At 48.1% G+C, this 121,497-nt stretch overlaps 1 protein-coding gene across 1 annotated transcript; it reads left to right on the top strand.

Annotated features, from left to right (window-relative positions):
- The first annotated feature begins 21,221 nt into the window (after positions 1–21,221).
- C3 (complement C3) lies at positions 21,222–107,878 on the top strand. Its single transcript, XM_075577600.1, has 41 exons — positions 21,222–21,373; positions 30,741–30,933; positions 31,161–31,323; positions 32,031–32,101; positions 32,595–32,689; positions 32,930–33,012; positions 33,792–33,879; positions 43,134–43,236; positions 43,593–43,713; positions 44,414–44,529; positions 44,749–44,895; positions 47,948–48,160; positions 54,490–54,681; positions 55,422–55,583; positions 55,813–55,942; positions 56,199–56,273; positions 56,717–56,920; positions 57,130–57,241; positions 57,485–57,570; positions 58,467–58,606; positions 61,031–61,243; positions 62,932–62,998; positions 63,312–63,398; positions 63,764–63,967; positions 65,718–65,793; positions 73,189–73,348; positions 73,784–73,882; positions 74,118–74,268; positions 74,649–74,809; positions 75,654–75,812; positions 79,647–79,706; positions 85,284–85,374; positions 85,709–85,760; positions 87,335–87,422; positions 87,708–87,797; positions 88,646–88,751; positions 93,802–93,891; positions 94,877–94,963; positions 104,704–104,787; positions 105,085–105,220; positions 107,403–107,878. Exons 1-41 carry the CDS (start codon positions 21,309–21,311, stop codon positions 107,542–107,544), a joined length of 4,962 nt encoding a protein of 1,653 aa, XP_075433715.1. The 5' UTR covers positions 21,222–21,308; the 3' UTR covers positions 107,545–107,878.
- The last annotated feature ends 13,619 nt before the right edge of the window (positions 107,879–121,497 follow it).

Here is a 121,497-nt window from a genome sequence, read left to right as displayed (position 1 = left end):
GTATGCTGGGGGATAATGGTGAAAGGCGGGGGGTGCAGTCCTGCCTGAGACATGTGAACGTGCTCACAAGTGATATTCTTTATTGGCTGTATGCTAACGGTGTAGGTTTTCTGTCGCCTTTTTCACCCACCATAACTTAAAATGTATGTGGTAAACCTACCCAGCCTAGAAATATTTCAAAGTAAGTATAGAGCAACCTCACACTGCTGATACCCACCAAGGTTGAAACATGTCTGTGAGTGGTTTGTACTGGCTTTGCTAGTCCCATGTTGTGTATATATATATATATCTCATGTCAAAATCGACCAAAGCTTTGTAAGCCGGCAGCCACGTCACGGCATGACCAGTATGCAGCCACGTCACGGCATGACCAGTATTATGCAGCCACGTCACGGCATGACCAGTATGCAGCCACGTCACGGCATGAACAGTTTGCAGCCACGTCACGGCATGACCAGTATTATGCAGCCACGTCACGGCATGACCAGTATGCAGCCACGTCACGGCATGAACAGTTTGCAGCCATGTCACGACCAGTATGCAGCCACGTCATGGCACGACCAGTATGCAGCCACGTCACGGCATGACCAGTATGCAGCCACGTCACGGCATGACCAGTATGCAGCCACGTCACGGCATGGCCAGTATGCAGCCACGTCACGGCATGACCAGTATTATGCAGCCACGTCACGGCATGACCAGTATGCAGCCACGTCACGGCATGAACAGTTTGCAGCCACGTCACGACCAGTATGCAGCCACGTCATGGCACGACCAGTATGCAGCCACGTCAAGGCACGACCAGTATGCAGCCACGTCACGGCACGACCAGTATGCAGCCACGTCACGGCATGACCAGTATGCAGCCACGTCACGGCATGACCAGTATTATGCAGCCACGTCACGGCATGACCAGTATGCAGCCACGTCACGGCATGAACAGTTTGCAGCCACGTCACGACCAGTATGCAGCCACGTCATGGCACGACCAGTATGCAGCCACGTCAAGGCATAACCAGTATGCAGCCACGTCACGGCATGACCAGTATGCAGCCACGTCACGGCACGACCAGTATGCAGCCACGTCACGGCATGACCAGTATGCAGCCACGTCACGGCATGACCAGTATGCAGCCACGTCACGGCATGACCAGTATGCAGCCACGTCACGGCATGACCAGTATTATGCAGCCACGTCACGGCATGACCAGTATGCAGCCACGTCACGGCATGAAAAGTTTGCAGCCACGTCACAACCAGTATGCAGCCACGTCACAGCATGACCAGTATGCAGCCACGTCACGACCAGTATGCAGCCACGTCACGGCATGACCAGTATGCAGCCACGTCACGACCAGTATGCAGCCACGTCATGGCACTACCAGTATGCAGCCACGTCAAGTCACGACCAGTATGCAGCCACGTCACGACCAGTATGCAGCCAAGTCACAGCATGACCAGTATGCAGCCACGTCACGGCATGACCAGTATGCAGCCACGTCATGGCACGACCAGTATGCAGCCACGTGTCTGACACAGGTGCATGAAAAAATCCGCTAATTCAAATAGTGGGGATCTCCTTTTGACATAAATATATATATATATATGTGTGTGTGTGTGTGTGTGTAAGTGTGTGTGTGTGTGTGTGTGTGTGTGTGTGTGTGTGTGTGTGTTGGGTTCTGAGCTGGCAGGAATTGTGCGTGTTTATTCATTGTGTACAGGCGTAGTGACCCTCCCTGTTACATAGCTCCCCCTCCCCACATTTTAAGTAGCAAGCTTATTCATGTACCTGTGTGTGAGTCACTGGGGACATTAGGGGTTAAATCTGTCTGACATTCAGTCTAGTTTCCCCCCAAAATGGCGAATAAGCGCAGGTCTTTGCGTGAATCCCGCACGGACCGCTCGTCTCACGTGAGTTAGAGGTGAGGGAGAGAGACTTCACGCTGGCAAACCCCCCTGTGTCAGGGATTGTAGGTGCTGCAGAGGGACAGGAATACTTTTCAATCACTGCTTCCGCAGCCTAATCCTGTCTCTGCGCATGAATAGAGCCCGGCGGGAGAGGGTGTTATATGAGGGATACTAGGGAGGTATTGCAGGAGCTTCTGGTATCAGGTCACTAAGAGATTTCTGGTGGAAATTGCATAATAGAAACCCTTCTGAAATTCCTGAGAACGCGGTGCTGTTTCTGAAAATACCTTTGAAGGAAACACCTTCCCTCCCTCACTGATATAATAATCTTATTTCATTGTGTGTACGTGTGTGTGTGTGTACGTGTGTGTGTGTGTGTGTGTGTGTGTGTGTGTGTGTGTGTGTGTGTGTGTGTGTGTGTACGTGTGTGTGTGTGTGTGTGTGTGTGTGTGTGTGTGTGTGTGTGTGTGTGTGTGTGTGTATATATATATATATATATATATATAGGAAACCAGGGAGACAAAAAACAGCACTCAAGGTATATTGTAAAAGTGTATTGAAAAAAAGCAAGCACATATAAATCCAACGTTTCGGTCCTGTATAGGACCTTCCTCAGGGGCGTGCTGAGCATACAAACAAACTTGTGTGAGTTTGTATGTGTGTGTATATAAATATATATATGTGGGTGCTTATGCGTCGGCTTTACATGTGTGTGCATGTGTATATATACATATATATAGACAGACGTGCTTGCTTGTGTGTGTGTGTGTGTGTGTGTGTGTGTGAGTGCATACGTGTGCTTGCTTTGGTTTGTTTGTGTGTGTATGTGTGCTTAGATCTGTGTGAGTGCATACGTGTGCTTGCTTGGGTGTGTTTGTGTGTGTATGTGTGCTTATATCTGTGTGAGTGCATACGTGTGCTTGCTTGGGCGTGTGTATGTGTTCTTATATCCGTGTGAGTGCATATGTGTGCTTGCTTGGGTGTGATTGAGTGTACGTGTGCTTATGTCTGTGTGAGTGCATACGTGTGCTTGCTTGGGTGTGTATGTGTGTATGTGTGTATGTATGTGTGCATATATCTGTGTGAGTGCACACATGTGCTTGCTTGGGTGTGTTTATGCTTATACCTGTGTGAGTGCATACGTTTGCTTGCTTGGGTGTGTTTGTGTGTATGTGTGCTTATATCTGTGCGAGTGCATACTTGTGCTTGCTTGGGTGTGATTGAGTGCATGTGTGCTTATGTCTGTGTGAGTGCATACGTGTGCTTGCTTGGGCGTGTTTGTGTGTATGTGTGCTTATGTCTGTGTTAGTGCATACATGTGCTTGCTTGGGTGTGTGTGTATGTGTGCTTATGTCTGTGTGAGTGCATACGTGTGCTTGCTTGGGCGTGTTTGTGTGTATGTGTGCTTATGTCTGTGTGAGTGCATACGTGTGCTTGCTTGGGTGTGTTTGTGTGTATGTGTGCTTATATCTGTTTGAGTGCATACTTGTGCTTGCTTGGGTGTGATTGAGTGCATGTGTGCTTATGTCTGTGTGAGTGCATACATGTGCTTGCTTGGGTTTGTGTATGTGTGCTTATGTCTGTGTGAGTGCATACGTGTGCTTGCTTGGGCGTGTTTGTGTGTATGTGTGCTTATGTCTGTGTTAGTGCATACATGTGCTTGCTTGGGTGTGTGTGTATGTGTGCTTGTGTCTGTGTGAGTGCATACGGTTGCTTGCTTGGGTGTGTGTGTATGTGTGCTTATGTCTGTGTGAGTGCATACGTGTGCTTGCTTGGGCGTGTTTGTGTGTACGTGTGCTTATGTCTGTGTTAGTGCATATGTGTGCTTGCTTGGGTGTGTTTGTGTGTGTATGTGTTCTTATATCCGTGTGAGTGCATACATGTGCTTGCTTGGGTGTGTATGTGTGCTTATGTCTGTGTGAGTGCATATGTGTGCTTGCTTGGGTGTGTATGTGTGCTTATGTCTGTGTGAGTGCATACATGTGCTTGCTTGGGTGTGTATGTGTGCTTATGTCTGTGTGAGTGCATACGTGTGCTTGCTTGGGTGTGTATGTGTGCTTATGTCTGTGTGAGTGCATACGTGTGCTTGCTTGGGTGTGTATGTGTGCTTATGTCTGTGCGAGTGCATACGTGTGCTTGCTTAGGCGTGTTTGTGTGTATGTGTGCTTATGTCTGTGCGAGTGCATACGTGTGCTTGCTTGGGCGTGTTTGTGTGTATGTGTGCTTGTCTGTGTGAGTGCATACGTGTGCTTGCTTGGGTGTGTGTGTATGTGTGCTTATCTCTGTGTGAGTGCATACGTGTGCTTGCTTGGGTGTGTGTGTATGTGTGCTTATGTCTGTGTGAGTGCATACGTGTGCTTGCTTGGGTGTGTATGTGTGCTTATGTCTGTGTGAGTGCATACGTGTGCTTGCTTGGGTGTGTGTGTATGTGTGCTTATGTCTGTGTGAGTGCATACGTGTGCTTGCTTGGGTGTGTATGTGTGCTTATGTCTGTGCGAGTGCATACGTGTGCTTGCTTGGGCGTGTTTGTGTGTATGTGTGCTTATGTCTGTGTGAGTGCATATGTGTGCTTGCTTTGGTGTGTGTGTGTATGTGTGCTTATGTCTGTGTGAGTGCATACGTGTGCTTGCTTGGGTGTGTCTGTATGTGTGCTTATGTCTGTGTGAGTGCATACGTGTGCTTGCTTGGGTGTGTATGTGTGCTTATGTCTGTGTGAGTGCATACGTGTGCTTGCTTGGGTGTGTATGTGTGCTTATGTCTGTGTGAGTGCATACATGTGCTTTCTTGGGTGTGTGTGTATGTGTGCTTATGTCTGTGTGAGTGCATACGTGTGCTTGCTTGGGTGTGTATGTGTGCTTATGTCTGTGTGAGTGCATACGTGTGCTTGCTTGGGTGTGTGTGTATGTGTGCTTATGTCTGTGTGAGTGCATACGTGTGCTTGCTTGGGTGTGTATGTGTGCTTATGTCTGTGTGAGTGCATACGTGTGCTTGCTAGGGTGTGTATGTGTGCTTATGTCTGTGTGAGTACATACGTGTGCTTGCTTGGGTGTGTGTGTATGTGTGCTTATGTCTGTGTGAGTGCATACGTGTGCTTGCTTGGGTCTGTATGTGTGCTTATGTCTGTGTGAGTGCATACGTGTGCTTGCTTGGGTGTGTATGTGTGCTTTTGTCTGTGTGAGTGCATACGTGTGCTTGCTTGGGTCTGTATGTGTGCTTATGTCTGTGTGAGTGCATACGTGTGCTTGCTTGGGTGTGTATGTGTGCTTTTGTCTGTGTGAGTGCATACGTGTGCTTGCTTGGGTCTGTATGTGTGCTTATGTCTGTGTGAGTGCATACGTGTGCTTGCTTGGGTCTGTATGTGTGCTTATGTCTGTGTGAGTGCATACGTGTGCTTGCTTGGGTGTGTGTGTGATTTATCCAAGAGAAAATAACTCCCTTATTTTTCATCGATTGGCTCACCCACCTGGTGATCTTTCTACCATCCCCCCCCCACCCCCCCACACACACACCTTAACCCAAAGTTTGCAGCCGGCATCTCTTCAATAACCGAGACCCCCCTCACCCAGTCCTTAGATGAAACCAAGGCCAGCGACGTGCTGAACGGGTCACACCAAGCCGATTTAAGTCTTTTCCAAATCAATTTTAGAACTGCCAACTTTTCCACGGCAAATTGAAGAAATCCGGGAGGTTTGTTTTATTAATTTATTTATTTTGACATTTTTTCTAAAGTCTTTGGTTACCCGACTATTTGTCATTTCTCAAAGCTATTACTTTACCAAAGCCCCGACCCTGTGTTTGCAGAGTACGTGGACAGCTACCACTAATCCGACAGGTAAACAGAGGGAGCTGATATCCTGAGTCCACTTCTCTGCTGCAAGAGACGACACAGACTGGTTAAGCTCCAAGTAGAAATAAGCAAGACAGGTGATAAAATGCACTCATCCCCACCACCCCACACACGTATGAACCCCCCACCCAACAAAATATATAGATGTATTGAAAATGGGCGATAGGAGAATGTGTGTGGGAGAGACGTGGAGAAGAGAGGTTGTAACCGCAGGACCTGGGAGATCACTGGGGAGACTTCATCCAGCAGTGGGGAGACACGGGCTGGAGAGGATGGGATGAGGGAATGTGTGGGAGCGACGTGGAGAAAAGAGGTTGTAACCGCAGGACCTGGGAGATCACTGGGGAGACTTCATCCAGCAGTGGGGAGACACGGGCTGGAGAGGATGGGATGAGGGAATGTGTGGGAGCGACGTGGAGAAGAGAGGCTGTAACCGCAGGACCTGGGAGATCACTGGGGAGGCTTCATCCAGCAGTGGGGAGACACGGGCTGGAGAGGATGGGATGAGGGAATGTGTGGGAGCGACGTGGAGAAGAGAGGCTGTAACCGCAGGACCTGGGAGATCACTGGGGAGGCTTCATCCAGCAGTGGGGAGACACGGGCTGGAGAGGATGGGATGAGGGAATGTGTGGGAGCGATGTGGAGAAAAGAGGTTGTAACCGCAGGACCTGGGAGATCACTGGGGAGACTTCATCCAGCAGTGGGGAGACACGGGCTGGAGAGGATGGGATGAGGGAATGTGTGGGAGCGACGTGGAGAAGAGAGGCTGTAACCGCAGGACCTGGGAGATCACTGGGGAGACTTCATCCAGCAGTGGGGAGACACGGGCTGGAGAGGATGGGATGAGGGAATGTGTGTGAGCGACGTGGAGAAGAGAGGCTGTAACCGCAGGACCTGGGAGATCACTGGGTAGACTTCATCCAGCAGTGGGGAGACACGGGCTGGGGAGGATGGGATGATGGAATGTGTGGGAGCGACGTGGAGAAGAGAGGCTGTAACCGCAGGACCTGGGAGATCACTGGGGAGACTTCATCCAGCAGAGGGGAGACACGAGCTGGAGAGGATGGGATGAGGGAATGTGTGGGAGCGACGTGGAGAAGAGAGGCTGTAACCGCAGGACCTGGGGGATCACTGGGGAGGCTTATGTTGTACACTGACTGCCACCTCTGGGCAGACTGGGTCTGAGTTAGCTACAGACCTTTCCGATATAGCCAATCCAACTATTTCCTAAGGTACAGTACCTATCTGGGGAAACCCTTTTGGTCATAGGCTTCCTTGTATCTGATTAACTGAGTTCATCATAGCCATCGTTACGGACGCTATCTGGGTAGGGCACTTTCCCTAATTATAAAACAGTAAACAGAGACAGATAAATCCTAGCACACTTATCTATACACAGAAACATATTTACATGGCTAACAGTGAGGCTCCTCCAACTGGCCTCTCCGAGGAACCTAATTCTACAACCTTCGGTCCTACTATATATACCCTGGTCGGGACATGACTGGGCACCGTGCATACCGTGGGAGTGGCTTCTCTCCTGCCAAGTCACTCGACACGATGTGAGGAGAGAGGGGCGTTAGCATGCGTGAGCCCACACAGTTAACCCCGTAACTCCGTTAACCCCTTAACTGAAATAGTAGTCCCTAGGGGGGCTACATTTGTATATCATTTCATAAACAGATGGGTACGTGGACAGCGCTATTTAACACAATAATTAACCGCAGATTGTAAGTTCTGTGGGTCAGTAATTCCTTGTACCCATGTCATTGTTCATCATGGTGTCATCTCACCCGTCAAGGTGCATTAAGGGGTTGTTGTTTGTAAACAAGATGTTACAGAACGCTGTTTTAGTTGTTGACGGTTCTCAGCGTTTGTCCGACTGTGATGAAACTCCCCGAGACAGAGGTCAGTTTAGAAATGTACCGTGTTAGCACACTGGACTGGCCAAAGCATTGCATAACGGAGGGACCCTGTGGCCAAACCCCCAGGATGGAGTCAGAATATGATTGACTTCTTGCGTGTTAGGGTTGAAGCCCCGGTCCCTAATAATCTGGAGTCAGGGGGACTCTTATATTGGGCTTTGAAAACATGACCCTGATAATCTAGATAATGTGGGGGCTCCCTGCTTTATATTAAATAAGTGTAAATGTGCCCCTTATAATCTAGAGTTAGGGGTCTCTCCACTGTATGTATGTATGTATGTATGTATGTATGTATGTATGTATGTGTGTGTATGTGTGTATGTATGTATGCATGAATGTATGTGTATGTATGTATGTATGTCTGTGTATGTATGTATGTATGTGTGTGTGTATGTGTGTGTATATGTGTGTGTGTGTATGTATGTATGTGTGTGTGTGTGTGTATGTATGTGTATGTATGTATGTATGTATGTTACATAGTTACATAGTTACATAATAGATGAGGTTGAAAAAAGACTTCCGTCCATCAAGTTCTACCTATGCTAAATTTAGACAACAGATACTTTATCCTATATCTATACTTATTGATCCAGAGGAAGGCAAACAAAAAACCCCATTAAGGGGAAAAATTAATTCCTTCATGACTCCAAGAATTGGCAATCGGATTAATTCCTGGATCAACATCCTTCCCATGTATACTTATTTGGTATATCCCTGTATACCTTTCCCATCTAAAAAGATGTCCAACCTTTTTTTTTGAACAAATCTATTGTATCTGCCATCACAGTCTCCATGGGTAATGAATCCCACACTGTAACTGCCCTTACTGTAAAGAACCCTTTCCTTTGTTGCGGGTGAAATCTCCTTTCCTCCAACCTTAAGGGATGGCCCCGAGTCCTTTGTACTGCCCGTGGGATGAATAGTTCTGTTGAAAGCTCCTTGTACTGTCCCTGAATATATTTGGATATACATGTATGTGTGTGTGTGTGTGTATGTGTGTGTGTATGTGTGTGTGTGTGTATGTATGTATGTATGTATGTATGTCTTTATATGCAGTAGCACACACAGCTGTTATCAGTGCTTTACAGGAGAGACAAAACAGCACAGGGAATTATAACTCAATAAGTGCAGCAAAGTCAGACAATAGGGAAGGAGTTTCGTGCGCTGCTATCTCGGTGCTATGTTGGAAGACTCACCCAAGGCAGCGGGTGAGGGAATAAGTGCACTAGACCTTTTTGCTGGCGGCAAATGACCCCACGGCGTCATTTGATGCCGCCTTGCCATGGGGACGGGCGTCAAATGACGCTGCGGGTCATGTGGCGTCACGTCCCATGGCCCACGAAGTTGCCCTGCCGACACCAAGCTTCTGAATCATGGTAAGAGTAGTTGCAGAGGCAACCGCCGCGTCCCCCAGTTGGCACACCCCTGCAGCAGATTGCAGTGCCTGGCCTTGATGGTGGGTAGGTGCAGTAGATGGCAGTGCCTGGCCTTGATGGTGGGCAGGTGCAGTAGATGGCAGTGCCTGACCTTTATGGTGGGTAGGGGCAGTAGATGGCAGTACTTGGTCACCATGGTTGGTAGGAGCGACTATGAGTGTGGGACAGTAGCCAGGAATCCGGGCTATTGGGGTGCTTGATTTAAGAGGTGAGTTTTAAGGTTTGACTTAAAGATGGGGGCAGACGGTGCTTGGAGAGAGAGAGAGAGAGAGAGAGAGAGAGAGAGAGAGAGCAGTAGAGGTGAAAGGGGCGGAAAGGAGAGAGTTATGGGTAGAGCGCAGAAGACGAGCAGGGGGAGAGCGTGAGATCAAAGCTGATATGACTCCAAAAGATTGTTCATGGTCACAAGGTTTAGCAAAGTATCCGGCCGCTCCTCCTTCTCTTACTGTGCACCCCAAAACTGGAACAGTCTGCCGGAGACTCTCACAGCCGCCACCAGTCTAAGTTCTTTCATAACCAAAGCTGTCTCACATTTTAATCTGGTCTGTAACTGTTACATACGCCCATAATATATATTATCTGTAACTGTTACATACGCCTATAATATATATTATCTGTAACTGTTACATACGCCTATAATATATATTATCTCTAACTGTTACATACGCCTATAACATATATTATCTGTTACTGTTACATACGCCTATAATATATATTATCTGTTACAGTTACATACGCCTATAATATATATTATCTGTAACTGTTACATACCCCTATAATATATATTATCTGTAACTGTTACATACATCTATAATATATATTATCTGTAACTGTGACATACGCCTATAATATATATTATCTGTAACTGTTACATACGCCTATAATATATATTATCTGTAACTGTTACATACGCCTATAATATATATTATCTCTTACTGTGCATGCAATGTCTTGTATATAATGTATAACCTTGTTCACATAATGTAACTATGTATTTGTAACCATGTATCTGTCACTATAACTCTGTGCCCAGGACACACGTGAGAACGAGCGGTAACTCCCAAAGTATCACTTCCTGGTAACACATTTTTATAAATAAACTAGCTGAGAGACCCGGCGTTGCCCGGGATGTAAGTGCGTAATAGGTAGTATTATTTATAAATGGTGGAACAATAGGTGACTATTTGTTGTAAAGGTTGGATAATAATGTTGAAAATAAAGATGGAATAAAATGTAATACGATGAGGGGGGTGGGAAGGGGAGCAGAGAGGTGGAGAGGGGGGGGAAAGGGGAGTGGAGGGGAGGGGAAGGGGAGGGGGGGGGGAAGGGGAGGGGGGGGAAAGGGGAGGGGGGGAGCGATCTGCGCTGTAACGGATCCGCGCTATAACGGGGTTGAGCTGTATATAGCAAAGGAGAAAGGGAGGAGGAGGACGGCGTTCCTAAATGATTTCTCATCAGGCCCGACAGGCCCGAGAGCACAGCTAATGTGTATGGGAGGGGGGCGGGGGGGGGGGGGGGGGTGGACATTTTTAACGCTCCAAAATGTTGCCACCTTTCTCGCATAAGGGCAGGACGGGCTTGGCGGAGAGGAAACAACTGATACATAATCTCAGCCATTAAGACGCCCCCCCCCCCGAAGAAAAATAAATGGTGTTTCATTACCAAAGAATGGAAATCAACCAAATCTTTGCCGCACGCACTGTTACTTTTGTGTGAGGAAGACAATTAGCCAAATTGCCAAATTAGGTTGTTTTAAACATCTTCTTCACATCGTTTACAGAAGTTGGCCTTTTTTTTTTTTGTGACTCCTACAACCCCCAGGCGCTTGAGAGGTCCCCTGTTTTTCGGGGATGAGGACTGAGGTCTAATCCCCACACACCTCTCCCCCCTGCTTTAGTATCGGCTGTTAGTTTAATACAACATAGCTGGTGGGGGGCTGGGGGGGGGGGTTTATTTAACATCACTTCTGCCCCGAGCTCTGCTATCTCCCTGTTTCAAGGTTACTCCCCCATAGATAAATATTGCGCAACAATGGTCTCTCTCCTATGTACAAACTAATCCTTTCTGGGAATCCGGTGTATCTGCCAAGTAACCGGCCCCTTCCAGTAAGCCTGTTGGCTTCCTGTTTAACCCGGTGATAACCAAACACTGGTGAACCCCTCTCTGTTCTCATAGTGCTCCTTTCCTTGTCTGAAGGTTGGGGGGTGGGGGTGGGGGGGGTGTGATATGCTTCTGAGACCCCAAGCACCCTAATAAAGAAGGGAGGATGAGTCAATATGGAGACATGTTGGGGGAGACGTCATCTTTATAGCCTAGGCTGAGTCCATGGAAGGACGGTCGGCGCTGAGCCGCGTCATCCTCAATGAGGATGTCTCGAGAGGGGGGGCTCCCGCCGAGGGTCCGCAGAACCTGTTTCTGAGCGCGCCGCCGGCGGGAAAACCTCCAATCAGAGCGAAGCAGCGTCAACGTGACGGCACCGTGACGTCGGCGCTTCGCGGGCTGTTGGCCCAGTGACGTCAGTGCCCCGCCTCCCGATCGCGCACGCTGGCTCGCCTGCCAGTCCTTGCAGGAAGAGCCGTCCACTAGCTCTGCTTACTTATCTCAGCCAATTATTCTCTTATTCCGACCATAAAGAAAAACATCCAGCTAGATTACAATAATCCCACCGTCGCTGTCACCAGATACTCGTACTTTCATACTGTACATGTGAAGCTGTTGTTTTGTACGTTTTCCCCCAGTGTTCGCCCCTCTCGTACATCAGCTGGTGATTTAGGGAGTAAGGACATACACACGTTACTCGACTGCTAAAACTCTGACTCAGGCCCTCATTCTCTCCCGTCTTGATTACTGTAACCTCCTGCTGTCCGGCCTTCCTGCCTCTCACCTGTCTCCCCTGCAATCTATCCTAAACGCTGCTGCCAGAATCACTCTACTCTTTCCTAAATCTGTCTCAGCATCTCCCCTCCTGAAATCTCTCTCCTGGCTTCCAATCAAATCCCGCATCTCACACTCCATTCTTCTCCTCACTTTTAAAGCTTTACATTCTTCTGCCCCTCCTTACATCTCAGCCCTAATTTCTCGTTAAGCACCATCCCGACTCTTGCGTTCTGCTCAAAGATGTCTTCTTTCTACCCCCTTTGTATCTAAAGCCCTCTCCCGCCTTAAACATTTCTCACTGACTGCCCCGCACCTCTGGAATGTCCTTCCCCTAAATACCCGACTAGCACCCTCTCTATCCACCTTTAAGACTCACCTTAAGACACACTTGCTTAAAGAAGCATATTAGTAGCTCCGTGGCTGATACTATACACATCTTATTATATATTAGTGAAAGCACTGTATGTTTGTCTGCATCTTCCTGTGTCCCTAGGGGAAATCTCATTGGTCCCTTGGGCCGCCCGCCCCCACACCTCTCATTGGCCTGAGGCGGAGTGACGACACACACACACACACATACACACACACACAAAGTGTCACACACACACACCTCTCTCTCTGTCCTCTCCCCCCCCCATCACACTCACCTCCCCCCCTCCCCGGTGCTCCACTTACCTCCCCGCCTCACCTCCACTCACCTCCCTCCTGCTCCACTCACCTCCCTCCTGCTCCACTCACCTCCCTCCTGCTCCACTCCCTCCTGCTCCACTCACCTCCCTCCACCTCCCTCCTGCTCCAATCACCTCCCTCCCCACTCCCCTCCCCACTCACCTCCCTCCTGCTCCACTCACCTCCTGCTCCACTCACCTCCCTCCCGTTCCACTCACCTCCCTCCCCACTCCCCTCCCCACTCACCTCCCTCCCTCCCTCCCACTCCACTCACCTCCCTTCTGCTCCACTCACCTCCCTCCCGCTCCACTCCCTCCCGCTCCACTCACCTCCTGCTCCACTCACCTCCCTCCTGCTCTACTCACCTCCCTCCGCCTCCCTCCTGCTCCACTCACCTCCCTCCCCACTCACCTCCTGCTCCACTCACCTCCTGCTCCACTCACCTCCCGCTCCACTCACCTCCCTCCCGCTCCACTCCCTCCTGCTCCACTCACCTCCCTCCTGCTCCACTCACCTCCCTCTCCACTCACCTCCCTCCCACTCCACTCCCTCCTACTTCACTCACCTCCCGCTCCACTCACCTCCCTCCCCACTCACCTCCCTCCCGCTCCCGTGTGTGTGTGTGTGTGACACACTGTGTGTGTGTGTGGGGGACACAGTGTGTGTGTGGGGGACACAGTGTGTGTGTGTGGGACACAGTGTGTGTGTGTGTGTGTGTGTGTGTGTGTGTGTGTGTGTGTGTGTGTGTGTGTGTGTGTGTGTGTGTGTGTGTGTGTGTGTGTGTGTGTGTGTGTGTGTGTGTGACACAGTGTGTGTGTGTGTGTGTGTGTGTGTGTGTGTGTGTGTGTGTGTGTGTGTGTGTGTGTGTGTGTGTGTGTGTGTGTGTGTGTGTGTGTGTGTGTGTGTGTGTGTGTGTGTGTGTGTGTGTGTGTGTGTGACACAGTGTGTGTGTGTGTGTGGGACACAGTGTGTGTGTGTGTGTGTGTGTGTGTGTGGGACACGGTGTGTGTGTGTGTGTGTGTGTGGGACACTGTGTGTGTGTCAGACACTCTAGGGTGGGGACCAGAGCTACACATGGGGGGGCGGGGGGACAGGAGCGGAGAGAGAGGGGGGAGCGGAGAAACATACAGGGGGAGTGGAGAGGAGGGACCCGTAAATTTTAAGAAACCCACCCCCCCTCCTGTCCACTGTCCCCCTTCCTGTCCACTGCCCCCCCTCTCCTGTCCACTGTCCCACCCCCCCCTCCTGTCCACTGTCCCACCCCCCCCTCCTGTCCACTGTCCCACCCCCCCCTCCTGTCCACTGTCCCATCCCTTCTGTCCACTGTCTCACCCCTCCTGTCCACTGTCCCCCCCCCTCCTGTCCATTTCCCCCCCCCTCCTGTCCACTGTCCCCCCCTCCTGTCCACTCTCACCCCCCTCCTGTCCACTCTCACTCCCCCCTCCTGTACACTCTCACCTCCCCCTCCTGTCCACTCTCACCCCCCCTCCTGTCCACTCTCACCCCCTCCTGTCCACTCTCAGGCGCGCCCCTCCTGTACACTCTCCCCCCCTCCTGTCCACTCTCCCCCCCCTCCTGTCCACTCTCCCCCGCCCTCCTTTCCACTCTCCCCCCCTCCTGTCCACTGTCACCCCCTTCTGTCCACTCTCCCCCCTTGTCCCTCTCCCCCCCCTGTCCACTCTCCCCCCACCCTGTCCACTCTCCTCCCCCTCCTGTCCACTGTCACCCCCCTCCTGTCCACTGTCACCCCCCTCCTGTCCACCTCCCCCTCCTGTCCACTGTCCCCCTCCTGTCCACTGTCCCCCTCCTGTCCACTTTCCCACTCCTGTCCACTGTCCCCCTCCTGTCCACTGTCCCCCTCCTGTCCACTGTCCCCCTCCTGTCCACTGTCCCCGTCCCCTCCTGTCCATTGTCCCTGTCCCCTCCTGTCCACTGTCCCGTCCCCTCCTGTTCACTGTCCCGTCCCCTCCTGTCCACTGTCCCACCCCCCCCTCCTGTCCACTGTCCCATCCCTTCTGTCCACTGTCCCACCCCTCCTGTCCACTGTCCCCCCCCTCCTGTCCACTTCCCCCCCCCTCCTGTCCACTGTCCCCCCCTCCTGTCCACTCTCACCCCCCTCCTGTCCACTCTCACTCCCCCCTCCTGTACACTCTCACCCCCCCTCCTGTCCACTCTCACCCCCCCCTCCTGTCTACTCTCACCCCCCTCCTGTCCACTCTCACCCGCCCCCCTCCTGTCCACTCTCCCCCCCCTCCTGTCCACTCTCCCCCCCCTCCTGTCTACTCTCACCCCCCTCCTGTCCACTCTCACCCGCCCCCCTCCTGTCCACTCTCCCCCCCCTCCTATCCACTCTCCCCCCCCTCCTGTCCACTCTCCCCCCCCTCCTGTCCACTCCCCCCCCCTCCTGTCCACTCTCCCCCCCTCCTGTCCACTGTCACCCCCTTCTGTCCACTCTCCCCCCCTGTCCACTCTCCCCCCCCTGTCCACTCTCCTCCCCCTCCTGTCCACTCTCCTCCCCCTCCTGTCCACTGTCACCCCCCTCCTATCCACTGTCACCCCCCTCCTGTCCACTGTCACCCCCCTCCTGTCCACCTCCCCCTCCTGTCCACTGTCCCCCTCCTGTCCACTGTCCCCCTCCTGTCCACTGTCCCCCTCCTGTCCACTGTCCCCCTCCTGTCCACTGTCCCCCTCCTGTCCACTGTCCCCCTCCTGTCCACTGTCCCCCTCCTGTCCACTGTCCCCGTTCCCTCCTGTCCATTGTCCCCGTCCCTCCTGTCCACTGTCCCGTCCCCTCCTGTTCACTGTCCCGTCCCCTCCTGTGCACTGTCCCGTCCCCTCCTGTCCACTGTCCTGTCCCCTCCTGTCCACTGTCCTGTCCCCTCCTGTCCACTGTCCTGTCCCCTCCTGTCCACTGTCCCGTCCCCTCCTGACCACTGTCCCGTCCCCTCCTGTCCACTGTCCCCGACCCCTCCTGTCCACTCTCCCCCCCTCCTGTCCACTCTCCCCCCCCCCCCTCCTGTCCACTCTCCCCCCCTCCTGTCCACTGTCACACTCCTGTCCACTGTCCCCGGCCCCTCCTGTCCACTGTCCTCGTCCCCTCCTGTCCACTGTCCCGTCCCCTCCTGTTCACTGTCCCGTCCCCGCCTGTTCACTGTCCCGTCCCCTCCTGTCCACTGTCCCGTCCCCTCCTGTCCACTGTCCCGTCCCCTCCTGTCCACTGTCCCGTCCCCTCCTGTCCACTGTCCCGTCCCCTCCTGTCCACTGTCCCCGACCCCTCCTGTCCACTGTCCCCGACCCCTCCTGTCCACTCTCCCCCCCCTCCTGTCCACTCTCCCCCCCCTGCTGTCCACTCTCCCCCCTCCTGTCCACTGTCACCCTCTCCTGTCCACTCTCCCCACCCTCCTGTCCACTATCCTCCCCCTCCTGTCCACTGTCACCCCCCTCCTGTCCACTGTCACCCCCTCCTGTCCACTCTCCCCCCCTCCTGTCCACTCTCCTCCTCTCCTGTCCACTCTCCTACCCTCCTGTCCACTCTCCTCCCCCTCCTGTCCACTGTCCCCCCACTCCTGTCCACTGTCCCCCCCCTCCTGTTCACTGTCCCCCCCCTCCTGTCCACTGTCCCCCCCCTCCTGTCCACTGTCCCCCCCTCCTGTCCACTGTCCCCCCCCTCCTGTCCACTGTCCCCCCCCTCCTGTCCACTGTCCCCCCCTCCTGTCCACTGTCCCCCCCCTCCTGTCCACTGTCCCCCCCCTCCTGTCCACTGTCCCCCGCCCCCCCTCCTGTCCACTGTCCCCCGCCCCCCTCCTGTCCACTGCCCCCCCCTCCTGTCCACTGTCGTCCCCTCCTGTCCACTGCCCCCCCTCCTGTCCACTGTCGACCCCTCCTGTCCACTGTCCCCGTCCCCTCCTGTCCACTGTCCCCGTCCCTCCCCTCCTCCTGTCCACTGTCCCTCCCCCCTCCCCATCTCCTGTCCACTGTCCCTCCCCCCACCTTTTCCTAGCGGGAAATTTCACTCACGGGCAACGCCGGGTCTCTCAGCTAGTGATACATAGAGCTTGGCCCCCTGCACACGCACTTACCTGAACGCCCTCCTACTGTCTCTGTACGTTCTTCCTACCAATTAGACTGTAAGCTCCTCGGGGCAGGGACTCCTCTTCCTTAATGTTACTTTTATGTCTGAAGCACTTATTCCCATGACCTGTTATTTGTATTATTTGTTATTTATATGATTGTCACGTGTATTACAGCTGTGAAGCGCTATGTACAGTAATGGCGCTATATAAATAAAGACATACAGACATACATGCATAAGGCTCTATCAAATTCTGCGTCATTTCTGAAAACATTTTTATGGTCACGACTCGTCGGGGTGGGAGGTGCCAGTAAACGTCTCTGCCTAACGATCTGCATCAAATGGCAGACTCTTAATTAATGAGTTTCTTACAGACAATAAATCTGTTAAACAAAGTTTGGGGAAATAAATAAGTACTTTAAGGGGTCAGTCCCTCCTAGTGCCAAAGTGTGCTAATGGCAGTGACATGGTTAAGGGGACAGTCCCTCCTAGTGCCAAAGTGTACTAATGGCAGTGACATGTTTAAGGGATCAGTCCCTCCTAGGGGCAAAGTGTACTAATGGCAGTGACAGGGTTAAGGGGTCAGTCTCTTCTAGGGGCAAAGTGTACTAATGGCAGTGCCATGGTTAAGGGGTCAGTCCCTCCTAGTGCCAAAGTGTACTAATGGCAGTGACATGTTTAAGGGATCAGTCCCTCCTAGTGGCAAAGTGTGCTAATGGCAGTGACATGTTTAAGGGATCAGTCCCTCCTAGGGGCAAAGTGTACTAATGGCAGTGACAGGGTTAAGGGGTCAGTCTCTCCTATGGGCAAAGTGTACTAATGGCAGTGCCATGGTTAAGGGGTCAGTCCCTCCTAGTGCCAAAGTGTACTAATGGCAGTGACATGTTTAAGGGATCAGTCCCTCCTAGGGGCAAAGTGTACTAATGGCAGTGACAGGGTTAAGGGGTCAGTCTCTTCTAGGGGCAAAGTGTACTAATGGCAGTGCCATGGTTAAGGGGTCAGTCCCTCCTAGTGCCAAAGTGTACTAATGGCAGTGACATGGTTAAGGGATCAGTCCCTCCTAGGGGCAAAGTGTACTAATGGCAGTGACAGGGTTAAGGGGTCAGTCTCTTCTAGGGGCAAAGTGTACTAATGGCAGTGCCATGGTTAAGTGGTCACTCCCTCCTAGGGGCAAAGTGTACTAATGGCAGTGACAGGGTTAAGTGGTCAGTCCCTCCTAGGGGCAAAGTGTACTAATGGCAGTGACATGTTTAAGGGATCAGTCCCTCCTAGTGGCAAAGTGTACTAATGGCAGTGACATGTTTAAGGGATCAGTCCCTCCTAGGGGCAAAGTGTACTAATGGCAGTGACATGGTTAAGGGGTCAGTCCCTCCTAGGGGCAAAGTGTACTAATGGCAGTGACATGGTTAAGGGGTCAGTCACTCCTAGGGGCAAAGTGTACTAATGGCAGTGACATGTTTAAGGGATCAGTCCCTCCTAGGGGCAAAGTGTGCTAATGGCAGTGACATGTTTAAGGGATCAGTCCCTCCTAGTGGCAAAGTGTACTAATGGCAGTGACATGTTTAAGGGATCAGTCCCTCCTAGGGGCAAAGTGTGCTAATGGCAGTGACATGTTTAAGGGATCAGTCCCTCCTAGGGGAAAAGTGTACTAATGGCAGTGACATGGTTAAGGGATCAGTCCCTCCTAGGGGCAAAGTGTACTAATGGCAGTTACAGGGTTAAGTGGTCAGTCTCTCCTAGGGGCAAAGTATACTAATGGCAGTGACATGGTTAAGGTGTCAGTACCTCCTAGTGCCAAAGTGTACTAATGGCAGTGACAGGGTTAAGTGGTCAGTCCCTCCTAGGGGCAAAGTGTACTAATGGCAGTGACATGTTTAAGGGATCAGTCCCTCCTAGGGGCAAAGTGTGCTAATGGCAGTGACATGTTTAAGGGATCAGTCCCTCCTAGTGCCAAAGTGTACTAATGGCAGTGACATGATTAAGGGGTCAGTCACTCCTAGGGGCAAAGTGTACTAATGGCAGTGACAGGGTTAAGTGGTCAGTCTCTCCTAGGAGCAAAGTGTACTAATGGCAGTGACAGGGTTAAGTGGTCAGTCTCTCCTAGGAGCAAAGTGTACTAATGGCAGTGACATGATTAAGGGGTCAGTCCCTCCTAGGGACAAAGTGTACTAATGGCAGTGACATGGTTAAGGGATCAGTCTCTCCTAGGGGCAAAGTGTACTAATGGCAGTGCCATGGTTAAGGGATCAGTCTCTCCTAGGGACAAAGTGTACTAATGGCAGTGACATGGTTAAGGGGTCAGTCCCTCCTAGGGGCAAAGTGTACTAATGGCAGTGCCATGGTTAAGGGATCAGTCTCTCCTAGGGACAAAGTGTACTAATGGCAGTGACATGGTTAAGGGGTCAGTCCCTCCTAGGGGCAAAGTGTACTAATGGCAGTGACAGGGTAAAGTGGTCAGTCTCTCCTAGGGGCAAAGTGTACTAATGGCAGTGACATGTTTAAGGGATCAGTCCCTCCTAGGGGCAAAGTGTGCTAATGGCAGTGACATGGTTAAGGGATCAGTCCCTCCTAGGGGCAAAGTGTACTAATGGCAGTGACATGATTAAGGGGTCAGTCACTCCTAGGGGCAAAGTGTACTAATGGCAGTGACATGTTTAAGGGATCAGTCCCTCCTAGGGGCAAAGTGTACTAATGGCAGTGACAGGGTTAAGTGGTCAGTCTCTCCTAGGAACAAAGTGTACTAATGGCAGTGACAGGGTTAAGTGGTCAGTCTCTCCTAGGAGCAAAGTGTACTAATGGCAGTGACATGATTAAGGGGTCAGTCCCTCCTAGGGACAAAGTGTACTAATGGCAGTGACATGGTTAAGGGATCAGTCTCTCCTAGGGGCAAAGTGTACTAATGGCAGTGACGTGGTTAAGGGGTCAGTCCCTCCTAGGGGCAAAGTGTACTAATGGCAGTGACATGGTTAAGGGGTCAGTCTCTCCTAGGGGCAAAGTGTACTAATGGCAGTGACATGTTTAAGGGGTCAGTCCCTCCTAGGGGCAAAGTGTACTAATGGCAGTGACATGGTTAAGGGGTCAGTCCCTCCTAGGGACAAAGTGTACTAATGGCAGTGACAGGGTTAAGGGGTCAGTCCCTCCTAGGGGCAAAGTGTACTAATGGCAGTGACAGGGTTAAGTGGTCAGTCTCTCCTACTGTAGGACCAAAAAGTGCACAAATTAACAAATTTAAACATCTTCTTCACATAATTTGCCGGAGAGGATTTTTTGACCCAGTGATCCGATAAACATTGAATTATTTGAAAAACACTGAGGGAGTTTTAGCAAAGTGAACGCGAAACCTTTGGGGATCAGTCACAGTCACGGCTGTATACTGTATAACCTAAGTGATACAAATATCTTCTTTGCGTGTGTTTGTTGTTATAGTTACACACGTGTGTTTGGATGGGAGCTTATGTCGATGGTACAGTGGGTGTGTTTAACTTTACACTTCGTGGATTCAGTTGTGTGTTTGTTTGCTTGTGTCTGAGGCTCCCTGTGCTTGTGTACTTGTGTGTGTTGCAACACACTTGTTATCCCTGTGTGTGTTTGTGTACCGGTGTGTTGGAACACACTTGTCATCCCTGTCTGTTTGCGTACATGTGTTGCGACACGCTTGTGATCCCTGTATGTTTGTGTACATGTGTTGTGACACACTTATCGTCCCTGTGTCTGTTTGTATATGTGTGTGTACCTGTGTACGTTTGTGTACCTGTATGCAAGTGTACCATTGTCTGTTTGTGTACCTGTATGCAAGTGTACCATTGTCTGTTTGTGTACCTGTGTATGTGTGTACCTGTGTGTGTTGTGACACACAAGTTGTTCCTATGTGTTTGTGTACATGTGTTGTGAGACACTTGTCAACCCTGTGTGTGAGTGTGACTTTGTGTGTTTGTGTACCTGTGTGTGTGAGTGTACAGTACGTATGTGTGTGTGTGTGTGTGTGTGTGTGTGTTTGTGTGTGTGTGTGTACCTGTGTGTGAGTGTACCTTTGTGCGTCTGGGTATGTGTGTGCCTGTGTGAGTGTACCTGTGTGTGTGTACGTGTGTGAGTGTACGTGTGTGTATCTGTGTATGTGTGTGCCTGTGTATAACTGTGTGTGTGTGTACCTTCGTGTGTGTTGGTGTGTGTGTACCTGTGTATGTACCTGTGTATGTGTGTGCCTGTGCATAACTGTGTGTGTGTACCTTGGTGTGTGTTGGTGTGTGTGTACCTGTGAATGTATGTGCCTGGGTATGTGCGTGCCTGGGTATGTGTGTGCCTGGGTATGTGTGTGCCTGTGTGAGTACCTGTGTATGTGTGTGTGTACCTTGGTGTGTGTTGGTGTGTGTGTACCTGTGTATGTACCTGTGAATGTGTGTGTACCTGTGTGTGTTTATGACACACCTGTTGTCTCTGGGAATGTCAGAGTTTGGAAATTCAGCTCCTCCCAGTTACTGATTAATGGGACTATTTGCTAAAATCTCCCACCCCCACATAGCGCCCCATATAAACCCCCGTCCTGCACAGGCTCTGCACAGAACCCTACCGGCACCATGGGGTGCAGAGCGCTCTGCCTCACACTGCTATTCCTGCTCGCTGGATCCTACGCCCAGCCACTGTGAGTATGAGGGTCCCCAACCTGGGAGCGGCACAGCAGCAACCCCCAAATCTGTCCCTGCACCGGGGGTCAGCACGCTCCTATAAGTCTGTACCTGCAGTATTAGAGTGTAAGCTCTGCGGGTCACCACGCTGCTCTCACTCTGTACCTGCAGTATTAGAGTGTAAGCTCTGGGGGTCAGCACGCTCCTATCACTCTGTACCTGCAGTATTAGAGTGTAAGCTCTGGGGGTCAGCACGCTCCTCTCAGTCTGTACCTGCAGTATTAGAGTGCAAGCTCTGCGGGTCAGCACGCTGCTCTCACTCTGTACCTGCAGTATTAGAGTGTAAGCTCTGGGGTCAGGACACTCCTATCACTCTGTACCTGCAGTATTAGAGTGTAAGCTCTGGGGGTCAGCACGCTGCTCTCACTCTGTACCTGCAGTATTAGAGTGTAAGCTCTGGGGGTCAGCACGCTCCTCTCACTCTGTACCTGCAGTATTAGAGTGTAAGCTCTGCGGGTCAGCATGCTGCTCTCACTCTGTGCCTGCAGTATTAGAGTGTAAGCTCTGGGGGTCAGGACACTCCTATCACTCTGTACCTGCAGTATTAGAGTGTAAGCTCTGGGGGTCAGCACGCTGCTCTCACTCTGTACCTGCAGTATTAGAGTGTAAGCTCTGGGGGTCAGCACGCTGCTCTCACTCTGTACCTGCAGTATTAGAGTGTAAGCTCTGCGGGTCAGCACGCTCCTTTCACTCTGTGCCTGCAGTATTAGAGTGTAAGCTCTGGGGGTCAGCACGCTCCTATCACCCTGTACCTGCAGTATTAGAGTGTAAGCTCTGCGGGTCAGCACGCTCCTATCACTCTGTGCCTGCAGTATTAGAGTGTAAGCTCTGGGGGTCAGCACGCTCCTCTCACATCACTTCAGTCTGTGTCTGCGGCACTCACCCAGTTATTGTCATTGTGTTCTGCGTTCAGATGCAGAGCAGTGTCTGTCTATATGCAGAGCAGTGTCTGTCTATATGCAGAGCAGTGTCTATATGCAGAGCAGTGTCTATATGCAGAGCAGTGTCTATATGCACAGCAGTGTCTATATGCACAGCAGTGTCTATATGCAGAGCAGTGTCTATATGCAGAGCAGTGTCTATATGCAGAGCAGTGTCTATATGCAGAGCAGTGTCTATATGCAAAGCAGTGTCTATATGCAGAGCAGTGTCTATATGCAGATCAGTGTCTATATGCAGAGCAGTGTCTATATGCAGAGCAGTGTCTATATGCAGAGCAGTGTCTGTCTATATGCAGAGCAGTGTCTGTCTATATGCAGAGCAGTGTCTATATGCAGAGCAGTGTCTGTCTATATGCAGAGCAGTGTCTATATGCAGAGCAGTGTCTGTCTATATGCAGAGCAGTGTCTATATGCAGAGCAGTGTCTGTCTATATGCAGAGCAGTGTCTATATGCAGAGCAGTGTCTATATGCAGAGCAGTGTCTCTCTATATGCAGAACAGTGTCTCTCTATATGCAGAACAGTGTCTATATGCAGAGCAGTGTCTGTCTATATGAAGAGCAGTGTCTGTCTATATGCAGAGCAGTGTCTATATGCAGAGCAGTCTGTCTATATGCAGAGCAGTGTCTGTCTATATGCAGAGCAGTGTCTATATGCAGAGCAGTATCTATATGCAGAGCAGTGTCTGTCTATATGCAGAGCAGTGTCTATATGCAGAGCAGTGTCTATATGCAGAGCAATGTCTATATGCAGAGCAGTGTCTGTCTATATGCAGAGCAGTGTCTATATGCAGAGCAGTGTCTATATGCAGAGCAGTGTCTGTCTATATGCAGAGCAGTGTCTGTCTATATGCAGAGCAGTGTCTATATGCAGAGCAGTGTCTGTCTATATGCAGAGCAGTGTCTGTCTATATGCAGAGCAGTGTCTGTCTATATGAAGAGCAGTGTCTGTCTATATGCAGAGCAGTGTCTATATGCAGAGCAGTCTGTCTATATGCAGAGCAGTGTCTGTCTATATGCAGAGCAGTGTCTATATGCAGAGCAGTATCTATATGCAGAGCAGTGTCTGTCTATATGCAGAGCAGTGTCTATATGCAGAGCAGTGTCTATATGCAGAGCAATGTCTATATGCAGAGCAGTGTCTGTCTATATGCAGAGCAGTGTCTATATGCAGAGCAGTGTCTATATGCAGAGCAGTGTCTGTCTATATGCAGAGCAGTGTCTGTCTATATGCAGAGCAGTGTCTATATGCAGAGCAGTGTCTGTCTATATGCAGAGCAGTGTCTGTCTATATGCAGAGCAGTGTCTATATGCAGAGCAGTGTCAATATGCAGAGCAGTGTCTATATGCAGAGCAGTGTCTGTCTATATGCAGAGCAGTGTCTATATGCAGAGCAGTCTGTCTATATGCAGAGCAGTGTCAGTCTATATGCAAAACAGTGTCTGTGTATATGCAGAGCAGTATCTATATGCAGAGCAGTGTCTGTCTATATGCAGAGCAGTGTCTATATGCAGAGCAGTGTCTATATGCAGAGCAGTGTCTGTCTATATGCAGAGCAGTGTCTATATGCAGAGCAGTGTCTGTCTATATGCAGAGCAGTGTCTATATGCAGAGCAGTGTCTATATGCAGAGCAGTGTCTATATGCAGAGCAGTGTCTATATGCAGAGCAGTGTCTGTCTATATGCAGAGCAGTGTCTATATGCAGAGCAGTGTCTATATGCAGAGCAGTGTCTGTCTATATGCAGAGCAGTGTCTATATGCAGAGCAGTGTCTATATGCAGAGCAGTGTCTATATGCAGAGCAGTGTCTCTCTATATGCAGAACAGTGTCTCTCTATATGCAGAACAGTGTCTATATGCAGAGCAGTGTCTGTCTATATGAAGAGCAGTGTCTGTCTATATGCAGAGCAGTGTATATATGCAGAGCAGTCTGTCTATATGCAGAGCAGTGTCTGTCTATATGCAGAGCAGTGTCTATATGCAGAGCAGTATCTATATGCAGAGCAGTGTCTGTCTATATGCAGAGCAGTGTCTGTCTATATGCAGAGCAGTGTCTATATGCAGAGCAGTGTCTATATGCAGAGCAGTGTCTGTCTATATGCAGAGCAGTGTCTGTCTATATGCAGAGCAGTGTCTATATGCAGAGCAGTGTCTATATGCAGAGCAGTGTCTGTCTATATGCAGAGCAGTGTCTATATGCAGAGCAGTCTGTCTATATGCAGAGCAGTGTCAGTCTATATGCAAAACAGTGTCTGTGTATATGCAGAGCAGTATCTATATGCAGAGCAGTGTCTGTCTATATGCAGAGCAGTGTCTATATGCAGAGCAGTGTCTATATGCAGAGCAGTGTCTGTCTATATGCAGAGCAGTGTCTATATGCAGAGCAGTGTCTGTCTATATGCAGAGCAGTGTCTATATGCAGAGCAGTGTCTATATGCAGAGCAGTGTCTATATGCAGAGCAGTGTCTATATGCAGAGCAGTGTCTATATGCAGAGCAGTGTCTGTCTATATGCAGAGCAGTGTCTATATGCAGAGCAGTGTCTATATGCAGAGCAGTGTCTGTCTATATGCAGAGCAGTGTCTGTCTATATGCAGAGCAGTGTCTATATGCAGAGCAGTGTCTATATGCAGAGCAGTGTCTATATGCAGAGCAGTGTCTATATGCAGAGCAGTGTCTCTCTATATGCAGAACAGTGTCTCTCTATATGCAGAACAGTGTCTATATGCAGAGCAGTGTCTGTCTATATGAAGAGCAGTGTCTGTCTATATGCAGAGCAGTGTATATATGCAGAGCAGTCTGTCTATATGCAGAGCAGTGTCTGTCTATATGCAGAGCAGTGTCTATATGCAGAGCAGTATCTATATGCAGAGCAGTGTCTGTCTATATGCAGAGCAGTGTCTGTCTATATGCAGAGCAGTGTCTGTATGCAGAGCAGTGTCTATCTGCAGAGCAGTGTCTGTCTATATGCAGAGCAGTGTCTGTCTATATGCAGAGCAGTGTCTATATGCAGAGCAGTGTCTATATGCAGAGCAGTGTCTGTCTATATGCAGAGCAGTGTCTATATGCAGAGCAGTGTCTATATGCAGAGCAGTGTCTGTCTATATGCAGAGCAGTGTCTGTCTATATGCAGAGCAGTGTCTATATGCAGAGCAGTGTCTATATGCAGAGCAGTGTCTGTCTATATGCAGAGCAGTGTCTATATGCAGAGCAGTCTGTCTATATGCAGAGCAGTGTCAGTCTATATGCAAAACAGTGTCTGTGTATATGCAGAGCAGTATCTATATGCAGAGCAGTGTCTGTCTATATGCAGAGCAGTGTCTATATGCAGAGCAGTGTCTATATGCAGAGCAGTGTCTGTCTATATGCAGAGCAGTGTCTATATGCAGAGCAGTGTCTATATGCAGAGCAGTGTCTGTCTATATGCAGAGCAGTGTCTATATGCAGAGCAGTGTCTATATGCAGAGCAGTGTCTATATGCAGAGCAGTGTCTATATGCAGAGCAGTGTCTATCTATATGCAGAGCAGTGTCTATATGCAGAGCAGTGTCTATATGCAGAGCAGTGTCTGTCTATATGCAGAGCAGTGTCTATATGCAGAGCAGTGTCTATATGCAGAGCAGTGTCTATATGCAGAGCAGTGTCTATATGCAGAGCAGTGTCTATATGCAGAGCAGTGTCTGTCTATATGCAGAGCAGTGTCTATATGCAGAGCAGTGTCTATATGCAGAGCAGTGTCTATATGCAGAGCAATGTCTCTCTATATGCAGAGCAGTGTCTCTCTATATGCAGAGCAGTATCTCTCTATATGCAGAACAGTGTCTATATGCAGAGCAGTGTCTGTCTATATGAAGAGCAGTGTCTGTCTATATGCAGAGCAGTGTATATATGCAGAGCAGTCTGTCTATATGCAGAGCAGTGTCCGTCTATATGCAGAGCAGTGTCCGTCTATATGCAGAGCAGTGTCCGTCTATATGCAGAGCAGTATCTATATGCAGAGCAGTGTCTGTCTATATGCAGAGCAGTCTGTCTATATGCAGAGCAGTGTCTATATGCAGAGCAGTGTCTATATGCAGAGCAGTGTCTATATGCAGAGCAGTGTCTATATGCAGAGCAGTGTCTATATGCAGAGCAGTGTCTGTCTATATGCAGAGCAGTGTCTATATGCAGAGCAGTGTCTATATTCAGAGCAGTGTCTGTCTATATGCAGAGCAGTGTCTGTCTATATGCAGAGCAGTGTCTATATGCACAGCAGTGTCTATATGCAGAGCAGTGTCTATATGCAGAGCAGTGTCTCTCTATATGCAGAGCAGTGTCTCTCTATATGCAGAACAGTGTCTATATGCAGAGCAGTGTCTGTCTATATGAAGAGCAGTGTCTGTCTATATGCAGAGCAGTGTCTGTGTATATGCAGAGCAGTATCTATATGCAGAGCAGTGTCTGTCTATATGCAGAGCAATGTCTGTCTAAATGCAGAGAAGTGTATATATGCAGAGCAGTGTCTGTCTATATGCAGAGCAATGTCTGTATATATGCAGAGAAGTGTCTATATGCAGAGCAATGTCTGTCTAAATGCAGAGAAGTGTCTATATGCAGAGCAGTGTCTCTGTATATATGCAGAGCAGTGTCTATATGCAGAGCAGTATCTGTCTATATGCAGAGCAGTGTCTATCTATATGCAGAGCAGTATCTGTCTATATGCAGAGCAATGTCTGTCTATATGCAAAGCAGTGTCTGTCTATATGCAGAGCAGTGTCTGTCTATATGCAGAGCAGTGTCTGTCTATATGCAGAGCAGTGTCTATATGCAGAGCAGTGTCTATATGCAGAGCAGTGTCTATATGCAGAGCAGTGTCTATATGCAGAGCAGTGTCTGTCTATATGCAGAGCAGTGTCTGTCTATATGCAGAGCAGTGTCTGTATATATGCAGAGCAGTGTCTATATGCAGAGCAGTGTCGGTCTATATACAGAGCATTGTCTATAAGTGTATATATGCAGAGCAGTGTCTGTCTATATGCAGAGCAGTGTCTGTCTATATGCAGAGCAGTGTCTGTCTATATGCAGAGCAGTGTCTGTCTATATACAGAGCAGTGTCTGTCTATATACAGAGCAGTGCCTGTCTATATACAGAGCAGTGTCTGTCTATATGCAGAGCAGTGTCTATATGCAGAGCAGTGTCTGTCTATATGCAGAGCAGTGTCTATAAGTGTCTATATACAGAGCAGTGTCTTTCTATATGCAGAGCAGTGTCTATATGTAGAGCAGAGTCTGTCTATATGCAGAGCAATGTCTGACTATATGCAGAGCAGTGTCTATATGCAGAGCAGTGTCTGTCTATATGCAGAGCAGTGTCTATATGCAGAGCAGTGTCTGTCTATATGCAGAGCATTGTCTGTCTATACGCAGAGCAGTGTCTATATGCAGAGCAGTGTCTATATGCAGAGCAGTGTCTATATGCAGAGCAGTGTCTGTCTATATGCAGAGCAGTGTGTCTATATAAAGAGCAGTGTCTGTCTATATGCAGAGCAGTGTCTATATGCAGAGCAGTGTCTATATGCAGAGCAGTGTCTATATGCAGAGCAGTCTGTCTATATGCAGAGCAGTGTCTATATGCAGAGCAGTGTCTGTCTATATGCAGAGCAGTGTCTGTCTATATGCAGAGCAGTGTCTATATGCAGAGCAGTGTCTATATGCAGAGCAGTCTGTCTATATGCAGAGCAGTGTCTATATGCAGAACAGTGTCTGTCTATATGCAGAGCAGTGTCTGTCTATATGCAGAGCAGTGTCTGACTATATGCAGAGCAGTGTCTGTCTATATGCAGAGCAGTATCTATATGCAGAGCAGTATCTGTCTATATGCAGAGTAATGTCTGTCTAAATGCAGAGAAGTGTCTATATGCAGGGCAGTGTTTATATGCAGGGCAGTGTCTGTCTATATGCAGAGCAATGTCTGTCTAAATGCAGAGAAGTGTCTATATGCAGGGCAGTGTCTATATGCAGAGCAGTGTCTGTCTATATGCAGAGCAGTGTCTGTCTATATGCAGAGCAGTGTCTGTCTATATGCAGAGCAGTGTCTGTCTATATGCAGAACAGTGTCTGTCTATATGCAGAACAGTGTCTGTCTATATGCAGAGCAGTGTCTGTCTATATGCAGAGCAGAGTCTGTCTATATGCAGAGCAGAGTCTGTCTATATGCAGAGCAGTGTCTCTCTATATGCAGAGCAGTGTCTGTCTATATGCAGAGCAGCGTCTGTGTATATGCAAAGCAGAGTCTGTCTATATGCAGAGCAGTGTCTCTCTATATGCAGAGCAGTGTCTGTCTATATGCAGAGCAGTGTCTGTCTATATCTCCCATAGTGTCACTTTGTGCTTCTTACCCACTGTAAAACAGGTCCCTTTAAGCATTTCATGCAGCGTTTGCAGCAAAGCCCGGGATAAAGACGTGCATGGTCAAATATCCCAGTTTTTTTTGTTGTGGTGGAGCCAAGTTCAGAAAGTTCTACTCCAGTTGGGCGCTCCTCAGTTGGCTACTCCTCAGGTGATTCTGCTCAGTTGGTTCTGCTCAGTTGGTTCTGCACAGTTGGTTCTGCACAGTTGGTTCTGCACAGTTGGTTCTGCACAGTTGGTTCTGCACAGTTGGTTCTGCACAGTTGGTTCTGCACAGTTGGTTCTGCACAGTTGGTTCTGCACAGTTGGGGGCTCCTCAGTTGGGCGCTCCTCAGTTGGGCGCTCCTCAGTTGGGCGCTCCTCAGTTGGGCGCTCCTCAGTTGGGCGCTCCTCAGTTGGGCGCTCCTCAGTTGGGCGCTCCTCAGATGGGCGCTCCTCAGATGGGCGCTCCTCAGATGGGTGCTCCTCAGATGGGCGCTCCTCAGATGGTTCTGCTCAGTTGGGCGCTCCTCAGATGGTTCTGCTCAGTTGGGCGCTCCTCAGATGGTTCTGCTCAGTTGGGCGCTCCCCAGTTGGTTCTGCTCAGTTGGTTCTGCTCAGTTGGGCGCTCCTCAGTTGGTTCTGCTCAGTTGGGCGCTCCTCAGTTGGTTCTGCTCAGTTGGGCGCTCCTCAGTTGGTTCTGCTCAGTTGGGCGCTCCTCAGTTGGTTCTGCTCAGTTGGGCGCTCCTCAGATGGGTGCTCCTCAGATGGGCGCTCCTCAGATGGGCCCTCCTCAGATGGGCCCTCCTCAGTTGGTTCTGCTCAGTTGGGCGCTCCTCAGTTGGTTCTGCTCAGTTAGTTCTGCTCAGTTGGGCGCTCCTCAGTTGGTTCTGCTCAGTTAGTTCTGCTCAGTTGGGCGCTCCTCAGTTGGTTCTGCTCAGTTGGTTCTGCTCAGTTGGGCGCTCCTCAGTTGGCTCTGCTCAGTTGGGCGCTCCTCAGATGGGCGCTCCTCAGTTGGGCGCTCCTCAGTTGGGCGCTCCTCAGTTGGGCGCTCCTCAGTTGTTCTCCTGAATTGGATGCTGCTCAGTTGTTCTGCTCAGTTGTTCTGCTCAGTTGTTCTGCTCAGTTGTTCTGCTCAGTTGGGTGCTCCTCAGTTGGGTGCTCCTCAGTTGGGTGCTACTCAGTTGGGTGCTCCTCAGTTGGGTGCTCCTCAGTTGGGCGCTCCTCAGTTGGGCGCTCCTCAGTTGGGCGCTCCTCAGTTGGGCGCTCCTAAGTTGTTCTCCTGAATTGGATGCTCCTCAGTTGTTCTCCTCAGTTGTTCTGCTCAGTTGTTCTGCTCAGTTGTTCTGCTCAGTTGTTCTGCTCAGTTGTTCTCCTCAGTTGGGTGCTCCTCAGTTGGATGCTCCTCAGTTGTTCTCCTCAGTTGGGTGCTCCTCAGTTGGATGATTTCCTGCATTCTTATCCTCAGCATTGTCTTCCCCCCCCAAAGGGTCAACGATCTGTAGGTCTTGGTTCAATAGCCAGAAAACCATGTGAACTGCAAATATTTGTTCTCCAGCCTGAAGGCCTCCTAAAACCAGTTTGCATTTCTTTCGGTACAAAGGCCTCCCCAACCAGGCTCCCTCTCTAAAATATGTTGAGACCGTGCTCAGGACAATCCCTTTTCTGGTTTGGGGACTCCAGGCCAGAGCAGTGCGGCAGAGCAAGGTTAAAGTGATGTCCTAAAAACCAAGTGCAGTCAGATCCCTTCGCCAAAAGACCTACTCACAGACAGCTGTGTCGACCTCTCGGGTGTCACTGTGTGTGGGTGGTTACTGGTATTACATTGTTAAGCTGGTCGAGGCTACGAACCTGGTAGGCAAGTACGTTGTGTGGAATAAAAAAAAGTGACAAATACCCTCCACCATACGACAAGGATAATGACCTACTTATGAGCACCTTCATGTCCTCAAACTTTCCTTACCATGCATGGAAAAGCTTGCTGGGGTGCATAGACACACACATGTGTTTCCTCCTGACAGATGCTCCCTGATCACCCCCAATGTGCTGCGTGTGGAGAGTGATGAGACCTTCGTGTTGGACGCTCAGGGACACAACGCGGCGTTCGAGGCCGAGATCGCGATCCAGGATTTTCCCCAGAAGAAACTTTCTCTTGCAACGGCCAAGGTCACCCTGAACAGTGGCAATGGGTTTCTGGGGACCGTCACCATGAAGGTGAGGTGGCAGGGTGCGTGTGTATGTATGTGCGTGTCTGCTTGTGTGTGTGACACCAATAGGTTTCTGGGGACAGTCACCATCAAGGTGAGGGGATAGTGTGTTATACTGTAGATGTGTTGTATTATTGTGCAGTGTGTTGTGTTATACGCATGTTGAATTTTAGTTAAGTGTTGTGTTGTATTTGTGTTGTATTATGTTATATGTGTGTTGTGTCTCCATCTCAGATCCCCTCGAAGGATCTGCTGAATGACCCAAAGAACAAACAGTTTGTCTATGTCACCGTGAAGTCACTGTTGTGTCCCCTGGAAAAAGTCGTCCTACTGACATTTCACAGCGGATACATCTTCATACAGAGTGACAAGACTATCTACACCCCAGGATCTAACGGTAACATGCAGGCAGACATCTTTATACAGCCCACACACTATATACACCCGGGGATCTACAAGTAACACTCAGGCAGCCATCTATAGACAACCCACACCCTTATCTACACCCTGGGATCTACAGGTAACATGCAGGCAGACATCTTTATATAGCCCACACCCAATTTACACCCCGGGAACTCCAGGGTACACGCAGGCAGCCATCTTTATACAGCCCACACCCTATCTACACCCTGGGATCTACAGGTAACACGCAGGCAGCCATCTTTATACAGCACACATCCTATCCACACCCCATGATCTACAAGTAACACACAGGCAGCCATCTTTATACTGCCCACACCCTATCTCACCCCGGGATCTACAGTTAACACACAGGCAGCCATCTTTATACATCCCACACCCGATCTGCACCCCGGGATCTACAGGTAACACACAGGCAGCCATCTTTATACAGCCCACACTCTATATACACCCGGGGATCTACAGATAACACACAGGCAGCCATCTTTATAGAGGTCACACCCTATTTACACCCCGGGATCTACAGGTAACACGCAGGCGGCCATCTTTATACAGCCCACACTCTATCTACACCCGGGGATATACAGGTGGCTGAGACACACTCATGCAGCCCCAGGTGAGCTGCGTTTCAGACGGCACAGATTGTGTAGCTCTCACAATGTAAGTTTCCTCCTCTGTCTACAGTTCTCTATCGGATTTTCACCATGAACCACGAACTGCAGCCCGTGTCCAAAACCGTGATCATCGAATTCCTGGTGAGTTGGTTGCCCACCCCACCCCCGTTGTGTGTCTTTCTTATCTGTGTGTCCCTTGTATAGACAAACACCCCCAGGATAGGCACACACCAGTCCTGTTACAGTAACTTATTCACGTCTGATTTCTTGGTTTGGAAGAGAGCTTATTATCCTGCGGAAAACTGGCACGTGGGTTGTAGGAAATGTTACCATGTTTCTCGCTGTGTTGTTGTGTGGTTGTCCATTTGTAGATTCCTGTTATTTGCCTATGGGCCATTTTTGGCATGCTCATCCTTCCTGCGCATGCGTGCCCTACCTGTGCATGCGTGTCCTTCCCATGTTGTGTATAAATGCTCCCCAGAATGCCACGTCCGCTGCTTTTGGCTCCTGAAGCAGACAAAGGGGTGTTTGTGTGTGTGTTGTGTGCATGTGACATATTGCTGTGTGTGTGTGTCCCCTTCCCATCCTGTGTGTTGTGCCCTCACTGTATAATCCGGAGGCGCTCCCTTCGCAGACTCCGGAGGGGATCATTGTGAAGAGAGACTCAATCCTGCAAGACAGTAAATCCGGTGTAATCTCGCTGTCCCACAAACTGCCCGAGCTTGTGAAGTGAGTGTGACACACAACACCGGAGACACAAATACACCACGGAGACACATAAAGGTACACCGCATGCAACACACACATAGACACACATATGAACACACACATGCACAATGTGAGGCAAACACAATGGGTTACTTAGCAAACTGAGCTCGGTTCTGTAATTAGAAGGAGCTGTGGAAGTTTGATATAGAGATACTCAGCATTGCTATGCATGTAACCCGGCTTTGCCATCTGTCACTGCAGCGTGGGGGCATGGACTATCTCAGCGAAGTATGAAGACTCCCCTCAGCAGAATTACACCACAAACTTCGAGGTGAAGGAATATGGTAAGAACACCTCATTCCTGCCGGAGCGTGCATAGGGCAGTCCCCCCGCAGGGTGACACAGACAGGAGGGAGCTATGGGACATGGAGCCTGTCCCTCCCCCCGCAGGGTGACACAGACAGGAGGGAGCTATGGGACATGGAACATGTCCCTCCCCCCGCAGGGTGACACAGTGACACAGACAGGAGGGAGCTATGGGACATAGAGTCTGTCCCTCCCCCCGCAGGGTGACACAGTGACACAGACAGGAGGGAGCTATGGGACATGGAGTCTGTCCCTCCCCCCCGCAGGGTGACACAGTGACACAGACAGGAGGGAGCTATGGGACATGGAGTCTGTCCCTCCCCCCGCAGGGTGACACAGACAGGAGGGAGCTATGGGACATGGAGTCTGTCCCTCCCCCCGCAGGGTGACACAGACAGGAGGGAGCTATGGGACATGGAGTCTGTCCCTCCCCCCGCAGGGTGACACAGACAGGAGGGAGCTATGGGACATGGAGTCTGTCCCTCCCCCGCAGGGTGACACAGTGACACAGAGAGGAGGGAGCTATGAGACATGGAGTCTGTCCCTCCCCCCGCAGGGTGACACAGTGACACAGACAGGAGGGAGCTATGGTACATGGAATATGTCCCTCCCCCCGCAGGGTGACACAGTGACAGACAGAAGGGAACATGTATATATTTGATCTGACCACCATTCTGTATTCCTCTCTTTCTGTCACCCCTCTCCCCCTCTCTCCTCTCTCTCCTCTCTCCCCCTCCCCTCTTTCTTCACTGTCCAGTCCTGCCCAGTTTTGAGATCATACTGAATACAGAGCAGAGCTTTTTTTACATTGATGATCAAGAATTTACAGTGGACATTCAAGCAAAGTGAGTACCTGTGTGTTATAGTGATTAGTGATACTCATCGAGTACCTGTGCAGGGGTATCTGTGTGTTATAGGGATTAGTGAGTACCTGTGCAGGGGTTATTTGTATGTTACAGGGATCTGTGAGTACCTATGCAGGGGGTGTCTGTGTGTTTAGGGATCAGTGATACTCAGTGAGTATCTGTGCAGGGGGTATGTGTGCTACAGGGATCAGTGATACTCAGTGAGTATCTGTGCAGGGTGTATGTGTGTTATATGGATCAGTGATACTCAGTGAGTACTGTACCTATTCGGGAATATCTGTCTTATAGGGATCAGTGAGTACCTATGCAGGGGTGTATGTGTGTTTATAAGGATCAGTGAGTACCTATGCAGGGGTGTATGTGTGTTATAATGATCAGTGAGTACCTATGCATGGGTGTATGTGTGTTATAAGGATCAGTGAGTACCTTTGCAGGGGGTGTAAGTACTGTACGTGTTAAACCTCTTTTTTGTGAGATTCATAAATCACAGCACTCACTTTTTGGCAGATAAAGAAGTTGTATTCTTCAAAGTAACTTACAGACATATGGTATTTACATCGTGATGACACGCTTCCTCCTAGATGGTTTAGTCAAGGTTGTTTCCTTCCCTGGTGACTCTTCCTTTCTCCTCTGGTGACTCTGTCTGGCCTTGCTCTAGACCAGTTTATAGTCCTCATTATAAAACGTCTCACTTAACAACGAATGGCATATCCAACGCTTTACAATGCAACCCTAAGGGCCGTTTTTCGACGCCGGAATGCGTTATCCGACGCTGACCGCCACTGATTAACATGGGACTCACTTTACAGCGGTTTCACCATCCAACGCTACTTCCAGAACGGTTTCCGGTGGATAACCGAGGACCGCCTGTACACAAAATATTATATACATAGGTAAATTCTAGTCTATGTATATTTCCTCACAATGATCCAACACGATCCTTTGTCTACCTGACACTCCGTGATTATCTTTATACATACAAGGAATTCAACTTTCTTCTCCGGAGAGCTGTCCATCGGAGAGCTGTCCATCGGAGAGCTGTCCACCGGAGAGCTGTCCATCGGAGAGCTGTCCATCGGAGAGCTGTCCATCGGAGAGCTGTCCACCGGAGAGCTGTCCACCGGAGAGCTGTCCATCGGAGAGCTGTCCATCGGAGAGCTGTCCATCGGAGAGCTGTCCATCGGAGAGCTGTCCATCGGAGAGCTGTCCATCGGAGAGCTGTCCATCGGAGAGCTGTCCATCGGAGAGCTGTCCACCGGAGAGCTGTCCATCGGAGAGCTGTCCATCGGAGAGCTGTCCATCGGAGAGCTGTCCATCGGAGAGCTGTCCATCGGAGAGCTGTCCATCGGAGAGCTGTCCATCGGAGAGCTGTCCATCGGAGAGCTGTCCATCGGAGAGCTGTCCATCGGAGAGCTGTCCATCGGAGAGCTGTCCATCGGAGAGCTGTCCACCGGAGAGCTGTCCACCGGAGAGCTGTCCATCGGAGAGCTGTCCATCGGAGAGCTGTCCATCGGAGAGCTGTCCATCGGAGAGCTGTCCATCGGAGAGCTGTCCACCGGAGAGCTGTCCACCGGAGAGCTGTCCACCGGAGAGCTGTCCACCGGAGAGCTGTCCACCGGAGAGCTGTCCACCGGAGAGCTGTCCATCGGAGAGCTGTCCATCGGAGAGCTGTCCATCGGAGAGCTGTCCATCGGAGAGCTGTCCATCGGAGAGCTGTCCATCGGAGAGCTGGCCATCGGAGAGCTGTCCATCGGAGAGCTGTCCATCGGAGAGCTGTCCATCGGAGAGCTGTCCATCGGAGAGCTGGCCATCGGAGAGCTGTCCATCGGAGAGCTGTCCATCGGAGAGCTGTCCACCGGAGAGCTGTCCACCGGAGAGCTGTCCATCGGAGAGCTGGCCATCGGAGAGCTGGCCATCGGAGAGCTGTCCATCGGAGAGCTGTCCATCGGAGAGCTGTCCATCGGAGAGCTGTCCATCGGAGAGCTGTCCACCGGAGAGCTGTCCATCGGAGAGCTGTCCACCGGAGAGCTGTCCATCGGAGAGCTGTCCATCGGAGAGCTGTCCACCGGAGAGCTGTCCATCGGAGAGCTGTCCACCGGAGAGCTGTCCATCGGAGAGCTGTCCATCGGAGAGCTGTCCATCGGAGAGCTGTCCATCGGAGAGCTGTCCATCGGAGAGCTGTCCATCGGAGAGCTGTCCATCGGAGAGCTGTCCATCGGAGAGCTGTCCACCGGAGAGCTGTCCACCGGAGAGCTGTCCACCGGAGAGCTGTCCACCGGAGAGCTGTCCACCGGAGAGCTGTCCACCGGAGAGCTGTCCACCGGAGAGCTGTCCATCGGAGAGCTGGCCATCGGAGAGCTGGCCATCGGAGAGCTGTCCATCGGAGAGCTGGCCATCGGAGAGCTGTCCATCGGAGAGCTGTCCATCGGAGAGCTGTCCACCGGAGAGCTGGCCATCGGAGAGCTGTCCATCGGAGAGCTGTCCATCGGAGAGCTGTCCATCGGAGAGCTGTCCATCGGAGAGCTGTCCATCGGAGAGCTGTCCATCGGAGAGCTGGCCATTAGCAAATGTCTCATAATCTATTCAAAAAAAAGGAGAGAGGTTCAGGGCACTACGGATTTTCAGGAAAGATATTTATTTGATAAGCACAACGTTTCAACCAACAAGCGTGGTCTTTCTCAAGTGAAGATAGAAAATAAGTCACATATTGTCCACTATTAATAGCCCCCAACCCAGGGGAAATTACTTAAAATCTTCCGGTTTCTCCCACATGCGTCTCTCAGTCCATTGCGCATGCGCGCGCATATCCGGATCCCCGTCGCTTCCGAGTGATGTCATCATTTGGTCCACCCTGCCTTCCGATTGGTCCTGTCATCCCTCTGTGTTGCTACAGTAGGAGATCTAGGTATCTCATCCAGGCGCATGCGTGAGCGCACATCAGGCTCCCTCTTCCTTCATGGTGACGTCATCTTGTAATAGCGTGGTCTCCGATTGGCTCGTCTGTCCCACGATGTTCTATCATTGAATATTCTTGCCTGTTGTCAAGGGGATCCATATACCAAGTGTATCCATATACACAGTGTGTAATCGAATCCCAGAAAAGTCCTTCTTATAATTTATCTTTGAGGGTAGTGGGCAATGGTGATCATAATCTATTCAAACATACACTATTTCTTCAAAGGCGAGGAATACTAGAATAGAGTAGGATTTCTTACACAATACTTCCAATAGATGTATGTTTTGAACATCGTTTTTCGTACATGGATTTACAGTCGTTCAACCCACATCGTTCTGCAAACAAGGAGTTCAACCTTCTACTCCGGAGAGCAATCCATCGGAGAGCTACACTATCCATCGGAGGGGTCCATCATTGGGTATGGGGACACTGGTCACTGAGGTCACAAAAGACTGCAGGGGCTTGGGTCTGCTGACTGCAGCAATGCAAGAACATAGTTCTGTAATTGCCAGCCTGATCCTTCGAGGTCCTCTGCGTGTGGGGGCTTCAAATGTAGAGGAGCGATGGTCTGTAGGGTGGGCTCCAAAATCTGGGGAGCACAAACCACCTTGATGGCCATCGGTACCGACTGCACCTCAGCCTGCGCAACTGCCCCACTGTGGCTCTCTGTGACTGTGGGTCACATGAGCATCCTTTCTATGTATCTTCACTGGCAAACCCATCCGTGGGTATGGGTGCCTGGGCAAGACCTATCAGGCTGCCCAGGAGTACCTTGTTCCCGGGGAACCCCAGGGCCGACTGCCTGGGACCCCTGGATGAAAGAATAAATCTTTGTTGGTCTTCCTGCCTGATAGCTGTAGACTGCGGCCCATCTGGAAGCTCCTTACGTGAAATAACCAGGGGATTTAAATACCAGGGCATTAACTCAGGAAGCAGGGGGTCCCTGAGGCAGAAATAAAAGTGGTTCAGCTCAGGAGACCCCCTGCTCCCACACACTAAAATGTAATTAAAGCAGCTTCATTACAATAGCAGATAGCCGCTATTGTAACAAATTTTTAAATTGTTTACATTTGTGTTTTAATACTAGTGTAGATGAGCAGGGGGTCAGCGGAGCAGAATCGCATTGATTTGAGGTCCATGGACCCCCCTGCTTCCAGAGATACAGACCCCGTTATGGGGTGCCGGTATCTCTTATGAAAGCGATACTACAAAAATACGCGTTAGGGTTCAATATCAGAATAACGAGTGAGTTTATTGGCGTACAGGTGCACACAGGAGACAGCTTATAAACAAAGCTCTCTGACAGGTATATGGAATAACGGTACATTTATACCCTAAAACTAAAGCTCGCACCCCCTTTATGGGGTGGCTTGTACCTCATAAAAATAATTGAAATGTAATAACAATAACAAAATGAAAATGAGAAAGTCCGCTAAAATCATTATACAAAGCTCAGAAACCTTTACCCCATATAACTGGGGCCTGCTATGTTTGTGTATTCTTTAAGGGGTTGAACGTGAGAAATTATTTTTATCTCTGATTCCACCAGACACTCGAATGTTGAGAAGTCGATTCTAACTCTGATCCCACTCTCAAGGCTCCACCTGACACTTGAATGTGAGAAGTCGATTCTAACTCTGATCTCACTTCTCAAGGCTTTACGCACCCTCCTTCTTCTGCAGCTGGGCTAGCCAGGGCTGGTATAAGTAAACATTGCTGAGAGCGAAACATTCTTTCAAACCCAAGCTATGCTTCCATTTCATGCTTCCAAGTAGACAGACGCACAGAGACAGAACACATCAAAATGGATGACAGACAGGAACAAGAACAGACAACCAAAATGGTTGTGAACAAAATGGCTGCTTAGAACTTAGTGCTGTTTACTTGAGACCCCTATGTCACTTTCTCAGTCCCCCCTTTTTATTCTTAAAACATTCCTTTTGAGAATTACTGGTATGATGTTAGTCCAGAGACACATAGGGAGACACATATTGTATTTTGGGGTGCTCCATCACCTGATAGTGCTCGTTGGTATACACCAGAGGAAGAGGTCGCCTGCCCTTTACTGTCATAGTCTCCTATGGAGCTGCGGCCAGAATGTCTTCCAGAGTTAGATCACTATCATTGGTATCTTCTTTCTTCAGGGGATTGCTGCTGTTAGCATCTGCAAAAAGTGGCAACAGGTCAGAAGAAAGGGTAGCGCATTTGTGGATCATACCTCTGCAGCAAGTGACACACACATATGACAACAAGTACCACTATCACACACAGCAAAGCATTCACCAGTTTCGCTCCCAGTGATCCAAGCCATCCGCCAAACCCCAAAGGATCCTATTCAGTATCACCACCCTTTCGAAGTCTTTCTTGAGTCTCTTATATTTCACATTAACTGCAGGTGTTAACTCTTCATGAGTATAAGGCCAGGGCCATGGTCAAAAAGACCGTGCTGGCCCGCGCTGAGCCGCGCTGAGGGGAAACATTATCCCTATCATTACGGCTTTAGACGGCGCTTCCGCAGGCGTGCAGAGGCATGTGGAATTGCAGCCAACAGAGAAAATTAAGTTTCCCCACTGAGGGAAGCCCAGGGCCGGTCACGTGACTGCCAAAAGCCAATGGCAGTCCGTGACGTCGGTGCCGTGACGTGGTGCGCTAGCCGCTCCTCCCGCTCCGCCACCAGCCCCGCTTCCCACCCGCCTCCCACACGACACACAAGCGCGCTCGCTGACGCTCATGCAGGGACACGAAAAAGCTCCTGCTTGAGCAGGGGAGCATGAGCGTCAGCGCTGCTCAGCGCTCTTCCCTTCACCATGTCCGAGGCCTAAGGGATGCCAATCAAGGGTGACTCCTGGTTATGAGGCACATACCCACATAGCTAGCAAGATTCGTTAATACCAGATCTGTTGTATACTGTTCTGCATGTATCCACAAACGTGTTGTCTCTTTCCCAAGGGGTTAAATGTAGGTCTCTCCTATCTCGGAGTTCAACAGTGGACTTTGTGATGTTGGTGGATGTGATGGTGTTAACTGTAGTGTTACCTGGGACATGGTGATAGGTATCTGCAAAATACAGGGACCATAGAAAAATCAGTATTAATGACAATCCTCCGCAGAGCATTCCCACTACAATTTTGTCATCCCTCTGCGGGCGATACCTTCGCAGGCCTAATGGTGCATATATCCTAAATTCGAACTTAAACACACTCTAAAGAATAAAAATATTATTGAGTCCTGAAAGAAAGAAAAAACAATTGTTCAGATAAGACCGGGCCTTGCCTGGAGTCTTATTCCCCCCCATGGGTTTATTTTTTTCCTTCAAAACGTTAACTTGATGCGGCTGTGGGTGGTGCTGGGATGAGCTTCACATGCGTAACGTGGTTCCAGGAAGAGCCTTACCCAATTACCCAATCGCCTTCCTTGAGATGATGCTGCTTTGTGTTCTCCTTGGTAGACTGTACCGCTTGTACCTGAGAGTGGAGAGACTTAAGAGATTTTCATTAATCTCACACAATACACACTGATTAAATCATCAGTGAGAGCATGGTCATGCAACATTAATGCTAATGTGCCGGCACTAATCATTGGCCTACCCGTTAAAAATGTTTCTGATTTTGTTCTTTAGGACCCCATTAGTCCTCTCAACCTTCTCTGCATGCAAAAAGCAACCAAAACATATTGATAGTGTACTGTAGACTGCGTTATGAATTGGTGAACCTGCTGCTGTAATAAATCCCCTAAGCCACCAGAGGGTGCCAAAGTCATGTACAACTCCAAAAGCATATCATGAGTCTGTGTAAATGTTTACATTCTTTTTTATTGCTAAAACACAAGCCAGAGTTAGAGCTTTCAATTCTGCAATCTGAGCAGAATAATGAAGGAGGGAGTTGCTTTCCAGCAAAAGATGAGCTGCCTACAAACATTTCCATGTCTGCGTCTAGAATGGAAACTTCAAAAACATAATTATTGACTTGAGTCAATGTGTCTGTTTCTGCGATACAGTCAAGTGAGAGAACCTCCTCCACTGGAAGTGGTAGAAGTGTTGCTGAATTAAGCGTTATGCACCGGTGAACGGTTATATTTTTAGAGCCCTGTAATATAACTTTATATCTGGTAAGTCCGCTGTTTGTTAGTTGTGTGGATCTACGTAACAGTAATGTAGATACAGCATGGGGTACATACGCCTGTAGGGTATGACCCTCAACAATAGGTTGTGCAGTATCTACAAGAACTGTAGCAACAGCTATGGCCCGAAGGCAAGGCGGGAATGCCTGGGCGACTGCGTCAAGCTTGGTACAATAATACGCCACATGACGCTGTCGGCTGTCATGAGTTTGGGTTAAAACTCCTGAGGCATGTCCTTTGTTTTCGTGGCAGTACAGTGCAAATGATAATGCGTAATTAGGCCGACCCAGCGAAGGAGCTGACATTAAGCACTGTTTTAGAGCACAGAAATCTAGTTCTGTTTCTTCAGTCCAAGGGACTGGTTCAGTAACCCATTTACGGGTTAATTGCTGTAAGGGCTCTGAAATGTGTGAGAAAGTATCCATTGCCTGCAATACCCTGCCATTGCTAGAAAACCCCGTACTTGTTTTTGTGTTTGCGGTGTAAGTGTATTTTGATTAGGAGTGATTCTGTCAGGGTAAATGGACCTTTTGCCTGGTGATAGAATCTGGCCCAAATAAAGTACTTTAGGTTGACATAATTGCAGCTTTTGTCGCTTCAATTTGTCCTTTGGTAGCTAATACATTTAGTAGAGCTACAGAGTCTGTTTTACACGCCTCCAGAGACGGAGAGGCTAACAATAAATCAGCCACATATTCAGTTAAATTTATAGTAGACAAATGATTTTGTATAGGACTCCACACCAAGTTCCTGTATTGTAATTTCTTTGTGAAGCGCCGAGCACATCTGTGGACAGTGCTATACAGAAAGACACTCAGCATTATTCCATTTGATTAAAAAATATTTCAGGGCTTGCTTATCCGGGCACAATGCCAGCCTGGGCGTTGCGCCAAATGACTTTGGGCCCGATAACAGCATTCAGTATTATTCCAAATAATATTAACTGCTGGTTTTGTAATATACACTGTTACATATGGGAAGCTCAAAGTGCAAAAAATGGAGCTTCTTCCTCGGCCCTAATGCAGACTACATTTTTCATGGCATCCCAAAAATAAAAACAATGGGACATTATAAGGGGCAAATACATTCTTGACATATAGTTTTTTGTTTTGTTTTTAAATTCCAAAACATAGCCTAATCAGAACAAATACAATTGAATATGTTTACTGGTTACACACAGACAGAAAAAAGCACAATAAACAAGTATAATTTCACACTTCTCTCATAAACATATCTTTCTGACTTATCCTAATAATAAGAAAACAAAACAGTTTGATACTGCAAACTAAGTTAAAAACTGTCCTTCTCTTTCCCTATTCTATAACCTGACCTGCTTTTAAACCTAATTTGAACTATGGAGCTAGTTGACTTTCATGTCTGGATTGTGTCTCTCACATTCTTTAAACTGGAGGAGGGGGCTGACTGTTTGGGCTGCTTTTCTAATTCTTTCTCTCTCGTGGCCTTTGTCCAGTGTTGATTCACTTCATATTATAATGGGTGTACCTTTTAGACATGTAAACTTCATCGTGAGCAATTAATAATATTCTTATTTTTGTAAGCACTTCCAAGTTCTTGGATGGTGATTTGTATACATGTGATAAGCTGGTGTTAGCATGATTCAATTCTCACACGGGGACTATTTTCCCTACTGCAAAAATGTACGCCATTCATGCCTACTGACACTTTTGGGGGGAAAACTAATTTTCCTATCTGGCGGGGAAGACCCGTCTTGGTTTAGACAAAAACAATCTGTTGAGAATACCTTAGCTTCCCTGCTCTTTGCATTCTCTTGTTTCCAACCAATACACATAGTCGCATCTCAATTTCTGCATGTAAATCTTTCACAAAAAACCTCAATACCTACTTCCTCAATACCTTCATACAGTATACCTTGATTATTTACCATAACCTATCAGCAAATTCACTTGAAGTTGACCACCCCTGGGTTAGGTTATACCTAAAGGTGATGTTACCCCCCACCCCATATATATGGGAAGCAAATGTAGGGTTGTATATGTGGGTTCCACACAACTCTGACATCTATATTGGAAACCTGTGTAGGGTTACATAGTTACATAGTAGATGAGGTTGAAAAAGACATTCGTCCCTCATTGTGTATGGGGGTTTCCTCTCTCTCTAACATTCCTGCATTGCTCAGGTATCTATATGGGAAGAACGTGGAGGGAAAGGCGTTTGTGCTGTTCGGGGTGAAGATGGCTGATGCCAAGATCAGCATCCCGCAGTCTCTGCGAAGGATCGAGGTATCACATTCTGTCTGTGTGTCACTCACCTGGCTGTCACTTACCTGTATGAGTCACCTGCTGACTGTCACCAGCATTTGTCACCAGCTGACTGTCACTATGCACTGCTTGTCACCTGTCTGCGTGTCACTGTGCTGCTTGTCACCTATCTGTTTGTCACTGCTTGTCACCTGTCTGTGTGTCACTTTACCGCCTGTCACTGCTTTCTTTCTCTTTCATCTTTCTTTACTTCCTCTCTCACATTCTCCCTGTTCATCTCTCTCTCGCTTACTTTCTTTCCAATCTCTCACTCTTCTCATGCCCTCCCCTCTCTCCCTCTCACCTTCTCTCCCTCTCTTCTTCCCCCCATTTCTCAGATTGCAGATGGGGAAGGAAAGGCTGAGTTTAGGAGAGAAGATCTTTTGAAGCGTTTCCCCAATCCTGGGGAGCTGCTGGGACACAGCTTGTATGTGACTGTCACCGTCATCACTGACTCAGGTGAGAACAGGAGACCAGGTGGACTCACCTCCCACTGCAGGGAGTTATGGGACATGGAGTCTGTCCCTCCCACAGCAAGGTGACACAGTGACACAGACAGGAGGGAGCTATGGGACATGGAGTCTGTCCCACCCACAGTGACTGTAAAATGTCCTTTGTCCATTTCAATAGATTACTCCAGCATAACAGTTCTCAACATTCTGGTACATAAAAATAAATGTTTATTTTGAAGATAAATACTCCCATACAAAATGGCAGTGATGTTCAAATAAGTTATAATATCTGCAGAGATGGTTGCATATTATTCTGTTTCAGAGCGGAATTCTTCTGTTTGATCTTGGTACTGTATCATGATGTTAAACCCGATTCCTCTTTTCTCCTGGTATTAACCCGTCTCTCCTCCACCTTTGTGTAATCCCCGTTTCATCCTCCTGGGTGTAATCCCTCAGTCCTCTACAAACTACATCTATTAGTATTTATCCAGATAATACCCCTTAGTCAGCACTTGCTAACACTAACTCTATTACCTGATAAGGTCCTACAGATTGAAACCGATATCATATCTGATAGGGAACTACCCACCCTCCATACACGTTTATTACCTAATATGGCATGTCTTCTGGAAAGATTTTAGGACAAGTCCTCTTGCAGGCAGTGACACGGTGTCTGTCTGTGTATATAATGTCTGTCTCTCTTGCAGGCAGTGATATGGTGGAAGCTGAACGGGAGAATATTTTTATCGTGAACTCTCCTTATAAAATCCTCTTTACCAAAACCTCCAAATACTTCAAGCTGGGAATGCCATTTGACCTCATGGTATCTATCTATCTGTCTCTCTGTCTGTCTGTCAGTCTATCTATCTCTTTCTCTCTCTCTCTATCTATCTCTCTATCTCTCTCTCATCCCTCTCTATATATATATCCCTCTCTCCCTCTCTCTCTCTCTCTCTCTCTCTCTCATCCCTCTCTCTCATCCCTCTCTCTCTCTCTCTCTCTCATCCCTCTTTCTCATCCCTCTCTCTTATTCTTCTCCCAGGTGTTGGTCACAGACCCAGATGGTTCGCCTGCTAAAGGGATCCCCGTGGTGGCAGAACCGGGAAAAGTGGAAGGAAGGACACAGGGAGACGGGACCACGAGGCTGACACTGAACACAGCGGCAAATCTGAATGATCTTCCAATCACTGTAAGTACTGGTTGCTGAAATGTTAACTGGATCAGAGAACCAGGGGTATGGGCAATACCCAACGGAACCAGTGAATGGGGCCGGCCCAGAAGCAAGAATATCTCTGCCCTCCCCAAACCTCCATAGTCTGCTCATCGGGAAATGGGGTACTTAGAATTGTGGAGGGCAATGTTTGAATGTTCAGCAGCAATTCACAGCCCGCACGAGTCTGAGCGTGGGCACAAGGCTTTCTGGTTTGGAGAGAGGCACTGCTTGGCTGGGAAATCCCAGAGAATGGCGCCTGAGTAGGAGTTTAAGGGAGGCAGAGAAGGTGCTGGCTGTTGTGGGGTTAGGGGGGAGAAAGAGAGGGGCGCGAGGGAGAGGGATGCGAGAGAGAGAGATAGAGGGGGTTGGGGAAAAAGAGAGGGGGGGAGAAAGACAGGGACGCGAGAGAGGCAGAGATAGAGGGTGTTGGGAAAAAAGAGGAGGGGAGAGAGGTGAGGGTGTGTGTGTGTGTGTGTGTGTGTGTGTGTATGGGGGGTACAGAGAAAGAGGCGCAAGGTGGGGGGTAGATGGAGAGAAAGAGTTAGAGAGGAGGGTGAAAAAGAGGGGAAGAAGGGAGATAGCGTGGGTTTTTGAGAGTTGGGAGGGAGAGATAGAGGGTCAGTGAGTGTGTGTGTGTGTGTGTGTGAGAGAGGGGCGGAGGGAGGCAGGTGAGAGTGTGAGAGATAGAGGGGCAGAGTGTGTGTGTGTGTGTGTGTGTGTGTGTGTGTGTGTGTGTGTGTGTGTGTGTGTGTGTGTGTGTGTGTGTGTGTGTGTGTGTGTGTGTGTGTGTGTGTGTGTGTGTGTGGCGGGAGGCATCTCCCTTAGGAAAGTCCCGTTTTTGGGGGTCCAAAACATTGGTCCAGATGTGAAATTAAACTTATAAGCAGCAGGGTGCAGGCGGTAGGACAGGATACACCAACACGTCCAAAGAATTGTATAATAAAGAAAATCCGCAGCACTCTCCAAAATCTTCATCAACCTTTTATTCACCACATATGGCGCTCACACCAGCCAGGAGCGCCGCTTCCGACATTCCCGGTCCTTTCTCACGCTAAGAATTCCCATATGTGGTGAATGAAATTTTGATCAAGATTTTGGAGAGTGTGGCAGATTTTCTTTATTATATATATATATATACTAGCTGAGAGACACGGCGTTGCCCGTGAGTTAAATTTCCCGCTCCCTTCTCTCCCCCTCTTTCTACGTTCTCCCCCCCCCTCCCCCAGAGGGGAGGGACGAACAGTGGACAGGAGGGGGGGGGGGGGACAGTGGAGGCGCAGGGGTGTGAGGCGGCGGTTTGGGCGGGAGGTGGTGTGTGTGTGGTGGTGTGTGTGTGTGTGCGGCAGTCGAGGCTAGGCACTCGGTGCCGCGAGGGAGGAAGGGGGTCCTTCCGGGTGCCGCCATCTTAAGCACTCGGCGCCGCGAGGCAGCTGCAGGCTGCCTGGTCACTGCCTGTCCCCCCGCCGGGGAGGGAGAGGAGTGAGCGCTGGTGAGTGAGCACCGGGTAGGGAGGTGAGTGAGCACCGGGGAGGGAGGTGAGTGTGATGGGGGGGGGAGAGGACAGAGAGAGTGTGTGTGTGTGTGTGTGTGTGTGTGGCCGAGGGGGAAGAGAGTGGCAGTTGGGTGACATCAGACCCACCAATCTGATTGGCCAGAGGCTGAGGACCAATCAGATTCACCGCAGCTAGTACCAACCTTTCGATTTTATATATTAAGATATATATGTGTGTGTGTGTGTCTAAACATGTTCAGCATATGTATATATATGTGTGTATGTGTATACTGTGTGTATATATAATATATATGTCAAAAAGAGGAAGTGCATTCTTCATAGTATAATTCCATTTAATTAAACATTTAAAAGAGGGGAAAGGCTTAATGAAAATGTGATATATATATTATATACATATTTGAAAATATTATACATATATATGTTTCTTTGTTCACTCAGTGTCGTCACTTCCTGTCCGTCATCAGTTTCAAGAAAATATTTTAACACTGTAAAAATGTTAACAATTGCATATTAATGCACGGGGTGGGGGCTTTGGGTCGCAGGTAGGGGTCCATCACTGAATTTGATTTCTCCCCCGTAACTTCCCGTTACAGTTTGTGTATTGCATGTCATTTCTTTTGTTTGAACGTTTTAATATTGACATAACCGACGTTTCACTGTAAATTACATTATATTTCTCGCTCATTGGACATCGGAAACAATATCCTTTTGTAATACATATTTTCACTAACCCTTAAAGAGTTTAAAAAGGCGAATATGACCGTTTGTCACGTACCACAAAATGAAAACGTTGCCCCTGCACCTATTTCTATGGTTTTCCGCCTTATTTCTCTCCCAGAATATCTTGTGATCGGCTTGACTGACGATCACCACCTTTTACCCGCAGTATTACAGGAGTACAGACTAATGTACTGATTCTACATGTGCCAAAGTCAATGGGGAATTCTGTCCGAAAACCACTCCCATCGGCCACTTCGACACATATAGAATCAGCTCCTATAGGGGTACCATATTTTGTGTACTGTATGTTCTGTAACACAGTAGGCTTGCGTGGCCTCAACACGGTTGACAATAGCAGGTTTCATACATGTGACGTGTGAGATTATCCTTGGATTTGCTTCCGGAGCAGAGATCCCAAACATGTCCTGCTCTCCGCTGGTTCCCCCACTTGTAAGGTGATCACTCGGTCATTTCGATGATGAGAATCCACTCTGAACCTCGCGGTTAATGATGCTGGTGCCTGAGCTAGGGTTGGGCAACATACCGGTACACAGTAATACCGCGATAATACAACAATGACAAAGGAACAATGAATAACGTGATGACGTAGCACAGTTTCCTATTATAGAGAGCGTCTGCTCAGTGATTGGTTGAAAAATCTTCAGGCTTTACTTCCAAAAATATAAATATCCACAAGTGGATCCAGAAATGAGAAATGTGCAAATATCGTTCTCTTAGAGGAGAACTCTCTGCCTCAGGATCTCTGTCTCACGCTCTTCTCTCGTCTGTTCCCAGGTAAAAACAAAGCACCCCAATTTACCTGATGTCCGCCAGGCCTCTGCGAACATGACGGCCACGGCGTACCGTCCCCTGGGCGGGTCCGGAAATTTCCTGCACATCGGCATCACTGCGTCCGAGCTGAAACCCGGAGAAAATGTCGCTGTGAACTTCAATATTCGCAACAGCAATCCGGCCGTTCAGAACCAGATCCAGCACTTCACCTACCTGGTAACAAGAACCTGACCCAGAGCACTTTATATCTGATATATATATATCTCAGGGGATCTAAATCCAGTGGAAAATGTTTAGGTCATACTGTAGCATCATCGTTTCGGCCCCTATAAGAGCCTCAGGATTACTGACATACTTGGCGTCAGTTTATTGGAAGCTAATCCAACGTTTTGCTACAATAACGTGACGTTAAGATATACAATGGCCAATGGTTAGTGTATGTAAGGAGGCAGGCACTCACAGGACTTAAAAAATGGTCAGCAGTTTATTTGAACCATCGATGTTTCAGTCCGAACCGGAACCTTTCTCAAGGTATTGTACAGTAGTGAAAAGATGTATCTGACCCAGAATCTGACTCCGTGCCATGTGTGTTCAGTGTCAGAACCTGACTCCGTGTCCTGTGTGTGTCAGAACCCGACTCTGTGTCCTGTGTGTGTCAGAACCTGACTCTGTGCCCTGTGTGTATCAGAACCTGACCCTGTGTCCTGTGTGTATCAGAACCTGACTCTGTGTCCTGTGTGTATCAGAACCTGACTCTGTGTCCTGTGTGTATCAGAACCTGACTCTGTGTCCTGTGTGTATCAGAACCTGACTCTGTGTCCTGTGTGTGTCAGAACCTGACTCTATGCCCTGTGTGTATCAGAACCTGACTCTGTGTCCTGTGTGTATCAGAACCTGACTCTGTGCCCTGTGTGTATCAGAACCTGACTCTGTGCCCTGTGTGTATCAGAACCTGACTCTGTGCCCTGTGTGTATCAGAACCTGACTCTGTGCCCTGTGTGTATCAGAACCTGACTCTGTGTCCTGTGTGTATCAGAACCTGACTCTGTGTCCTGTGTGTATCAGAACCTGACTCTGTGCCCTGTGTGTATCAGAACCTGACTCTGTGTCCTGTGTGTATCAGAACCTGACTCTGTGTCCTGTGTGTATCAGAACCTGACTCTGTGCCCTGTGTTTATCAGAACCTGACTCTGTGTCCTGTGTGTATCAGAACCTGATTCTGTGCCCTGTGTGTGTCAGAACCTGACTCCGTGTGTCCTGTGTGTATCAGAACCTGACTCTGTGCTCTCTGTGTATCAGAACCTGACTCTGTGTCCTGTGTGTATCAGAACCTGACTCTGTGTCCTGTGTGTATCAGAACCTGACTCTGTGTCCTGTGTGTATCAGAACCTGATTCTGTGTCCTGTGTGTATCAGAACCTGACTCTGTGCCCTGTGTGTATCAGAACCTGACTATGTGCCCTGTGTGTATCAGAACCTGACTCTGTGTCCTGTGTGTATCAGAACCTGACTCTGTGTCCTGTGTGTATCAGAACCTGACTCTGTGTCCTGTGTGTATCAGAACCTGACTCTGTGTCCTGTGTGTATCAGAACCTGACTCTGTGCCCTGTGTGTATCAGAACCTGACTCTGTGCCCTGTGTGTATCAGAACCTGTCTCTGTGCCCTGTGTGTATCAGAACCTGACTCTGTGTCCTGTGTGTATCAGAAGCTGACTCTGTGCCCTGTGTGTGTCAGAACCTGACTCTGTGTCCTGTGTGTATCAGAACCTGACTCTGTGTCCTGTGTGTGTCAGAACCTGACTCTGTGTCCTGTGTGTATCAGAACCTGACTCTGTGTCCTGTGTGTGTCAGAACCTGACTCTGTGTCCTGTGTGTATCAGAACCTGACTCTGTGTCCTGTGTGTGTCAGAACCTGACTCTGTGTCCTGTGTGTATCAGAACCTGACTCTGTGTCCTGTGTGTGTCAGAACCTGACTCTGTGTCCTGTGTGTATCAGAACCTGACTCTGTGTCCTGTGTGTGTCAGAACCTGACTCTGTGTCCTGTGTGTATCAGAACCTGACTCTGTGTCCTGTGTGTATCAGAACCTGACTCTGTGTCCTGTGTGTATCAGAACCTGACTCTGTGTCCTGTGTGTATCAGAACCTGACTCTGTGTCCTGTGTGTATCAGAACCTGACTCTGTGTCCTGTGTGTATCAGAACCTGACTCTGTGCCCTGTGTGTATCAGAACCTGACTCTGTGTCCTGTGTGTATCAGAACCTGACTCTGTGCCCTGTGTGTATCAGAACCTGACTCTGTGTCCTGTGTGTATCAGAACCTGACTCTGTGTCCTGTGTGTATCAGAACCTGACTCTGTGCCCTGTGTGTATCAGAACCTGACTCTGTGTCCTGTGTGTATCAGAACCTGACTCTGTGCCCTGTGTGTATCAGAACCTGACTCTGTGTCCTGTGTGTATCAGAACCTGACTCTGTGCCCTGTGTGTATCAGAACCTGACTCTGTGTCCTGTGTGTATCAGAACCTGACTCTGTGTCCTGTGTGTATCAGAACCTGTCTCTGTGTCCTGTGTGTGTCAGAACCTGACTCTGTGCCCTGTGTGTATCAGAACCTGTCTCTGTGTCCTGTGTGTGTCAGAACCTGACTCTGTGCCCTGTGTGTATCAGAACCTGACTCTGTGCCCTGTGTGTGTCAGAACCTGACTCTGTGCCCTGTGTGTATCAGAACCTGACTCTGTGCCCTGTGTGTGTCAGAACCTGACTCTGTGCCCTGTGTGTATCAGAACCTGACTCTGTGTCCTGTGTGTATCAGAACCTGACTCTGTGTCCTGTGTGTATCAGAACCTGACTCTGTGTCCTGTGTGTATCAGAACCTGACTCTGTGCCCTGTGTGTATCAGAACCTGACTCTGTGTCCTGTGTGTATCAGAACATGACTCTGTGCCCTGTGTGTATCAGAACCTGACTCTGTGCCCTGTGTGTGTCAGAACCTGACTCTGTGTCCTGTGTGTATCAGAACCTGTCTCTGTGTCCTGTGTGTATCAGAACCTGTCTCTGTGCCCTGTGTGTATCAGAACCTGTCTCTGTGCCCTGTGTGTATCAGAACCTGTCTCTGTGCCCTGTGTGTATCAGAACCTGACTCTGTGCCCTGTGTGTATCAGAACCTGACTCTGTGTCCTGTGTGTATCAGAACCTGACTCTGTGTCCTGTGTGTGTCAGAACCTGACTCTGTGCCCTGTGTGTATCAGAACCTGACTCTGTGCCCTGTGTGTGTCAGAACCTGACTCTGTGCCCTGTGTGTATCAGAACCTGACTCTGTGCCCTGTGTGTGCCAGAACCTGACTCTGTGTCCTGTGTGTATCAGAACCTGACTCTGTGTCCTGTGTGTATCAGAACCTGACTCTGTGTCCTGTGTGTATCAGAACCTGTCTCTGTGCCCTGTGTGTATCAGAACCTGACTCTGTGTCCTGTGTGTATCAGAACCTGACTATGTGTCCTGTGTGTGTCAGAACCTGACTCTGTGCCCTGTGTGTGTCAGAACCTGACTCTGTGCCCTGTGTGTATCAGAACCTGACTCTGTGCCCTGTGTGTGTCAGAACCTGACTCTGTGTCCTGTGTGTGTCAGAACCTGACTCTGTGTCCTGTGTGTATCAGAACCTGACTCTGTGCCCTGTGTGTATCAGAACCTGACTCTGTGTCCTGTGTGTATCAGAACCTGACTCTGTGTCCTGTGTGTATCAGAACCTGACTCTGTGTCCTGTGTGTATCAGAACCTGACTCTGTGTCCTGTGTGTATCAGAACCTGACTCTGTGCCCTGTGTGTATCAGAACCTGACTCTGTGTCCTGTGTGTATCAGAACCTGATTCTGTGCCCTGTGTGTATCAGAACCTGACTCTGTGCCCTGTGTGTATCAGAACCTGACTCTGTGTCCTGTGTGTATCAGAACCTGACTCTGTGCCCTGTGTGTATCAGAACCTGACTCTGTGTCCTGTGTGTATCAGAACCTGACTCTGTGTCCTGTGTGTATCAGAACCTGACTCTGTGTCCTGTGTGTATCAGAACCTGTCTCTGTGCCCTGTGTGTATCAGAACCTGACTCTGTGCCCTGTGTGTATCAGAACCTGACTCTGTGCCCTGTGTGTATCAGAACCTGACTCTGTGCCCTGTGTGTATCAGAACCTGACTCTGTGCCCTGTGTGTATCAGAACCTGACTCTGTGCCCTGTGTGTATCAGAACCTGACTCTGTGCCCTGTGTGTATCAGAACCTGACTCTGTGTCCTGTGTGTATCAGAACCTGACTCTGTGTCCTGTGTGTATCAGAACCTGACTCTGTGTCCTGTGTGTATCAGAACCTGACTCTGTGTCCTGTGTGTATCAGAACCTGACTCTGTGTCCTGTGTGTATCAGAACCTGACTCTGTGTCCTGTGTGTATCAGAACCTGACTCTGTGTCCTGTGTGTATCAGAACCTGACTCTGTGTCCTGTGTGTATCAGAACCTGACTCTGTGCCCTGTGTGTATCAGAACCTGACTCTGTGTCCTGTGTGTATCAGAACCTGACTCTGTGTCCTGTGTGTATCAGAACCTGACTCTGTGTCCTGTGTGTATCAGAACCTGACTCTGTGTCCTGTGTGTATCAGAACCTGACTCTGTGTCCTGTGTGTATCAGAACCTGACTCTGTGTCCTGTGTGTATCAGAACCTGACTCTGTGCCCTGTGTGTATCAGAACCTGACTCTGTGCCCTGTGTGTATCAGAACCTGACTCTGTGCCCTGTGTGTATCAGAACCTGACTCTGTGCCCTGTGTGTATCAGAACCTGACTCTGTGTCCTGTGTGTATCAGAACCTGACTCTGTGTCCTGTGTGTATCAGAACCTGACTCTGTGCCCTGTGTGTATCAGAACCTGACTCTGTGCCCTGTGTGTATCAGAACCTGACTCTGTGTCCTGTGTGTATCAGAACCTGACTCTGTGTCCCGTGTGTATCAGAACCTGACTCTGTGCCCTGTGTGTGTCAGAACCTGACTCTGTGTCCTGTGTGTATCAGAACCTGACTCTGTGTCCCGTGTGTATCAGAACCTGACTCTGTGTCCTGTGTGTATCAGAACCTGACTCTGTGCCCTGTGTGTATCAGAACCTGACTCTGTGTCCTGTGTGTATCAGAACCTGACTCTGTGTCCCGTGTGTATCAGAACCTGACTCTGTGCCCTGTGTGTATCAGAACCTGACTCTGTGCCCTGTGTGTGTCAGAACCCGACTCTGTGTCCTGTGTGTATCAGAACCTGACTCTGTGTCCTGTGTGTATCAGAACCTGACTCTGTGTCCTGTGTGTATCAGAACCTGACTCTGTGCCCTCTGTGTATCAGAACCTGTCTCTGTGTCCTGTGTGTATCAGAACCTGACTCTGTGTCCTGTGTGTATCAGAACCTGACTCTGTGCCCTGTGTGTATCAGAACCTGACTCTGTCCTGTGTGTATCAGAACCTGACTCTGTGTCCTGTGTGTATCAGAACCTGACTCTGTGTCCTGTGTGTATCAGAACCTGACTCTGTGTCCTGTGTGTATCAGAACCTGACTCTGTGCCCTGTGTGTATCAGAACCTGACTCTGTGTCCTGTGTGTATCAGAACCTGACTCTGTGTCCTGTGTGTGTCAGAACCTGACTCTGTGCCCTGTGTGTATCAGAACCTGACTCTGTGCCCTGTGTGTATCAGAACCTGACTCTGTGTCCTGTGTGTGTCAGAACCTGACTCTGTGCCCTGTGTGTATCAGAACCTGACTCTGTGTCCTGTGTGTGTCAGAACCTGACTCTGTGCCCTCTGTGTATCAGAACCTGACTCTGTGTCCTGTGTGTATCAGAACCTGACTCTGTGCCCTGTGTGTATCAGAACCTGACTCTGTCCTGTGTGTATCAGAACCTGACTCTGTGTCCTGTGTGTATCAGAACCTGACCCTGTGTCCTGTGTGTATCAGAACCTGACTCTGTGTCCTGTGTGTATCAGAACCTGACTCTGTGCCCTGTGTGTATCAGAACCTGACTCTGTGTCCTGTGTGTATCAGAACCTGACTCTGTGTCCTGTGTGTGTCAGAACCTGACTCTGTGCCCTGTGTGTATCAGAACCTGACTCTGTGCCCTGTGTGTATCAGAACCTGACTCTGTGTCCTGTGTGTATCAGAACCTGACTCTGTGCCCTGTGTGTATCAGAACCTGACTCTGTGTCCTGTGTGTATCAGAACCTGACTCTGTGTCCTGTGTGTATCAGAACCTGACTCTGTGTCCTGTGTGTATCAGAACCTGACTCTGTGCCCTGTGTGTATCAGAACCTGACTCTGTGTCCTGTGTGTATCAGAACCTGACTCTGTGCCCTGTGTGTATCAGAACCTGACTCTGTGTCCTGTGTGTGTCAGAACCTGACTCTGTGCCCTGTGTGTATCAGAACCTGACTCTGTGTCCTGTGTGTATCAGAACCTGACTCTGTGCCCTGTGTGTATCAGAACCTGACTCTGTGTCCTCTGTGTATCAGAACCTGACTCTGTGTCCTGTTCCCTCTCAGATCCTGAGCAGGGGGAGGATTCTGCGTGTGGGCAGACAGGCCCGGCAGCAGGGACAGTCCCTGGTCACCATGTCGCTGTCTGTCACCGAGACCTTCATCCCGTCCTTCCGCATCGTGGCATATTACATGGCAGGTCGTGAGATTGTGTCCGACTCCGTCTGGGTGGACGTGACGGATTCCTGCATGGGGACGGTGAGAAGTCTCATTAATGGGGTGTTAGCACTGGGTTATAGAGTAGAGATTATGGGGTGATTAGGGTCAGAGGATTACTGGTTACCAGTATGTTGGAAATTAAATGCAGCTGATTGACACCGTTTTAAACCTGAACAAGTAATTTAAATGTAAAGTGGGAAAAGTGCAGAAAAATTCATGAAATCGTCAATACAGTCTAATAATCCCAAAACAGGTAATGCACTCACATGTAAGAAATATAAACAAGACACTTAATTTAAAAAGGTGAGGTTGGGTTCCCCCGCTGTAGTGCTCTGTCCCATCACCTCTCTTGGTTGTGTAAGAAGCATTCTGTCCAGTCTGTCCATCCCGGTGGTACCCGCTCCTGCCGATGACGAAGGACTCAACGGGAATCGGTTAACACTTGCAACTCGCTCAGTATAGTGAGATTATCTGGTGTGGGTTACTGATTATCCGCTTTCACAAATTACCCCCCCCCCCCTCCCGACATGTTTTATGTCGGGGGTCACTTCTTCATGGTAAGCACACTACATGTAGCCTGATCCAATAGCATGGGTCACCCAAGATATATATTATAATAGCTTAATCCGTTAAAAATTAAACTTATTTTACGTAAATATTTATAGTGGTGGCATTCCTGCTGAGCGGTGTGTGCTAATAAATATGTGCATACTGAGAAGTGCCCTCTGGCAATGAAGTGATCAATATATGCTGATGCACAACATGATGTCGACCCACAGCTGGTGGTGACCGGGGCCACTCCAAGGGACAACAATGTTCAGAGCCCTGGGACCTCCATGAAGTTGAAGCTGAGAGCGGATCACAAGGCCACCGTGGGACTGGTGGCCGTGGATAAAGGTGTCTATGTGCTGAACAAGAAATTTAAGATCTCGCAAAGCAAGGTGAGAGGACCTATGGGGACTGTCACTTATGAGGGACACGTCATCTCAATGACACGTTCTGGGAGACAGAGTCACGTGTGACGTGTGTTATATACATGACTGGTGAAAGACAGGGCTCTAGATCCCTTCTGTCTGTGTCACACTGTCACCTTGCAGTGGAAGAGACAGACTCTATGGACAATAAGGCCCTGTTGTCTGTGTCACAGTGTCCTTCTGACCATACTTTTAGGTGTGGGACTCTGTGGAGAAGTCGGACATCGGCTGCACCCCGGGGAGTGGCGCTGACAGTGTGGGAGTGTTTTATGATGCTGGGCTGACCCTACAGACCAACCTTCAGATGACAACCGTTCAGAGATCAGGTGACACTCTTATAAAGGCTCCATCAACCGGTCATGTATGAGAACCACTGTGCTGAAAAACGACAGAAATATCCATTATGGTCTCTCTCCTCACTCTGGAGGGGGGTCTGATTGTGAGGTGTGTCACAGTGAGGGGGGGAACACCCTCAGAGGTCTCTGTCTTGTCAAACTCTGGGTGTTATTACTTCTGGGGGTCTCTCTGTCTTGTCTCTCATCGAGGGGTCTTACTATTGGGTGTCTTTCTGTTTGTCCTCAGAGCCGGTGTGTAAGGTCCCGCCAACGCGTAAACGTCGCTCATCCGTGGTGCTGATAGAGTACAAAGCCACCAAAGGTGAGAGGATTGGGACTGGAAAGCAAGTGGAGGAAGGGACAGGGTACATGGATGAGACCACCATATCCTGTCCGACTTACGAGCTCTCTCCAGACCTCAAACTGTCTTCCACTTATCTGTGATCCTGACTCTTTCCTCTCCTCATCCCTCCTTTTACCACCTCCTCACCCTTCCTCTTAAAACCTCTCCTCTACCTTCCGCTCATCTATCCTCTCCGTCCCTTCTCCCCTCCTTTTGCCACCTCTTCTCCCATCCTCTCACCATTTCCCCCCCCTCTCCTCCTTTCCCCACCATTCTTCTCCACGACTATTTCCTACCCTCCTCATTCATTTTCTTCATTCCCCTCTTCTCCCCTCCTCTCCTGTTGTCTTTTCGTCTTCTCTCTCGTCTCCTTCTCTCTTCTTGCTTTTACCTGGGAATACCTACCTTCTCTCACATCTCAGCCACAAGCTACAAGGAGAAGAAACAGAGGGAATGCTGCCAGGACGGCATGCAGGAGAACCCGATGGGTCACAACTGTGAGCGTCGCTCGCGCCTCATCCTGGATGGAGGGGAGTGTGTGGCTGCCTTCCTGGACTGCTGCAAATACATCGAGAAGCTGAGGGCGGATCAGAAGACTCTGGAGAATCAGGACCTCCTGGGGAGAAGTGAGGCGCCATGACATTGGGACACAGGCAGAGGGGACGTGACCTGAAACCACAGTGGGTGACAATACAGGAAGAGGAGAGGTGACCTACCACAGCAGGATGACACAGTGACACAGGAAGAGGGGGGCATGTAACAATTGAGGTCTATCCCTATCACTGCAAAGAGATCTTTAGGAGCGATAGATAACAGGTGACGGTCTCTGCCACAGGTGACGAGGACGATGAATACCTTGGAGATGCTGACATTGTGTCCAGGACAGAGTTTCCTGAGAGCTGGTTCTGGAAAGTGGAACAAATGTTAGATAAACCCGATGCAAATGGGTGAGTGACCCACCCCCCTCTATTCTTCCCTGCTGATGCTAATTGGTGAGCTACACTCCCTTCTCCCCCCTCCTCCTGATGCAAACGTGTGAGTGATCTCCAACTTCTAATGCTAACAGGTGAGTGACTCCCTGCCCCCCGCCCTCCATTCTCCCGTCTCAATAACAAGAGGTCAGTAAGAAATCCCCACCCCTCTCCGAACTCCATCACATCCCTTTAACAGCAGGGTTTTTCCTTCCCCAGAATATCCACCAAAACCCTCAATGTTTTCCTGAAGGATTCGATTACCACGTGGGAGGTGCTGGCTGTGAGTCTGTCCGAAAATAAAGGTGAGAGCCCAAGATATGCACCGTGTTATTATGGCTTGTACCCCTTCAGTAGGATGTGTATAATTTAGGATCGGGATTTTTCTCCTGTAGGATGTACATGATTTAGGATCTGGATTTCTCACTCCTGTAGGGTGTGTATTATTTGGGATCGGAATTTCTCTCCCATAGGATGTGTATGTTTTAGGATCGGGATTTCTCTCCCATAGGATGTGTATGTTTTAGGATCAGGATTTATCTCCTGTAGGATGTGTATGATTTAGGGTCTGGGTTTCTCTCCTGTAGGATGTGTATGATTTAGGGTCTGAGTTTCTCTCCTGTAGGATGTGTAAGATGTAGGATCAGGATTTATCTCCCATAGGATGTGTATGATTTAGGGTCTGGATTTCTCTCCTGTAGGATTTCTATGATTAAGATCGGGATTTCTATCCTGTAGGATGTGTATGATTTAGGGTCTGGGTTTCTCTCCTGTAGGATGTGTAAGATGTAGGATCAAGATTTATCTCCGTTAGGATGCGTATGATTTAACATGGGGATTTATCTCCTGTAGGATGTGTATGATTTAACATGGGGATTTATCTCCTGTAGGATGCGTATGATTTAACATGGGGATTTATCTCCCTTAGGATGCGTATGATTTAACATGGGGATTTATCTCCCGTAGGGTGCGTATGATTTAACATGGGGATTTATCTCCCGTAGGATGCGTATGATTTAACATGGGGATTTATCTCCCGTAGGATGTGTATGATTTAACATGGGGATTTATCTCCCGTAGGATGCTTATGATTTAACATGGGGATTTATCTCCCGTAGGATGCGTATGATTTAACATGGGGATTTATCTCCTGTAGGATGCGTATGATTTAACATGGGGACTGTCTGTTTGTCACGTTCAGGTATCTGTATCGCTCAGCCCTATGAGATCCAGGTGATGAAGGATTTCTTCATTGACCTTCGGCTGCCGTATTCTGTGGTGAGGAACGAGCAGGTGGAGATCCGAGCCGTCCTATACAACTACGGGAACGATCGGATTAAGGTAAAAAGGGAACAAGAACAGCTCTGTGACCCCACTAATCGCACAGGGTATTCTATTTATAGGGTCTGTCTCAGTTTATAGGACTGGGGCTCTATGGTATCCTCCATTTTTATAATCTGACTTTTATAGGGCATGTCTTTTAGTTTATAGGATGGAGGCTCCACCATATATTACATTTATAGGGTCTGTGTCTCAGTTTATAGGGCTCCATCGTATACTCAATGTATACAATAGGACGTTTAAAACAGTGTCTCAGTTTAGGGGATAAAGCCTCCATCGTATACTCCCTATACTATACTGTATATAACAGGACTGGTAGGGTCTGTGTCTCTCTCTCTCATCGTCTCTCTCTCTCATTGTCTCACGTGTTAGTGGAGCTGTGTCACGGTGTTTCTCTGGAGGTGGTGTCTTTCTTTCATGTTCTCTCTCTCATCGTCTCTCTCTCTCTCTCATTGTCTCACGTATTATTGGAGCTTTGTCACGGTGTTTCTCTGGAGGTGGTGTCTTTCTTTCATGTTCTCTCTCTCATCGTCTCTCTCTCTCATTGTCTCACGTATTATTGGAGCTTTGTCACGGTGTTTCTCTGGAGGTGGTGTCTTTCTTTCATGTTCTCTCTCTCATCGTCTCTCTCTCTCTCTCATTGTCTCACGTATTATTGGAGCTGTGTCACGGTGTTTCTCTGGAGGTGGTGTCTATCTCATGTTCTCTCTCTCATCATCTCTCTCATTGTCTCACGTGTTAGTGGAGCTGTGTCACTGTGTTTCTCTGGAGGTGGTGTCTCTCTCTCATGTTCTCTCTCTCATCATCTTTCTCTCTCATTGTCTCACGTGTTAGTGGAGCTGTGTCACGGTGTTTCTCTGGAGGTGGTATCTGTCTTTCATGTTCTCTCTCATCGTCTCTCTCTCTCATTGTCTCACGTGTTAGTGGAGCTGTGTCACGGTGTTTCTCTGCAGGTTGTGTCTCTCGCATCGTCTCTCTCTCTCATTGTCTCACGTGTTAGTGGAGCTGTGTCACGGTGTTTCTCTGGAGGTGGTGTCTGTCTCTCATGTTCTCTCTCTCATTGTCTCACATGTTAGTGGAGCTGTGTCATGGTGTTTCTCTGGAGGTGGTGTCTGTCTCTCATGTTCTCTCTCTCTCATCGTCTCTCTCTCTCTCTCTCTCTCTCATTGTCTCACGTATTAGTGGAGCTGTGTCACAGTGTTTCTCTGGAGGTGGTGTCTGTCTCTCATGTTCTCTCTCTCACTCTCTCGATTTGTCTCACGTGTTAGTGGAGCTGTGTCACGTTGTATCTCTGGAGGTGGTGTCTGTCTCTCATGTTCTCTCTCATCGTCTCTCTCTCTCTCTCTCATTGTCTCACGTGTTAGTGGAGCTGTGTCACGTTGTTTCTCTGGAGGTGGTGTCTGTCTCTCATGTTCTCTCTCATCATCTCTCTCTCTCTCATTGTCTCACGTATTAGTGGAGCTGTGTCACAGTGTTTCTCTGGAGGTGGTGTCTGTCTCTCATGTTCTCTCTCTCAGTCTCTCGATTTGTCTCACGTGTTAGTGGAGCTGTGTCACGGTGTTTGTCTGGAGGTGGTGTCTGTCTCTCATATTCTCTCTCATCGTCTCTCTCTCTCTCATTGTCTCACGTGTTAGTGGAGCTGTGTCACGGTGTTTCTCTGGAGGTGGTGTCTCTCTCTCTCTGGAGGTGGTGTCTCTCTCTCTCTCTCATTGTCACGTATTAGTGGAGCTGTGTCACAGTGTTTCTCTGGAGGTGGTGTCTGTCTCTCATGTTCTCTCTCTCACTCTCTCGATTTGTCTCACGTGTTAGTGGAGCTGTGTCACGGTGTTTGTCTGGAGGTGGTGTCTGTCTCTCATATTCTCTCTCATCGTCTCTCTCTCTCTCATTGTCTCACGTGTTAGTGGAGCTGTGTCACGGTGTTTCTCTGGAGGTGGTGTCTCTCTCTCTCTCTCTCTCTCTCATTGTCTCACGTGTTAGTGGAGCTGTGTCACGGTGTTTCTCTGGAGGTGGTGTCTCTCTCTCTCATTGTCTCACGTGTTAGTGGAGCTGTGTCACGGTGTTTCTCTGGAGGTGGTGTCTCTCTCTCTCTCTCTCTCTCATTGTCTCACGTGTTAGTAGAGCTGTGTCACGGTGTTTCTCTGGAGGTGGTGTCTCTCTCTCTCTCTCTCTCTCTCATTGTCTCACGTGTTAGTGGAGCTGTGTCACTGTGTTTCTCTGGAGGTAGTGTCTGTCTCATGTTCTCTCTCTCATCGTCTCTCTCTCTCTCATTGTCTCACGTGTTAGTGGAGCTGTGTCACGGTGTTTCTCTGGAAGTGGTGTCTCTCTCTCTCTCATCATCTCTCTCATTGTCTCACGTGTTAGTGGAGCTGTGTCACGGTGTTTCTCTGGAGGTGGTGTCTGTCTCACACTGTGTCTCTCTCTCAGGTGCGAGTGGAGTTGTCTCACAACGAGCAGTTCTGCAGTCTCTCCACGGCCAAGAAGAAGTTCCGTCAGGAGGTGAACATGCAGCCTCACTCCTCTGTGGCTGTTCCCTTCATCATAATACCTCTCACCCTGGGGCAGCACGACGTGGAGGTGAAGGCGGCCGTCTCTGGACAGTTTGTCTCAGATGGTGTCAAGAAGAAGCTGAAGGTCGTGGTGAGTGAGATGTGAGCGGTGTGTGCAGCCATGGCTGGGCTGTGAGAGGAGGCAGCCACCTCTGGGGTATGAAAGGGAACGGGGAGCAGGCACTTCTGGTGTGTGAAAGGGAGCGGGCACTTCTGGTGTGTGAAAGGGAACAGGGAGCAGACACCTATGGGGTGTGAGAGGGAATGGGGAGCAGACACCTCTGGGGTGTGAGAGGGAACAGGGAGCAGACACCTCTGGGGTGTGAGAGGAGGCAGCCACCTCTGGGGTATGAAAGGGAACGGGGAGCAGGCACTTCTGGTGTGTGAAAGGGAGCGGGCACTTCTGGTGTGTGAAAGGGAACAGGGAGCAGACACCTCTGGGGTGTGAGAGGGAATGGGGAGCAGACACCTCTGGGGTGTGAGAGGGAACAGGGAGCAGACACCTCTGGGGTGTGAGGGGGTGGGGTGCAGACACCTCTGGGGTGTGAGGGGGTGGGGAGCAGACACCTCTGGGGTGTGAGAGGGTGGGGAGCAGGCACCTCTGGGGTGTGAGTGGGTGGGGAGCAGACACCTCAGGGTGTGAGAGGGTGGGGAGCAGACACTTCTGGGGTGTGAGGGGGTGGGGAGCAGACACCTCTGGGGTGTGAGTGGGTGGGGAGCAGACACCTCGGGGTGTGAGAGGGTGGGGAGCAGACACCTCTGGGGTGTGAGAGGGTGGGGAGCAGACACCTCTGGGGTGTGAGGGGGTGGGGAGCAGACACCTCTGGGGTGTGAGTGGGTGGGGAGCAGACACCTCTGGGGTGTGAGGGGGTGGGGAGCAGACACCTCGGGGTGTGAGAGGAAGCAGCCACCATTGAGGTGTCAGGGCGTGGGGATCACAAACACATGGGTTTCAGGTTGTTACAGGGTTAGTGGCAGAGTGGGGTGTTCTGGTTGTACAAGATCAGATACAGTCTGTGGAAAAAACGGTGTATAGGTGTGTTGCATAGTCACACACAGACCCAGTGGCAGAGCTTGGTGTATAGGTGTGTTATGGAGTCACACACAGACCCAGTGGCAGAGCTTGGTGTATAGGTGTGTTACGGGTCACACACAGACCCAGTGGCAGAGCTGGGTGTATAGGTGTGTTACGGAGTCACACACAGACCCAGTGGCAGAGCTTGGTGTATAGGTGTGTTACGGGGTCACACACAGACCCAGTGGCAGAGCTGGGTGTATAGGTGTGTTACGGGGTCACACACAGACCCAGTGACAGAGCTGGGTGTATAGGTGTGTTATGTGGTCACACATAGACCCAGTGACAGAGCTGGGTGTATAGGTGTGTTACGGGTCACACACAGACCCAGTGGCAGAGCTGGGTGTATAGGTGTGTTACAGGATCACACACTGACCCAGTGGCAGAGCTGGGTGTATAGGAGTGTTACGGGTCACACACAGACCCAGTGGCAGAGCTGGGTGTATAGGAGTGCTGCGGGTCACACACAGACCCAGTGGCAGAGCTGGGTGTATAGGTGTGTTACGGGTCACACACAGACCCAGTGGCAGAGCTGGGTGTATAGGTGTGTTACAGGATCACACACAGACCCAGTGGCAGAGCTGGGTGTATAGGAGTGTTACGGGTCACACACAGACCCAGTGGCAGAGCTGGGTGTATAGGAGTGCTGCGGGTCACACACAGACCCAGTGGCAGAGCTCAGATTCCTTTTCAATCTGTTTCAGCCGGAAGGAATGCGTATGACACAGACCATAAAGTCGGTGACTCTGGAGCCAGTAATAAAAGGAAAAGGTCTGTGGACGTGTTGCTTGGGAGTGAGTGCACATGTTTCAGAGTGAGTGCACGTGTTTCAGAGTGAGTGCACATGTTTCAGAGTGAGTGCACGTGTTTTGGGAGTGAGTACAGGTGTTTTGTGAGTCTGTTTGAGTGTGATATTGGGGGGCAGGGATTAGATTTGGTGAAGCTTTCGGCGTAATTTTGGGGGTAGGCATGAATATGATTTTGGGATCCGTGTAATAGATTTGGGGGGATGTGGGTGTAATTGAAGGGATTAGATTTTAAGGGCTGTGTCTGTTGTTCAGCATCTCTCCTTTCTCTCCCACAGATGGGGTTCAGGAAGAGAAAGTCTCAGCGCTGAACGTAGACAACATCGTCCCTAGGACGGAAATTGAGACCTTTGTCACCATCCAAGGTGAGGAGGTGACATTCAGTGCAATGTCTCCAACTGACTTTTCTATGTAGTCATAGACTCCTCTCTCGCTCTCTTGAATTCGGTCTCATAAACATCTCTCTGATCGGGTCTCTAAGACTTCTCTCTCCTCTCTCTTTAATCTGGTCTTTCAAACGTCTCTCGGATCTGGTCACTCAGACTGCTCCCTCTCGGTATTGGATCTGGTCTCTCAAACTTCTCTCTCTCTCTCTCGAATCTGGTCATTGAGACTTCTCTCTCTGTCTTGGATATGGTCTCTCAGACTTCGCTCTCTGTCTTGGATTTGGTCTCTATGACTTCTCTGTTTTGGGTGTGGAATCACAGACTTCTCTCTTTCTCATCCACAGGGACCCCGATTAGTAGGTTGGTGGAAGATTCCATCGATGGCTCCAACCTGAATCACCTGATCACGGTGCCAGGAGGCTGCGGGGAGCAGAATATGATCACCATAACCCCCAGTGTGATAGCTACACATTACCTGGACACCACTGGCCAGTGGGAGCATATAGGGGTGAATCGCAGAGCGGAGGCCCTCAAGAACATCAAGCAGGGTGAGGGAGAGGAGTGTGCCTGGGGAGAGGAGTGTACGTGGGGAGAGGAATGTGCCTGGGGAGAGGAGTGTGCCTGGTGAGAGTGTGTGCAGGTGAATGGGGATATTTACAGAAACCAGATTGTAAAGAGTCAACCAGGGAATTGGAGAAGAGAAACGGAGTCAGGCGGATGTATACAAGTAGCTCAAGTAGCTTGGAGGCAAAGAAGAGAGGTTAGGGTGGAGTCAAGTCTCATGAGAATAGGGGTGATGAGTTCATGTTTGAAAGAAAATGGGAGTGTTCCAGAGGCTAGAGAGAGGTTAAAAAGGTGAGTTGGTAAACACATGCTGTGGTATTGCCCAAGGGTGGCCCCGGTTTGGGAAATAATTCGAGACTGGTTGCAAGGGATTCTCGATTTAGAGATCCCCCTGGACCTGTGGCTGTTCCTTTTGGGCAGGCGGCCCCAGGACATGTCTAGAACGACACACAAATTGGTCATGCATTTTGCGACCGCCACTCGATGTGAGATCGAAGCATTGTGGAAGCAGAATGAGATCCCAATTATCCCCAAAATCAGGAACAGAATTTGGCATGTTTGCCAGATGGAACAGTTAACGAGTTGGGTTAACGACTCTGGCACTAAATTTTTAAAAGTCTGGGACCCATGTCTTGAGCAAACCAACATTCCAGGGGTGGACGCCGCCTCAATTTTGCACTAATAACAACAAATGCGTTCTCCTTGGATGAGACAGACTAGACAAAGACATAGGGACACACTAGTCAGTGCCACCCAACAGTTACGCTGAACAACAGGCTCACGAGAGTGAATCACCAGTCATTCAGGGTCGCCGTGGCCCTCCTCCAGTGCTACGCCAGATCACCCCACCCCCTGATCCCCCCCCCACCACATGTGTATCCCCCCCCCCCCAGTCTTGTGAGTCGAGTATGTCTTGTCTTGTTTCCCTGTATGTGGTTAGTCTAGTGCTGTTAATGTCGACAGCTGTTCAACACAAAAATGTGGTTTGATTGTAATGTACGCCTATGGGAGGTGAGTTTCTGTATATCTGCTTTCCACAAATAAAAATTGAAAGTTGGAAAAAAAAAAAAAAAGTGAGTTGGGGTGGGGGTGAGTGTGCCAGAGTAGGTGCGCAGGCGATGTGAGGGAATAGGATCCAGGGAACAGGATGTAGGGCAAGATAAGGAGAGGAGCATGGAGACCTCATCCTCTGTCACAGGGGGAAAATGAGAGGGGATTTAGATGTGCGGGGGGAGGTAGGTGTTGCATGTGGAGCTTTACATGAAGAGAGGTCATGTCTGATAGACTTAATCTTGTCTGTGAAGTAGGTGGTGAGGTCTCGGACCATGAGGGTGGAGGTGTAGTTAGGCAGAGAAGGGAGTTAAAGGTGGAAAATAGGCATACTCTGTATGTCTGCATGTTTGTGCCTATTTATCTATCCATCTCTGTATCTATCTATGTTTGTTTGCCTGTATCTCTCTATTTATTTGTATATCTACAGTATATATCTATTAGTAAATCAACTGTACATGACTTTCTGTCCATTTTATGTCTGACTGTCAGTCTATCTGTCTGTTACATAATGCCCTCAAATCTTTGCTATTATCTTTTCATCTTGCTCACGCTATCTCACTCTCCTTCCTTCTTTTTTCTTACCTTCCTCCTTTCTTTCTATTTTCCTCTCACTCTCTCACACACTCTCTCTCTCTCTCTCTCTCTCTCTCTCTCACTCAATCTCTCACATTCTCACTCCAGGTTATACTCAGCAGCTGGTATATCGTAAAGTTGACAGCTCCTATGCAGCCTTTAAGGAAAGGCCATCCAGCACATGGTAACCTCCCCTTCTACACCCTCCCCTTCTAAACTCCTCCCATTATAAATATCTGCCCTTGTAAACTCCTCCCATTATAAATATCTGCCCTTGTAAACCCCTCCCCTTCTAAACTCCTCCCCTTCTAAATTCCTTTTTAAAACATACCTCTCCCCTTCCCTAAATCTGACAATTACATCTTAATGTAACCGCTTCCCATGTTAAAGGGGCCTGTAAATATGTAATTATTTTATGCCCGTCCGCGACTCTGAAGCTCTCCCGGAAGATTGTGTATTCAATGTGTGGATAGAGAACAAGCAGGCCTGGAATCGAGCAGTTTGAATAAGACACATGCAAGCTCTGCATCAAATCACTGGACTGTTTATTACAGATAACAAGTAGAGTTATATAGACAAAAAGAGTCCTAGAGGTATTTTGCTGAAGAGTCTTAGGCCGAGTCCACGGTCCCTGCTGGCGTGCTGAGGCGCGCTGAGGCGCAGGGAAAGCGGGTGCTTTCCCTGGCCTTGCGGTTGCTTACTGCAAGCGCTCTCAGCAGCCGTCAGGGGGCGGTCCGGGGGCGGTCCGGGGGCGGGCGCGTCACTGGCCGGGGGCGGGCCAGTGACGTCACGGAGCTGGTTCGCCCTCATTGGGCGAACCGCTCACGTGACCGGCCTGTCTCGCCGGCAAGCGGGGGAATTTTAAATTCCCCCAAGACCTGCGCTTCCGCAAGCGCGCGTAAGCGCAGGTGAGCCCCTACTAAAGCCGCTCTAATTGCGGCTGTAGGGGCTCAGTGCTGAGCGGGAGCGCGCCTCAGCGCGCTTCCGCCAGCAAGCAAGTAACATGGCCGAGGCCTTAGAGGTATTTGCTGACGTTCTCTACCTAATTTATTGCTACATAGATTAAATGTTGCTTACATTTGTGCCTTGCACTTATTTCTAGAGAGTGAGGGGAGTAATAGAAAGGGGGCTGTGGGAGTAAGGCTTTGTTTATAGAAAGCTAACAAGCTCACATTCTTCCCTTATCTCCAAGGCTGAAAATTCTAGGAGTCTTGCCAGAGCAAATGATCAAATTTTAAAGCAGTACATACATTAAAAGTAAAAACTAGGATAATAGAAGACAAAATGGTTACTGAAATATAAAATGGTTACTGAAATATATATTAACAGTTCCCTCCATTTGTCATAAAATGACGAACACTTGTTAAAATTATTAGTTACACTGCTTCTCTATAACTAGCGTATTGTAGCTACTCTCATTCTTCACAATTTCCATTTCAGAGAATAAATGGGTGTTGGTGGGGGTTAATATCGTCTGGAAGCGACTGCACAAACATCCTCCTCACACACATCTTTCATACTGCATTTACTCAGAATGGCAAAATAGCAAAATGGATGCTATGGTCAAAATTGTTGACTTGTCCTTGTGGTTGACTCATGCCCCTGGGTGACCTCCCACCTTCCTCATATTCTTATATCTGAGCTTCTCAGTCCCCCCCATATCCTTAAGAGACAGTCTATTTAAAGAACAATTAACCATTTCATTGTCCTGGTGGACCAAGCAGTTATCCAATTGTGCATGACTTTATTCCTTTCTGGACGTTATATCGGCCAGTTGATTCCTTCTTTAGTCTCTTCTTCTGAGGGACTGCCGACATCTTCATCACCGAAAAGAGAAATAGCGTTGGTGGGGAATTGCAGCGTACTTCTGGACCAAAGTTTTGCTGCACTTAACAAATACATAGAGAGCAATGAGTAGGACAGACACACATACAAGAACATCCGCTAGCTTCGCTTCCAGAGAACTAATCCAACCACCAAGTCCCAATGAATCCCATCCCTCATCTCTACCTTTAAACGCTGGAACCACACTTCATAAATAACTTAACCTGGTCTAGTTGCAGGGTAATTCTCTATCTATCCTTCTAACACAAAATCAATAATTGCCCTAGGGCAAACTCATATTTCTACACCCTTCATAACAAATTTCTTATATACAGTAGTATGGTTCTACAAGTGTCTTATAACATATTGTCATTTTCCCAAGGGGTTAAATATAACTCGTGTTCTTGGGGGGGCAACCTATTGGGTATAGATAGTACATTGGGTTACATTGCACATAAGATATGTATAACGAAAGAGTGTGCATATATACTATACAAAAACAATAAAACCTAAATAAAATTTACTAAATAAGATATACCTGTTACTATCCTATCATCTTTGTGTGTACACTACTTACACAAACCTAATAGAATATATATTATAATTAAAATAATAAAACCTGTAAAGAAAAAAGATTATTAAAAAGTTCAAAGTTCATGTGTTGAGGCCCGGACTTTTGCCTGTGTCTTTCTCCTCCGTTGGTTATTGGCGGGGATTATTGTGCCCCAAAAACATAAATTTTATATTCTGTAGCAGCTGTGTCTCTTGGCATTTCCACCTTGGCTATAGTTTAACTTGAAGCAGCTGTGGGTGGTGCTGGGATAAGTTGCACATGCGTAACATGGATCCAGAAAGAGACCTCTGCCACTTTAATTGCTGTAATAGTAGTAGTAGTAGGGTCTTTTCATCTGGGATGAAGAGCGTGCTTGAGTAGGAAATACTTGACCTTTAACTCCGTCTCGCGAAGGTGCACTTTCAACTTTGACCTGTGCCTAGAGAGACTCAAAAAATATATTAGTTGCATACAATACTTACTAATTGTTTTACTAAGCAGTCATTGTGGTCTTGACTTTGCTACAATCTAAATTCATAAAACGTGGTGCCCCAGCTATTGCCAAACCAAACGAAAATGGTTAAAAGGATTTTGTATAGAACTCCACACTAATTACTCGTAATATGATTTCTTTGAAAAGTGCAGAGCATACTGCCAACTTTAAAAGACACTCAGCATTATTCATAAAAATAATTTCAGATTAAGCCATCTAACTTCTGGGCATTGACAGCTATATAATAAACAGCAATAATACCCCTCCTTTGTTCACATCTATTATATGTGAACAATATTACACAAAGGATAACAGCATTTAAAACATAACTAAATGTAGTTGCTTGATCTGTAGCAAAACTAATCTGAAACCTTTGGGTATAAAATTTACATTAAAACCTCAAAACACTACTGAATATAAATATAATCTGCTATTGTTTTCTGACAGACACCTGAAAAACACAAAATAACATCTGGTTTGCTGAGAACAACCTGTAACATAAGAAATTATAAAAACATTTATAAACTTTTTTTTTTCTCCAGGATTGCAACAAACTTGAGATAACTTTCTGGGCATCCTGCCAAAACCTTGGAACAAGACAGATAATAAAAATGATTAATTACTGGAGTTTTAACATACAGTGCAATACAATTTGAAACAGCTTAAACGTGAAGCTCCTCACACGGCCCAATACAGAATAAATTATGACGGTTATTCAGAAATTAAAACTAGATTTTTTGTTACACAGAAAATTATAGACTTAACATATACTTTAAACAGTTTATAGTTACTTGTTACACACAAAAATAATAATAATACAAACAAAAATTACCAAGACAAGGCAATGCAGAACTGTTTGATCCTGCCTGCAATCTATATTAATAAAAATGTCCCTTTCTTTTATTATCATATCCTAAACTACAGTTAAACCTAATTTGTAGCTACAGAGCTTCAGTTAACTTTCGTGTCTGGAATGTATCTGTATCTCTGCACATTCTTTATTACTTGAGAAGGGTCTCTTAAGGGGGGTAGGGGCTGTCTTGTCTGCTATTCTGATTCTCTCTCATCCTTGAGATGGAAATAGATAAGTTGGAAAAAATGTCTTTCTTGTTTTAAGAAACGTTCGTCTGGCCAGAACAAATTGATCCTTAAAATATACGAGTGACCGGGCTTAATTATATAAAAAGATTTTTCCACATTTGCCCATTCTTTGTCCTTCTCTCAATAACCAGTCAAACTCTCCCTTGCCCAGTGTTGATTAGTTTGAGTTGTAGTGTGGGTGTACACCTTTAAAAATTAAACGTCAACATAAACAATTAATTATTCTTATTTTATAGACACTTGCAAGTTTTCTGGATAGTAGTTTGTATATATATATAATAAGCCGGCGTAACCATGATTCAACTCTCCCACGGGATTCATTCAGGTAAAATTCATGCAACACACAGGGATTACTCAATCAATCAACATTTTTACCATATTTATAAAATCTAATAACACATTCTGGGGAAAAACTAATTTTCCTATATTGAATTTACACATAAGGCGTGGTTTTCTACCACAGTAGCAATTTCTGACAATCTTTTATGCTTCCAACCAATATACCCAATCTCTACTTTCGTCTCAATTTCTGCATGTAAACCTTTCACAAAAACCGCCACTGTAAGTGGCCTTGCGTTCATCTCTACTTCCTCAATACCTCCATATGGCTAGATTATTTCCCATAATCTATCGGCAAATTTACTTGCTGTTTCTTCCTTATTCACTAGCTGTTATGTCAATTTTTTTTTTATCCAGTCAGTGGTTAAAATAAATGCAGCAATTATAACACTTTAACAAAAACGAAACCTTCTCTGTCACTATTTTATTCCTTACATAGTGTCAGTATCTGATTCTGATTTGTCCTCTGACTTTTCCCTGTCCCGTGAACGGTCCCTGACAGGGGTTAATTCCTGCCTAGAGTCCGTCTCTTCCCCATCCGTACCGATCTGCCTGGCAGGTATGTCAATAGGGAGTGGTCTAGGGAGCCTATTGCTTCGGGTTCCCCGTGAAGCCATAATGGTTTCTTCATCGGAGATTGCCGCAGAGCCTGTGACCTGGGAAAGGTTAAGGGGTTCAGGGAGATTGAGAGCCGGGATACTGGGGTAAATTTGGGCTACCTATGGAGGTGGTAATTGTCCCGGTGCCGTAGGGGCAGTAGGCAAATATGCATTTTGAGAGTGGTGAAAAATCTCTGTCGGCAGCACTTCAAAGGTGCAATTTTGACACACGATGCAGCACATTTTCTTAACAGTTTTAACACATTTCTTTAGTCTTATACTTTATTTTGTCTGACTTACTTCCAGACAATATTTTACTTTATTACCCATGATTAGCTTATAAAGAAAACTTATCTTAATACAATATAACATTATCTAAATATACGTGATATAGGTTCCTTATAGACAGCCCAGTATACAGACAGGACTTTAACCTTCTGTTATTTTACAGACAGGATTTATAATTTAACCCCTGTTTTACAGCGGGGACTTTGTAGACAGGATTCTATACAGTACCTGCTACTTGCCCATTATACAGACAGGACTCTTTAACCTTCTGGGTTTTTTTTAAAAAAAATTCGAATCAATATTTTAGATTGATTTTCTCTTTTAAAGCAATGAAATTTAGAAATTGGACCCTATATCTTAACAATTTCTAACGAGCAGCACAGCGTTATTTATATGCAATTGATAAAAGCCTAATGCAGTTTCTCTAAATCTGTTCTCACGACACATTGAATTTGTATGTATATTCTGTATATATGCTCAGGGACTCTCGCCCCTATGTGTCACTTCCAGGTCTTTTATCCTGTGGACCCTTTACATGTGATCAGGGACTCTAACCCCGAACGGTCACCATGACACCTCAAGGGACTCTAACCCTTAATTTTAAGGGACTTTCACCCTTATCTAGGTTTAAGGGACTCTAACCCTTAATTTTAAGGGACTTTCACCCTTATCTACTACTTTCGGTCCGGGGGCATAACCAGTGACTTATTATCACTCACAACTAAATGTAGGGGTCTCGTTCTGGATCGGGTGACACTGGTAATATAATATGGACAAAATGTATATCTCGTACTTACCCCAGTGTGACCCGATCCCACTTCTTGACACCATATGTAAATATGTAATTCTTTTATGCCCGTCCGCAACTCGGAAGCTCTCCCGGGAGATTGTGTATTCAATGTGTGGATAGAGAACAAGCAGGCATGGAGTCGAGCAGTTTGAATAAGACACATGGAAGTATGCAGATAGGAAAAAGCAGGCACAAGCAGCAACACAGGATCAGCAAATAAGGATTAATAAAGAAAGCTAGTTCCCATAAAAAGTGGATTTAATGGATCCTACAAAAAAAATACAACAACATTGTGGGGTACCAGACCCCCCACCAACGCGTTTCGAGCGCAAGCTCTTTTTCAAGGTGATTTGAAATTTGCTTTTCTATTGTGAATAAGACACATGCAAGCTCTGTATCAAATCACTGGACTATTTATTACAGATAATAAGTAGAGTTATATAGACAAAAAGGGTCTTAGAGGTATTTGCTGACGTTCTCTACCTAATTTATTGCTACATAGATTAAATGTTGCTTACATTTGTGCCTTCCACTTATTTCTAGAGAGTGAGGGGAGTAATAGAAAGGGGGCTGTGGGAGTAAGGCTTTGTTTATAGTAAGCTAACAAGCTTACATTCTTCCCTTATCTCCAAGGATGAAAATTCTAGGAGCCTTGCCAGAGCACCTGATCAAATTTTAAAGGAGTACATACATTAAAAGTAAAAACTAGGATAATAGAAGACAAAATGGTTACTGAAATATAAAATGATTACTGAAATATATATTAACAGGGCCGTCCCGGGTACTTACCTGTTTTATTAATGCACAGTAAACATGTAACAAGGTTCCTTGTGCTTTTTCACGTGCGATTTTCCTGGTATTTGTGTAATGCTGCGATCTGAAGATACCAGCCCCCTAACGCATAGACTAGTGACGGAAATTAAGATAGCTGCCCCTGTCCCTATAGCAGTCAGTAGGAAACCGCTTGAGAGGTAGATGCTTTATTTGGCGTTTCTAACGACGACAGGAAAGAGAAGGGAAGAGGGAGTTGTATATTTTTCAAAGTTCTTCAATGTTATGAGCTTTCTCTTCCTTCTCTTCTTGTGAGCTGCTATGTGGGGCTGGCCCTTTAATATTCACCTCTGCCTGGGTCCTCCCCCAGTCTGACTCCTCCTCCTTTCATGGCTCCTCTTCTCATAGCTCCTCCTCCTCTTCTCATAGCCCCTCTTCCTCTTCTCATAGCCCCTCTTCCTCTTCTCATAGCCCCTCCTCTTTGCAAAGCTCCCCCGCATAGCCCCTCCTCTTCTCATAGCTCCTCCTCTTCTCATAGCTCCTCCTCTTCTCATAGCTCCTCCTCCTCTTTGATAGCCGCTCCTCTTCTGATAGCTCCCCCTCCTCTTCTCATAGCCCATCCTCCTCGTCTCATAGACCCCCCTCCTCTTCTCAAAATGGCTCCTCCTCTTCTCATAGCCCCTCCTCCTCTTCTCATTGCCCCTCCTCCTCTTCTCAAAGCCCCTCCTCTTCACTCAGGCTCCTCCCTGCACTCAGGCTCCTCCCCTCACTCTGACACATGTTATTGGTTCCTCCTCCTGACTCTGGCTCCTCCCCCTCAGGCTCACCGCCTACGTTGCCAAAGTGTTTGCCTTGGCTCAGACCCTTGTGGACATTGACAATGATGTTCTGTGTGGCGCCATCAAGTGGCTGATCCTGGAGAAGCAGAAGCCTGACGGGTTATTCCAGGAGAACGCGCCCGTCATCCATCAGGAGATGATTGTATGTACTGGGACACAAACACACGCCACGCACACGCCAAACACATGCACACACAGAATGAAATGTATATATTATTTATACAGAGGGGGACAGCAAGGCAGAGAGAAGAGGCGGTATAATACAGGTTTATACACAAGTTATTCCCTGTCACAGACATGTCCCCCCTCTCTGTCCCTGTCACACAGACATGTCCTCCTCTCTATTAATGTCACACAGACATGTCCCCCTCTCTGTCCCTGTCACACAGACATGTCCTCCTCTCTATTACTGTGACAAAGACATGTCCTCCTCTCTATTACTGTCACAAAGACATGTCCCCCCTCTCTGTCCCTGTCACACAGACATGTCCCCCTCTCTATTACTGTCACAAAGACATGTCCCCCCTCTCTGTCCCTGTCACACAGACATGTCCCCCTCTCTGTCCCTGTCACACAGGGGGGATACCAAGGATCCACGGAACCGGACGCTGCTCTCACAGCTTTTGTTCTCATCGCTTTGGTGGAGAGTCAGAAGACCTGCGATGCGCACGTCAACGTGAGTGACTGGGCCACAGAACTTACTATCTAATGAGTGCAGTAGGTACACAGCAGGATGCTTATACATACAGTGACTGGGCAGCAGAGCTGACAATCTAATCAGTGTATACAGATTGTATTCACATATCACTCCATTAGCCCCCCACATAGCGTTGCTCCATTGTGTCTGTAGATGGTGGCATCCTTCCCCTCCGCAGAGCATCGCTCTGTTTTACCTGTGCCTTTTCCCCTAGAACCTGCCGAATAACATCGACAAGGCGTCGAACTTCCTGCAGGGTCAGTACACGTCCCTGCGCAATCCGTACTCCATCGCAGTCACCTCATACGCCCTCGCCATGGCCGGGAAACTGCTGGAACCCGGGAAACTGCTGTCTGCAGCCACAGGTACTGAGCTTCCTGCAGAGCGTCGCACCCATAATACACATACACACACCCCTATCATGTATACAGCACATATACGGACCTTTTTTATCTCTCTCTCTCTTGCTCTCCTTCCACCCTCACCCTCTCCTACCTCCCTCTCTCTCCTACCCCCTCTCACTCTTCTTCCCTCCTCTCTCCTTCCTTCCCCCCCTCTCTCCTTCCTTCCCTTTCTCTCTCCTTCTTTCCCTCTCTCTCTCCTTCTTTCCCTCTCTCTCTCCTTCCACCCCTCTCTCCTTCCTTCCCTCTCTCTCTCCTTTCCCTCTCTCTCTCTTTCCTTCCTCCCTCTCTTTCCCCCCCCCCCCTCTTTCCTCCTCCCTCTCCTCCACACTTCTGCTCTCCAGATAAGACTCACTGGGACAGCGGGTCCAAGTTTATCACCCTGGAGGCCACGTCCTACGCCCTTCTCGCCCTCCTGCGCATGAAGCAGTTTGATACGACTGGCCCCATCGTGCGCTGGCTCACTGAGCAGAGATATTACGGAGCAGTATATGGATCCACACAGGTAACACTCGTAGACCCTCTCATACCCTCTCATGAGCTGTCGCTTCTTGTATCGCCTTCTCTTCCTGTCTCTTCTCTTCTTGTATCGCCTTCTCTTCCTGTCTCTTCTTGTATCGCCTTCTCTTCCTGTCTCTTCTTGTATCGCCTTCTTTTCCTGTCTCTTCTCTTCTTGTATCGCCTTCTCTTCCTGTCTCTTCTCTTCTTGTATCGCCTTCTCTTCCTGTCTCTTCTCTTCTTGTATCGCCTTCTCTTCCTGTCTCTTCTCTTCTTGTATCGCCTTCTCTTCCTGTCTCTTCTCTTCTTGTATCGCCTTCTCTTCCTGCCTCTTCTCTTCTTGTATCGCCTTCTCTTCCTGTCTCTTCTCTTCTTGTATCGCCTTCTCTTCCTGTCTCTTCTCTTCTTGTATCGCCTTCTCTTCCTGTCTCTTCTCTTCTTGTATCGCCTTCTCTTCCTGTCTCTTCTCTTCTTGTATCGCCTTCTCTTCCTGTCTCTTCTCTTCTTGTATCGCCTTCTCTTCCTGTCTCTTCTCTTCTTGTATCGCCTTCTCTTCCTGTCTCTTCTCTTCTTGTATCGCCTTCTCTTTCTGTCTCTTGTCTTCCTGGAACTCTCTAACTCTGATTTTAGTCCATTCTATTACTCTGGTCTTTCTCTTCCATTCTTTATATGACTAACTCGGACAGTACTCTTTTTTTTCATTGTTCTACCTTTATGCTGCCTCTGCCCATTGTTCTAGGCTACTATATGTGGTCTCATAATGGCTGTTTTCCAATGTTCTAGGCTATTTTCCAATGTTCTGGGTTGTCATAATGTCTCTTGCACTGACTGGGCTCTGTCCACTGTTCTAGGCTACCATTGTGCTGTTCCAGGCTCTGGCTCAATATCAAATAGATTTACCTTCTCTCAATGAGCTTGACCTGGACGTCTCTATCCACCTTCCCGAGAGAGCAAGTCCTGTAGCTTACCGCATCAATTTTGCCAACGCCCTGCTGGCGCGCTCTGCCGAGGTGAGCAGAGGACTTTTTGAAGGAGAGATAGGGCTGTGTGTGAGGGGGAGGCTGGCACTGTGTGTGTGGTGGGGAGGCTGACACTGTGTGTGTGAGGAGGAGGCTGGCACTGTGTGTGTGTGAGGAGGAGGCTGGCACTGTGTGTGAGGAGGAGGCTGGCACTGTATGTGTGTGAGGAGGAGGCTGGCACTGTGTGTGTGGTGGGGAGGCTGGCACTGTGTGTGTGTGAGGAGGAGGCTGGCACTGTCTGTGTGAGGAGGAGGCTGGCACTGTGTGTGTGGTGGGGAGGCTGGCACTGTGTGTGTGTGAGGAAGAGGCTGACACTGTGTGTGTGAGGAGGAGGCTAACACTGTGTGTGTGAGGAGGAGGCTGGCACTGTGTGTGTGAGGAGGAGGCTGGCACTGTGTGTGTGTGATGGGGAGGCTGGCACTGTGTGTGAGGAGGAGGCTGGCACTGTATGTGTGTGAGGAGGAGGCTGGCACTGTGTGTGAGGAGGAGGCTGGCACTGTGTGTGTGGTGGGGAGGCTGGCACTGTGTGTGTGTGAGGAGGAGGCTGGCACTGTGTGTGTGATGGGGAGGAGGCTGGCACTGTGTGTGTGATGGGGAGGCTGGCACTGTGTGTGTGGGATGGGGAGGCTGGCACTGTGTGTGTGAGATGGGGAGGCGGGCACTGTGTGTGTGAGATGGGGAGGCTGGCACTGTGTGTGTGAGGAGGAGGTTGGCACTGTGTGTGTGAGAAAAAAATTATAGTGTTAAAAGGCGCCAGCAGGTAACACTATAATTTTTTTCTCTTGTTCTGTCACTGACCAGGGGGTCAGTTTTAGTGTTTAGGCAGCCCCCCATGCTAGGGTAAAACCTGCATTAGGGTTACATCACATATATAGATAGCGCTACCTACTCTGTGTTTGCCACTGTGTGTGTGAGGAGGAGGCTGGCACTGTGTGTGTGTGAGGAGGAGGTTGGCACTGTGTGTGTGAGGAGGAGGCTGGCACTGTGTGTGTGATGGGGAGGCTGGCACTGTGTGTGTGTGAGGAGGAGGCTGGCACTGTGTGTGTGATGGGGAGGCTGGCACTGTGTGTGTGATGGGGAGGCTGGCACTGTGTGTGTGTGAGGAGGAGGCTGGCACTGTGTGTGTGATGGGGAGGAGGCTGGCACTGTGTGTGTGATGGGGAGGAGGCTGGCACTGTGTGTGTGATGGGGAGGCTGGCACTGTGTGTGTGGGATGGGGAGGCTGGCACTGTGTGTGTGAGATGGGGAGGCGGGCACTGTGTGTGTGAGATGGGGAGGCTGGCAATGTGTGTGTGAGATGAGGAGGCTGGCACTGTGTGTGTGAGATGGGGAGGCTGGCACTGTGTGTGTGATGGGGAGGCTGGCACTATGTGTGTGTGAGGAGGAGGCTGGCACTGTGTGTGTGTGAGGAGGAGGTTTGCACTGTGTGTGTGAGATGGGGAGGCGGGCACTGTGTGTGTGAGATGGGGAGGCAGGCACTGTGTGTGTGTGATGGGGAGGCTGGCACTGTGTGTGTGAGATGGGGAGGCGGGCACTGTGTGTGTGAGGAGGAGGTTGGCACTGTGTGTGAGGAGGAGGCTGGCACTGTGTGTGTGAGGAGGAGGTTGGCACTGTGTGTGAGGAGGAGGCTGGCACTGTGTGTGTGATGGGGAGGCTGGCACTATGTATGTGTGAGGAGGAGGCTGGCACTGTGTGTGTGTGATGGGGAGGCTGGCACTGTGTGTGTGTGAGGAGGAGGCTGGCAATGTGTGTGTGTGATGGAGAGGAGGCTGGCACTGTGTGTGTGATGGGGAGGCTGGCACTGTGTGTATGTGATGGGGAGGCTGGCACTGTGTGTGTGATGGGGAGGCTGGCACTGTGTGTGTGATGGGGAGGCTGGCAATTATGTGTGAGATGGGGAGGCGGGCACTGTGTGTGTGTGTGAGGAGGAGGCTGGCACTGTGTGTGTGATGGGGAGGAGGCTGGCACTGTGTGTGTGATGGGGAGGCTGGCACTGGGTGTGTGTGATGGGGAGGCTGGCACTGTGTGTGATGGGGAGGCTGGCACTGTGTGTGTGAGATGGGGAGGCAGGCACTGTGTGTGTGAGATGGGGAGACTGGCAATGTGTGTGTGAGATGAGGAGGCTGTCACTGTGTGTGTGTGAGGAGGAGGCTAGCACTGTGTGTGTGAGATGGGGAGGCTGGCACTGTGTGTGGGTGAGATGGGGAGGCTGACACCGTGTGTGTGATGGGGAGGCTGGCACTATGTGTGTGTGAGGAGGAGGCTGGCACTGTGTGTGTGAGGAGGAGGCTGGCACTGTGTGTGTGAGATGGGGAGGCGGGCACTGTGTGTGTGAGATGGGGAGGCAGGCACTGTGTGTGTGTGATGGGGAGGCTGGCACTGTGTGTGTGTGATGGGGAGGCGGGCACTGTGTGTGTGAGATGGGGAGGCGGGCAGTGTGTGTGTGAGATGGGGAGGCTGGCACTGTGTGTGTGATGGGGAGGCTGGCACTGTGTGTGTGATGGGGAGGCTGGCACTGTGTGTGTGTGTGAGGAGGAGGCTGGCACTGTGTGTGTGATGGGGATGCTGGCACTATGTGTGTGATGGGGAGGCTGTGTGTGTGTGTGTGTGTGTGTGTGTGTGTATGTGTGTGTGTGTGTGTGTGTGTGTGTGTGTGTGTGTGTGTGTGTGTGTGTGTGTGTGTGTGTGTGTGTGTGTGTGTGTGTGTGTGTGTGTGTGTGTGTGTGTGTGTGTGTGGAGAGTCTGACACTATGTGTGTGATGAGGGAGGTAGGCACTGTGTGTGTGATGAGGGAGGTAGGCACTGTGTGTGTGATGAGGGAGGTAGGCACTGTGTGTGTGATGAGGGAGGTAGGCACTGTGTGTGTGATGAGGGAGGTAGGCACTGTGTGTGTATAATGGGGGAGGCTGGCACTGTGTGTGTATAATGGGGGAGGCTGGCACTGTGTGTGTATAATGGGGGAGGCTGGCACTATGTGTGTATAATGGGGGAGGTAGGCACTATGTGTGTTTAATGGGGGAGGCTGGCACTGTGTGTGTGTATAATGGGGGAGGCTGGCACTTTGTGTGTGTATAATGGGGGAGGTAGGCACTGTGTGTGTATAATGGGGGAGGCTGGCACTATGTGTGTATAATGGGGGAGGCTGGCACTGTGTGTGTGTATAATGGGGGAGGCTGGCACTTTGTGTGTGTATAATGGGGGAGGTAGGCACTGTGTGTGTATAATGGTGGAGGTAGGCACTGTGTGTGTATAATGGGGGAGGTAGGCACTGTGTGTGTGTGTATAATGGGGGAGGTAGGCACTGTGTGTGTGTATAATGGGGGAGGTAGGCACTGTGTGTGTGTGTGTATAATGGGGGAGGTAGGCACTGTGTGTGTGTATAATGGGGGAGGTAGGCACTGTGTGTGTGTGTGTATAATGGGGGAGGTAGGCACTGTGTGTATAATGGGGGAGGTAGGGACTGTGTGTGCGTATAATGGGGGAGGTAGGCACTGTGTGTGTGTGTATAATGGGGGAGGTAGGCACTGTGTGTGTGTATAAGGGGGGGGGGGTAGGCACTGTGTGTGTGTATAATGGGGGAGGTAGGCACTATGTGTGTGTGTGTGTGATGGGGAAGGTAGGCACTGTGTGTATGTGTGTGTGTGTGTGTGATGGGGGAGGTAGGCACTGTGTGTGTGTGTGTGTGTGTGTGTGTGTGTGTGTGTGTGTGTGTGTGTGTGTGTGTGTGTGTGTGTGTGTGTGTGTGTGTGTGTGTGTGTGTGTGTGTGTGTGTGTGTGTGTGTGTGATGGGGGAGGTAGGCACTATGTGATTTTGCTTCATTACAGACTAAAGTGAATAAAGACTTTGTGGTGAAGGCGACAGGAAAGGGACAAGGCACGCTGACGGTGAGTTTAACCCTAACCCCAAATATCCCTCATAATAAACCCCAAATACATCTAATGTACCCTAAATACTACTAATAACCATAACCCCTACTAACACTAATAATTCTAACCTCAATAGTTACCGCTAACATGCAGGGGATAAAACAAAGGTTCGGGTAATCCTTTCTCTAATATGTCGCATGGGGATCTAACTAACGCGTGCATAACCCATATAATCTAAGGCCGCGCTTATAGCGACGGCGACACGACATTGCCCGAAAACAAATGTATTGGCGCCGTCGCGTGCGCTTATAATAAGCGCGACGGTGACGCGATTTTTGGAAGCCGGGAATACTTGATTTTTCATGGGGCTGCGGCGTCACGTGACAGCCCCTGAACCAATCAATATCCCGGTCGCCCGCACCGCAAAGCAAAATACAACTTTCGCTAGCGGCGACGGGTGACGTTGCGTCGCCCGTCGCAGGCACAATATACGCGCGGCCTTATCCCAAATAACAATAATAATCTAATCCCAAATAACACATGTACGGCCCACCTTTTAAGCAAGTGGCCTGCATTAGGGACAAGAGTTAATAATCAGCTCTCTAGCTGGCCCCCTTTTTCACCTTCACAAAGGTCCCCCACATGACCAATATCTCCCCCCACTCCGCCCCCATATAACATCTCTCATGAATAGCGCACGTGACTAAGATATGCAACCCGGATTTATTACATACAGCTAGTCTAGCCAACTCACCTTTCTCCTACGCAAGGTACCTCCAATGAGTTAATATTAACCCCTTAGTTGCAATCATATCTATCCGCTGCCACCACGCAAGAGAAATGTAATTATATATGATATATACCAGGGTCTCGGGTCCCTGTTTATTAAGGAACAAACTATGCACACTAAAATCTGTTGTAGCAAAATGTGCCAGAAAATGAAAATACTCTCTACAAAGCAGGCAGCACCTCTTTCACAACCCCAAACATTACTTATTAAAGAATGTGTGTGTGTGTATATGTGTATGTGTGTAATATATATATATACAGTGGTTGACAAATCACCAAAAAATCTACTCGCCACACAAAAAAATCTACTCGCCACCTAGTACCAAACGTGTGCTGCTTGGGCCAATATTTAGTCGCCCGGGGGTTAAATCCACTCGCCCGGGGCGAGCAAATGTATAGGTTTGTCGAACACTGTATATATATATATATATATATATATACATACACACGCCGCAGTGCTTTAGATGACAGCAAAAGATTATTACAAGAACATCCGATTACAATTAATGCACAACAGTTTCGTAAAATAAAATGTTAAAAGAAACAGAAATCCCAATAGAGAACATTACAGAACATTACCATATGTAGGGCTTTTTATGCCAACTTCAATGCATTGGGAACACAGTAAGCCTACCCCTGTCGTAAATAATTTACTGGGTTGACAGTTTTACGACTTAGAAAAAAACTCCTCTGAAAAGACTTTTAAAATCTGCCTAAATATATGAAAGACCCATTATCTTAATTCCTCTAATACTTAGTCACACGTGAGTCATATCAATAGATTCAGGTGAGTTTGCTGAATGTAACAAGACACATGTTGACAGACTTGTCCCTATGTTTGAGCGACAAATTAATGTCTGTCCCTTATCATCTCCTAGACATGAAAGGTTTGGCATCTTTCGATTTGTTTAATTGCAACATTTACAAAAATCTCTCCGGCATACTTCAGAATAGGTATCAGGTCCATGATATCTTCATTTTAATAAAGTCCTCCAACTAAGTGGAGGACCTGTTTGTTAACTCTTTCTGTTATGTACAAGTAATCATTCAAGAATGTTTAGTTGTCTTTGCGGCTTAAAGCCCAGGATCTGGCTATCGTCCACAGCCTAATAACCTATACATATTTCAAATTTAGTGGGCCATCTGTGATACACTCCTCCCCCCCACCCCCCCAAGCCCACTTTGTTGATCAGCATAGAGACAGGAAGGGTTTTGGCCTGTCATTAAAAAAAATCTTGTATTTTTTTTTTCAACTTTGAGTTTATTGAAAGAGTTTTCAATACATAAATTATCACAGTACATATCATATGAGTCTCTCAAACATAACATTCCCGTGCGATACCAAAGTACTCCCGAGAGTACCTATACAGTCTGGCCCGTAACATAACTCCAGTTTTGCATTGTGTGATACAATTAAGGTGCTGCGCTATGGGAGAAATAAAATAAAAGTGAGGCTGGAGGGGGGGGGGGATAGGAGGGGGGGTGGCCCCGTGAGTGCGGTCCTCTCCGGTGTTTAGGCTAAATATTAGTATTCAGATCATGATTTGCATCATCCCTCAGCTCTCGTTGGCATATCTCTTAGGTTTCTTATGTCCTATTGCTTCCCTGTGTGTGCCCGAGTTGCCTGCTGCAATGCTCCCGTCCTTCGAGTGAAAACGCATTTTGAACTATTATTGCCAAATTGTGGTGACTTCTATCTCCGGGATATCGGTCTGTTCCAACCAGGGCGACCAGACTTTTAGATATTTATCACCGTGTCATTAACCAAACTCGTTAATTTCTCCATCTGGCATATGTACCACATTCGATTTCGAATCTTGGGGATATTTGGGATTTCGGGTTGTTTCCACATAGCTGCGATCTCGCACCGCGTTGCCGTTGTGAAATGTGCAACTAATTTATTACCAGTTTTAGAGAGTCCCGGCCATGGTCTATGCAGGAGGAACAGCCACGGGTCCAGGGGAATTGTGAGGTCAAAAATCCTCTGGATCCAATTTCTAATTTCTTCCCAAATGGTTGAGATACGGGGGCAAGACCACAGCATGTGCAACAGGTCGGCCGATGCTCCACACTGTTTCGGACACAGCGGGGAGTATCCTGGCACGAACCTTGATAATTTCAGACGGATGAGGTACCATCTCATCATTACTTTATATGCGTTTTCCTTAAAAGTCGTGCAAATAGAGCTTTTGGCTGCCGCCTCAAATATGGCCGACCAGTCCTCCTCCTCCAGGACTTCTCCCAGATCAGTCTCCCACTTAATTCTGTATGCCAGTTTTTGCTCTTGTCGTGTATGCCCAGAACCCACTATTTCTCCATAAATCTGTGATATAAGTCCCTGCGTGTCTGTTTCAGTCAGACAGAGCTTTTTGAATGTAGTTAAAGGTGGGTATGGCTTGTTCTTATTAAAGTACGCCCTGAGCTGGAGGTACCGGAAAAATTCAGAGTGTGGGATGTTTTTCTCAGATCTAATTTGTTCAAATGATTTAAATTTATTTGGTATCCCCTCCAGATCTCTTAGTCGATTATATCTATTTTGTTTCCAAATTTCCGAGGTGTGTTCTGGTAATCCTGGTGCAAAGTCGGGGTTACCCCATAGCGGGGATATCAACGAATGTTTGGACGTTAGGGCATATTTAAATTTAGCGGCCTTCCAAATCGACAATGAGTTGATCATCGAGGAAAGCGGCCGGTCAGTCCATTTAACGGCTGTTTTGGGTAATCATAATATATTGTCTAACTCCAATGGGGAGCAGACTCATGTCTCCAGATCCACCCATCTTTTCAATGCTGGGTTGATCTGCCATTGTGTGAGTTGACACAATTGCGCTGCCTTGTAGTAAGATATCAGGCAAGGTACCGCTAGTCCCCCTGTCCGAATTGTCTTTCTCATAATTGTCTTGTTTACTCTCGATTTTTTCCCGCCCCATATAAAATTGGAGATTTCAGACTGAAGTGAGAGTATTTCCTTCAGTCTCAGTGGTACTGGTAGAGTCTGAAAAAGGTATAGGACACGGGGGAGGAGATTCATCTTTACACTATGTATCCTACCAATCCAACCCGGATATCTCAGGGATCAATATAGACTCGAAATCCCACAAGATTGCCCTGTATGCTGATGACATCTTATTGATGGTCTCCAGACCCCTTACCTCTCTGCCGAACCTATTTGACCTGCTGGATAAATTTAATAGGATATCTGGATTTAAAATTAATCAAACCAAATCTGAGGCCTTGAATATCAGCCTCCCAAAAACAACAGAAAAACTGAGTCTGAACTTCAATTTCAATTGGCAACCAAAACATATTAAGTATCTAGGAGTTCATATCACTAAAGAATATAAGGGCATCTACAAAGCAAATTATCCCAAACTGATTCGAACCCTAAAAGATGATCTGAGAAAGTGGATGTCATGTGGGATCTCCTGGATTGGTAGGATACATAGTGTAAAAATCTTGTATTTTTAAGAACAAACAGTAACCACATTAACCCCTGAAGCACCAGATTGATTAAAATACTTCATATCTGATGACATTATCATGACAAACGCTAATAATCTCAAAAATAATAACCGTAATAATCTATCCCTAAATGACACTAATAATCTAATCCTAAATAAACTAATCCTAAAAACACATAACGTAATCCTAAATAACATGAATTATATCATTCTAAATAATACTAATAAACCCAACCCTTATAACCATCTAATCCTAAAAACACAAATAATTTAGTCATAAATTACATTAATTATATTATCCTAAATAACACTAATAAACTTACCCTAATAATCTGATCCTAAATAGCACTAATAATTTAATCCTTAATAACACTAATATTCTAACCCCAAATAATACTAATAAATCCAACCTTAAAAACCCAAACAGCATTACAGGGTGAAGGCTATATGTACAGTGTGTGTGTGATGATGTAAATAGAACAAAAGCAGACAGCGCACTGCCAGGGAGTCAGGTGGTGAAAAAGTAAAATTCCCATTTATTTCAGAACATATCTGATAAAAGCATCACCCCAGGGGGGGTAACAAACTTCCCTGGGGGCGGAGAAGTGCTGCGTTGCTTTAGATACAGGATTAGATATTCCAGGTGTCCCTTCCCTTGTTGGGCATGCGCAGAGCGAGCGGGGGGCGTGTCTACCCACCGATGCTTGGTCGGCGACGGTGGCGCCTCGCGTGACGTCACGCGCATGCGCAGTGGGGAGTGGACCGATTTTTTCATGTGATTGTAATTTTTAATCATTGATGAAGGGTATATAAGACACCCTGGTTGCTCCATACTCCACACTCCTTGATAAAGGACCTACCCGTCCGAAACGCGTAGGAGGCTGTTTGTTACACCCCCTGGGGTGATGCTTTTATCAGATATGTTCTGAAATAAATGGGAATTTTACTTTTTCACCACCTGACTCCCTGGCAGTGCGCTGTTTGCTTTTGTTCTATTTGTATCTGGATTCTTATCTCCATGGCTGGCATGCCACAGTGGACCCCCAGAGACCGCAGAAGTGGGTAAGGATTCCATATCTTTATGTCTGACCATTATAGTTGAGTACTCTAACTTGGACTTTGTAAGCTATCATGATGCGTTATTACATTTGGTTATGAGTGACTCACAGGCCATTCTTTATACTAAACCCACTCTGCAATATTGGGGTCCTTGAAGATTTATGTTTCATGGATTAAGTTTGTCTTAGTGGAGCACCCATCTACCCCCTATTCCTTGTGTGTGATGATGTCACTAGTTACATAATGATGTCACTGTGACCCTGATGATGTCATTGTCTCTGCACAGGTGATGTCAGTGTACCACGCTCTCTTGTCAGAGAAAGAAACCAAGTGCAATAACTTTGACCTGTCAGTGACGGTGAAGGACGAGGGGTGGGGTGAGTGTGCATCATATTATCTTCTGTGTTGGGTGTCTGTGTGTTGTATATGTTTGTTGTGTACTAATATTTTGAGTGAGATTTGTCAGTATATTGTCTGTCTGTGGGTTGTGTATTAGTGCTGTCAACCTGTTTGTTGTGTATCAGTTGTATGCCTATTTTTGTATATGGTTGTGTTTAATGTCTGTGTGTTGTACTGTATATTGGTGTGTAGTGTATCTGTGGGTTGTGTATCAGTAGTTTGTAGGTCTGTGTGTTGTGTATCTTTGTGTTGTGTATCTGCAAGTTTTGTATCACTATGTTCTTGTGAATCCGACTCTTTCTCTTTACACAGTAAAGAGACCGGAAGGAGCCAAGTCAACAGTGTCTATTACAATATGTGCCAGGTGTGTGACACTCATCTCTAACACTCCTCTAACTGATCCTGATACTAATCCATCCATCACTCGGCCTAACCCTAATACTAACCCACAACCTAACACCAACACGCAGCCTAATACTAATACTAATACACACCCTAATACCAACACTAAGTCTAACCCTAAAACTAATCAGCACTCTAATACCAACACTCAGCCTGACCCTAATACTGACTCACATCCTAACACCAACACTCAGCCTGACCCTAATACTGACTCACATCCTAACACCAACACTCAATTTGACCCTAATAATAATACACAGCCTAATACCAACATTAAGTCTAACCCTAAAACTTATCCACACTCCAATAACAACACTCAGCCTGACCCTAATACTGACTCACATCCTAACACCAACACTCAATTTGACCCTAATAATAATACACAGCCTAATACCAACATTAAGTCTAACCCTAAAACTAATCCACACTCCAATAACAACACTCAGCCTGACACTAATTCCAAACCTAACACATACACTGATCCCAGCACTAATACTAACTCATACCCTAACGCCAATGCTCATCTTAACACTAACACCAACCCACACTATAACACAACACTAAGCCTAACTCAAATACTATCTCACTTCATAGATATCAGGAGTCAGCACCAACACCCGGCCTTACCCTGATACTAAGCCACACCCTAATAACAACTCAGCAACACTCAGTCTAATCCTAATACTAATCCCCACCTAAAACCAACACACAGCCTAATCCTATTACTAATAGATACACCAATATCCACACTCAGGCTAGACCTAATACTAACCCATATACTAATATTAATACTCAGCCTAACCCTGATTCTAATACTCAACCTGAACTCAATGCTAAACCTAATCCAGCACGGTGGGGGGCTGTAACAATGGGAGAAGTACATTGTTCCAAACGTCTGGTACTTTGAGAGTATAGAAGAAGGGAGGACACATTGGTTATATATGGAGCAATAGGAGGAGGTATTGTATAGGGCTATATGGGCTAATAGGAGGGGTTATAGGGAGGAGTTATATAGGACAATAGAAGGAGTTATAGGGAGCAGTTATGTGTATTAATAGGAGGAGCTATAAGGAGGGGTTATATAGGGTAATAGGAGGAATTATACTGAGTGGTTATATAGGGCAATAAGAGCAGTTATAGGGAATGGTTACCTGGTGTACAAGGAGGGCTGTATGTTAAAGTTATCTGAACTGACGTAAGCTCCACTGACTAACAATCTCCATAAAACCTAAGGTACATATACATATAGCACAGCACACAGTGATACTTGTGAGTTTTGTACATTTAATGCAGTTGTGAGCAGAAAACAGTGCCGTGATTGAGAGGAAGAATTTCTTTCACGTGATACGAAGTCTCCAAAATGCCCCAAATAACATTAATATGAACTCTTAACTCTTAGTCCCACCATGGTCAACTACAATCCCACCCCTAATGCTGACCCTAAATACTAACACAAAATCTATCCCATACAACTCCAGTTAATGGGATCCATAAGGGATTTTCCTGGTGTATGACCTCTCCCGCCTCTCTCTCCAGACACCTCAAAAATGTCGACTCCACCATGTCCATCCTGGATGTTTCCATGATGACCGGTTTCTCCCCGGACATCGATGACCTGAACAAGGTGAGTGCCGGGCGCGGGGCACGTCCATGTCAGGGACTCAGAGGGGAGAGAGTGTCCGATTACAGGGGCAACAATGCCTTCTGAGAAATCAACATACTATTAAAATCAATTCCTACTTACAAAAAGACTTGTGAATTTACCGCTCAGAATAAGAAACAGAAACATTAGGAAATACTTTTCAGAAAAAAATCCTGAAAAATTAGCAGCTTCCTGTCTCCTCTCCGTCCTGCGTCTGTCCGTCTGTCCGTGTCACATTGTACTTAACGTCCGTCTTATTACTCGTAGCTAACGAAGGGGGTGGACAGATACATCTCCAAGTTTGAGCTGAACAAGGCAGCGTCCGATAAGGGCACCCTCATTATCTACCTAGACAAGGTGAGGGGTGTCTGTCATCCTGGGAATACCTCTACCTCCCTATAACTCCCTCTACTTTCCTCTTCCTCCTTTTCATTCCCTACCTACCTTTGCCCCCTATACCTCCCTCTACATGCCTCTACAACTATACCATCCTCTACTAACCTCTACCCCCTATGTCATCCTCTACTTACTTCTTCCTCCTTTTCATTCCCTACATACCTTTACCCACTATACCATCATCTACATACCTCTACCACTATACCATCCTCTACGTACCTCTACCCCCTATATCATCCTCTACTTACCTCTTCTTTCCTGTATTTACTTCTAGGCCCTATACTTCCATCTACTTACCTCTACCCCCTATACCTCATTCTACTTACTACCCTCTACTTACCTCTATCCCCTAAATCATCTTCTACTTATCTCTACCTCTTATACCATCCCCTACTCACATTTACCCCCCATACGATCCTATACTTACCTCTACCCCCTAAACAAACTTCTACTTACCTCAACCCACTATACCATCCTCAATACCTTATACCTCCATCTACTTACCATTTCCTCCCTATAACATACTTTATTTACCTCTACCCCTATGCCATCCTCTACTTCCACCGACTATACCTCCCCCGACCCTTATACCATCCTCTTTCATTCTTTTTTTCTTTCATTTCCTCACTCTTTATCCCCTCTGTGTTTCTCTGCCTTTCTGTCTCTGCCTCTTTCTCTCTCTCCCCCCTCCCCATGTCTTCCTTCTTTTTATACTCCCCTTTCTCCTCTCTTCCCCTCTCCTCTCTCTCCCCCCGTCTTTCTCCCCTTTTATACATACTTCTCCCCTCCTCCGCTATCTCCCCCCTCAGATCTCTCACAAGGAGGATGAGTGCCTGAAGTTTAAGGCTCACCAGTTCTTTGAAGTGGGCCTCATTCAGCCTGCGTCTGTCACTGTGTATGACTATTACTCTCCAGGTAAGTGACATGCAGAGACCTGCTGAGCATGCCATCCCACTAACCCCGCAGAGCATCCCATCCCACTGACTCCGCAGAGCATCCCATCTAATTGACCCCGCAAAGCATCCCATCTCACTGACCCCGCAGAGCATTCCATCCCACTGACCCTGCAGAGCATCCCATCTCCCTGACCCTGCAGAGCATCCCATCTCCCTGACCCTGCAGAGCATACCATCTCACTTACCCTGCAGAGCATCCCATCTCCCTGACCCCGCAGAGCATTCCATCTCACTGACCCCGCAGAGCATCCCATCTCCCTGACACCGCAGAGCATCCCATCTCCCTGACACTGCAGAGCATCCCATCTCCCTGACACTGCAGAGCATCCCATCTCCCTGACACTGCAGAGCATCCCATTTCCCTGACACTGCAGAGCATCCCATCTCCCTGAGCCCGCAGAGCATCCCATCCCACTGACACTGAAGAGCATCCCATCTCACTGACTCCGCAGAGCATCCCATCTAATTGACCCCGCAAAGCATCCCATCTCACTGACCCCGCAGAGCATCCCATCTCACTGACCCCGCAGAGCATCCCATCTCCCTGACCCCGCAGAGCATCCCATCTCACTGACCCTGCTGAGCATCCCATCTCCCTGACCCCGCAGAGCATCCCATCCCACTGACCCCGCAGAGCATCCCATCTCACTGACCCGCAGAGCATCCCATCTCCCTGACCCCGCAGAGCATCCCATCCCACTGACCCCACAGAGCATCCCATCCCACTGACCCCGCAGAGCATCCCATCTCACTGACCCTGCAGAGCGTCCCATCTCACTGACCCCGCAGAGCATCCCATCTCCCTGACCCCGCAGAGCATCCCATCTCCCTGACCCCGCAGAGCATCCCATCTCCCTGACCCCGCAGAGCATCCCATCTCCCTGACCCCGCAGAGCATCCCATCTCCCTGACCCCGCAGAGCATCCCATCTCCCTGACCCCGCAGAGTATTCCATCCCACTGACCCCGCAGAGCATCCCATCTCACTGACCCCGCAGAGCATCCCATCTCACTTACCCTGAAGAGCATCCCATCTCCCTGACCCCGCAGAGCATCCCATCTCCCTGACCCCGCAGAGCATCCCATCTCTTTGACCCCGCAGAGCATCCCATCTCCCTGACCCCGCAGAGCATCCCATCTCCCTGACACTGCAGAGCATCCCATCTCCCTGACCCTGCAGAGCATCCCATTTCCCTGACCCCGCAGAGTATCCCATCTCCCTGACCCCGCAGAGCATCCCATCTCCCTGACCCTGCAGAGCATCCCATCTCACTGACACTGCAGAACATCCCATCTCACTGACCCCGCAGAGCATCCCATCTCACTGACCCCGCAGAGCATCCCATCTCACTGACCCCGCAGAGCATCCCATCTCACTGACCCCGCAGAGCATCCCATCTCCCTGACCCCGCAGAGCATCCCATCTCCCTGACCCCGCAGAGCATCCCATCTCCCTGACACTGCAGAGCATCCCATCTCCCTGACCCCGCAGAGCATCCCATCTCCCTGACACTGCAGAGTATCCCATCTCACTGACATTGCAGAGCATCCCATATCCCTGACCCCGCAGAGTATCCCATCTCCCTGACCCCGCAGAGTATCCCATCTCCCTGACCCTGCAGAGCATCCCATCTCACTGACCCCGCAGAGCATCCCACCTCCCTGACCCCGCAGAGCATCCCATCTCCCTGACACTGCCGAGCATCCCATCTCACTGACCCCGCAGAGGTTCCCATCTCCCTGACGCTGCAGAGCATCCCATCCCACTGACCCTGCAGAGCATCCCATCTCACTGACACTGCAGAGCATCCCATCCCACTGACCCCGCAGAGCATCCCACCTCCCTGACCCCGCAGAGCATCCCATCTCACTGACCCCGCAGAGCATCCCATCCCACTGACCCTGCAGAGCATCCCATTCCACTGACCCCGCAGAGCATCCCATCTCCCTGACACTGCAGAGCATCCCATCTCCCTGACACTGCAGAGCATCCCATCTCCCTGACACTGCAGAGCATCCCATCTCCCTGACACTGCAGAGCATCCCATCTCCCTGACCCCGCAGAGCATCCCATCTCACTGACCCCGCAGAGCATCCCATCTCACTGACCCCGCAGAGCATCCCATCTCCCTGACCCCGCAGAGCATCCCATTTCACTGACCCCGCAGAGCATCCCATCTCACTGACCCCTCAGAGCATCCCATCTCCCTGACCCCGCAGAGCATCCCATCTCCCTGACCCCGCAGAGCATCCCATCTCCCTGACACTGCAGAGCATCCTATCTCCCTGACCCCGCAGAGCATCCCATCTCACTGACTCCGCAGAGCATCCCATCTCACTGACCCCGCAGAGCATCCCATCTCCCTGACCATGCAGAGCATCCCATCTCACTGACACTGCAGAGCATCCCATCTCCCTGACACTGCAGAGCATCCCATCTCCCTGACACTGCAGAGCATCCCATCTCACTGACCCCGCAGAGCATCCCATCTCACTGACCCCGCAGAGCATCCCATCTCACTGACCCCGCAGAGCATCCCATCTCCCTGACCCCGCAGAGCATCCTATCTCACTGACCCCGCAGAGCATCCCATCTCCCTGACCCCGCAGAGCATCCCATCTCCCTGACCCCGCAGAGCATCCCATCTTCCTGACCCCGCAAAGCATCCCATCTCCCAGACCCCGCAGAGCATCCCATCTCACTGACCCCGCAGAGCATCCCATCTCCCTGACACTGCAGAGCATCCTATCTCCCTGACCCCGCAGAGCATCCCATCTCACTGACTCCGCAGAGCATCCCATCTCACTGACCCCGCAGAGCATCCCATCTCCCTGACCATGCAGAGCATCCCATCTCACTGACACTGCCGAGCATCCCATCTCCCTGACTCCGCAGAGAATCCCATCTCACTGACCCCGCAGAGCATCCCATCTCCCTGACCCCGCAGAGCATCCCATCTCACTGACCCCGCAGAGCATCCCATCTCACTGACCCCTCAGAGCATCCCATCTCCCTGACCCCGCAGAGCATCCCATCTCCCTGACCCCGCAGAGCATCCCATCTCCCTGACACTGCAGAGCATCCTATCTCCCTGACCCCGCAGAGCATCCCATCTCACTGACTCCGCAGAGCATCCCATCTCACTGACCCCGCAGAGCATCCCATCTCCCTGACCATGCAGAGCATCCCATCTCACTGACACTGCAGAGCATCCCATCTCCCTGACACTGCAGAGCATCCCATCTCCCTGACACTGCAGAGCATCCCATCTCCCTGACCCCGCAGAGCATCCCATCTCACTGACCCCGCAGAGCATCCCATCTCACTGACCCCGCAGAGCATCCCATCTCCCTGACCCCGCAGAGCATCCCATCTCACTGACCCCGCAGAGCATCCCATCTCCCTGACCCCGCAGAGCATCCCATCTCCCTGACCCCGCAGAGCATCCCATCTTCCTGACCCCGCAAAGCATCCCATCTCCCAGACCCCGCAGAGCATCCCATCTCACTGACCCCTCAGAGCATCCCATCTCACTGACCCCGCAGAGCATCCCATCTCCCTGACCCCGCAGAGCATCCCATCTCCCTGACACTGCAGAGCATCCTATCTCCCTGACCCCGCAGAGCATCCCATCTCACTGACTCCGCAGAGCATCCCATCTCACTGACCCCGCAGAGCATCCCATCTCCCTGACCATGCAGAGCATCCCATCTCACTGACACTGCCGAGCATCCCATCTCCCTGACTCCGCAGAGCATCCCATCTCACTGACTCTGCAGAGCATCCCATCTCCCTGACCCTGCAGAGCATCCCATCTCACTGACACTGCCGAGCATCCCATCTCCCTGACCCCGCAGAGCATCCCACCTCCCTGACCCCGCAGAGCATTACATCTCCCTGACCCCGCAGAGCATCCCATCTCCCTGACCCTGCAGAGCATCCCATCTCCCTGACCCCGCAGAGCATCCCATCTCACTGACACTGCAGAGCATCCCATCTCACTGACCCCGCAGAGCATCCCATCTCACTGACCCCACAGAGCATTCCATCTCCCTGACCCCGCAGAGCATCCCATCTCACTGACCCCACAGAGCATTCCATCTCCCTGACCCCGCAGAGCATCCCATCTCACTGACCCCGCAGAGCATCCCATCTCCCTGACCCCGCAGAGCATCCCATCTCACTGACCCCGCAGAGCATCCCATCTCCCTGACCCCGCAGAGCATCCCATCTCCCTGACACTGCAGAGCATCCAATCCCACTAACACTGCAGAGCATCCCATCCCACTGACACTGCAGAGCATCCCATCCCACTGACCCCGCAGAGCATCCCATCTCCCTGACACTGCAGAGCATCCCATCCCACTGACACTGCAGAGCATCCCATCTCACTGACCCCGCAGAGCATCCCATCCCACTGACACTGCAGAGCATCCCATCTCCCTGACACTGCAGAGCATCCCATATCACTGACACTGCAGAGCATCCCACCTCACTGACCCTGCAGAGCATTCCATCTCACTGACCCCGCAGAGCATCCCATCTCCCTGACCCCGCAGAGCATCCCATCCCACTAACACTGCAGAGCATCCCATCCCACTGACCCTACAGAGCATCCCATCCCACTGACACTGCAGAGCATCCCATCCCACTGACACTGCAGAGCATCCCATCCCACTGACCCCGCAGAGCATCCCATCTCCCTAGCTCTACAGAGCATCCCATCTCACTGACCCCGCAGAGCATCCCATCCCACTGACACTGCAGAGCATCCCATATCACTGACACTGCAGAGCATCCCACCTCACTGACCCTGCAGAGCATTCCATCTCACTGACCCCGCAAAGCATCCCATCCCACTAACACTGCAGAGCATCCCACCTCACTGACCCCGCAGAGCATATAATCTCACTTACCCTGCAGAGCATTCCATCTCACTGCCCCGCAGAGCATTGCTGCACCCTGCTGGCCTCTCTGCGCCTTATTTAACACTTTGCTTCCCCTGACAGAAAACCGCTGCACGAAATTCTACCACATGGAGGAGGGCAGCAATCTGCTGGGCAAGATCTGCCAGGCGGAGGTGTGCCGCTGTGCTGAGGGTGAGACATGGGGGAGGGGTGCCGCTGTGCTGAGGGTGAGACGGAGGGGGGAGGTGTGCCGCTGTGTGGAGATTGAGACCGGGGGGATGAGCTGCTGTGCAGAGGGTGAGACGGAGGAGGTGTGCCACTGTGCGGAGGGTGAGACGGAGGGGGGAGGTGTGTCGCTGTGCAGAGGGTGATACAGGGGGGGAGGTGGATGCTGCTGTGCAGAGGGTGACAAGGGGGAAGTTTGCTGCTGTGCGGAGGGTGAGATAGGGGGGATGAGCTGCTGTGCAGAGGGTGTAATGGGGGAGGTGAGACAGTGGGGGATGTGCTGCTGTGCGGAGGGTGAGGCGGGGGGAGGTGTGCCACTGTGCGGAGGGTGAGACAGTGTGTGGTGTGCTGCAGTGCAGAGGGTGAGACAGGGTGTGGTGTGCTGCTGTGCAGAGGGTGAGACAGGGTGTGGTGTGCTGCTGTGCAGAGGGTGAGACAGGGGGAGGTGTGCTGCTGTGCAGAGGGTGAGACAGGGGGAGGTGTGCTGCTGTGCAGAGGGTGAGACAGGGGGTGGTGTGCTGCTAAGCAGAGGGTGATATGGGGGTGCCGCTATGCACAGGATGAGAAAGGGGGAAGGTGCCGCTGTGCAGAGGGTGGGACGGGGGTGCCGCTGGGCAGAGGGTGAGATGAAGGGGTGTGCCACTGTGCAGGGGGTGAGACAGGGTGAGGGAGGTGTGATGCTGGGCAGAGGGTGAGACAGGGGGAGACAGGGGGGAGGTGTGCGGCTGTGCAGAGGGTGAGACAGGGGGAGGTGTTCCACTTTTCAGAGGGTAAGAGAGTCTGGGGGGGGAGATGTGCAGAGAGTTATACAGATCGGGGGGTAGCCGCTTGGCAGAGGGTGAGACAGAGAATGGGGAAAGGAGGACTGAAGGGAAGCGCAGTCCATAGGATGAGTCAAAGTCCAGGACCTCCTGTTAGTGACCCCTGACCCCTCACCCTTCCTGTGTTACAGAGAACTGTTTCATGCAGCAGCATATTGACGTCGACATCACTGCAAAATTGCGATTGGAAATGGCGTGTCAGCCGGGGGTGGACTACGGTGAGGAACATGATTACAGGAGCACAGCGGGAATTATAGTTGCTAATCCCAGTGCCCGGAGTCTAATATGCCACTAACCCCACCCAACCGCAGACTACACAGCTCATTCATATCTAACCCCACCCAACCGCAGACTACACAGCCCATTCATATCTAACCCCACCCAACCTCAGACTACACAGCCTATTCATATCTAACCCCACCCAACCGCAGACTACACAGCCCATTCATATCTAAGCCCTCCCAACCGCAGACTACACAGCACATACATATCTAACCCCACCCAACCGCAGACTACACAGCCCATTCATATCTAACCCCACCCAACCACTGACTACACAGCTCATTCATATCTAACCCCACCCAACCGCAGGCTACACAGCCCATTCATATCTAACCCCACCCAACCGCAGACTACACAGCCCATTCATATCTAACCCCACCCAACCGCAGACTACACAACCCATTCATATCTAACCCCAACCAACCACTGACTACACAACCCATTCATATCTAACCTCACCCAACCGCAGACTACACAGCCCATTCATATCTAACCCCACCCAACCACTGACTACACAACCCATTCATATCTAACCCCACCCAACCGCAGACTACACAGTCCATTCATATCTAACCCCACCCAACCGCAGACTACACAGCCCATTCGTATCTAACCCCACCCAACCGCAGACTACACAACCCATTCATATCTAACCCAACCCAACCGCAGACTACACAGCCCATTCATATATAACCCCACCCAACCTCAGACTACACAGCTCATTCATATCTAACCCCACCCAACCGCAGACTACACAGCCCATTCATATCTAACCCCACCCAACCGCAGACTACACAGCCCATTCATATCTAACCCCACCCAACCGCAGACTACACAGCCCATTCATATCTAACCCCACCTAACCGCAGACTACACAGCTCATTCATATCTAACCCCACCCAACCACTGATTACACAGCCCATTCATATCTAACCCCACCCAACCTCAGACTACACAGCTCATTCATATCTAACCCCACCCAACCACTGACTACACAGCCCATTCATATCTAACCCCACCCAACCGCAGACTACACAGCCCATTCATATCTAACCCCACCCAAACCGCAGACTACACAGCCCATTCATATCTAACCCCACCCAACTACAGACTACACAGCCCATTCATATCTAACCCCACCCAACCGCAGACTACACAGCTCCTTCATATCTAGCCCCACCCAACCGCAGACTACATAGCCCATTCATATCTAACCCCACCCAACCGCAGACTACACAGCTCATTCATTTCTAACCCCACCCAACCACTGACTACACAGCTCATTCATATCTAACCCCACCCAAACGCAGACTACACAGCTCATTCATATCTAACCCCACCCAACCTCAGACTACACAGCCCATTCATATCTAACCCCACCCAACCGCAGACTACACAGCTCATTCATATATAACCCCACCCATCCGCAGACTACACAGCTCATTCATATCTAACCCCATCCAACCGCAGACTACACAACCCATTCATATCTAACCCCACCCAACCGCAGACTACACAACCCATTTATATGTAACCCCACCCAACCGCAGACTACACAGATCATTCATATCTAACCCCACCCAACCGCAGACTACACAGACCCATTCATATCTAACCCCACCCAACCGCAGACAGCACGTCCCATTCATATCTAACCTCACCCAACCACTGACTACACATCTCATTCATATCTAACCCCACCCAACTGCAGACTACACAGCCCATTCATATCTAACCCCACCCAACTACTGACTTCACAGCCCATTCATATCTAACCACATCAAACCGCAGACTACACAGCCCATTCATATCTAACCCCACCCAACCGCAGACTACACAGCCCATTCATATCTAACCCCACCCAACCGCAGACTACACAGCCCATTCATATCTAACCCCACCCAACTGCAGACTACACAGCTCATTCATATCTAACCCCACCCAACCGCAGACTACACAGCCCATTCATATCTAACCCCACCCAACTGCAGACTACACAGCTCATTCATATCTAACCCCACCCAACCGCGGGCTACACAGCTCATTCATATCTAACCCCACCCAACCACTGACTACACAGCCCATTGATATCTAACCCCACGCAACCGCAGACTACACAGCCCATTCATATCTAACCCCACCCAACCGCAGACTACACAGCCCATTCATATCTAACCCCACCCAACCACTGACTACACAGCTCATTCATATCTAACCCCACCCAACCACTGACTACACAGCTCATTCATATCTAACCCCACCCAACCACTGACTACATGGCCCATTCATATCTAACCCCACCCAAACTCAGACTACACAGCCCTTCATATCTAACCCCACCCAACCGCAGACTACACAGCTCATTCATATCTAACCCCACCTAAGCGCAGGCTACACAGCTCATTCATATCTAACCCCACCCAACCGCAGACTACACAGCCCATTCATATCTAACCCCACCCAACCACTGACTACACAGCTCATTCATATCTAACCCCACCCAACCACTGACTACATGGCCCATTCATATCTAACCCCACCCAACCACCGACTACACAGCCCATTCATATCTAACCCCACCCAACCACCGACTACACAGCCCATTCATATCTAACCCCACCCAACCGCAGACTACACAGCCCATTCATATCTAAACCCACCCAACCTCAGACTACACAGCCCATTCATATCTAACCCCACCCAACCGCAGACTACACAGCCCATTCATATCTAACCCCACCCAACCACTGACTACACAGCCCATTCATATCTAACCCCACCCAACCGCTGACTACACAGCCCATTCATATCTAACCCCACCCAACCGCAGACTACACAGCCCATTCATATCTAACCCCACCCAACCGCAGACTACACAGCCCATTCATATCTAACCCCACCCAACCGCAGACTACACAGCCCATTCATATCTAACCCCACCCAACCACAGACTACACAGCTCATTCATATCTAACCCCACCCAACCGCAAACTACACAGCCCATTCATATCTAACCCCACCCAACCGCAGACTACACAGCCCATTCATATCTAACCCCACCCAACCGCAGACTACACAGCTCATTCATATCTAACCCCACCCAACTGCAGACTACACAGCTCATTCATATCTAACCCCACCCAACCGCAGACTACACAGCCCGTTCATATCTAACCCCAACCGCAGACCACACAGCCCATTCATATCTAACCCCACCCAACCGCAGACTACACAGCTCATTCATATCTAACCCCACCCAACCACTGACTACACAGCTCATTCATATCTAACCCCACCCAACCGCAGACTACACAGCCCATTCATATCTAACTCCACCCAACCGCAGACTACACAACCCATTCATATCTAACCCCACCCAACCGCAGACTACACAGCCCATTCATATGTAACCCCACCCAACCGCAGACTACACAGCCCATTCATATCTAACCCCACCCAACCGCAGACTACACAGCCCATTCATATCTAACCCCACCCAACCGCAGACTACACAGCCCATTCATATCTGACCCCACCCAACCGCAGACTACACAGCCCATTCATATCTGACCCCACCCAAACACAGAGTACACAGCCCATTCATATCTAACCCCACCCAACCGCAGACTACAAAGCCCATTCATATCTAACCCCACCCAACCGCAGACTACACAGCCCATTCATATCTAACCCCACCCAACCGCAGACTACACAGCCCATTCATATCTAACCCCACCCAACCGCAGACTACACAGCTCATTCATATCTAACCCCACCCAACCGCAGACTACACAGCCCATTCATATCTAACCCCACCCAACCACAGACTAGACAGCTCATTCATATCTAACCCCATCCAACCACAGACTACACAGCCCATTCATATCTAACCCCACCCAACCACAGACTAGACAGCTCATTCATATATAACCCCATCCAACCACTGACTACAAAACTCATTCATATCTAACCCCACCCAACCACTGACTACACAGCCCATTCATATCTATCCCCACCCAACCACTGACTACACAGCCCATTCATATCTAACCCCACCCAACCTCAGACTACACAGCCCATTCATATATAACCCCACCCAACCGCAGACTACACAACCCATTCATATCTAACCGCACCCAACCGCAGACTACACAGCCCATTCATATCTAACCCCACCCAACTGCAGACTACACAGCCCATTCATATCTAACCCCACCCAACCGCAGACTACACGTCCCATTCATATCTAACCCCACCCAACCGCAGACTACACAGCCCATTCATATCTAACCCCACCCAACCGCAGACTACACAGCTCATTCATATCTAACCCCACCCAACCGCAGACTACACAGCCCATTCATATCTAACCCCACCCAACCGCAGACTACACAGCCCATTCATATCTAACCCCACCCAACCGCAGACTACACAGCTCATTCATATCTAACCCCACCCAACTGCAGACTACACAGCTCATTCATATCTAACCCCACCCAACCGCAGACTACACAGCCCGTTCATATCTAACCCCAACCGCAGACCACACAGCCCATTCATATCTAACCCCACCCAACCGCAGACTACACAGCTCATTCATATCTAACCCCACCCAACCACTGACTACACAGCTCATTCATATCTAACCCCACCCAACCGCAGACTACACAGCCCATTCATATCTAACTCCACCCAACCGTAGACTACACAACCCATTCATATCTAACCCCACCCAACCGCAGACTACACAGCCCATTCATATGTAACCCCACCCAACCGCAGACTACACAGCCCATTCATATCTAACCCCACCCAACCGCAGACTACACAGCCCATTCATATCTAACCCCACCCAACCGCAGACTACACAGCCCATTCATATCTGACCCCACCCAACCGCAGACTACACAGCCCATTCATATCTGACCCCACCCAAACACAGAGTACACAGCCCATTCATATCTAACCCCACCCAACCGCAGACTACAAAGCCCATTCATATCTAACCCCACCCAACCGCAGACTACTCAGCCCATTCATATCTAACCCCACCCAACCGCAGACTACACAGCCCATTCATATCTAACCCCACCCAACCACAGACTAGACAGCTCATTCATATCTAACCCCACCCAACCACAGACTAGACAGCTCATTCATATATAACCCCATCCAACCACTTACTACAAAACTCATTCATATCTAACCCCACCCAACCACTGACTACACAGCCCATTCATATCTATCCCCACCCAACCACTGACTACACAGCCCATTCATATCTAACCCCACCCAACCGCAGACTACACAGCCCATTCATATCTAACCCCACCCAACCGCAGACTACACAGCTCATTCATATCTAACCCCATCCGACCGCAGACTACACAACCCATTCATATCTAACCCCACCCAACCTCAGACTACACAGCCCATTCATATCTAACCCCACCCAACCGCAGACTACACAACCCATTCATATCTAACCGCACCCAACCGCAGACTACACAGCCCATTCATATCTAACCGCACCCAACCGCAGACTACACAGCCCATTCATATCTAACCCCACCCAACTGCAGACTACACAGCCCATTCATATCTAACCACATCAAACCGCAGACTACACAGCCCATTCATATCTAACCCCACCCAACCGCAGACTACACAGCCCATTTATATCTAACCCCACCCAACCGCAGACTACACAGCTCATTCATATCTAACCCCACCCAACCACTGACTACACAGCTCATTCATATCTAACCCCACCCAACCACTGACTACACAGCCCATTCATATCTAACCGCACCCAACCGCAGACTACACAGCTCATTCATATCTAACCCCACCCAACCACTGACTACACAGCTCATTCATATCTAACCCCACCCAACCGCAGACTACACAGCTCATTCATATCTAACCCCACACAACCGCAGACTACACAGCCCATTCATATCTAACCCCAACCGCAGACTACACAGCCCATTCATATCTAACCCCACCCAACCGCAGACTACACAGCCCATTCATATCTAACCCCACCCAACCGCAGACTACACAGCCCATTCATATCTAATCCCACCCAACCACTGACTACACAGCCCATTCATATCTAACCCCACCCAACCTCAGACTACACAGCCCATTCATATCAAACCCCACCCAACCGCGGGCTTCACAGCCCATTCATATCTAACCCCACCCAACCACAGACTACACAGCCCATTCATATCTAACCCCACCCAACCGCAGACTACACAGCTCATTCATATCTAACCCCACCCAACCGCAGACTACACAGCTCATTCATATCTAACCCCACCCAACCGCAGACTACACAGCCCATTCATATCTAACCACAACCGCAGACTACACAGCCCATTCATATCTAACCCCACCCAACCGCAGACTACACAGCTTATTCATATCTAACCCCACCCAACCGCAGACTACACAGCCCATTTATATCTAACCCCACCTAACCGCAGACTACACAGCCCATTCATATCTAATCCCACCCAACCACTGACTACACAGCCCATTCATATCTAACCCCACCCAACCTCAGACTACACAGCCCATTCATATCTAATCCCACCCAACCACTGACTACACAGCCCATTCATATCTAACCCCACCCAACCTCAGGCTACACAGCCCATTCATATCAAACCCCACCCAACTGCGGGCTACACAGCCCATTCATATCTAACCCCACCCAACCGCAGACTACACAGCCCATTCATATCTAACCCCACCCAACCGCAGACTACACAGCTCATTCATATCTAACCCCACCCAACCGCAGACTACACAACCCATTCATATCTAACCCCAACCGCAGACTACACAGCCCATTTATATCTAACCCCACCCAACCGCAGACTACACAGCCCATTCATATCTAACCCCAACCGCAGACTACACAGCCCATTCATATCTAACCCCAACCAACTGCAGACTACACAGCCCATTCATATCTAACCCCACCCAACCGCAGACTACACAGCCCATTCATATCTAACCCCACCCAACCGCAGACTACACAGCTCATTCATATCTAACCCCACCCAACCGCAGACTACACAGCCCATTCATATCTAATCCCACCCAACCGCTGACTACACAGCCCATTCATATCTAACCCCACCCAACCGCAGACTACACAGCCCATTCATATCTAACCCCACCCAACCGCAGACTACACAGCTCATTCATATCTAACCCCACCCAACCGCAGACTACACAGCTCATTCATATCTAACCCCACCCAACCGCAGACTACACAGCCCATTCATATCTAACTCCACCCAACTGCAGACTACACAGCCCATTCATATCTAACCCCAACCGCAGACTACACAGCCCATTCATATCTAATCCCACCCAACCTCAGACTACTCAGCCCATTCATATCTAACCCCAACCAACTGCAGACTACACAGCCCATTCATATCTAACCCCACCCAACCGCAGACTACACAGCCCATTCATATCTAACCCCACCCAACCACTGACAACACAGCCCATACATATCTAACCCCAACCGCAGACTACACAGCCCATTCATATCTAACCCCACCCAACCTCAGACTACACAGCCCATTCATATTTAACCCCACCCAACTGCGGGCTACACAGCCCATTCATATCTAACCCCACCCAACTGCAGACTACACAGCCCATTCATATCTAACCCCACCCAACTGCAGACTACACAGCCCATTCATATCTAACCCCACCCAACCACAGGCTACACAGCCCATTCATATCTAACCCCCCCAACCACAGACTACACAGCCCATTCATATCTAACCCCACCCAACTGCAGACTACACAGCCCATTCATATCTAACCCCACCCAACCGCAGGCTACACAGCCCATTCATATCTAACCCCACCCAACCACTGACTACACAGCCCATTCATATCTAACCCCACCCAACCGCAGACTACACAGCTCATTCATATCTAACCCCACCCAACCACTGACTACACAGCTCATTCATATCTAACCCCACCCAACCGCAGACTACACTGCCCATTCATATCAAACCCCACCCAACCGCAGACTGCACAGCTCATTCATATCTAACCCCACCCAACCGCAGACTACACAGCCCATTCATATCTAACCCCAACCGCAGACTACACAGCCCATTCATATCTAATCCCACCCAACCACTGACTACACAGCTCATTCATATCTAACCCCACCCAACCGCAGACTACACAGCCCATTCATATCTAACCCCACCCAACCACTGACTACACAACCCATTCATATCTAACCTCACCCAACCGCAGACTACACAGCCCATTCATATCAAACCCCACCCAACCGCAGACTGCACAGCTCATTCATATCTAACCCCACCCAACCGCAGACTACACAGCCCATTCATATCTAACCCCACCCAACCGCAGACTACACAGCCCATTCATATCTAACCCCACCCAACCACTGACTACACGTCCCATTCATATCTAACCCCACCCAACTGCAGACTACACAGCCCATTCATATCTAACCCCACCCAACCGCAGACTACACAGCTCATTCATATCTAACCCCACCCAACCTCAGACTACACAGCCCATTCATATCTAACCCCACCCAACCGCAGACTACACAGCCCATTCATATCTAACCCCACCCAACCGCAGACTACACATCCCATTCATATCTAACCCCACCCAACTGCAGACTACACAGCCCATTCATATCTAACCCCACCCAACCGCAGACTACACAGCTCATTCATATCTAACCCCACCCAACCACTGACTACACAGCCCATTCATATCTAACCCCACCCAACTGCAGACTACACAGCACATTCATATCTAACCCCACCCAACCGCAGACTACACAGCTCATTCATATCTAACCCCACCCAACCACAGACTACACAGCTCATTCATATCTAACCCCACCCAACCGCAGACTACACAGCCCATTCATATCTAACCCCACCCAACCTCAGACTACACAGCTCATTCATATCTAACCCCACCCAACCACTGACTACACAGCCCATTCATATCTAACCCCACCCAACCGCAGACTACACAGCTCATTCATATCTAAGCCCACCCAACCGCAGACTACACAGCCCATTCATATCTAACCCCACCCAACCACTGACTACACAGCCCATACATATCTAACCCCAACCGCAGACTACGCAGCCCATTCATATCTAACCCCACCCAACCGCAGACTACACAGCTCATTCATATCTAACCCCACCTAACCGCAGGCTACACAGCCCATTCATATCTAACCCCAACCGCAGACTACACAGCCCATTCATATCTAACCCCAACCGCAGACTACACAGCCCATTCATATCTAACCCCACCCAACCGCGGACTACACAGCTCATTCATATCTAACCCCCCCAACCGCAGACTACACAGCCCATTCATATCTAACCCCCCCAACTGCAGACTACACAGCCCATTCATATCTAACCCTGCACAGCGTACTAGCCTAATAATTGAGTGATTGATCGATTGGGTAGGGTATTAATCGATTGCTTGGATTATTGATTGGTTGATGAATGAATTAATTTCTTCTCTCTGCAGTGTATTCCTGTATTTATTAATCGACTGATGCTTTGCCCAGCAGTGTATTAGAGTATTGATTAATTGCTTCTCTCCGCAGTGTACAAGGCGACGCTCACTGGCATGCAGACGTCAGTAAACTTTGATAACTACGTGATGACAATTCAGCAGGTCATTAAGGAAGGTAACAAGAGACAATGGGTAGAGTCTTTATATAGAGTACTTCATATGGATAATGTATAATCAGGACAGAGGTAGAGGGGACATCATTGAGGGGTGGAGGGCAGTCACATTCAAAGGAGCGAAGAGTCAGGTCACATTCAGGGGATGATCAACCAAAAGCAGGAAATAATTGGTTTTATTCACTCTCTCCCTCTCCTTCCTTAACTCCCTCTTCTCTTATTCACTCTTTCTTTCTTCTCCCCATTTTCTTCCTGACATTTCTCTTTCATCTTCCCCCTCCCCCCCTTCCACCCCCTAGGTACGGACGAGGCCCCTATGGGCAATAAACGTAACTTTATCAGTCATATAAAGTGTCGAAAATCCTTAAAATTGAAGATTGGTCGTGATTATCTGATCTGGGGTGTGACCAGGGACCTGTGGAACCAGCCATCTGGGTAAGTAAAACTGCTAATGAGCTTTTAATTAGGATGAGCTAACAAGCTGTGGAATACGCCATCTTTTGGAGTGAATCAGCTAATGGGATACTTATTTATACAAGCAAACGAGCTGTGGAATTATCTTCTATTGCAATTTAGTCCCGTTAAATGAGATATTGGTCAGAGGTTGGTATGAAGGTGTGTGGACAGTCATGCGTGTTAGGCGCGATGCACGTGGGATGGAACAATCTTTAGGGTTCCTCATGGTTTGGAATTTGGTGGTGGTTATGATTGTAATTGTTGTCACAATCGGTTTGTAGCGGGGTTTAGGTTATGGTTGCAGCGGAATGGGACATTTGGCCATTTTCTCCATGACCAAATTGCTACTGGCGCTTCGCTGTCAGGATTACTCACTGCAGGTTACCTTCACCGTCGGTCACTTCACTGCCATCCACCATTTTTAAATGTCCTGGGATTTCCCCAGCCGTAGGGTACCTCTGTCCTCAGATCTCTCCAGCTGCAGGTCACCTCTTTCTTCGGTTCTGGTAGTGTTTGGGTTAGGGTTGCAGTTAGTGTTTGGGTTAGGGTTGCAGTTAGTGTTTGGGTTAGGGTTGTAGTTGGTGCTTGGATTAGGGTTGTAGTTAGTGTTTGAGTTAGGGTTGCAGTTGGGGTTAGGGTTGCAGTTAGTGTTTGGGTCGGGTTGCAGTTAGTGTTTGGGTTAGGGTTGCAGTTAGTGTTTGGGTCGGGTTGCAGTTAGTGTTTGGGTTAGGGTTGCAGTTGGTGTTTGGGTTAGGGTTGCAGTTGGTGCTTGGGTTAGTGTTGGGGTTAGGGTTGCAGTTGGTGCTTGGGTTAGGGTTGCAGTTAGTGTTGGGGTTAGGGTTGCAGTTGTTGCTTGGGTAAGGGTTGCAGTTAGTGTTGGGGTTAGGGTTGCAGTTGGTGGTTGGGTAAGGGTTGCAGTTAGTGTTGGGGTTAGGGTTGCAGTTGGTGCTTGGGTTAGGGTTGCAGTTAGTGTTGGGGTTAGGGTTGCAGTTATTGTTGGGGTTAGGGTTGCAGTTGGTGCTTGGGTTAGGGTTGCAGTTAGTGTTGGGGTTAGGGTTGTAGTTAGTGTTTGGGTTAGGGTTGTAGTTAGTGTTGGAGTTAGGGTTGCAGTTGGTGTTTGGGTTATGGTTGCAGTTAATGTTTGGGTTAGGGTTGCAGTTAGTGTTGGGGTTAGGGTTGCAGTTGGTGCTTGGGTTAGGGTTGCAGTTGGTGCTTGGGTTAGGGTTGCAGTTAGTGTTGGGGTTAGGGTTGTAATTAGTGTTTGGGTTGCAGTTAGGGTTAGGGTTGTAGTTAGTGTTGGGGTTAGGGCTGCAGTTAGTGCTTGGGTTAGGGTTGCAGTTAGTGTTTGGGTTAGGGTTGCAGTTAGGGTTAGGGTTGCAGTTGGTGTTTGGATTAGGGTTGCAGTTGGTGTTTGGGTTAGGGTTGCAGTTAGTGCTTAGGTTAGGATTGCAGTTATGGTTGCTAAGAGTGTTTGAGTTGTAGTTAGTGTTTGGGTTAGGGTTATAGTTAGTGTTTGGGTTAGGGTTGCAGTTAGTGTTTGGGTTAGGGTTGCAGTTGGTGTTGGATTAGGGTTGCAGTTGGTGTTTGGACTAAGGTTGCAGTTAGTGTTTGGATTAGGGTTGCAGTTGGTGTTTGGGTTAGGGTTGCAGTTGGTGTTTAGATTAGGGTTGGTGTTTGTGTTAGGGTTGCAGCTAGTGCTTAGGTTAGGATTGCAGTTATGGTTGCTGATTGTTTGAGTTGTAGTTAGTTTTTGGATTAGTGTTTGGGTTAGTGTTGCAGTTGTCTATGTTGGGATTATAGTTAGTATCTGAGTTATGGTTGAAATTTTAATTATGGTTGTAATTAAAAGTTTGGGTAATTGTTTCAGTTAGGGTTATAGTTGTAGTTAGTTTCAGGTGTGTGGCGTTAATTGATGTTAGGGTTATATTGCATTTAGTGTTTTAGTCCTAATTTATTTGTGTGTAAGGGTTGTAGTTACAGTAGGGTTTGGGTTATTGATGCAGTTTTGTTTAGGTTATGATTGCAGTATATGTTAGAGTTGAGTTAGGATTATGGTTGCAGCTAGTGTTTGGGTTATAGTGGTGGTTATAGCTGTGATTATGGTTGTATCGGTGGGTTTTGCCCTGGTTATGGGTGTTTATCCGACTGCCTCTCTCTGCAGCTTCGCCTACATCATCGGGAAAGAGACGTGGATCGAGTGGTGGCCGAACGAGGGGGAATGTCAGGATCCTGAGCACAGAAATATTTGTGATGATTTCTTTGAGTTTTCAGACAACCTGGATCAGGTTGGCTGCCCCACCTAAAAAACCCTAATCCTGACACTCCTCACTATCAGCCTAATCATGACCTTCAATATCATTCCCACCTCCCCACCTAAAGAACCCTTATTCTGGCCCTACCTTCAGGTCATCTGAACTCCACCTCCCCTGATCCATATACAGAACTCCCACCAGATGAGTCTAATCTGATCCTAATTCTAAACCTCCTATACCACCCCACCCCTCATCTCCCCAAATACGGACCTCTATATATAACCCACTCCTCACCTCCCTAACCCTTGTCAAACATGCAGCCTCTCACGTCTCACCCTATGGATGTTTTGTCGTGTTTTGTACGCCATTAAAGCATTAATTTTCATCTCTGCCTGCATTCATTATGGATTCAAAGTTCATAACTCCGGGTTCCCAAAGTCGGTGCCCATCTTGGCGCCAAACACTTGGTGATTTCGGTAAACAAGCGAGCTACGAAGTCCTCTTTTGCAAGTCATTTTCCTACAAACAAATACTTTCCAGTGCACAGAGAGAATAACGCCCACAGACTCTTGTTAGAAAAGCTTCTTCTCGATATAATACTCAGGAATCAGGTTTGCAGTTCAAAATCAGCAGTCTTTATTTTCTTCAATCAGCTTTCAGCAGGGATACAGTATACTATATACGTCAGCTCAGTTTAACGTATCTGAACACAGCATAAAAACTACCTTCAAAGTGATTCTTTACATTATCAGGACAAAGAGCTATAAATCACTTGTCTTAGCTAACTGGCTTTTTTGTTAACTAAACACACTGATTTCTCTGGAAGATAAAGAACTAAGAAAAATATTAATCAGAGCAAAGAAAGAAAGACATATATCAGAAAATGTAAAACACAATGAGAGAGAGAAATCCTGAGATCAAGGCAGAGAGCAGGTAAGACCTGTCAGGAATATGAGTTAGAGCATAGTATCAGTGAAATACAATGTATGGGAAAGGGAGTTTGGAACTGGGCAAAGCAAGCCTTATCTCTAACATATACATCCTGTCACTCGGTTTCAAGTCGCCCCTGATACAAATAACATTGTCTACCATTAGTTTCAAGCTGCCCTGAAATCCTTCATGAGAAAACCAACTTAAAACATTTTAACCTATTGTGTGCTGAATATATATTACTAGCCAACTTAATATAGATAATATGTATATATATATATATATATATATAGATATAAAATAATATATCAATACTCGCTTTATGCAAATCCAGAATGTAATCCTTCTTTATTCCTCATTTAAATAACAACCGCGCTTGGGGATTTAAGGTTTTAAAACTGTAAGGATTGGGCTTCGGTCCCGCCCCCGTGATGCGTCCCGTGATGAGGCAGGTGATCCGCCTCACACTGAGGTTGGGCACAGGTGCCGTGTGGCCAGGTGTGAGGACACCGCACGGATCGGGCTTAGACTCCACCCTCATGACACGTCACGTGACGTCTCCGGTGACGTGCCTCACATGCACCTATGCGCAAGTGCCGCGCTGCCCCTATTGGGATTGGGCTTAGGCTCCGCCCCATGACACATCCCGTGACGCTATGGAGACCTCCCTTGTGTTCAAGCACCTACGTGCCGGCACCGCATTACCAGGGGAACGCATAGGGTTAATACCATTACCTATTACCCCACACCTGCGGTACACTCCGCCCCTGCCTACCAATGCACAGAATGGGTTTGATTATTCATGGTTCTCAGCCTGGTGCAGCCCTGCCATTGGCTGTCACTCCTTTATATGCTCAGCCATTCCTGCTCCAAGTTGTCTGAGCATAACCAACGCTATTTGTGACAAAGTACTTGCCTCAAGCACCCTGCTGTCTTTCCTTGTCTTGCACATTCTGCCTGGTACATTCTCGTTGTTGTATGAGGGGCATGTCCGGGCAGGTTGTTCTGAATACTGACCTGTTTATCTGTGTTGTGCGCAGATCCACCACAAATATAAGCACAAGTATTTGGGACATAAGGCAAGCACCTGGGTGGCTGAGTGGTTAAGGCGTTGGACTTAACATCCAATGGATGCTGAGGAGGTACAAAAAAAAAGCTGCACAATGTAAATCGTATTTACAGAATTGGGAAGATTTTAAGAAAGAAACACGTACAAAGTGAAACCGTATACTACGTTTAATGGGTGGGTTACCCGCCGTCATTCAATAGTTGGATTGAAAAAGAACAATTGACCAGGGTTTAGAAATACAGAGCAATGTATTACATGGCCTTAAATGTGAAGATGTCTAGTAACGCTGCGTTCCCCCAAAATGAAATGTCTAATTATGCGACAAAACTCGCGTGGCCATTATTTTAGAAGGGGAATGGGAGGTGGCTTTCAAACAGAAATACAGCAACCTCATACAGTACATGGTATACATTTGAATTTATGGACGGTAAAATATTGGTAACACAGCTAAATGCACCTATAACAAAAAAAATTTTGAATATGTTGTAATTAATATATAATATATCTCCTTGTTAATAATTTTAAGTTTAAAATAAAAATATTTTGACTGTTATACACTGGTGCTTTAATTTTTTTTTGGACATGGGCACAGCGCTGCTAAACATGCACAGACTTGCCAGCATTAAGAAAACCCTATAAAAGTATTACCATGGGTGGGATTCCAACCCACACGGACATATGTCTACTGGATCTCAAGTCTAACGCCTTAACCACTCGGCCACACAGGTGCTAGCATTATGTGCCACATACTTGTGCTTTTATTTTTCATTTTTATCAAAAAATAATAAATATATAAATAATACTATTTTTGGCGCAAGGGGGTGTTATCCGCAATTGTTTGGCATAGGGGGTGTCACCCAAAACTCAGAGCAATGGGCGGTACCAGATAAGGCAGGGTCAGGAGCGGATACGAAAGGGGCGGTATCCAAGGACCCTGGTTTAGTCCAAAATGGGGCAGAGCTAAGCCTAAATGAGATGGGCTACCTGTCAAAAATAGTTTGACATAATGTGGGGCTCCCTACTACTGACACAACTGTGTAAACCTTTCTCCCCCTATCTCTTCAACGCAGATCCCGTAAACAAGATACCTACTGGATTTTCAAACTGCAGATATTATGTCCAGTGGGTCTTAATAAAGATATGGACTTGGGTGTATTCCAATAAGATATAACAATTATCAATAATAGGGGAGTTATTAGTATTGATCCAGACTCCAGGTCTTACTGGGTGATAATGATCCAGGTCTTTCTGTGCAGGAATGACCAGACTCCATGTTTTAATGTGAAATAATGATCCAGACTCCAGGTCTTTCTGTGCAGGAATGACCAGACTCCAGGTTTGAATGTGAAATAATGATCCAGACTCCAGGTCTCGCTGTGTGATAATGATCCAGACTCCAGGTCTTACTGGGTGATAATGAACCAGACTCCAGGTCTTTCTGTGCAGGAATGACCAGACTCCAGGTTTGAATGTGAAATAATGATCCAGACTCCAGGACTTGCTGAGTGATAATGATGAATAAAGAAGTGACCAGGCCGCTCACCAGTATTCATAAATTATAGGTATATGTAAGACATTGCAAGGTGCATAGGGGAATAAGTGCATATATTATTAACAAGGTTGATGTAAGAAGGATCAGAAAGAGACCCCAGAAGTTGTACTCGTGCCAGTGTATATGTTGTATCAAATAGGGATTCAAAATATCCCTGAGATGTAATGTCTCATATAGACAAGTCTATTGACTAATGGATCAGCATTTAAAATAAAATAATACAATTTTATTACATAAATCAAATATTAGAGTGTGATAAATATATACAGTGATATCTTAAAACCCCCAGAGTGGTGCGGAGACACTCTAGTATATAGGACAGTATAGACACAACTATTGGTATAATGATAGTTGGAATATGACTCACAATATTAACCAGTTAATGTCCTATTATTTAAATAATGGCTTGTCACATTTACAAATCTATACAGAGTCTGTCTGCAAGGTATTAAATTTCTTGCCATTCTCTCTCAGTATCAGAGTATTGTGTCAAAACACCAAGAGACAAAATAACAAGTTGTAATAAAGTAACACAATGTTACTATGTGAATACCCTGATGTAAATGTACACAATGGCAGAGGTAGTATACATTGTTTCCATGTTGGGAGTATATTCACTCTGTATAGACAACATAGTGGTTAGTTTCCCAGACAGTACTCACTATAGCTCACTGATAGCACATAGGGTTACAATAGTATATAGTAACAATTCCCTAGTGAGTTATACATCCTGCTACCAGCAGGTAGTCCAAGCACAAACATGGCAGCAGCAAGTAGTTGCTTGTTGCTTAATACAAAGTGGTCACGGAGTACCCTGAATGGGAAAGGAGGAACCAGTATACAAGCCGCTGACGTCCCCGTCATGACGTGTCTACCGCCGACCTAGGTTTCACATGTGACCCACGCTTCTTCAGGTGGAGGAGTCAGGACGGTGGGATAATGATCCAGACTCCAGGTCTTGTTGAGTGATAATGATCCAGACTCCAGGTCTTTCTGTGTATTAATGATCCAGACTCCAGGTCTTTCTGTGTAGTAATGATCCAGATTGTAGAACTTACTGTGTGATAATGATCCAGACTCCAGGTCTTACTGTTTAGTAATTTTCTAGACTCCAGGTCTTACTGTGTAATAATTATCTAGTCTCCAGGTGTTACTGTGTAGTTATGATCTAGACTCCAGGTCTTCCTGTTTAGTAATGATCCAGACAACAGGTTAATATACCATATTAAAACAAAATCCAATACAACTTTTTAAAAATCCAAAAGCACCGTGGTAATGCACCTACAAAACATAGATGGTATAAACACCTGGGCTGTCTGACCAAGCAGTAGGCAGCCCCACATTATGTCAAAGTACTTTTGACAGGTGGTCTGTCCCCTATTAGGGCTAAAAACATGTCACCTTTGGGGCTAAACCTAGCCCTGGATCCCACCCCTTTTGTATCCACCACCGCCTTTCTGTATCTGGTACGATTACTGTGCTGAATTTTGGGTGATGCCCCCTGCACGAAAAAATCATGGGTGACGTCCCCCTGCACCAAAAAATAGTATTATTTATATTTCTATATTTCACAGATTTTGTGATTGGTGCACACTGTTGACGTAGACAGGATAGGGGCGGATACATTTGAGAAGCATGTCCGGGAAGGTTTTTCTGAATACGGACATATTTATCTGCGTTTTTCATGTCTAGAAAAAATATAAGCACAAGTATTTGGCACATGCAAGCACTTGGGTGGTTTGAGGATTCGCCATCTTGGCGGCTGGAGCCCATCTCCCACCTGAAAGTTCCTGCCGCGACAGACACCCAGGAGGCGCAGTCTCACAGCCCCATTATGCGCACGTGGATTATGCTTGGCTTGTCTTCCCGCCCACGGGCTCCACCTCCTATTATTGATAACTGTTACAGCTTATTGGAATACCTTACTACACAGTAACACCTAGAGACTGGATCATTATCATACTGTAAGACCTGGAGTCTGGATCATTACTACATAGCGAGTACTCACTATAGCTCACTGATAGCACATAGGGTTACAATAGTATATAGTAACAATTCCCTAGTGAGTTATACATCCTGCTACCAGCAGGTAGTCCAAGCACAAACATGGCAGCAGCAAGTAGTTGCTTGTTGCTTAATACAAAGTGGTCACGGAGGACCCTGAATGGGAAAGGAGGAACCAGTATACAAGCCGCTGACGTCCCCATCATGACGTGTCTACCGCCGACCTAGGTTTCACATGTGACCCACGCTTCTTCAGGTGGAGGAGTCAGGACGGTGGGATAATGATCCAGACTCCAGGTCTTGTTGAGTGATAATGATCCAGACTCCAGGTCTTTCTGTGTATTAATGATCCAGACTCCAGGTCTTTCTGTGTAGTAATGATCCAGATTGTAGAACTTACTGTGTGATAATGATCCAGACTCCAGGTCTTACTGTGTAGTAATTTTCTAGACTCCAGGTCTTACTGTGTAATAATTATCTAGTCTCCAGGTGTTACTGTGTAGTAATGATCTAGACTCCAGGTCTTCCTGTTTAGTAATGATCCAGACAACAGGTTAATATACCATATTAAAACAAAATGCAATACAACTTTTTAAAAATCCAAAAGCACTGTGGTAATGCACCTACAAAACATAGATGGTATAAACACCTGGGCTGTCTGACCAAGCAGTAGGCAGCCCCACATTATGTCAAAGTACTTTTGACAGGTGGTCTGTCCCCTATTAGGGCTAAAAACATGTCACCTTTGGGGCTAAACCTAGCCCTGGATCCCACCCCTTTTGTATCCACCACCGCCTTTCTGTATCTGGTACGATTACTGTGCTGAATTTTGGGTGATGCCCCCTGCACGAAAAAATCATGGGTGACGTCCCCCTGCACCAAAAAATAGTATTATTTATATTTCTATATTTCACAGATTTTGTGATTGGTGCACACTGTTGACGTAGACAGGATAGGGGCGGATACATTTGAGAAGCATGTCCGGGAAGGTTTTTCTGAATACGGACATATTTATCTGTGTTTTTCATATGTCTAGAAAAAATATAAGCACAAGTATTTGGCACATGCAAGCACTTGGGTGGTTTGAGGATTCGCCATCTTGGCGGCTGGAGCCCATCTCCCACCTGAAAGTTCCTGCCGCGACAGACACCCAGGAGGCGCAGTCTCACAGCCCCATTATGCGCACGTGGATTATGCTTGGCTTGTCTTCCCGCCCACGGGCTCCACCTCCTATTATTGATAACTGTTACAGCTTATTGGAATACCTTACTACACAGTAACACCTAGAGACTGGATCATTATCATACTGTAAGACCTGGAGTCTGGATCATTACTACATAGCGAGTACTCACTATAGCTCACTGATAGCACATAGGGTTACAATAGTATATAGTAACAATTCCCTAGTGAGTTATACATCCTGCTACCAGCAGGTAGTCCAAGCACAAACATGGCAGCAGCAAGTAGTTGCTTGTTGCTTAATACAAAGTGGTCACGGAGGACCCTGAATGGGAAAGGAGGAACCAGTATACAAGCCGCTGACGTCCCCATCATGACGTGTCTACCGCCGACCTAGGTTTCACATGTGACCCACGCTTCTTCAGGTGGAGGAGTCAGGACGGTGGGATAATGATCCAGACTCCAGGTCTTGTTGAGTGATAATGATCCAGACTCCAGGTCTTTCTGTGTATTAATGATCCAGACTCCAGGTCTTTCTGTGTAGTAATGATCCAGATTGTAGAACTTACTGTGTGATAATGATCCAGACTCCAGGTCTTACTGTGTAGTAATTGTCTAGACTCCAGGTCTTACTGTGTAATAATTATCTAGTCTCCAGGTGTTACTGTGTAGTAATGATCTAGACTCCAGGTCTTCCTGTTTAGTAATGATCCAGACAACAGGTTAATATACCATATTAAAACAAAATGCAATACAACTTTTTAAAAATCCAAAAGCACCGTGGTAATGCACCTACAAAACATAGATGGTATAAACACCTGGGCTGTCTGACCAAGCAGTAGGCAGCCCCACATTATGTCAAAGTACTTTTGACAGGTGGTCTGTCCCCTATTAGGGCTAAAAACATGTCACCTTTGGGGCTAAACCTAGCCCTGGATCCCACCCCTTTTGTATCCACCACCGCCTTTCTGTATCTGGTACGATTACTGTGCTGAATTTTGGGTGATGCCCCCTGCACGAAAAAATCATGGGTGACGTCCCCCTGCACCAAAAAATAGTATTATTTATATTTCTATATTTCACAGATTTTGTGATTGGTGCACACTGTTGACGTAGACAGGATAGGGGCGGATACATTTGAGAAGCATGTCCGGGAAGGTTTTTCTGAATACGGACATATTTATCTGCGTTTTTCATGTCTAGAAAAAATATAAGCACAAGTATTTGGCACATGCAAGCACTTGGGTGGTTTGAGGATTCGCCATCTTGGCTGCTGGAGCCCATCTCCCACCTGAAAGTTCCTGCCGCGACAGACACCCAGGAGGCGCAGTCTCACAGCCCCATTATGCGCACGTGGATTATGCTTGGCTTGTCTTCCCGCCCACGGGCTCCACCTCCTATTATTGATAACTGTTACAGCTTATTGGAATACCTTACTACACAGTAACACCTAGAGACTGGATCATTATCATACTGTAAGACCTGGAGTCTGGATCATTACTACATAGCGAGTACTCACTATAGCTCACTGATAGCACATAGGGTTACAATAGTATATAGTAACAATTCCCTAGTGAGTTATACATCCTGCTACCAGCAGGTAGTCCAAGCACAAACATGGCAGCAGCAAGTAGTTGCTTGTTGCTTAATACAAAGTGGTCACGGAGGACCCTGAATGGGAAAGGAGGAACCAGTATACAAGCCGCTGACGTCCCCATCATGACGTGTCTACCGCCGACCTAGGTTTCACATGTGACCCACGCTTCTTCAGGTGGAGGAGTCAGGACGGTGGGATAATGATCCAGACTCCAGGTCTTGTTGAGTGATAATGATCCAGACTCCAGGTCTTTCTGTGTATTAATGATCCAGACTCCAGGTCTTTCTGTGTAGTAATGATCCAGATTGTAGAACTTACTGTGTGATAATGATCCAGACTCCAGGTCTTACTGTGTAGTAATTTTCTAGACTCCAGGTCTTACTGTGTAATAATTATCTAGTCTCCAGGTGTTACTGTGTAGTAATGATCTAGACTCCAGGTCTTCCTGTTTAGTAATGATCCAGACAACAGGTTAATATACCATATTAAAACAAAATGCAATACAACTTTTTAAAAATCCAAAAGCACCGTGGTAATGCACCTACAAAACATAGATGGTATAAACACCTGGGCTGTCTGACCAAGCAGTAGGCAGCCCCACATTATGTCAAAGTACTTTTGACAGGTGGTCTGTCCCCTATTAGGGCTAAAAACATGTCACCTTTGGGGCTAAACCTAGCCCTGGATCCCACCCCTTTTGTATCCACCACCGCCTTTCTGTATCTGGTACGATTACTGTGCTGAATTTTGGGTGATGCCCCCTGCACGAAAAAATCATGGGTGACGTCCCCCTGCACCAAAAAATAGTATTATTTATATTTCTATATTTCACAGATTTTGTGATTGGTGCACACTGTTGACGTAGACAGGATAGGGGCGGATACATTTGAGAAGCATGTCCGGGAAGGTTTTTCTGAATACGGACATATTTATCTGCGTTTTTCATATGTCTAGAAAAAATATAAGCACAAGTATTTGGCACATGCAAGCACTTGGGTGGTTTGAGGATTCGCCATCTTGGCGGCTGGAGCCCATCTCCCACCTGAAAGTTCCTGCCGCGACAGACACCCAGGAGGCGCAGTCTCACGGCCCCGTTATGCGCACGTGGATTATGCTTGGCTTGTCTTCCCGCCCACGGGCTCCACCTCCTATTATTGATAACTGTTACAGCTTATTGGAATACCTTACTACACAGTAACACCTAGAGACTGGATCATTATCATACTGTAAGACCTGGAGTCTGGATCATTACTACATAGCGAGACCTGATATCTAGATACAGTAATTACTACATAGTAAGACCAGGAGTCTGGATCATTATCACACAGTAAGATCTGGAGTCTGGATCATTCCTACACACCTGGAGTCTGGATTAGTGATAACAACATGTATCACACGATCCAGGGGGAGCATAGGGGAAAGAGCCGGCTGTCCAATAGGAACGCTCCTGCTCCAGTCACATGATTTCCCGCCTCACACTGATATCAGTTGTGTGCTGTATTCCTGCTGATATCAGACTTCTGTTGCTGCCACCACCACATGACTTCTGTTGCTGCTCCCAGATGTCGCTGCGGTCTTCCAAACCCTGCAGGTAAACACCATTTGGGTAAACGGGTGCCCGGCCGGGAAAAATGTTTGATTTTGCCTGGGTATCCGTTACCCAGTTTTCTAAAAAATAGGACCCACTACAACACTAGTCTGGATCATTATCACACAGCAACTACTGGAGTCTGGATCCTTATCACACAGTAAGACCTGGAGTCTGGATCAATACTAGTAACTTCTCACCTATTATTGATAATTGTTATATCGTATTGGAATACACCCAAGACCATATCTTTATTAAGACCTACTGGACATAATGTTTGCAGTTTGAAAATCCAGTAGGTATCTTGTTTATGGAATCTGCATTGAGGAGATAGGGGGAGAAAGTTTCACAGTTGTGTCAGTAGTAGGGAGCCCCACATTATGTCAAACTATATTTGATAGGTAGCCCATCCCATTTAGGCTTAGCTCCGCCTCATTTGGGATTAAACCATGCTCCTTGGATACCACCCCTTTCGTATCCGACCCTAAACCTGCCTTATCTGGTACAGCCCACTGTGCTGAGTTTGGGGTGACACCCCCTATGCCAAAAAATTGCGGATGACACCTCCTGCACAAAAAATAGTATTATTTATATATTTTTTTATAAAAATGAAAAATAAAAGCAGAAGTATTTGGCACATAAGGAAAGCACCTGTGTGGCCGAGTGGTTAAGGCGTTAGATTTAAGATTTAATGGACGTACGTCCGTGTGGGTTTGAATCTCACCCCTGGTAATACTTTTATAGGGTTTTCTTAACACTGAAAAGTCTGTGCATGTTTAGCAGCGTTGTGCCCATGTCCAGAAAAAATGAAAGCACACGTGTATAACAGTCAAAATATATTTTATTTTAAATTTACAATGATTAACAAGGGGATAAATTAATTACAGAGCATATTCACAAAAAAATTGTTAGAAGTGTGTTTAGCTTTGTTACCGACATTTTACCGCCCATAAATTCAAATGTATTCCATGTATGAGGTTACTGTATTTCTGTTTAAATGTCACCTCCCATTCCCCTTCTAAAATATGGGCTTTGCGAGTTTTGTTGCATAATTAGACATTTCATTTTGGGGGAACGCTGGGTTACTAGACATCTTCACATAAAAGGCCATGCCCTCCATTGCTCTGTATTTCTAAACCCTGGTCAATTGTTCCTTTTCAATCCAACTATTGAATGATGATGGGTAACCCACCCATTAAATATAGTATACGGTTTCACTTTCTACGTGTTTCTTTCTTTAATATTTTCTCAATTCTGTAAACATGATTTAAATTGTGTGGTATTTATTGTACCTCATCAGTGTCTATTGGATCTTAAATCCAACGCCTTAGCCACTCAGCCACCCAGGTGCTTGCATTGTGTGCCAAATACTTGTGCTTATATTTTTTCTACACATGCGTAAAACACAGATAAATATGTCAGTATTCAGAAAAACTTTCCCGGACATGCTTCTCAAATGTATCCGCCCCCATCCTGTCTACGTCAACAGTGTGCACCAATCACAAAAATTGCGACATATATAAATATAAATAATACTATTTTTTCGTGCAGGGGGACATCAACCACGATTTTTTGGTGCAGGGGGCATCACCCAAAATTCAGCAAAATAATCGAACCAGATACGGAAGGACGGTGGTGGATATGAAAGGGGTGGTATCCAGGGACTTGGTTTAGCCCCAAAGGTGTCATGTTTTTAGCCCTAAAAGGTGGTAGGCCACCTGTCAAAAAACTACTTTGACATAATATGGGGCTGTCTACTGCTTGGTCAGACAGCCCAGGTGTTTATACGATGTATGTTTTGTAAGCGCTTTCCCACTGTGCTTTTAGATTTTAAAAAGGTTGTATGCATGTTTGCATCTTGTTTTAATATGGTATATTAATAACCTTTTGTCTGGATCATACTAAACAGGAAGACCTGGAGTCTAGATCATTACTACACAGTAACACCTGGAGTCTAGATCATTATTACACAGTAAGACCTGGAGCCTTGATCATTACTACACAGTAAGACCTGGAGTCTGGATCATTATAACTCAGCAAGACTTGGAGTCCCGATCATTATCACACCGCCCTGACTCCTCCCCCTGAAGAAGTGTGGGTCACACACAAAACCTAGGTTGGTGGTAGAGACATCTCTACGGTGATGTCAGTTGAGCGGCGACACAGTCCTCATATCTCCTACTAACACACGTCTTGTATACTGGTTCCTCCTTTCCCATTCAGGGTCCTCCGTGACCACTTTGTATTAAGCAACAAGCAACTACTTGCTGCTGCCATGTTTGTGCTTGGACTACCTGCTGGTAGCAGGATATATATCTCACTAGGAATTGTTACTTTATACTATTGTAACCCTATGTGCGATCAGTGAGCTATAGTGAGTACTGTCTGGGAAACTAACCACTATGTTGTCTATACAGAGTGAATGCACTCCCAACATGGAAACAATGTATACTACCTCTGTCATTGTGTACATTTACATCAGGGTGTACACCTAGTAACATTGTGTTACTTTATCACAACTTGTTATTTTGTCTCTTGGTGTTTTGACACATTACTCTGATACTGAGAGAGAATGGCAAGAAATTTAATACCTTGCAGGCAGACTCTGTATAGATTTGTAAATGTGACAAGCCATTATTTAAATAATAGGACATTAACTGGTTAATATTGTGAGTCATATTCCAACTATCATTATACCAATAGTTGTGTCTATACTGTCCTATATACTAGAGTATATCCGCACCAGTCTGGGGGTTTTAAGATATCACTGTATATATTTATCACACTCTAATATTTGATTTATGTAATAAAATTGTATTATTTTATTTTAAATGCTGATCCATTAGTCAATAGACTTGTCTTTATGAGATATTACATCTCAGGGATATTTTGAATCCCTATTTCATACCACATATACACTGGCACAAGTGTAACTTTTGGGGTCTCTTTCTGATCCTTCGTACATCAACCTTGTTGATAATATATGCATGTATTCCCCTATGCATCTTGCAATGTCTTACATATACCTATAATTTATGAATACTGGTGAGCGGCTTGGACACTTCTCTATTCATCATTATCACTCAGCAAGTCCTGGAGTCTGGATCATTATCACTCAGCAAGACCTGGAGTATAGAGCATTATGTCACATTAAATCCTGTAGTCTGGATCATTGATACACAGAAAGACCTGGAGTCTGGATCATTATCACCCAGTAAGACCTGGAGTCTGGATCAATACTAATAACTCCCCTATTATTGATAATTGTTATATCTTATTGGAATACACCCAAGACCATTTCTTTATTATGACCCACTGGACATAATATCTGCAATTTGAAAATCCAGTAGGTATCTTGTTTACGGGATCTGCGTTGAGGAGATAGGAGGAGAAAGGTTCACAGTTGTGTCAGTAGTAGGGAGCTCCACATTATGTCAAACTATTTTTGACAGGTAGCCCATCCCATTTAGGCTTAGCTCTGCCCCGTTTGGGACACAACCACGGTCCTTAGAAACCGCCCCTTTCGTATCCGCTCCTGACCCTGCCTCATCTGGTACTGCCCATTGCGCTGAGTTTTGGGTGACACCCCCTACGCCCAAAAATTGCGGATAACACACCTGCACCCAAAATAGTATTATTTATACTTAAATATTTATTATTTTTGATAAAAATGAAAAATAAAAGCACAAGTATTTGGCACATAAGGAAAGCACCTATGTGGCCGAGTGGTTAAGGCGTTAGATTTAAGATTTAATGGACTTATGTCGATGTGGGTTTGAATCTCACCCCTGGTAATACTTTTATAGGGTTTTCTTAATACTGGCAAGTCTGTGCATGTTTAGCAGCGCTGTGTGCATGTCCAGAAAAAATTAAAGCACCAGTGTATAACAGTCAATATATTTTTATTTTAAACTTACAATGATTAACAAGGAGATTAATTACATTTTCCCAATTTTTTTTTGTTATAAGTGCATTTAGCTGTGTTACCAATATTTTACCGCCCATAAATTCAAATGTATTCCATGTATGAGGTTCCTGTATTTCTGTTTAAATGTCACCTCCCATGCCCCTTCTAAAATATGGGC

This window comes from Ascaphus truei, chromosome 20 (assembly GCF_040206685.1).
Source record: "Ascaphus truei isolate aAscTru1 chromosome 20, aAscTru1.hap1, whole genome shotgun sequence".
Classification (NCBI taxonomy): Eukaryota; Metazoa; Chordata; class Amphibia; order Anura; family Ascaphidae; genus Ascaphus; species Ascaphus truei.
This window is presented reverse-complemented; position numbering and strand designations above follow the sequence as displayed.

Coding starts and splice junctions, on each gene's coding strand:
- C3 (XM_075577600.1), top strand. CDS start 21,309: ATGGGGTGCAGAGCGCTCTGCCTCACACTGCTATTCCTGCTCGCTGGA. Junction 61,244..62,931: donor AGAAGAAGCTGAAGGTCGTG/GTGAGTGAGATG, acceptor AATCTGTTTCAG/CCGGAAGGAATGCGTATGAC. Junction 85,375..85,708: donor GGTGAAGGACGAGGGGTGGG/GTGAGTGTGCAT, acceptor CTCTTTACACAG/TAAAGAGACCGGAAGGAGCC.